The sequence below is a fragment of the Ursus arctos genome, unplaced genomic scaffold, assembly GCF_023065955.2.
Source record: "Ursus arctos isolate Adak ecotype North America unplaced genomic scaffold, UrsArc2.0 scaffold_9, whole genome shotgun sequence".
In the NCBI taxonomy this organism is placed as follows: Eukaryota; Metazoa; Chordata; class Mammalia; order Carnivora; family Ursidae; genus Ursus; species Ursus arctos.
In genome coordinates, this window is record NW_026623111.1 from 41,456,619 (window position 1) to 41,600,797 (window position 144,179).

The window sequence follows — 144,179 nt, forward strand, 5'->3', positions numbered from 1 at the left end:
GGCTGGTCTAGTTGCAGAGGATTTGAGAGACAATAGAGGGACCTGACATGAATCTGTCATCCTGTGGTCCTTCAAACCCAAGTGAGTTCTGAACCACGTTTTGAGCCAGGCAAGAACCCTCCAGGCTGATTCAGTCCTTCCATCCCAATTGTCTCAGGTTCAAATGACTGATCAGAGGTGAGTGATCGTAAGGGAACTGGCAATCAGAGGACCGGGGTTCTAGTCATCTTTTTGCTCCCACCCAGCTGTGTGGAATTTCTCTCTCTCCTGCAGCATCACCATCAGTAAGATGAAGGAGGTGGGCTAAAAGGTTCCTAAAAGGAGGGCTGCAATCCAGGGGGCCTCAGGCCACATCGGGCCTGCAGATTGATTGATTTTACTCGGGCCTATGTGATGTTCGAAAATAAATTTCAGTTAGTTTCCCAACAGGGAGATTTCCCTCCAAATCTAGATTTTCAGCTTCTTTTGGAAATTCTGGGCATTAATAGGACCCTCATTCTTACCTAGCAAATGTCACATGGGAAAAGTAGGGTATGTTCCTTTTAAAAGGGCCGCAAGCTCTTATATTCTACTAGTAGCCATGCTTTCTACCTGCTCATAGGTGGCTGTTTCTGCTTGGCGCCTGGAGATGGTCCAATGGCGGCTCTTGCTTGCCCAGGGTCATTTCCAGCACTAGCGTCCTTTGATTCTCTAGATTATGTTCTAGCGGTAGATGCTTTAACCAGGCCTGTGCCTGCTCATTCTTCCTTCAGTTTTGAGTCAGGAAAGCAATTTCTTCTAGTCCATTTTCCAGGCATAGGGAGTCTTTAAGAAAGAAGCAAGGGAGTAGGAGCCTGAAGGAATGTGGTGACTGCTTCTCCAGAAAGGATCCAAAGGACTGAAATTTCTATGTTTACAAATTCCTAAGTACAATACACCCAAGTGGGCCTTAATTTAGGCCAAATGTTTGTATCCCTGGTTATGTGCAGTTCCACAAGAGTAAAGACATTGCTAAATTGCCAGGTTTTTGCCAATTATAATGAAAATTGTATGGCACGGAGTCCAAAATCCTTGTATCAATATAATAATTGGTGTATGACTGGAATTACTGAAAGGAAGTGGCTTTTCTGGGAAAACACAAGTAGGAAAAATTCTTTCAAGTTTGGAAGAAGCATCTTCAGCCTCAAGGTGGACAGTTAGGGTTGAGGGGGTCTCAGGAGAGGCCTTCGATCTGATAGAAACCTGCTTAGGAATTCTTCAGATCTCCCGGTTATTGGAGGGATTGACCTATTCGGGATATGGTTTTCCCACCACTTCCACCTAAATTCTTTCAAAATACACCAAATGTAAAGAATGACCAGTGTAGATATTATTCTCAGCTTGCCAAGGTCAAGTAGTGCTAAAAGCACACTCCCTATGGTCACTTAATTCAAATCAAATATTTCTTGCCCCCTAATTATGCGCATGATTCTAGATTACAGAAGATGAATCACATTTGACCCCAGAAGCCATTGTATGTTACATATATCGATGCAAGTGAGAAAATTACTTATTGGCTGTTCTAAAGGATTCTATTGTTGAGAAATAAGCAACATGCTGTGGGAGAGGGAGGAGGGCATCATTTCGTTTGGGCCTAGAAGGGTTGTCTGAGTTGGGTGGTAAGATGACAAGGAGCATTTAGGTACAAAGGGCCTGCCTATAGGAACACATGTTTGAGGAACCCTGAGTGGACTGCTTTGACTGGAGGGGAAGCTTCCTGGGTGATAAGAGAAATAGAAGGAGCGAGGATTGGCCAGAAATAAGGCTGGAAAGCTATAGGACAATCGAGAAGACCGTGCTAAGGCCTTGGAACATTATTTTTGGGTAATGGTGAAAGCCGCTAAGCTTTCTGAGGTAGGCATGGGAGTGATCACATTTTCATTTTAGAAAAACAATTCTCCGTGCTGAGTGCAGCATGGGTTGGGGGGATGTAGGGGCGGGAAGAGTCAAAGTTATTTTGAGGGTTCATCTCTATATTCTGCCTTAAATCTAAAAGATAAAATACCCATTAATTTATACTTGGTTCTGTGGTGTGGTTTAACGTTGACTTAATGTTACATTTGGGGAATAGCACTCCTAGCAAATTGCATTATTTCGTTGAAGGAGATACATATTATTTTGTTCCAATATGCTCTTTCATTAAAAAGTAGTATAAGTGAGGGGCGCCTGGGTGGCTCAGTTGGTTACATGTCTGCCTTCGGCTCTGGTCATGATCCTGGGGTCCTGGGATCGAACCCTGCATCAGGCTCCCTGCTCAGCGGGAAGCCTGCTTCTCCCTCTTCCCCTCCTCCCCACTTGTGCTCTCTCTCTCTGTCAAATAAATACATAAAATCTTAGGAAAAAAAGTAGTATAAGTGAAAAAATAACTACAGTTATTTAAAGACATCCCCCTGCTCTTCACGACTTTTCTAAGCTCTTTGCCTCCTTCCCCCCCTTTGCCCTTCACTGTGTTCTGAGCAGTGATATGGTGTCTCTGGGGCAGTAATGCCAAGTCTGGGCATCTAAGCAGGGATGGCTTCAGGTACAGTTTGGGGGTCTGAAGGACCTCAATATCCCTGTTCTCTGTTGCTACGGAGAGTTGAGAGCATTGTAAGGTGTTTGGGATGGAAACTGTCAAATCAAATGTGGTAATAAGCCAATAAACAAGAATCTGATTATGATCAGAAGTAGGAATGAAAAAGAAGCATAGGGGCGCCTGGGTAGTGCAGTCGTTAAAGCGTCTGCCTTCAGCTCAGGGCGTGATCCCGGCGTTCCGGGATCGAGTCCCACATCGGGCTCCTCCGCTGGGAGCCTGCTTCTTCCTCTCTCACTCGCCTGCTCTGTTCCCTCTCTCACTGGCTGTCTCTCTGTCACATAAATAAATAAAATCTTAAAAAAAAAAAAAAAAGAAAAAAAGAAAAAGAAGCATAGCCCACGGAGAAGGGGAAAACACAACACACATATGAATATTTCTAATGTTTTATATTGGTCCATTATATATAGGACTTGTTTCGGCCTCATGGAAAATGGATGATTTTCAGGGGCATCTACCAGTGACAGGCCTTTGGGGCTTTTGAAGAGAAAAGGGAGCCCTCACATATAAAATACAATTACAACCATGTGAAATATCTTATTGCCGGGTCTGGTGTTATTACCGTGCGCTGGTAGAGACGCACTTTAATGTTCAATTTTTATAAAATATGGAAAATGGCAGCTGATAAGGAATATAGGGCTGTTTCATGAATTTCACGTAACTCGGGACACATTCTGCCCACGGATATGTATGGCTGAAGAGAAATTCCGTGGACTGAGGAAAGGCTGGACTTCATATTTCACTCTTTTGCTAATACTTCTACCATTTTAGAGAACTATTTGCAAAATGCTTTCTCAATATTTTTATTAAATAGCATTGTTACTAATTATAACTCTTTTTCTTAATAAAAATAATACAATCTCAGACCGTTTTAGTCGAAAGATGGCAAAGAGCAGCGAGTTCACTCACAGAGTTCACGTTGTGGGCAGAGAGGAGGAGTGGAGCCTCTACGTTTGTAAAGAGCGTCAGCGGTGGACCCTGGGGCCCCATGGCCGCAGTGCTCCGTGAGGCGGTCATACAGTCCACAGCTCCTCCAGCATCATCCGCTGCTTTCCCACCAACACACAGTATCGAGGCGAAGTCCGCCAGGGTCAGACAGGCTGGGGCTGAGCCCTTGCTCTGCGGCCCACCAGCTGTGTGGCTGGAAAGAGCGACCTAACCCGCCCGTGCCTCAGTTTCCTTATCTGTACAACAGAGACAAGACTCTCCGAGGGCTGTTTTGAGTGTGGAATGAGATAATTCACCTGCAGCAGTTTATCAACAGTTATTAACCTTGGGCCTCTCGGTATTTTGAGCTGGATAATTCTGTCGCGGGACGGTAGTCCCACACAGTGTAAGGGGTTTAGCAGCAACCCTGACCTCCATCCACCAGATGCCAGGATCACTTCTCTGGGCTCCTGGCTCCCTCAGTTGGGACAATTACTGTCTCCAGGCATCGCCAAATGTCCCCCTTTGGGCCAAACCACTCCGCTCCCCTCGACCAATGATCTCAGTAAATTACTTGACACGTAGCAAGTGCTCAAAAGACATTCTCTATTATTATTATTATTATTGTCATTTTGTATTGCTTTTAAGGACCACCCATGTGGCTTACAACATCTCTTTGTTTCTTTCCTTGGCCTCCATGAGACTGTGCAGAAAAAAATGGTCAAATGCAAGGAGTAGGAAAGGATGGGCCACAAACTATATAATCAGCTCCTGACAGTTTTGTTAAATGTAGTGATTTTCTTTTTTTTCTGCCACTGAGGAGAGAAGGTGACCGAACCCTTGGATCCTCCCTGATATTTTCCAGATTTTACCAGATGCCTGAATAAAGAGAATGTTGTCACTTTCCCAAGGCCTGCTGTATGAGAAAAGGGAAAAAGATAATACGGGTAAGTCACTTGCCTGCTATTACACGGCTTGTGCTCTGCTGCTGTCCCCGAATGTAATTTCCATGTATTTCTTCACCTCTCGCCTTCCAGCATCGCTATTACTTAACCCACTGACCCAGAGAGCTGCTTATTAACATTTAATACATGTTGAAGTGTTAGTGGGCTTCGAACAAAACATGAAGAAGTTTCTGACTTGCTTTTAGCTCTTTGCCCTTGTACCATTACATGAGTAATTCTTTAAAGCTCCCTGCTCTGCCATTGCTATAACCGTGGCACGTATTTTCTCGGAGATGAAAATGAACATTTTATGAAAAGAGCGTGTCCCCCTGATGCATGCAAGCTTTCATCCATTGAACAATTTTTTTTTTTTAAAACATTTTATTTATTTGTTTGAGAGAGTGAGAGCACAAGCAGGTGGGAGGGGCAGAGGGAGAGGGAGAAGCAGACTCTCTGCCCAGCAGGCACAGGGGTTCGATCCCAGGGTCCTAGGATCACGACCTGAGAGGAAGGCAGCCCTTTAACTGACTGAGCCACCCAGGCGCCCCTCTTGAAGGAATGTTGATGAGCCTGGGTTGTGCTGGACACTGTATGCTGGGGAGGCTCAGGCAGATGTGGTGTTTGGGTTCTAGTTGCTGGCCGCGGGGAAGGGAGGGAGGGGCACACGGGAGACACAGGCAGGTAAAGGGGGGGAGGGAGTACAATAGAGAATGAACTAGAAATGCAGAGTCACAGATGTGCCACTAATTAAAGCACGTGGTGGGGCCCCTGACTCCATCTTCAGGGGTTAGAAATGTTGCCTCCACTTCAAAACAAAAGAAAATTATCCCTCAATAAAGTCACACCGATGAGAAAAATCCAAAATCCAGTCAAGGCAGGGACACTGGAAGTTTGTGCCCTCTGACGTGTGTGGCCCTGGTCTATGTAAAAGGCAAAAATATTTGAGAATAGAAATGTTTAATTTGACATAAATATTTATTAGTTCCTAAGTTCACTGCAGAAAATATTTGACGTAGCTAAATTTGGCCAAAGAAAGCCCAACTTATTCTTTCATTTTTAAATTATAAAAGTGGTACATGAACATCCTTGAAGAAAAGTTCCAACAGCACAGAAAAGGGGGAAGGAGCGAACTCCCCCACTGACGCGCGCTGTTTCCCAAATCCGCCCTCCGTGCCGAAGACCGCCCCTCGAGGGCTTGGAGGGTATCCTTGCAGAGACCCGGTTAGGCATGGGGTGCAAATGGCTGGTTTTGTGGGTCAAAAACGGCCACATCTGCAGGACCGTTGTGTGTTTCCACCCAATATTTAACGTGCTTTGAGTCAACCTCCGATATTATTCTGCTACTTCCTCTTTTTCTCTAGCAATACATCCTTACACTCGACGTGGACACAGAGATCGCTTTTCTTCTTTTGGCGCATACCATTTCCAAAAGGGCGATTCAGAAAATAATCTTGAGAAGACAAATTAGGGCTACAGAGAGGCGGAGAGGCTGACGAGCATAGAACTGCTGGAAAAAGGACTCACAACGTGCTACCATTTGACAAATAAACTGGACACCTCAGGTCAGACTGCCCAGAAAGCCTGGTTCTTTCCAAGGGGCCCCGGGCGACACGCTGAAGAGGCTTCTAGGACGCAAACCCAAGCCCGCCCCCAGCGCCTGCGCCGTGCGACCCCTGCGGCCGGGTGTAATTCACCTCCCGGCCGCCCAGCTTGCAGGGCTCTGGGCCGGGCTCCAGGCTGTCTGGGAGAGAGGCTGGCTGGCTCCAAGACTCAGCGGCCGTAGTCTGCAGCTCAGACGAAGTTTTCGTGTTAACAATAAATGTTAACTTAGTTTCTGATGACTGCCCGAGTCGGAGGATAGTACCTGATCCTTCCAGATTGTTGTTTAGTATAATTTTTCATAATTGCTATTTTTCATCAGAATGCCCTCGGAGGGCAGTTTGAGGGGAAGCAGCATTGGATTTATGGTCAGAAAACTTGCCTTTAAATGTCTGCTCTATTATTTATTAAAACTGATAGACTTTGACTGAATCACTAGTCCTCAGTGGACCACAATTCATTTTAATGGCTATACAATTAAAATAGAAAAAATATCTTGTCATTTCTTGGGTGCCTGCTCTATGCCGGGCACTGCTTTTTTAGCACTTTACATCTGTTAATTCATGTCATTGTCAGGGCAGCCCTATGAGGTGACCCTATTCTTACCCCGTTTTACAGGTAAGGAAACTGAGGTGCAGAGGTTAAATGACTTGCCCAAGGTCACACAGCTAGGGAGTAAGAGGAATGGAAGCAAGAGGTTCAACGTTCGAAGGTTAAAGAAGCACGAGTGCTTTGAATCTCTGCTTGGCACCAGGGCAAGGATTTGGTGATTCCCCCCCCCCCCCCAGACTACTGCCCCCAAATCAGAGAATCATGAAGATTTTGGAGCTGGACAGGATCTCAGAAATTGTCAAGGGCACACCTTTCCTTTCAAAAGAGAAAGACATAGGCCCAGAGCCTTTAAGGGAGTTGGGCAAAGTTCGAGCTGTTGAGCGTGGAGGGGTGGGGGGCATAGATTTCGCCTATTGCCCTCAGTCATTCGCATGGTTTTCCGATTGGGTTAAATATTGTAAGCAATTTTTTAAAAAAAACTGTCTCTTGTGGAGAAAGTTAGACTTCAACAATAGTATAGGGGAACCCCATGTCCCACCACCCAGCTTCAACAGCCATCACCCACTCGGTCAATCTAGCTTTATCTGTATTCCTGCCCACTCCCCACCCTCCAACCCCCACTGGAGAATTGTGAAGGGAATCTCAGGCATCATACATTTCAGTATAAATCTAAACAATAAGGACTCTCTTTTTAATACCAGCACAATACAATTACCATACCTCAAAAATAACAATACTGCTTCATATCATCAAATAGCTTGGTAGTGTTCAAATTGCCCCCTTTACCACATGCTTTTTTAAATAGTTGGTTTACAGAAAGCAAGTTTTGAACTTTTAACAAATGCAAGACACTGTGGAAGACACAGGGGTGGTTAAAAAAATCCCTACCCTTTGGTTCTCAACGGTCAAGAATGAATCTGAAACCCTACTATTAAAATAGATCAAATGTGCACCGTGGTGCAGGGGGAAGCAGTTGCAGGGTGGAGGCTTGCTCACAGGCTCCCTGGGCCTAAGCCAACCTCCACCACCAACTCCCTAGGTGACCTTAAGTAAGGCACAGGGCCTATCAGTGCCCTCCACTCCTTCCCTGTAAGATGGGGCTGATAATGGACAGACCTCAAAGCGTTGTTTGGAGAAGAAAGGCAATGATGCATGTAAACACTTACATCAGCACATGAAACATCATAATTATGTGCTAAACACTAGATATTGTAATATCCCTATGTAGTTATGACCCATTAATAAGTCTTAAAGTCACTTTGTAGTAGGTAGTGAAAGGTGGAGAGTTCTGGTTATTATGCCACGAATAATAATATATAATAACTTGTGGATGATGATGATGATGATGATTTTGGCCAGGATTTATTTTTTTAATGTGCAAGTCAATTAAAATAAATTGACTTTAATTGTCAATTACAAGTAATGTAGGGGTGTTTTTGCATTCATACGCTGTCTCTCTTTGTCTCTGCTCACACCCTTCTCCAAGCTGAGGCCATAAGGAGGGACTTGATCCCAGAAGCCCCATCTCCAAGGCATTTCTTCCCTAAAGGGCCTGAGGGCTACAAGAGATCTGATTCCTAACTGAAATGGGGTAGCAGCAAAGAGGTTGCTATAATCCCTATGCTCAGGATAGCCATCCATCCTGGATGGCTTAATTTGTGCCTGTTGTCGCCTTTCATTCCCCCAAACCATCCCGTTTTGGATGGTAAGGATATGGTCACCCTGCCTACACCTAAATCAGAACATTAGGCATGTTTTAAAAACCATATGGCTTGGAGTCAACCTTCCCCTATTTGCCTTGTTGCTTACCCCTTCCCCCAGTGCACCTGCCACTCCCCCCCTGCCCTGTGTATGCCCTGGTCTCCACCATCACCTTACCAACTGGGACCTATGGGGAGGCTACAACCAGAGCTACTTCTGTCTGTCACTAGCAATGGTTTATGCTGCAGTTTTGGGTGATGTAACAAGGGCCCTGCTCCTATTGCTACCCTTTCAATTATTAATCAAGAATGGGGGGTGGGTCCCTAATCTGAGATCATTCAGTTGCAAATTTTAGGAATTGCAAATAGATAATAAAATTGTTTCGTCCCTCCCTTACCCATTAAGAGACCTGATTTATATGTACTGTGTGTCAAATACATTTCTTACTGCTCCTATTTACTAAACCAGTTAATAGTTGTAATCTTAAAGCAAGTTTTTCTTACTCCTGCAACGTGACTTCTTTATCAGATCTTCAGGAAAATGTAAAAAGGCAAAAGGTCACGGTGCTTAGTATGAGATTAAGACAGATTTGGATTGTACAAATTTATGATAACAATAATAAGTGGTTTTTTTTTTAGTTTGGATTTCTTGGAGCCAGAACAAATCCTGATAAAATAAAAATCATAGAAAAAGCACCCAGATGCGTAATCTGTCGGTAATTCCATTTTGTAGACAGGCAGTGCCTACTGTGTGCATCCTGTCTTTGTACTGGGCAAGTCCTTCAGTAAGATCCACAGTGGAATTATAGCACAGTTTTCTCCAAGAATGTATTATTTAGTGGAGAGGCCATGACAAGGTTACAAATAATCCTGTTATAAAGCAATGAAAGATATATGACTCAAGGGGTGTCTGAACCATGTGCTGTGGGGGTGTATAGAACCCAAACGTGACTCTGAAGTTTAGAAATACTCCTCATTCTGGGAAGTAGCATGAATTTAGATAAGAAGCCCTATCATGTTGTTTCGTATTTATTTCCGTTTGTAGAGTGGCCCAGGCATATGAAGTTCTCAGCAATGGTTGTTGATAATTCCAATAAAGCAATCTTGTGGTATCATATTGTAAGTACTATGGATATGTATACATATATCGTCATGTATATTATACACTTAATACACATACATATATATTATACATTTATGCGTATACATACATATACACATATACATATATTATATATATATATAGTACTTAATATCTTATAATATGTAGAGAGAGTATATATACTTAATATCTTAGAAAGAGAGAGGGAGTGTCATATATGATTCCAGGGTTTTCAAATCAACTCCCACCTTTCTCCCCTTTTTCACTGGGCTTGTCCCTTCTGTTTTCTCATGTTCATTCCTCCATCTTGGCTTTACATTCTGTTTCCACCTCCCTTTTCTGACCATTCTCCCCCAGCAACTGGATCTTCAAAGTCTCCCCCTTCTGGTGCTTTCACCTCAGCCCACAAACTGCTCACGGCCCTCCAGTCTCCCCTCAATCTCTCACCCCAACCTGTCCCTTCTTATACCATTACCTTTCTTTCTTTCTCTCTTTCTCTCTCTCTCTCTCTCTCTTTTTTGAGAAGGAGAGAGAGTGTGAGTGAGCAGAGGGCAGGGCAGAGGGAGAGAGAATCTCAAGCAGACTCCACGCTCTGCTTGGAGCTGGATGTGGGACTCGATCCCACGACCCTGAGATCATGACTTGAGCCGAAATCAAGAGTTGGCTGCTTAACCGACCGAGCCACCCGGGTGCCCCTATACCATTACATTTCTTGAAAACTTATCAAGCAATAAACCCTTGGGTCTACCTCTTCACTTCAAATGCATTGCTCTGCACTGCAGCCTGGATTCTGGCTCCACAAACTCGAAGTGCGCGCGTGTGTATGTGCATGTGTGTGTGCGTGTGTGTGTGTGTGTGTGTGTGTGTGTGTGTCTGAGTGAGAGTACATGTTTAGTCACCAAAGACCTCTAAGCTAACGAGGAAAGTGAGTTATCATGGTAATTAAGCACAGGGCCTATGGACTCAGCCTGCCACAGGTTCAAATCCTGGTGCAAGTTATTTAACTTCCCTGTGCCTCAGTTTCCCGAACTGTAAAGTGGGAAGACAGAGAGAAACTATCGGCAGAGTTCCCGTGAATATTAAATGATTTAGCGTGTGTAAGGAATTTGGAACCGGCTAGGCGTTGTCCGTTCCTATTATGAGTACAAACTGCCCTGGATACTTCTCTGTCCTTATCTTACTCGACTTCCCTAAGAGACAGAATACAACTGAATGCTCCTACTTCCTGGAAAATCTCCTTTTGCCACGCCTGTTTTTGCTTTTCTGCTCCTAGCTTCCCAGGTTCCTTCGTGGAATCCCCTTTTTCTTCTTGTCCCTTCAATGTGGATGGTTCCCTTGGTGTGGCCTCAGCCCTCTGCTTTCTGGGTGCTGTGTGCTTTCTGGCGTGACCTCACCTAGTCCTTGGCGGCAGCCGCCTCCCGACGACCTGGCCCTATCTGAGCTCCAGGCCTGCATCTCGAGCTTTTAAGAAGTCCACGAGCACCTCGAACTCAACACGCTCAATTACAAGCCCTTCACCGGCCACTGCAAACCCACTTCCACGTCTCACCCAAGGGAAGCGTGTTGTCGCTTAGCCCTGAAGCCGGGCCCATCCTAGAGCTCCTCCTTGCCCTCATTTTCCACAGTACTGTTGGGCATCTAGGCCTATTCAAAGTCCCCACCTTCTCTCCTCTCGGCTGCCTCTCACATTCTCACCTGCAGGAACCCGGTTCGGCTCACCATTTCTCCCAGGGGTCACAGCATCAGGCCCCCTGCCATTTTCCTCAGGCCTCAAGATCTGTCCCCTTTCAACTCATCCTCCACTGAGCTTCCCCATGCTTTCGAAAATGCAGATCTTATCACATGTGGCCCCAGCCTCAAGTCCTTTATTAACTCTCTGTAGTTCAGAGGGTGAAGTGCATGTTTCTTGGCAGGTCGGGTCTTGTTTATCCCTGTGCCCTCAACTTCCCCTCCCTGCAGGCCCCCTTTCCCTAGCTGTGCTGTGCCGCGCGGACTTAGGGTTCTTGATCCACACCCCACACCCTCGTGCTGTTCCATGCCTCTGGCCCTTCACACCTGTGCTTTCTACCACTTAAACATCATCCCCTCTCTGCTGTGTCTTCCTCTCCTCCTGAGCCCCCAGAATCTAAGTGCCACCTCTTTGGGGGAGCCTCACTAGACAGCATGATTTAGGTACTCATCTGTGTTCAAACATCAGTCTGTGCACACCTCCGTTAGATGATGTGAACAGTTTCATCTTTGACCCCCTCAGGTGTCCCTGCTTTCTCTCCAAGTCCCACGAGGGCAGCACCTGGGTCTTACCTAACGTTGCCTTCCTACACCTAGGGTAATGCACCTGGCACATGGAGGCTGTTCAGGAAATACTGGAAAAAAGCTCGAACCAAGAGCGTACATGGTTTTCTTTCACCTTCATAAGCTATGAGGCGGCTAGTATTGGAATAGAGTCTACCAATAAGGATCAAACGTTCATTTCTTCCACTTTATGGACAAAAGACTTTCAGACAGTTACTGAGAAACCAAGGACTATGAAGGAGCAACCTGGAAAAGGAATATACCCTTTGGGTGGTAATCCCACCTCCAGGAATGTCTCCTAAATACTCAGAGGCAGAGAAGCTTTATTCATCAAGATGCTCATCACCGAGTAATTTGTGAGAGGGAAAAAAAAAAGAAAAACAACTGGAAAAAATAGAGAAATAATTAAACACCCAGAATTACGGTGCATGATGCAAGTAAACATTATACTGCCATTATACATTGCTTCCAACGAGTTTTTAATCATCCGGGACAATGCTTATATTATACGTAGTAAAAAAAGATGGATAGAAAACTAACAAATATTGTAAAATCTTAAATGACATAAAGGAAAAAAAAAATCTTTACAGCAAGCAGAGAAACCGGACTTAACAGAAACATACCAAATGAACTCTTCAGTAATTATATATTTTGGGTGATTTTTGCTTTTTTATAATCTTTGGTATTTCCTGAATTTTCTACAGTAGGCACCTTGACTTTTACCGTCAGAAACACAGAATTTTCAAGTGAGAGATTGTGACTGTGTGCCGATAATGAACATCTTCTGTTCTATTTGTGCGGTATCCTTCCTCTCTCCCTCCCTCCCTCCCTCCCTCCCTTCCTTCCTTCCTTCCTTCCTTCCTCCTTCCTCCTGTGAGAGTGCCTCAGTTTTTCCTTGGGGACACATCCTCCCTCATTCGTACACCTCATGGTGTGGATGAAATGGACCATCAACCCCCAACTGGCTCCAGACCCAGTCAATCATCATCATATCATCCCCATCTGGCTTCAGTGACTGGTCCCAGGTGGGCGTGTGACTTAAGCCGGGTCAGTACTTTCATAGGAGATGTTCATGGGGGCAGAAAAGCTCTGCTCACGTTGGTACTGCCAGGCTGTGAGCCCAGAGCTGTCTGAGCGCACATGAGGACAGGGAGATCATACAGGAGCGTGCTGCTGAAGGAGGGACACACACACACACACACACACACACACACACACACACCACACCACACCACCTTCAAGTTCTGATGACTTGGAATTCTTGAATCTAGGAAAGTCTTGAACGCTAGCCTCCCTGGACCTTCCAGTTCTAAGAACCATTACATTTTAGGTTTCTTTGTGTTGTGTGTTTGAGTCCATTTGAGCTGGGTTTGTACAAGTGGCAATCAAGAATCCTCACTCATGCAGTTACGAAAACAATAAACTATGTAAAGGATACTTTATAAGAGGCTCCAGGGCTGTCCTAAAAAAAGATTCCAGATTTGGCCCCGCACACCCTACCCGACAATGTAAAACATCCCCATCGTTGTAGTGTTTCTCTGGGACGTATTCTAAAGTATAGTTCACTCCCAAAGCAGGTCACTTAGAGTACTTTCTATATGCCTTCTTTTGCTGGCGTGAGGCGTTATTAAAAATAGCTAGTAACCCTAAAGGCACAGGGGCTGGAGGCTTTTTGCTGGGCCTGGCATTAAACCTTTAATGACTGGATCTGAGGAGCTCTGGGGTATCTCAAGAAAGGGACTGGAGTGAAGGGGCACTTCGGCGTTTAGGGCAGTGACTTTTTTCCAGTCAATACAGAAGGACTGCAATATTCTACCAACCTCTGTGGCCAGCTTGGTGTGTGTTCGTGTTCACACAAACCCTGTTAGCAGATATCAGAGTTTCTTTTTGGGCATCTGCTTACCTTCCCAGACTGTGAATCCAGCCTTAGGCAAGGACTTTGTCTTATTGATTTTTGGAGGTCTTGTGCCTACCAAGGTGCTCAGTAGATATTCGTTGGATGGTAAACATGACTGGCAGTCTAGCATTGTATAATTCCCTATTCTGGTTGTTTTTTTTTTTTTTTCTGATAGAAGTTTCCTGCCTAGAATTAAATTGCAATATGGTCTCTTTTCACCCGCTCTTCTGAAGACTTGTTATCCTCTCCAATATCAGTTGATTGAAGAAGAAAATTGTAAATTTTCTCTCTCAGGCATAATGTTGATATTTTAACTCAGTGATTTTTTTTCTTACTACAAAATGGATTTTAGAAATAAATCAAGATCCCAGAAACTTATGATTGCTTTGAGTGGTAGCTTTTATCTCTGTCATCCTAAGAAAAAGATGTGGTCTGATGGCCCAGAGCACAGAGACCTTCGAATTTCAGTTTTCCCATAGCTGTATGACTTGACACATTTGCTAAGACATTGGGGTGGGGATTCCCAGTCTTGACTATAAAGGATTGTGGCAGGGTCCACCTCTGTCTATTAACAATGGTACTCCCAGTACCCAGCTCTCCCTTGTTCAAAGTAGGCATGTACATGCTTGTTGAATGAATACATGAGTTTAGGGAGAAGCAATCATACATACTGATTGACATAGAAATGATAATTTTTAAAAAAGATTATATACTTATTTATTTGAGAGAGAGGGTGAGGGAGCATGAGTGCAGGGAGGGGCAGAGGGAGAGAGGACTGAGAGTGGAGCCCAGTAAGGGGCTTGATCCCAGGACCCTGAGATCATGACCTGACCCGAGGTCAGACACTTAACTGACTGAGCCACCCAGGTGCCCCCAGAAGTGATCATTTTTAAGTGAATAGCTTTACAATCTTTTCTTAAAAAAAACCTAACTTAGGTCCTATCAATATCAAACAGGAGAGATTTCAATATTAAATAAAGTAGGGCAGGGGAGCTGGGTAATTACACATTTTGGATGCTATTTTAGAGAAGAGTCTAGGTGTAACTATATTCTTTCATCACCTTTTCTGATGGGCACCTCCTATTTATTTTACGCTCTGAAGCTCTCCGTAAGGTGTTTCCTGGTTTATTAGAACGCAATGGGAAAGGTCATCATACCCAGAGTCAGTCTTAAAATGACTGGCTCTCCCCTCCATTTGCTGTGCGATCTTGGGCCACTTTTAAAACTCAAATAATAAACATTCCGCTCTACCTACCTCACAAAGCTGCCGTTGTGAGCACGAAATAATATTAGAGGAAGGAAGAACTATAATATACAATCCTGTACAAATACTGTTGTTACCTTGGATAAAGCAATTCCCAGGCAGTGGAACCTGGTTTAAGAGAATTATTTTACTATTATTTTGCTCCTGGTACAGGCTAGGGCAGTTAAGAGGACCGCCGGCACCCCCACCCCCAGTAACTGTCCTCTGGGACAGAGGCAGAGAAACCAATGGGGAAGGGGGCGCGAGGTAGGGGGTAAGGCTTCCAAAGAGCTTAGCACAGCGACTCTGGCGCAAATGGGTTTAAAAACTCGGGCTCCCAGAGCAAACTTCGCAAGGCCCTCTTCCCCACTCCGCCAAGTTGAGTTCTCCAGGAAAGTCTTGGCAGGGGCTTCTTTGGCGGAGGCCACGCCGACCAATAGAAATCAATTGTGTTCTTACGGTTAAAAGCAGGTGGAGAAACTGAGCATAATTACCTATGCCCCGGCTCAGCATTTTACCATGGTGTCAGGTGCCTAGCTTGCCCCCCTCCTCGATTAACAGGAATGGAAAAGAATGTCGGGGCCTAATTCCTAATCCCCCGCGCCCCAATTCCTGTTGGTTCCCGCACCACCTCCGCCCCCCGCGGCGTCTCTTCTCTTCCCTCGGGAGCGTGCTCGAGGGCCGGGCGGCGGACCTTTACTGTCTGGGGAGCACCTGCCAGGTGGCGGGCCGGTGCCCTAATGTGCGCTGGGTGCCGGGCTTCACAAAGCGCGCGGGCAGCACCCCCCTCGTCTGGGAACCGCCTCGGGCCCCCGACCACATCACAAGGGAGGAGGAGAGGTAGAGAGATGAAGGGGCTCCGGGGCCAGGAGCAGGCGGCGAGGGCCCGCACGCCCTCCTCCTCCCCGACGGCTCAGCCCCCGGGGATTAGCACGTCGAAGGAGCAGAGGCCAGACGCCACCGGGAGGGAGCGAGACCCGGGAGCGAGGGAGGGAGGGGAGGCGAGGAGGGGCTCGGAGAAGGGGCGTGGCCGGCGCGCAGGGGGAGGGCACTGGGAGGAGGGGCCGCTGCTCGGCGCTCGCGGCTCTGGGGGCTCGGCTTTGCCGCGCTCTGTGCACTTGGGCGAGAGCAGAACGTGGAACGGAGCTCCGATCCCAGCGCAGCCACCGCGATGAGAGGCGCTCACGGCGCCTGGGATTTTCTCTGCGTCCTGCTCCTCCTGTTCCGCGTCCAGCCAGGTGGGAGAGCGCCCCGGGCACCCGGGCCGCGCCCCCCGCCCCGGTGTAGCTTGTGCCCCCGAGGGCTCGAACCCGTTGGGGGGGTTCGTCAGCAGGGGTGGCTGACGGCCCTCCAGTGCCCGTGCTTTTCAGGCTCCGGGAAGGTTCGAGGCGTTGCCGGGACTCTCCTGCGCCCTGCCTCGCTCACCTGCGCGAGGAGCCCCTGCCGCTGGTGGCGAGGGCGCTGAGCTGGGGGTCGTGCGGGAAGGAGGGCAGCGAGGGGGCTCAGGAGTGGGTGAGGTGCGGCTGCAGGCTGCGCGCTAGTTCGGGGTTGCTTTTGTGCGGAGGATACGCGGGGGCCGAGGCGGGCGGGTCCGGGGTCCGCACCCAGCGCGTTATCTCCGCCGTGCGAGGCGCGGCCGCTGCTTCCTTTTGTTAAAAGTTGCGCGTGTGTGACCGGCGCACTGGACGAGCAGCCCGCAGGTTCTTAGCCGCGCCGAGGGCAAAGTTGGAGAGCCTTTTCTTTGCTCCGCGGCTGCCGCTTTCCAAACCGCGGGCGCTCTTTGTGGCTCAGATCTGGGGACAGACCCGCTGCCTCCTCTCCTCGCGGCGTCCCCGGGCCCCCTGGATAGGCATTTTGCCCGGGGAGCGCGCGGCGTGAGGCTCTGGGGCCAGACCCGCGAACCTAGAGGTGGCGGCTACGGGGACAACTTGGACAGGGCGTGCGGAAAGCAGCCGCTAGGTTGCAGACTTTTTGCTGTTGTAAATCCCCTGCCAGAGGCTCGCCCCTTTCCGCCGCGGTGCCGTTGCTTTCCTGCCACGCGCCTCCGAGCGGCTGGTGGCTGCGTTTGCCGCCTGCTCCCGGAGGAGGCAGGGACAGTGCGCTGGGACGCTCAGGTCCTCCACCCGGCCGCCTCCCGGGCTCCGCCAGTATGCCCGGACAGGCTGGCGGGGCTCTGCAAGCCGCTGGAATCGCTGTCTGCGACCAGTAATTTCGGGTGCCCGTTTTCTTTGGGAATTTTGAGATTTGCAGCACCCTTTCCCACGTGATAGCTACACTACTTAAGGGCCGCCTGGGGCGGGGGTGGGAGATGGAGTGGAACTTTCTGCAAATCTTACTTGGATCTGAAAGCTGTAATGAAAATCCGGTTCTGTCTGCGCGGGAACTTGGGGCTGAAGGTGGAGGAGGAGGATTTGCAGGCTCCTGGAAGCCCTCGGTCAGATTCCCTGCCCCTTTTTTTCTGGGTGTCGCTAGTGCGCGAGCGAGTGCAGGTCGCCCTGCTAACCCTTGAAACCCTGCTCTCTCCCAGGTCAGTTTTTAAAAACCTTTAAGGCTACCCCGATGATGCAAGGACAGAAAGTGAGTCTGAACTGGAATTTAAGGGCTTAAAAGCGAAGCGTCGCTAGGAACTATCGTGGTGCTCAATTGACCACTGGTCCGTTTTCCATAAAGTCTCAAGGTGCAGCCTCTCCACTCCCAGGCTTGAAAGGCATTGTGAGGGCTTTCCTGTGGAGGAAGGGAGGCGTTGCATCTGGACCGTGGGCGCGCGGGGCGGGGGGGGGTCATTAGTGTGTGCCCGGATTCCGTGGCGGATTTGACCGTTTAAGCTTCAAATGACACGTTTGGTTCTTACGTCTTTGTGCCTTGGCATTTTTAATTTCAGTTACGGTATGTGTACGGACCGAATACGGCACTAGAAAGACCACACAGAATAGCTCCCTTTTTAAACATTAAATGAATTCGTTGCTTCCTTCTTCCTCATAATTATTCCTTCTCCATCCAGTAGATTTTTGGCAGAGGGAATTTTAAGGTCTGGCTCCTGGGGGGCAGTATGGTATAGTGACAGAGCCTTGAGCTGCCCTTCTGGTTCTCCTTTTCCAGCATTTATTAGCTGTGTGCCCTTGGCAGGTCGTTTAAATTCTGGAGATCCCAATTTTCTCAAGAGGACGGTGAGGCATCTGCATCATGAAGGATCCTTTGGGTCCCAAATTCTCCTTTTCCAGTGTTCTGAGTGTAGACTACAGTTTTTCTGAATTCTTTTCCTGATTCCTTTTTGTCTCCCTGAAATTCTTCTGCCTCTCCTGGTTACAGGGACCACTCCTGGTATGCTACTGGTCGACCCCTCGCTAATGCAGGGAGGTGTGGTTTATCCTGCTCTCTCCTCCATCCACACAGGTTTGCCTAGTTTCCCTTGGAATTCAATCAAGGAGGTGCCAACCCTTTAGGACCCTCCATCCCCACTGCCCTCGGTATTGACGATTCCTGAGCCCAGCAAGATGAGCCCGCAGGGAATGGTGAATCATACTTTCCCCTTGTTCCTGCAGGTGTGAGGCCAAAGTCATACCCAGCAGCTGGCCCGGGACATTTTGGTTCTTATCCTGTTGAGAATAATATGATGGTCTTGTAAAGGGATCCCAGAAGTCATTTATCCCCATTCTGGTCTTTCCTACTCATCCACACATTTTTTTTTCTTACGACTTGATAAATTATGTATGCTGTGTTATTGCAACACATTTTCTGATGTGCCTTATATTTCACTTCGTGTGTTGTACATAGTTGTTGTTCTTTATTCAAACCTGGGCCGCGCCCATGCTGGGGAAGGGGGGCTTTACGCCGTGTTTCTAGTCCTCCCAGCAAGCCCTGGAGGTCGTACTCTTACCATCCCTTACCATTTTATAGCTGGAGAAACTGGCTGAGAATTAGTCAGTTACAAAATAATCAGTGGTGAAGCCCGGCATTAGCCCCACATATATACCCGACTGTATATCCATTCACGTGCCTTAATAGATTCAGTTGTGAGATTCATTTGAAACTATTCAGGAAGCACATGCTACAGGCCAGGGTATTGTCGGACGTTCTGGGAATACAGGATGCTCAAGGTCATTACCTTCCAAATTTTGGTAAAAAAGACCTAGGATTGCCTGTCTTAGGATGTCTTCGTGTTCTCAGTTCTAAGGGAGGTATTCACCGGGGAGGGGAGTCATTAAATGTAGCTTCCCTGGAAGTATGTAGGCAGCTGACCCTGGGCAAGAGGACTGTAGGTGTTCGCTGTCCCATTCCAAAGGCCCTCAGAAATGAAGATGAGCTGTCTCTAAAATAATGGTGGAGGTCAGTTGAGATTTTTTCCATCCCCTTCTCCAAAAAATAAAACTGCTCTTAGCATTATTCTATACTTGTGGCATACTTGTGGAAGAGCAGACTTTGAGGAATGAGTTAATACCACTGGTCATTTACCCCGAATGGGCACAGTGAGGTAGAGAAGGGCAGTTTCCCACTCCTAGCCCAAGACAAATTCTCAGAAGTGTGCCAAGTGTTTAGTGGGGCTTCCCTGGTAGCGCGTTTAGGGACGGATGTGGTGGTGGTGGTGATGGATTTTGCTGCCGTTGTTGATGGCTGCTAGAAGTTGCCCTTAGGATTTGACTCATTTCCTCAAGTCTCCCCCCAGCTGATTAAAGGACACCAGGAAATGAGCCACAGTGTCCAAGCGGAATTCTTGAAGCTGGCCTTGCAGGATGGGAACCCCTCAAAGGCCGTGGTCAAGGCTGCAGAATGGATTTAGTTTAACAGCCGGTGGACAGGCTGGGACCGAGGGAAGTGCTTTATTTTGCCATATTCATGTGTGGTTAACTTTCAAAATAAGGGATTGAAAGACATGGGAAGGGATTTTAAATATGCAGCCTTTCATAGGCAGCCTCTGGAACTCGAATGGGTAGCTTCCTGACTGCAAGTCCAGGGTGAGGAGTGCCTACCAGGGAGTGAGCAAAGATACAGGTGTGAAGCTAGGGCAAAGCTGGTGTAAATCTTTGTTGCAAGGAGGGCACTTTGAGGAAGCCTGGCCTAGGATCTCTGATTTGGGGCATTTGGGACCTGAGACAGCTCATCTTTTTTTTTTTTCTTTTTTTAAAGATTTATTTATTTATTTATGTGACAGAGAGAGACAGCCATCGAGAGAGGGAACACAAGCAGGGGGAGTGGGAGAGGAAGAAGCAGGCTCACAGCGGAGGAGCCTGATGTGGGGCTCAATCCCGTAAGGCTGGGATCACGCCCTGAGCCGAAGGCAGACTCTTAAGGACTGCGCCACCCAGGCGTCCCTGAGACAGCTCATCTTTTGACTTCAGACTGTAAATAGGTAGAGGTTACTGGCTAACATGTTTGTCGTCCCCCGCCCCCCCCCCCCCCCCCCGATGCTTTTTAGGAAAACACCAAGGCAGTACTTAAAATCTGGAGAATTTATGTCAGGATCTCAATTTCTCTATTCTTTTGAAGAACTGAACTCTGCCCCTCTCGATGGGACCTGTGCTGTTTAGGAGACTCCAGGAGATACCGCTCCAGGGCCAGCCCTTACACATGCAGGCATTTAGCCTTAGGCCCTGGTGAGCGTCCGTGGGACCACACAGGTACCTGGTGCACAGAGCACAGGCCTAAGGAGTGTAGACAGCCTTGTATCAGTCTGCTAGCTTCATGGCTGACACCCTTGGGGCCTGGGAGCAAGTCGCTTACCCTGCTGAAGTTACTTTTTCGTCTTAGTTTCAGCTGTGTGACTTTGGCAGATTCCTTAATCATTCTGTGCCAGTAAATGTGTTTCTACATAGAGAGTTTTTAGAATGGTGCTGCCTGGCACGCTTCTCCTACAAGCTCAATACGTGTCAGTCATAATTATTATCTGTAAAATAGGACTTCTTGTTATTCCTAACATGGCATAGTGCCCACTCTAATATGGTTGTCCTAAAAATCAGAAAGAAACTCTTGTACAGATGCCTGGCACAGGGTCTGGGATGGGACAGGCACCTCATAAGTGAGTGAGCTCTGTATGTAGAATTTGACAGTTTCTCTTCTGTCATCTTTGCAGGCAGGTATCAGTAAGTACTAACATGATGGCTTTTAATGTGAAATCAGCTTTAATTTTTGTTTCGCATTTCATATAGCTTTTGAGTTGGGAAGCACTACTCGAGACTGAACAGATCTTGGACTTTTTTTTTTTTTTTGCCCCCCCAGAAAGAAAAACAACCCAGAAGATTTCTCCAATGAAAACATTCACATCTGCTGATTCTCCCATTCATCTTCTGCCTTAGCCTCCATGCTTACGTTTTGGTTTCGACACACTTGGTTAGGTATCTCCCAGAGCATCCTTTCTGACAGCTAGGTTTTCAACACTTACAAACTTTAGGCTAATTTGTTATCCAGGGCAGGTGGCATCGGAGTTAAGACCTTGGGCTCTGAAACGGACAGTCTGGGTTTTTATCCAGTTTGGCCCTTTGCCAGCTCTGGGAGAAAATGCTGCTTCTCTGGAGGCTTCGGTTCTTCATGTGTGACCCAGGGGTGGTGGCATGGGCTCCCCAAAAGAGTAAGTGAGATCATCCACATAACGTGCCTAGCATGGTGTCCCTCGTGGGGACAGCATGGGGACTCCATATCAGGCTGATTTTATGTTCCTCTTTCAGCTTTGTCTTTTAGAAAAAAAAATTGGAAATGAATTAAAACCAGATTAGGCAGAGTGGTGTTTGTTTTGTTTTAGTAGTAGGATGAAATGTATACATTTAATGTCTAGTTTTTTAAAAAAAATCCACTCCTAGTGGCAATGTGTAGTTCTCTCCCTGGTTCTTTGTTTCACCTTATTCTTAGCCCGTTTCAGTGGATACAGATTTCTGGATGAGAGTTGAGGAGGGGAAAGCTTTGTAAAAGGGCCATTTTCTCAAGGAAAATAAGTAAGCGTCCAGGAACCCTATTACCTTGTAAAGTGGCATTGAAAGCACCTTAGGAGTGAGGGGCTTTTCTGTGACTGCCTTCCCTAGGAGTGAGGGACCAGGCTGAACTCGGCCATTGCCCCAGGCTAGACACATACATGGTTATCATGTCCTGTTCTCCAGCCCTTGTACAGGACTTTGAACACAGTAAATGCTCAGTAAACATTTCAGAAAGGGCCTTAAGGAAAATCTATCAATCCCTAGGCCTCGGTGCTTGCGGGGAGGACAGATGTGGGCTAGGGGTGGGGGAGGGGTGGACTAAGAGCACAGCCTCCGATTTAAAGCGAATTTGGTGTCAAAAGAAGCGCAGAGTGCTCAGGCAGGATTTCAAAGGACAGGAGTTTATGTCTTGGTGGGCAGATGATAGAGATCAGAGATCAGTAGAAGTGTCCATGTGGGAGATAATATCTGACATTAATTTCTGTGTGTTAGGGGATAGAGTGTCTGTAGTTGAGGCTTCCGTTGGAAGAAAGCTGTGGGAACAGGGGACAAGACTTAAGATCTTATCTGAGGATTGTTCAGTCTTTCAGGTAGTATGATGGTTGGGGTGGGTCCGGAAATTGGAGGGGAAGAGGCTGGAAAGGTGGGCTCTTGGATTAGCCTCGAGGAACATCCCAGGGAGGGTGTATTTAGTGTTGAGTTTGGTCCGGATTCTGAAAAGAGCTTTGAGGTCAGGGCTAAGGGGGACCTGACCCAGGAGTGGCCCTGTGGGTTGTGCTGACTAAGTCAGGGCTGCTCGCTCCACCATTCTTTGCATCCAGTCCCCAACCTGCTCCGAAAACTTGGACACCCCCTTGCGGTGGGTAACCAAGACTCAGGGAGGTGCGCGGGCGCACGCACGTAACGTGTGTGTGTGTGTGTGTGTGTGTGAGTGTGTGTGTTTACATTTTAGTAAAATACACATAACATTAACTGTCTTAATCATTTTGAGGTGTACGGTTCCATAGTGTCAGGTACATTCACGTCGTTGTGCAACCCATCTCCAGAACACTTTCCATCTTGCAAAACAAACTCTGCGCCCATTAAACACTCCCTGTCACCCCTCCCCCGGCCCCTGGCAACCATCATTCTGTTTTCTGTATTTATGAATTCGACTACTCTAGGGACCTCATATAGGTGGAATCATTCAGTATTTGTCGTTGTGTCTGGCTTGTTTCACTTAGCATAATGTCTTCAAGGTTCATCCATGTTGTAACATATGTTAGAGTTTCCTTGCTTTTTAAGGAAGGAAATGTATGGATATGTGTACGTGTGTCTGCATATGCACATGTGTCAGTTTGTACCATATTTTGTTATGCCTCCCCCTTTGGCTGTTCTGAATAATGCTGCTGTGAACGTGGGTGTACAAATATCTAAGGGAGAGTTTTTCAGGGGCCTCATTGGGGATGGTCCGTCTCATGGCTGAGCTATGTGTTGATGGGGAGCTGGGTAGAGGGACGGTCATACTCTTTAGGTGGTCTCTGGGTGAAGGGGTGAGGGCCTGGGTGTGAGACTATGTGCTCTGGATAGAAGGGAAAACGTTTAGAAGACATGAGGAAGGTAAAGGTGGCCGACTTCATTCACTTGGCAAATTCACGGGCGTCTTGGATGTGTCAGGCATGGATGAGATTGAGGGGAAGGGGGAGCAGGCATTCCCGTAGACATGGGTAACTGGGAGGACTGGGGGTACTATGAAATAAATGGAAAATAAAACCAGAGGAGCAGCAGCCCGTTTGAGGGGAGGAATATGATATGGGTCTCTGTTGTACTTATTTATTGACTGTTTACAGGCTGTCTTCATTTGAAACTCAATTTCACAGACACGATGGTAGATACAAATGAGATTCTTGTTAGGGTCAGGTCCACGTGAGGGCAAAACTATACCCCAAAAGTCAACAGAACATGGCTGTGTAATAGTAATGGTAGGATTTGGGGGATTTTTAAAGAATTCTGTGTTGTGGATCAGTCACAATGAAAGTAAATTTTCATGAAAACAAATATATAGCAGGAAGCTCATTCTGCATTTCTTCTCCGCGTTAAGCCATTTTTAAAGGGTGTTCATTGGCTTCCTCAGAGAACAGAATGGACATTGTGGGTTTGAGGGAGGAGGACACAGTTGATTAAAGCTTTGGCAAATAGGCCCTTTGAAGGCAACTTAAAGAAATTGGATTTATTAAGCTGGAGAAGATAAGGTGAGGAAGTTTTTGGGAATGACAGTGTTCAAATATTTGTAGTGTGTGAATGAAGAATGGGACAAAATGAGAATAGTTTAAATTGCCCCAGAAGGAAATTGAGATTCTTTTTTGGGGGGGGATTCTTTGATTGGAGGCTTGGAAAATACTTTGTTGCATTACCAGGGTTAGTTATAGGGTCTTTGCTGCAAGTATGAGGAAAGCCATGTAATTGTCACTTTGAAATAGTTAGGTCCTGCTTACCTCAGCTGGTTTGATGACCCTTTAAGGGCCCGCCTGAAACCTTTTCTAAATAAAATAACCAGCCGTTTTTCCTTCTTCCCTGCCTGGGCTTTGGGCAGAGTGTTTCTCTAAATTCTGGTTTGACTCTAACACATCCATGAACTCTTCACAATTTTTGGCTATATTGAAAATAGCCAATAAAGAACCCACAGCTTAAACTTGGGTTATTGATCTGTTGGGGGTTGGGGGTATCCAACCACAGAATGGATGGTGCAGTGTGATCACGTAAGCCGAGTGCCAAAGGAAGAGAAGCAAAAGGAAGTTTCGAGGTCTAGAGACATCGGTCATCGATCATAATTAACCCTAACCAAAGAACGATCGTGCTCTGTGATCCCCCAACTGACTGGTAATTTTGAGAGAAAGCCAGCCATGCTGCATGTGGGCCGAGAGATCTGTAAGGATGAAGGAAGTCCTTCTCCCTTGATTGCTCAGGGATGGATTGTTCGCTCTGTGGTTTACCCACCACCCTGACTTCCCTTCCCATCTGCTCTTTCCCTTTGGTCACTTCACGGTCATGGCTCAATGGCACATACCAGATCAGCCAGCCGTCCGGCGGGGGGAAGATGGTGGAAATGAAATTGCAGTTCAACAGCTTCTAGTTGACTACGCCACTTCACTTGTCAGGTTGAAATGTGTGATGATGTCTGAGATGTGATCCCTGCCTTTGAGGAGGCTGGGAGCCTCGGGAAGATAAGGGCTGGGGTCGGCGCTAATGTAATAGGATTTGTAATAAGATTTAAATAACAGTCCTGGTCCAGAAGCCAAGATGCATGCATATTCATTACCCTTGGATTAGAAGGACTAGGCATCATTTCTGGAGGAGAGGGGCTGAGTCAGAGGAAGATCTGGGGCCCAAGTTAAATCTTGGTTCAGGAATTGGGTAAGGTGTGAATCTGAAAGGAAAGGGTTTCGGTTAGCCAGAAGACTCCTATTGGAAAGAATCTACTGGAAGATGAGATTGGGTAATTTCTAGGATTTTTTTTTTTTTTAAATTCGTCAGTAATTGCAGTATTTCCTACGATACCATATGTGGGGAGATTTTTGTTAAGTGTAATCTGGTCAAGTAGTTACTTATTCAGAGAAATCAACTTTAAAAAAAATGGAAAAGTACAGACCTTACTTTTGCATGTATTACACATAATGTATGTACAATGGAAATCAAGAGTAGGTCCACGGATATGTACTTGGAGTTGCTTTTAAGTCCAGGACTAATTACCCTCCCTCACCTTCGTACCTCCTCACCGCCAGCCAAGATTACAGTTTCCGTAGGCTCCACATGCGATAGCGGTAATAGATGGGTTTTGGTTCTTATTAGCAGATTTTAAATATTTAGTAAAATGATATTCCAGGCATGTAGCAGTATGCATAAATCCATTCATTAAAAAAAACAAAAAACAAAAAACAAACCCACTCCAAAAAGAAACAGTAACAAGCCCCAAACCTCCCAACCTTGATAATAAGGGTCCTGTATGGTTTAGGACATCTGGAGATCCTGCCCCGGGTTCTCCAGCCCTGCATTAGAGGGGAATTGGAAGGGAATTAGGGGCACTGGGTACTGGCCTCGCAAAAGCAGTGAGCCATGGGTGGGGCGGTGGCTGTTGGTGGAGGAAAAGTCAATCGCGTAAAGAAAGGGTGTGTGGTGGTACTCACCAGGGGAGTGCCTTGTTCCTGACCAAGTGGGAAAAAATAATAGGGAAAATGAAAAGAGGAGAAACCCATACTTACTCCTTTTCTTGTATCTTTAAGTTCCTGAGTGAGGCAAAATATCTAGCTTCTTTTGGATTTACCCCAGGTGACTCAGGTTATTTCAAAGGGTGTTTATAAAATTCTACAAAACAATCCCGGGCTGCCAGTGATTTACATAGAATGACCTCTGTAGGCAGTGGGCTTGCTTAGCGGAGTTAGAACAAAGGAGGTATTCTCACAAAGAACTTTGGAAATTATTTGGTGTGTCTTTTTATTGGAGAGAGGTATTTATAGAAAGGAATCTAATATAGATTTGGCTTCTGGGGAAAACACTGGCGATTTTGTAAGTGTGGTGGGGGGTGGGGGCATTGGCTCTCTCTTACTCTACTTGGCTGGTGCAGGTTTGAGAGAAAACAAGAGCGTGTTTAAAAAAATGGAGAATTATTCTACTTGGAAAGACTACAGGTACTTTTAAAGTAACTCGGTTTTTTGGTTTGTAAAATGTTTTAAATGCATTTCCATTCTAGTTTTCACAGATTTCTTTTTTAATGGGCGACATTGAGTCCGCGCACCTTGGGAAGACCTTCATTTTAAGAAATGGCCTGGTAAAAACCACACGGGCTGGTCATTAGGCTTTATGTCATTGTTAAATTGAACCCAGATTCTTCATTCAAAATACGTCATTCGAATAGCCGCTTGAAAATGCTTAATTGGGGATGTGGGAATGTTTTCTTCCTACTTACCACGGTATCGTCAGGATATTTACTGCAGGCAAATAGTAGACACGTTTCTAGCTCAACCAAAATGCACCACTTTCGTAAAAAAAAAAAAGAACCCCCCCTACCCCCCCTTTTGCTTTTTAAAATAAACTAGCATATGTAGAAGGGTTTATGAATTTTTTAGTGGATCTGAATGTGTAGCCTAATTTACATTTCTGCATTTTCAGGGGATATTATTTAAAATGATCACCTTAGCTTCAGGATGACTGCCTGCAGGAGAGAGGCTGGCCGGGGGAGTGGATGCTGGAGGGCTGAGGTGGTCCAGTGCCCGCACGTGAGGACGGTCCGTGGCCGGTGTAGCCGGCCTCTGTCTCCCCACCGGAAATCTGGAGCAGCAGCTCTGGCCATAAAACTGTAGTGCTTAAGTCTCATAGCTTCTCTCTTGGTCCCTCCTACTATCTTTCAGACTGACCTTACACAGTCGGAATTCACAGATTTGTTCATAAATAATTATTAAATCACTGGGGGAGGGGGCATAGCAGTGAACACACCAAGCAAAAAGTCTCGTCATCTTGGGGCTTCTGTTCCAGTGAATTCTTTCTGTCTCATGAGCCCAGGCTCCCCCAAAGAGCCCAGAAAGAAAAGAAAGCCTAGGGTCTCTCATAGAAAGCAGCTTAATTTAGATTTATTTCGGTTCCACATTATGGTCAATTAAGGAAGGAAGCTGAGAAAGGTAGGGTTTCTCAGAGGGTCAGCGGGGACTAGGTTCATGGGGAGGGAGGGGCCGGAGAAGGCAAACCAGAACAGGGCAAGAAGAGAAACGGGGGAGGGGGGCCAGGGGCCGACTCAGTGGGAGGTTTTGAAGATGTGGGTCCCTTGAGTCCTGTCTGCCACAGGTCCTGCCCTGGGAAGGGCTGAGCCCCTCAGTGCTGTTGCAGCTTTTCACCGCCCCAGTCTCTGTAGTCCAGAGTGGGGAGCCACTTGAGCTGGTGTTCCTGGAAGGACTCACCAAAGGGGGTTGAATCAAGTGTGTGTAACATGGGGGGAGCACAGACAGGTGTCTTCACTTTCCGGATTTCGGGGAGACTTTCCTGTGCCCCAGTGCGTTGTCAGTCTGGAGGCTTGGAATCCTTTTTCTCGGAATGTACCAGAATGCTTTTTCACAGCTGAGAGAGATGCTTCAGGGGTCCAGGCTGAGTGCTCTTCAGGATGTCTCCAAGGACTAGAGGCTCTTCGCTTCCTTTTAAAATTCATCCTTTTCTTGTTAAAATTGGACCATCATTGGATTTAATAATAACTACACTCCACTGATGGCACTTTGTGTCCCACTGGTCAGCGGCTGACAGGTATTCTGGGCATCATGCCCCACTCTCCCGTTACTGTAGGTGGCCTGGGTGAGGTGACAGCAGCTTGGCTTCAGCTGACTTTCTGCATTTTGGCCTGAGAGTGGTCTTTCGGAGATCTATGAAGTGATAAGCTCTCTGGTTTCAAATCAAGGACTCCCCCAAATGAGAATTGACCCTGTTGAACTCCTGAGGACTGGAAAGTTCTTCTCTGTCAGTTCTTGGGCATGGAGTAGGACTGTTATTGCCTTTGGTATTGTTAGTGTTGATTAGCTGGAAGGAATCCAAGATACCGACTGTCCAGCGATGGACAGTGGTACCCTTTGAGTTGTGGGCAAGAAGGTATATCCCCAGTGACACAGCTTTGGTGGAAGGCCTTCAAGATTCCTCGGGGGCCTGGTAGGAAGTCAGCTAACAATTTCGATGAAACGACCAGCTTGAGCTGCACAAGTGTGGGTACTGAAGTAATTACGGAATCCGTTGCTGTCATACCCTTGCCCCAGGTTTGACAAAAGACTTGTAAGTCAGAGAATTCTTTCTGTCCAGTGAGGTCATCACTGGTTAGTACCGACTGTTTTGGGTGAGAATTTCAGGGCCTAGTTTAAATAGACCCTGTTTAAATTTGCTATCAGTTAACTAGAGAAAGGTTTAAAAAAAAAAAAAGTAGGGTACCTAGAACTTTTGGACTATTCCTTGAGTGGTTTGAAAACCTAGTGGTAACCATTTTATTTTAAGATGGAACAGTTGAGGAGCGCCTGGGCGGCTCAGTTGGTTTAGCGCCCGATTCTGGGTTTCTGCTCAGGTCACAGTCTCAGAGCATTGAGACCGGCCCTGTGTCAGGCTCCATGCTCATCCGGTAATCGGGGAATCTGCTTGAGGTTCTCTCTCCCCCTGCACACCACAGCCCCACCCCCCCACCCCCTGCTCACACACGTACACTCTCTCTCTCCAAAATAAATAAATCTTTAAAAAAAAAAAGATGGAGCAATTGAACCTCACATTAACTTTAAAATAAATAAATTACACAGGTGCCCGGCTGGCTCAGTTGGTTAAGCGCCCAGCCCTTGATTTGGGCTCAGGTCATGATCTCAGGGTCGTGAGATCGAGCCTTCAGAGCCTGCTTAAGAGTCCCTCTCTCCTCTCCCTAAAACCCCCTCCCATGCACTCGTTCGTTCTCTCTCTCTCTTAAAAAAGAATGAACTATATACATATATATATATACACACACATATATATATATGTGTATATATATTTAGGTATATAAATCATGGGGACGTTTCAGACGTAGGTAGTAGTGTAATGAACCTTCCTATACCTGTCGTCCAGCTTCCCCAGTTGGATCAGCAACCAGCCTTTCTGCCTCATCTCTGTCCACTTCATCCTCCCATTATTTTGAAGCATATCTCATGCATCATGGGATTTCATCTATAAATGTTTTCAGCATCTAGCTCTGAAATACAATTCCCTTCCCCTAAACATAATGATAATGCCGATGTCACAGCCTTCCAAGTCAATATAATTCCACAGTGTTGTTGATAATCCAGTGTTCACATTTCCCCTACTGAAATAAAATAAATCTACAAATATATAAATATATATACACACACAAATATGTACACATTTGATAAAATCCAAATGAGATTCCCACATTGCAATTGGTTGATGTGGTCTTTAAGTCATTTCTTATTTATTTATTTATTTTTTAAAGATTTTATTTATTCATTTGAGAGAGAGATTGAGAGACAGAGAGAGTACAAGCAGGGAGAGAGGAGGCATCAGGAGAGGGAGAAGCATACTCCCCACTGAGCTGGGAGCCTGACATGGGGCTCGATCCCAGGACCTGGAGACCATGACCCGAGCCAAAGGCAGACGCCCAACCACCCAAGCCACCCAGGTGCCCCCATTTCTTATTTATGATAGGTCCTATTCTCCCATTTTTGTGGAAGAAACTGAGTACTTGGCCTGTGCAGTTTTCCACAGTCTGAATTCTGCTCAGTCTGCTGATTGCATTCCTGTGGTGGTGGCTCACGTCCTCTCTGGTCCCTGTGTGTCCTGTAAATTGGTGATTTAGAGGTTTGGTCATATTCAGGTTTGATCCCCAACAAAACTACTTACTAATTGGTGTGTTCTTCTGTTATTTCACTTTCTTTTTTTGGTGTACCTTTGGGTACTGGCAAAGATTTGTATTTTTTCACTCTACTGGTTGCTTTTATGCTGATACCTTTTTATAATACCCTTGTTTTGCTCTTGGGAGAGGGTGCTGTTTTCTGTTGGTTTCCTCCTGTGAGTGACATTTAAATTAGCTAGAAGTCTGTTCTTTCTTCTCCCCCCGCCCTCCCCCCCCAGATTGGCATTTGAAGCAATATCCTTTCACCCCAGTGACTATCTGTACAATCAGGGAGCATATGCTACTTTTCAGATACTCTTCCCTCCCCTAATTTTCCTGATAGCTATACTAAAATTGCTTTATCAGAATATATCATAATCATATATTCTGCTGTCTCCTTTGTTACCACTCTTTTTTTCTACTCGTAAATACATATTTGATGCTGGCCACTGGTCCTTCTGTCCTGTCTTTCCTGGCAGGTTGGTTTTCTGCTTGATGCCTCAGGAAGCACTCACGGGATGTATTCCCTGCATTCTGTGTTCGTAACAGCTCGTCTGTCGCATTTATACTTCAAAGTCAGGTTGGCTGATATAAAATCCTTGGCTCATCTTTTCTTTGTGCAAGTATCTTTAATATTTTACGGTACTGTCTTTTGCCATAAAGTGTTGTCAAAGTCTGCTGACAATCTGATTTTCTTTGCCTCACATTTAACTTGGTATGTTTGCCTAGCTACCCAAAGGAATGTGTTTTACTTTTATTCTTTGAAGTCCAGTGGTAGTTGACAGTGCTGGCTGCTCTGTGTTGATTTTTCTAGGGACGTGATACGCCACTGAAATATGTAATTACCCAGGAAGGTTTGCTCGTGGCACAGCTTTTACTATGTGCCCTATTCTTTTGCTCCGGCTTCAGGAACTCCCGTTGTGTGTGTGTTAGATCTTCTTTGCCTGTCTTCTATGTGGATCACTTCCTCCCAAATCTTTTTAGCGTCTTCGTAATTTATGTGAATTAAAACATTTTGTTCTTCTCCATCTTCCAGTTCTTTTAAGGCACTGTTCATTTTATTTGCTCTTTGTGCTTTTTTTAAAAAAATAACCTTTCATTTCTGAAATGATTTTTTTCCCTTTTATATCTAATTCTTTCCTTAGTTCTTTACCTTCTTTAACTCAAATCTTCCATTTTCTCTGATCAACTGATATCTGGGTTTAAAAAATTCTGGTTTATGTGGTTCTTCATAGCTTCTTTGATTTAATTTCTTTTAGCTTGTTTTGAAATGCTGGGTTGGAGTTTACATCTGTTTTCTTTCTTTCTGGCATGATTTTATTGTCTATACTGGGAATGTCATTCTGCTCCTTGTTTTTTCTTTAAGTAACTATTTGGAAGTCAGCTGTGGTTCTTCTCTGTTGCTCAACATGAGTTTTCCTGTATTTTTTTGTGGGGCCAGTATAGCTTTTCTAGTTGCACAGTTCTAGAGTACCACTTACATTGTTTGCATGGAGTGGTGTGTGGACTCTACTTTTCAGCAGTCTAAGATCTTTCATTTTTGGTCCCCATACCCGCCTGCCCACCCCTAACTTTCTCCCTGTTTTGCTCTTCTTGGATTCATCCCCAGCAGTTTCCCCTTCCTATGGGGCTTTCTCCTTTCTAGTTCATTCATAAGAATCTGACCTCCCCCAACCTAGAACATTCCAGCACTTAGACATACATGGGTCATAATTCCCTCTGCACTTAACAGTGAAATTAGAACCTGCAAAGCCATCGACCAGTTTGCATGGGTATTCTCAGAATGGCTCCCCGAACTTTCCAGAGAGTATCTAATGGAAGTTCTTGAAGCTGTTGGTTGTCCTCATCTTCTCATTTATAGGGTTCATGGGAATACCTTATCCCCTGGTTCTGTTGTAGATATTGTTCCTGGGTTTTTGGTGCTGCTCTGTTTGTCTCTTTTTATGGTTGGGGTGGGTGCGGGTGGGGGAGATCAATAATTAGGTTGCTACCACTGTAGCCACCTTCCCAGAATCTACATAGACTTTTTTTTTTTTTTTTAGATTTTATTTATTTGAGAGAGAGCATGAGTGGGGGGAGAAGCAGACTCTCGGCTGAGCAGGGAGCCCGATGTGGGACTCCATCCTAGGACCCTGGGATCATGCCCTAGCTGAAGGCAGACACCTAACTGACTGAGCCACCCAGGTGCCCCTATGTAGACTTTTTAACATAAGATTTGGTAACCTTTTCGGGACCAAAGCAGCAAAGTCTTAAAACATCACTGGTAGCTGACTTTAAAAATAATGTTCTTCCAAAATAAGTTATTAAAAATGTGTTATAGAGAGAAAAGTTAGTGCTTGCAGCTTTCTGAAAACTGGAACCGAACACTTGATGGTGTACCTAGCATTAACTTCTAAGCTTACTTACGACAAAATGTAATGGTTGAAATCCTCAGGGTACCAGGAAGCTCCTGTCTGACCTGTTGTTTCTGAGGGAAATGTATAAAAAGTGACACCCTTTTGCCTTTGTTTGGCGTACTAGTCCTTGAGTTCCGAAAGAGAGAATGCTATTTTATGGTTTTAAAAGCATTAAACCACATTAATACTTTTAATACCATCTAATAAAGATGTAATCATTACCTAATTAGGTGTATTTTTCACTTTCAGCTTTTTTTCTCCCATGAAAAATTTGCATATCTTTAATTACAGTCATTTGAAAAAAAAAAATGCTTCCAGGGCTTGACATAATATTAATTTAGATTTCCAAAAATACTTAATTTCTTTCCTCCAACTTGAATTTCCTTTAGTTGGCCATTGATTTAAATTACCTACTAGAAGTTTCCAGTTATAGAATTGGCCTCTTTAGCCCCCCTGCTTTTAAGGTTAGCCATTATTGTAAAGTCATATAGGAAGGAGTAAAACTTTCTCAATGGACATATTGGAAAACTTTAAAAAAAAATTCTGGAAAACAGAGTAAGATCATTTCAGACATTTCCTCTTATTTGCTATGAAGAGATAAGAAGAAATCATTCTGAAAACAGAGCTGGTCATGAAGAATTCTTTGCAAAAGGGTAGCAGGCTTAATGTGTTGCTGTGAGTGAATGTCACCCAAGAAAGATTAAGGGACAAGTGAGCACTCATTAAGCAAATTGACCAGCAAGCGTTCTGATGAATGTCGCAACAAATTTGAATAAACGAATTTTGTCCATTAGTGTGCTTTTAGCCCAGTGTGATTGTTTTGGTCTAATTATTTTTTATTATTTTTTTTCAAATGTAAAATGACTGCAGAATTAACTATTGCAGCAATTTTCTGATTAGCAATTGAGAAAATTGGTGGATGGTATCCGACTCCTCACCAAGACATGTCTGTGATGTGATAGGGCCGCGTGCAGGAACACAGACCCTCTGGGGAGGAACAGATTCTCACCCACTGCAAATGGGAGCTGGGAGGCCCCACAGGATCAGCATGGGCTGTGTGGGCTTGGGCTCGGGCCCTCAGACGGAGTGCACCAGATTGAGGTCTGATGTGCTGCAGAAGTTGTATTTGCCACCCAGTGTCACTGTTCTGGAGTCCTGTAGCTGTGACTGGTGAATTCTGCAACATTTCCCACTTCTAAAGCTTGGGGATTTGAGAAATCTGTGCCCGAGTGTCTGCCAAAGCTTGTCAGGGGGACCCAGTGCGAGGCCGATTTCTAGGTGTAAAAGCCAGGCAGATTTGCTCACTCAAGAAAATCTGTTTTTTGTAGGTTTGCTTTGACTTCCAAGATACAGATACTGGTACAATTTTTTTTTCCTTTCCTTTTCTCTCTCTCTCTTTTTTTGTTTGTTTATTTGCTGCACTAATGCTGTGGGTTTCCTTTGGTAGCTGATGGTCTTGGGGGGTTGGGGAGTACCTGCTTCTCCATGTGTGGTCCTGGACCGCAGCAGGGGCATCACCTGGGACTTCTCAGAAATGCAGACTCTCCTTCCCCACCCAGACCTGCTGAAATGGGAAGCTCCGAGCGGGGCCCAGCGGTCCATCTTAACAGCTTTCCAGGTGACTCTGGTACAGGCTGAGGTTTGCGAACCTGTGGTCTTACAGTCCGTGGGGCTTTGTCACAGCGTCAGGGCAGTGATCATTGAAAAGTTAAAGCTCGTGTGGCCTCCCGAATGTCAGACCAGGGTGCAAGTCTCCGTTCTCTTTCTGTTGCACTAAAAAGATAGATATGAATTTCGATTAGTCCAGACAGGAAAACAGACGATCGCAGTGCTGTGGGATGGTGCCTCAGTAGAGGCGGCAGGGGGCCTTCAGAAGAAGGTGTGCATGTGGGGGAGAGGGGACAGGAAGGCCCCTCTAGAGGGGGTATTGCATTGTATTTATTTTATTTTATTTTTTAAAGATTTTATTTATATATGGGAGAGAGAGAGTGTGCATGAGCAGGGAAAGGCAGAGGGAGAGGGAGAAAGGATCTGAAGCAGACCCCCCACTGAGCAGGAGCCCCATGTGGGCTTGACCCCAGGGCCTTGAGGTCATGACCTGAGCCGAAACCAGGAGTGGGTGGTGTCACCCGCTGAGCCAGCCCGGTGCCCTGAGGTGGTGTTGTGAAAGGACAGATACGATCGTGGCTCTGTCTGATTCAGCCCAGGTAGAGCCCCCTCCAGGCGTCCCGTGTCTCCTGGGCGTCTCTGTTTTGCACACAGCACCTGCCGTCACCTCGGCTGTCCGTGCTTTCGCCACTCCTTACAGGTGTCCTGCTCCTTGGCGCTGTGGCCTCTGCAGGAGCCGTCCCTGTGCCGGCATCCCGGGGCCCACGGTGCTCCCTGTCTAGTGCACGCCAGACCCCAACCAGACCCCAACCGGCATGTTGCCTTTGCGCAGCTTTTCGGCCCCCCAGGGTGGGTCAGGTCAGTTCTCACTGTACAGCGCATTTCATCACCCTCATCACATTGTAATTATACAATTGTATCGGTACTGCTTTATTGCTTATCCGTGGAGCCAAATAGAAATTCCATGAGGGGAATAGTCCTCGCTTATTCCCTTGCTGCCCAAGGGCCCAGCAAGGAGCAAACATTCAGTAAGTATTTTTAGATGAATGAATGAATGGATTGTGGGGGGGACAGTCCCCTTCTTATCCCTGGGTCATCGGGCTGCTTAATGTATGCGGTTGGAGAGAGGTGTCACCTCCTAAGTTTTATTTATAGGATCAGTTGCCGCAGCCCCTTGCCGGGTGGCAGCGAACTCTCGTAACCTGATTCTAATTTGGGGTCTGGCTTTTGGGACACCCAAGAGAAGAAGTTCTTGAGTATTACTTCCCGGGGGGATGGGAACGGTGACAAATCCTCCTATCTTGGAGACATTCATAATACAGGTGCCAGAAGCCAGCACTGGAATGGTAAAGGTGGCATCTGAGACATTTCAGGGAAATGACCCTTGTCCCTCCCTTCTCCCCTCGGAGCCTCGAAGAAGGGCTGCCTGCTTTGCTCACAGAGCTTGATGCTGGGGCACTGTATGTATGCCCACCCACTTCCAAGTCCATTTACGAGAAGAACAGAGATGGCCTCCTTTGCCTTATTTTAGTCGGTTTGTCTTGACCTGGATAAAGCCGGGTTTGTCATTTCTGTTCTAGGAGAAAGCATGGCATTTGCTTCCCTGAGGCAACAGCTTCAAGGTGGGGGCATTTGTCTCAAATAAGACAGTAAGTAAGCGGTGCTGATATTTAATAGGATTACCAATAGCCTGCATGTGTATAATTTATAAAAATACATATATTGAGAAGGAGGGCTCAATTTTTTTTTTTTTTAAGATAGGGTTTTCAAGACCCAGTGGGTAAAGATGCTGACATGCTTATGGGAATCTTGCTTTTAATAGAACTGATCTGTTGCCTGTTTGTAAAGTTGTTGATTATGGTGTGTAGTTGTAGTTTTGTGTTTTTTTTTTATATTTGAGATACAACATACTCTCTCATACCTATTGTAAACTTCTTTTAGATTAAGTGAATATAATACATGCAGTATGTTTTGGAACAAAAGTCATGAACACAATTTCTTACTCCCAAGAGCTGTAATCAGAATAGCTCTAATCTGCTGAGCTGGCCAGCAGTGTGGAGAGTGCACATGGCTATAATTCTATGTTTTGGTGCATGTATCCTTGTCTATCAGATGCCATTTTCCCTCCTAACTGCAATCATGCCACCTTCCCCTTCTCTTCTGCCCGTTCTGGATCCCAGCGTGGCTCTAATGTTTTCTCGGGTACTCCCTTGCCCTCCTCCGTTGCTGTCAAGGCATCATAGCAAGTAGTAGTAATAGGACCATTTACTGCTGCAAGGTGCACGTAGGACTTGGAGAGGAGGTAGGAATCCTGAACTATCTTACCGCCAGTTAGAGATGTGAAAACTGAGGCTCGGAAAGGTCAAGGAGTTTCCCCCAATGTCTCACATAGCTTGGATTGGAATTCATGCTTGTCTGGCTCCAAAACCATCACCTCTCATCGTCCCATTCCTGTTGCTTCCCTTGCTCCCAGAAGGTCAGAGAAGCACCATCATGGCCAGGCTCTGAGCTGGCTTCTAGACTTTAAAATACTGCTGAATAAAGTTCATAGAAGTTGCAAGATTAGTACAAAGAACTCCAGGATACCCTTCACCTAGACTCTCTGATTGTTAACATTTTGACACAGTTCCTTTGTGTATATCCATATTCTTTTTTTTCTGAACCATTTGAGAGTAAGTTGCTAACGTGCCTCCCGGAAGAGCCATCTGAAGGAGACTCTGCCTTGTAATTTACGAGAGCATTGAAGCCACCCAGAATGAATGCCTTCTGCCCTCCACCCCAGCGTGGTTCCCCCCCTTTCCTGTAGCGTGGGACCTCACTCCAGGGAGGGACACCTCTGAGGGTCTTGCCTTCACCCTCAACCTTAATCTGAGTTTTTCAAATTCAACGCAGACCCTTAAAACTCATCGGCCTTCTTGGAAGTTGACTCTGTCTAGCACCTAAAATCAGAACCTCTTCTTGGCAAGGTAACACAAAGGCAAATCAAACGGGGCTTTCTGTAGGTTTCTACCTATTCTGTGAAGAGAGGAGAGGGGATTCCTCTCCGCTTGTTATCCCCAGTTGCAGCTAAACTGTTGTCCCCGCTAAGTCAAGTCTGTTTGCAAGACGGTTACCAATGCTGGTAACTTTTTCTGTGGCCACCGCCTCAGAAAAATTCCCTTTTAAAAAAAATTAATACTTTTGTTTTTACTTCCTTTGGTATAAACCAGCCCTGTGGCTATAAAACGACATTTTGAAAGTGGAAACAGAAGGAAAAAATGTTCTGTCTGGTCTGTGTATGGGATGGAGGGGAAGGTGCAATTTCCCTTATCTGACAGGTCCATTAAAAGCAGGATTTAGAATTTATTCACCAGTAAAATTTATTGATTTACCCGTTATGGTGAAAATGAGCTTAAATACCTATTTGAGCCAAGCATAATTCCTAGCGTTTTTTAGAACTGGAAAATCAGGGAAGCCTTTCAAAAACATAGATCACGTTTGGAGACAAGGTGCCTTAGGAAATGAACCCAAATGTCAGGATGAACGGATACAGACGAATATGGGACGTACATACAGTGGAAAATGGCGAAGGGTTAGAAAGGAAGTGTTGACACCTGCTAAAACATGGAAGAACCTTGGAGACAGTAAGCTGATTTAAATAAGCAGGACACCAAAGGACAAATATTTTATGGGTCCACTTCAGTGAGGTTTCTAGACCAGTCAGTTCGTAGAGACAGAAAGTAGGAATGGTGGTTGGCAGGGGCTGGGGGCGGGTGGTGGTGGTTTGGGGAGTTTCTGTTCTGTGGGTACAAAGTTTCAATGATAAAGTTCTGGAGGTGGATAGGGGTGTTAGTTGTACAACATTGTAAATATATTTAATGCCACTCAATTGCATAATTAAAAATGGTTAAAATGATAGATTTTATGTTCTATCTATTTTGCCACAACAGAAATAAAAGTACCCCACTGGCATATATTTATGTTTTGTAAATACTGACAAGCCCGCCCCTTACTTATTGGCGTTTTATTTGACGTCATCAGGATTAGATGCTATCGAATGAGAGCTAGAGTTTATGATTGGCACGTAGTATTATTTCTTCACATTTTCATTTGCTGCGAGCACAACCTCCTTTCCCCCCCTGAACCAGGGAGCTGGCATTTTGAGGAATTCTCAGTTCCCGGTGAGTCAGCTTTGGAGCTCCCAGTGTCCACACGGGCCCACGCTGCCCCACGTGCCCAGGACAGTGCTCATGTGAAGGCAGTTTGTGCCCAGTATGTCCTTCTGCGAAATCGTGCAACGGTCAGCTGCAGCGTCGCTGTGTGGAGCGTGCAGCCTGAAGGGTCGGCTTGAGCTGAGACACGCGCACTGGCTCGTCCTTGGTGCTGGGTAGGTCTTGGGCTAAAGCTGGCCTCTCACTAGGATGGTTGACCTGCCCCCATGCTCTTTTTGCCCTGTTCCTTTTCACTTTGTTCCCCCAGTCCTTCTTTAAGTGACGGAAGTTAACATTGCAAGAGGTCAAGAGCTCCCCCACCACCCCCCCAACTTCGCAGGTGGCGAGGGCCGGGTGGTGGTTATTGTATTCAAATCCTTAATGCTTCTTATCTGGTTCTGATTTCAGTAAGTGCTTTCCAGAACTCAGAAACACGGAAATCTGCCTATTTACCATAGGAGCTGTGCTGGGCTATTGGGAAAAACCCCCTGGAAATGAGAAAGTTCCTCTTTTCTGTGGCGGGGATGGATCCTCGTATATTGTGCTTGTCAAATCCAGACCTTATCTGATTCCCCAAAGACCAACTGCATAATGGCGGATCAAGGTTTCCTCTCCCTGTGTGTCTTTGAGATCGAAAGAGGAAGTCCTGCTTCCTCCGGCATTGGCTTGTATTCTTAGGATGAGTGAGTAGGAAGTGTATTAAGTCGTCCTGTGAAAGCTGCTGCTGGCGCGCTATGCGTAGCTAGAAGAAATCGTGCGAAATAATCAGCTGAGACGGGCCCTTCTTTCGGTGTTGACTGATCGGACATCGCCGCATTTTCTGTTCACTTTGTAAGATGGAAGGACCAGGGATCGGAGTCCACGGATAGGCCCTTCTAATTCTGTGTTCACGCAGTAGTTTTATTTTTTTTTTATTTTTTTTATTTTTTTAAAGATTTTATTTATTTATTCGACAGAGATAGAGACAGCCAGCGAGAGAGGGAACACAAGCAGGGGGAGTGGGAGAGGAAGAAGCAGGCTCATAGCAGAAGAGCCTGATGTGGGGCTCCATCCCAGATCGCTGGGATCACGCCCTGAGCCGAAGGCAGACGCTTAACAGCTATGCAACCCAGGCGCCCCCACGCAATAGTTTTAAAACAAAGTCTGTGACTCGTTACATTTATATCGGAAGAGAATCACCGCTCCTCATTCTTGCCACAGTTAGCTGAGTCCAGCCACTGCATCGTGACCCTCATGTGGTCTAAGTATTTAATTACAGATCCTAGAATCCTGGAGTTCTTGATGGCCTCTTTATAATTTTTCAGAAGAGGAGACCAAGTCCTAGAGAACCTCAGTGACTTGCCCAAGATTTCAAATCCACAACTTGTGTGTTTTCCCACCATTACATTTTGTCCCCTTCACACCCTTCACTAACTGCTCAAGAGCAAAAGTAGGCTGTTATACATTTTATCTAAAGCATACAAATATTGCCTATCTTAGCAGAAACCAATTAATAATTTTGCTAGCCTCCTCCAACCTGAGAAAAGCTGTGACAGATGTCCTATCTTTAAAAGGCATTTACTGGAAGTTTGAATCTTCGCTGCCAGGTCCTCTTTAGTGAGTTTCTTAGAAGCAAGCAGAATATTTAACATCTCCTTGATCTTGGGGTGTGCTTTTCAAACAGCAAAAATAGCTGTGGGGGCGGGGGGGGGGTGTCTTCTCTTGCCACCAGAGGGCATCCTTGTGAATCAGGAAATAGTGGGAGGATGGAATCGGGGGTCCCAACTCTGGTGACACTCCCGGTGGTCCAGTGCTGAGGGATCTGAGTGGGGAAGTGCAGCAGAGGACGGGCTGTGCGTGCTTGAGCCTGGGGTCCCAGTAACAGCTGGAAAAGCAAGAAATGCAAATACTCCAGGAGAGGGTCAGCAGCACAGGTGACATAGCAGTGCTGGGTTTCTCCAAGCACGCACCTTACTGGTTCTGTGGTTAAGGCAGAAAATAGAGGAGCTGACTCGGCCCCTAAGAGGAAACCACTCTCTGTAGCGGAGGCAGGAAGGGCCCAAACCACAGGTGAATCCACCCAGGCTGCAAAGCCCACAGAAAGGTGAGTGGGTGAGAAGGTAGGATGGGGGTGATGTGATGTGGCCTGCCCCTGCCTGCCCAGAGGAGAGCACCCCTGCTTATGGCGGGCCATCCCTTTGTAGCATCGGGGAGCCTGGTGAACCGGTCTTCCTTGGCCATCCATGAGGATTCAGGACCCACATGTCCTACCACTGGCCCCTTTGTGCCACAGATATATTTCTGAAAAGAGGACCCTGGAACATAGTGTTTTCACCTTGGCTTTGGTGCCTTTAAACCCCAAATGGGCTCATGCACCTTGCGGCCGCATGTGTCAACCCCTGAGGTCAGGCATCAGCAGCACAGGACCCTGGGGCAGGTTCCGCTTTTTGGGCTTCCCTTCATCACTCCTCTCTCTGTCCCTGCCTCCCATTCTTCTGTGTTCCCCATTCTCACTCAGAGCCCTCTGGGAGCCGCTGCCTCCCATGCTCTCCAGCTCCAAGAGCCCTCCCTCCCCCTGCTTCCCCTGCCCCCGGCTGGCCCCAGGGTTGCTCTCCCCCAACAGCATGTGCAGTCAAGGCTCCTATTCTCCCATATCCCAGGACTGTAGGACCACTAGGAGGTCCTGGTGTGATGGGTGCAGGGGTGGGGCTGGGGTGTTGGCGATTCCCACATAAGGCCAGGGTTCTAATGAGTGATGCAGGATATGGCCTGGCTCTCTATCCCCCTCATGTCTGTCAGTGACCAGTCCTGTGTGCTGAGGGTTGTGCGGCTGGTTCTCTGTCCACTTCTGCTCCCCTCCCTGCTGCCATGTCCTCGGAGATTCTGGCATTCATCTAGAAGTCCCTCTGCACCACCTTGACCGGAATTTCCTGGTTCTCCTTTACCAGAGGCATTGCCATCTCTACCCTACTCCAGCCACCTTGCACCTGTCATTTCCTTTCTGTGCTCTCTATTTGTACTCCCCATCCCCTCCGTGGATGATTTTATGGACACCACTGGTGACCACCCCCGCCCCTCATCACCTACTGGTGGGTATGTTTGTGTCCCTGACACAACCCCCTGATCCCCAGCCCAAACTTTCAGGATGTCCCAGTGCCACCTACTGGTCCAAATATGCTTCTAAATCTGTTCCTCCTTCTCCATTGTGTTGGCACCCCATGTCCCCATCACCTAAGCCCAAATCAGGTGTCTGTCCTTCTTCCTCTTGCTTCTTCAGTGCCCAGATCCAGCCCACCCCAGGACCCTTACCCTTCAGTACTATCCTTCACTGCTCCCTGAGGGGTCCCCCCAAGCACATATCAGAAGCTCCCCATCAGGGTGGGCTCACCCCCTTACTGTGACAAAGGGGGGCCCTGTAGTGATCCTGCCCCCCCAGAACCTTGCTGCTGTCGTGATTCTGAATGATACTGTGCCCTTAACTAGGTCTGTGATATTTGCTCTTGTGGTTCCCCTCACCTCATAGACCTTTCTCCTCCTCTCCCCCTGGGCTTGGACAGGTCACACATATTCTTTAATTTGGGCTTTGAGAATCCTTTCCCGACCCTCTTCTCCCCGCTCCCATTTCCCTGTTTGCTGTGCTGGCTTCATTCTGCGGTAATTCTCTCCTTGTGAGTCTGTTTTCCCTGCTGGGCCCTGACCCCACCCAGGACAAATAGTAGGAGCTCAGTTACCATTTCATCAATGAAGACAGTTTCAGAAGTGCTTGCTTTGTTACTGATCCCTCTCTCTGCCAGTAATGACTAATGCTCCAGCTTTTATTTCCCTGTCCTTTGGTTCCCTTCTGTCAATTAGTTCATCATCATTAGACCGACATTGAAATATACTTAAGGAGCTGCTTTTTTAAACACTGTGGTTCTGTGAAGTCTTCGTTATTTTGTGATTTTAAACAGACTTTCAAAGGCTGATCATTTTACGGTGGTATATTGCTGCAGCTTGAGACCATACACTGGCTCAAATACTGAAACAAATTTTGTATAATTACTACAAATCCTGTGCCTAACGTCGTATCACGCCCTGGCATGCAAAAAGAAAATTTCTTTCATTTTTTTAAGAACTAAGTACAAATTTGCACCATGCCAAGGAAGTGGTTTTTGAGTCCGCAGACATAGGAATATTGCAGGGAAATGCTTAAGACAGTGAGGACATCGTGTCAATTACTTACTGTTTACCTTGGGTCTAACCTGAGTAGATTTTAACAATGACTCGTTCCATGTAGGTGCTTTAATCTCTGTATTACAAGGTTAAAGATCCATCTGAACTCTCTCTTACCCAGAAAATCCTTTGGAAATAGCGGAGTTGTGAATCTGGAATCATGTGATACATTAGGGCTGTTCTCAGACTTGTCCATGGAGGTGCTCTCAAAGGTTGAGGGTAATAAGGATTTGGGTGGTATGTTTGCAAGTATGTGGCTGTAAGGTAGTTTAGTTTCTTTGAAAGCTCATGTTTTTCTTTTTTTTTTTTCCCTTTTTTTCTCCTTCCAGCTCATGTTTTTCCACCTGAATTTATTTTACTATTTGATGATACGTAATATAAAAGAGTGTTTAGAAATTATTTGTCACTGACAGAAATCGACCTTCGAGAAGACTGGTTAAAAAGCATCCAAGATCAGAACTGCTGCTCTGTAGGATGATGTCTCAGATTACCTTCCCCTGTCCTGCACCTGCACGGCTAGTAGATGTAGTAATTCCTTCACCACGCGTTTATCGTCCCCTTCTGTATTCCTGGTGCTCTGTGAGGCTTTGAGAATAGAGATAGATACAGACTTTCGTTGGATTTTGAGAGCTAACCCTATTGGGGTGGGGTTGGGGTGGGGTGGTCCTTGTAGGATGAGCTTTTCCTGACTGCCACACACCTTCATACTCTAAGAACTTCACCTTCGCCTTTCCCCTCCTTGAATACACATATAAACCTGGTCGTATGCAGATGGGACAAAGGCTTGCTGGCCAGCCCTCATGGTCCCTCCCTCTGGACCTTTTCATGATGCTTCTGGGCAGAATAGTAGCTGCTCCCTTTGAGACCTGGGGCGTGTTTATCACCCTTCCATATTTTTACTTCATTTGTATTGGCTTTGTCTCTGAGACTTCAGTGGTTCTGGTAGCATGAACCCAGCGCAGTAGAGTGGCGGCCATTCTGGGATCCTCCATCCCATGGTTTCCTTTACTTGGTGTGGGTGATCCAGAGTGGATTTCCGGCACCCCCCCCACCCCCCCGGGCCAAGAGCATTTTTTCAGATTTGTTTGGTTTTCACTGAACTCATACTCCCCTTCCCCCACCCCAGCTTTATTCTATTTCCAGTATCATCTACTTGTTTTTAAAGCCTCATGGGTGTTGTGGGCAATTACTAGGATCCTTCCATCTTGGTTTTTATCCAGTTTATTCCTGTGGGGATATAAAAGTATGTCAGAAACAGTAGGATATACAAATCATTAGCTTTTTTTTTTGTAATCATGAATTGTGGTTAAATAGTACGTGAACTGGGGCGCCTGGGTGGCATAGCGGTTAAGCGTCTGCCTTCGGCTCAGGGCGTGATCCCGGCGTTCTGGGATCGAGCCCCACATCAGGCTCCTCTGCTATGAGCCTGCTTCTTCCTCTCCCACTCCCCCTGCTTGTGTTCCCTCTCTCGCTGGCTGTCTCTATCTCTGTCGAATAAATAAATAAATACAATCTTTAAAAAAAAAATAGTATGTGAACTACAGAGTCGCCCGACGACCACGGAGCTTTGAGCTTTGTCTCAGCTGCGGCTCCCGCCGTGCTTCCTCAAACCAGAATAGGCCTCTCCACGTGGCTTTGCCTCCCCGCTGTTATTTTACCTGGTTCCTTATATTCGTGTCCAAAGGAGAAAAGGTTTTGAAATGACTCCCTTACTTTTAACCCCAGCGTAAATCCAGTCTTTGCAGCTTAGACGTTTGCCAAGCGCACGAAGCCCTTAGGGGAGGATCTTTGAGAAAAGACTTGCAGTAACGGTCGACGTGGTCCAGTCACTACCGAGGGGACTGAGGAGCACCCCAAAGCTCGCGCAGGGGGCTCTCACACGCACTGGTCATTGAGAACCCTGCTGTGAGCATGGGTGTGCGAATATTGGAACAAGCCCGGCCCGGACTCTCCATGAGTCTCTGAATGGACAGAGCACAAAGACTACAGGTGTACCTTGAATAGTTTATTTTCACTTAAGAAGGATGGACAGCTGCATTTTTTTTGATGGAGAAGCAGAACCTTGTCTTTGAGTTTTGGCTGACCTTGAAATTGGGATGATTGGCAGGCGCGCTCAGCACACACCACACCCGGGATGGGAGTGAGGTCTGCAGTTCCTAACTGCAGTTTCCTTCAATGACGGGCTTGTGAACCAGCGCAGGGGGTGCACCCCCACCCCCGGCGTGTGAGCTCCCCTCCCCCAGTCTTCTCATGTTTCACCCACGGTTAATTGGACACGCGTTTTAGTTGAGCCGCGCTTAGAGTGTTTCTTTGTTATCAGAGAATCAGCAGCTCATTCCCAACACGCATGCACACACACACACACACACACACTCCTATTTCATCAGTTTTCATAACATGCACTTAATTTGTATATAAAACAGACCACAAGTCTAACTTAGAGAAACAGGGTTGAGAATAAGACCACGTGGCTGATGGTGCAAGCAGGAGACCAGAGGTGCCGGAGGGAAGAACCTAGCAGTCGCAAGCACCCAGAGTCCCCTGGGCAGTAGTCCCTATGGTTTGAAACTTAGCGCTTAGTCAGCCCACAAAGTGGAAAGTGCTTTTATGAGTGCCTGCTCAGGGTAGGATAGTGGAGAGATGGCAGCCAGGATGCCGTTTGTGCCCTCAAGCACAACGCTGTGGAACAAATAAAAATAATGATAACAATTTTTTTAAATGATGGGATTTAAAACAGTCAGGGGGCTCACAAAGGCTACTACCAGGGGTCAGACTGGGCAGCTAAGGAAGAGCCAGGGTGCCTGAGAAGGGTCGAGGCTTCACTGGCCAGGGCCTTGAAGAATTGTTTTGCTTTGTTTTGTTTTGATTAATGCTAGGGGTTTTTTATTGTGGTAGAAATACACACAACATAAAATGTACCATTTCTAAGTGTCCAATTCAGTGCCATTTGGTACATTCACAGTGTCGTGCAACCATCACTACTGTCCGTTTCCAAAACTTTTTTTTTAATCATCCCAAACGGAAATTCTGTACCCATTAACCTCATTAACTCCTCATTCGTCCCTCTCCCTAGCTCTTGATAATCTTACTCTACTTTCTGTCTCTCTGGATTGGCCTACTCCAGGTGCCTCATGTAAGTAGAAGCGTTCCACATTTGTCCTTTTGTTTCTGGCTTATTTCACGTAGTATCCTGTTTTTGAAGTTCATGGATGTGGTAGCCTATGTCAGAATTCCCTTCCTTTTCATGGCTCAGTAATACTCCATTGCAGGCACCTGCCACATTTTGTCTATCCGTTGATCTGTCAGGGCACTTGGGCTGTTTCCACCTTGGCTATTGGAGATGCTGCTGCTGTGAGCATGGGTGTGCGAATACTGTTTGCATCCCTGCTTTCAGTTCTTTTGGGTATGGTTGAATTTTACACGAGAGAAAGAAGTTATAGAGGGTATGTTGGCATTTATCTTGATTCTGTTAAAATCTTGCAACATTACGGACTGTTCATAAGTGTTCCTTTTCTCCCTTATTTATGCTCTTTGAGAGCAAGGACTGCCTTCTAGGTTCGGCACTTAGCCAGGTACCTGGGATGAATATATAAATATTTGACCAGTTCCTGGAGTTCCTAGTCCAGAACCATCATACACTATGGTATTGGTTCCCAGAATGGTAGGTTTTGCCATCTTTTTATTTTTTTTTCTTTTCTGGCTCATTAATTAACATGTGTTCAGAGAATTGAAAACAACTCTTAAATTAGCCTTAGCCAAACACAATTAGGGAAATACATTTTCTAATGCAAAGAGTCCTGATGTAGATAAAACCCAATTCAACAAACATTTCTTGAGAACTTGCTATGTACCAAATGCATTTTGAAATGTGTAATTTCAGAGCAATTTCAAAGCCCAGTTGGAATACCTTATTGGTATTGAATTTTAAATAGAATAAAGGTAGGTACATACCTTTAAACATGAATCTGTAGTCTTTTTTTATTGTGAGAGCATCATAACAACATTCAAGATAGTTTGGAAAAAAGAGAATAAATAATACCCAGAGTCCCACTCTAATATAAACTCAATTTTCATTTTATAGGGTGAGTTGGAGAGTTGAACTTATAATTTATTTTGAGAACAAAACCCTTAGTGCTTCGGGTGGCAATTATTTTAAAATTTATTTTTTAAAACCCTAGAAGTAAAGCAGAAGCCAGTGATCTCAAATTCAGAGTCTGCTTTTCTGGAGATACCCATAGCCGTTTAATGGATGAATGGAGCCACTCCCTTTTCTAAGTGGAGCAGCGGAAGTGACATCTGTCCTCTTTGGGGGATAGCGCAGTGGACTGTTGACACCTGTTACAGGGGCTGAGTCTTTCGGAGCTTGTCCCCCCTCTGATATTTTGGGTGTTCGGGTATCGAACGGAATGTTTTTATGACTGTTCCAGGGGAAAATTACAATTTAAGATCCTTGGAGTAGGTGGAGGAGGTAAGACCTAGATTTAGACCACGAGTGAGCGTCAGTACAAATGGATGGGTGATGGGGCTGGACGTGTTGGACGGAGTTAGGACAGGTGATTGTGGTTAGGGACCAACACCCGTGAAAAACGGGGCTTTCCACATGGCAAGAAGGTTAATTGGTGGAGTAGGTGTGATCTGGGGACATGAGCAGAACGATGGGGCTAGGAGGGAATGGAGCTGTTCACAGGCTCCTTAACCAGCCAGTCCAAGAATCTGTCTTACTGGAGAGGCAGGTAGGGGTCCAGAGGAAGCCGCTAGAAATGAGTCCCATGAAAGTGTTTTGTAAGCTGTACAAACCACCTCTGGTAGGGTTTTGGAGGCTGGGAGTGGGGTTGTTGAAAGATGGTGGTTTTTTAGGCTGATGGATCTCAGGGCTCTGAGGTTTGATGAGTTGGGAGTGGAGTGGCTGGAGGTGTGAGATCTTTCAGGAGAGGATGTTATCTCTCCAGGAGGTGGTAAGTGGCTAGTCTGGGGTGGGGCAGCAGGAGTGGAAAGGCAGACAAGGATGAGAGGCAGAGGCTCCAAAGGAAAGATTGCTAGGGTTTGCTGCCAAAGAGGGAGAAGTCAGGCAGGAACCTGTTTGGGAAATGATGGAACCGTTTGTATTCATAGGAAGTGAGTAAGTCAGGACTGACTGGAGGGGTGGTAAGAGGTTCTGTTTTTAGAATGATTGTGTCTAACATTTACTATGTATTTTCTGTGTGCTCCCAAACAGTTGGGAGTGTTTCGTATAACATTAGCCTTATGAAATAGGTTCTGTTACTGTCCCTACTTTGCAAATGAGGAAACCTAGACAGAGTTGATTGGTAACTTGCCTAAGGATCCCACACTTACTCTCTGGCAGAGCCAAGAGACAAATCTAGAGTCTTAACTCAAGAGCCAAGCTCTTCCTGAGTATGCTTTACACTGTAATAGCCAACATCTATTCAGCGTGCCCCGTCCTGTGTTAAGCTCCTTGCATGTGTTTGTCACATTCGATTCCCATAGGAACACTATGAGGTGAGGGTATTTTTATCATTTTCCAGATCTGGAAACTTGGGCACAGAGAAATTGAGTGGCCTGCCTTAGGTCACACTTCCATTGGCATGGTAGGTCTCCGGAAGTCAGCAATATTTTTTCAGCTGGATTGTCATATTTACATATGCTCTTAAGAGCCACTCCTGAGAAAGCTAAATTGATTGAAGTATATTGCAATATAAATTCTTTAAGAATTTTTGGATTAAATTTTCTGTCAACGTCACTGCTATTCGCTTGGAACTACTCCCTTTTTAAAAGGGGATAAATAATTGAAATAATAGTGTCTCCATTTATTGCTGTGCCCGTTTTCATTATTTAACACTCTGTAAGACTTTAAAAACAGTCCCAAGCACTTTGTCTCCATATTCTGGCCCCTCCATGTAGATGCTGAGCCTGGTGGGTACAGATGGTCTCGTCTATAGCACTTCTTACGTTGTTGGTGCTTAATAACCTTTGATGATTGTCATCGACCTTGTTGTTACCTTCTGCGAATCGAGGGTTGCTAAGGGTCTTCAGTTTGGGACGCACTTGGCATGACCTTGTGGAGCTGTGATTGAAGCCATGGTCAGAAGTGCCCGGATGCAATATGTGTCTGGATACCAGATTGGAACTGAGACCAGTCATCTCTGAGCGCCTGCAGGGGACAGTTTCCATGCTTCTTTAGAGCATCTTTGATCTGTCCTTCTCCACAGACTCTCTTGCTTCTGTCTTCACATGTCCCCAGGTCTCTTCTGTAACTTTTAATGTCGTTCGACTGCAGATCTGTCTCCCTTCTGCTGCCACAGCTCAGAGAGGGGTCTACGCGCAGAGCCTTTAACCGCGGAGCATACAGAAATTCCCACTCACCTGAAATTGTGCTCTTGGGTTTCCTGCCGTCTCTTTCTCACCAAACATAGTCGCTTCATTCCCTTGACCACTTTCGTTCATTCCCTTGATCTCGCTCAGCATCTGCCCTAGAACCCACCACCTTCTCTTTAAAACCTTCTTCCCTCTTGAGCTCCCCCCTCCCTTCCTTCCTGGCGGTGGTTTTTTGTTGGCTGTTGTTGCTCATTCATTTTTGTTTGATTTTTAAATCTCAAATCTATACTCTCTTAGCTGGAAGAGCTCTCAAGATTGGTACTCTGTGCGTTCCTCTTTTTTCCACAAGCCCTTCCCCTTGACTTTCTGATCCTGTCTTTTAACTTCACCCATTTTTGCTCTTCCTCCACCATCTGCAATGCAGGCCTTGAGGTGAGAAGTCCGTCCACTGGCCAGGTAGCCCCTGGGAGCAGGGCTCTTGCCCCGCCTGTCCCCATCCTTTTCTGATCATGTCTTCCCACCTCCAGTCCGGCCAGACCTGTGGAGAGCTTCCTGGCGTGGCTCCCTTGCTGCCTGCGCCTTTTACTCTTGCTTCAGAACTCAGGTCACTTCTTGTCTCCGACCTTCTATGTGTGTGGAGGGGATAGATGCCCCATTTCACCCGTGACCCTGCAGAAGTGATAGAAAGCCTCCCCTGACCCGCAGAGGGGGAGTTCTGTTACCCTGTTGCTCTAGCCCACCTTACCCAGGGACCCTTTCTTCCCACTCGCTCACCCAGGTCATGTGTGAGTCCGTCTTTGTAGTTTTAATGACACTGTAACTTTTAATGTGTTTTTCCTCTGGTGCATCTTTAGTCTCAGATCCTTTGATGTAGGTCCCATTGCTTCTGCCTACCTGAGGATCAGAGCTCTTGACGAATTTCCGCAAATCTAGAAGATCTCTGGTATCTTACAGTAGCGCATGTCACTTTTCTACCAAAAAATGTAGTGTCTCCACATCGTCGTTGTGGTCTCTATGGTGTATATGTATCCATGGGTGTCTGTCTTTTACCTTCCCTGATACGGTCAAGGTCCAGCCCACCTCTTCTTCTTCCTCTTCTTTGGCTTAAAGCTAAAACTTGTAGCTACATTTCACTTATTCTGACACAGGAGCCGTGTGTTCTTTTGAACTCCGGAGTGTGTGTAACAACCCTGTGTTGCCCTTACATGGACTTTTCCCCAGCACCTGGCTCGAAGCTTTTGATAATTAGTGAACAGGTATTTGTGTTCATGCAACAGACGGATGAATGAGTGGATGAATTGGCTGCCGTGAATTTTCTAAGGTTCAGGTTTCCTGTTCAGAGTCTGAAGTTTGCATCTTTAAACTAGGAAACCTGTCTAGGCATTAGTTTCATTAGGCGCAACCCAGCCTATGTCATGAAATACCTCACAGTCTGATCTTTAAAATGGGATTTTCATTTTCTGCCTTATTGTTTGAAATGCTTAAATAGTTCTCCTTTTGATGAACGTCACCATATAAGGAGAATTGCGTACAAATAACTGAATTCACAGCCAGGCTGTGTCATGGTCATGTACATTTTGCCAGAAGAGTAACAGGCCAGTAGTTTGCTGTTGCTGTTGTTTCTGGGTTTTTTTTGTTTTGTTTTTTGTTGTTTGTTGTTGTTTTTTTTTTATAGTGTGAGGTTTTGTTTTTGTTTTTTCTAAGCTGGGTGTCAGCATGTCAGTACCGCTGTGATGGCCCATATTCAGAGTGGAAACTTGACCCAGCTGTGTGTTTAACCCGGAGAAGGCCATGGCATCCCACAAGTATGGCTCGCATACCAGGGGTGACCCCCAGGATTAATTGGGAGTTGCAGAAAATAATTTTCTAGATGAACTTAAGAAACTTTAACCAGAACTCTTTCTAACTATAAATAGCGGGGCAGCTTTGTCCTATTTTTATTGTAGAGCGCACAGAAGATGGAAATCAATATTGGAAGAAATGCTTTATTTCGCCAAGGAAAAAGATCATACTCAACACGATTCTTATTTTTCTTGGCAGGCTCTTCTCAACCATCTGTGAGTCCAGGGGAACTGTCTCTACCATCCATCCATCCAGCAAAATCAGAGTTAATAGTCAGTGCTGGCGATGAGATTAGGCTGCTATGCACCGATCCAGGATTTGTCAAGTGGACTTTTGAGACCCCGGGTCAACTGAGTGAGAGCACACACAACGAGTGGATCACAGAGAAAGCGCAGGCCGCCAACACAGGCAATTACACGTGCACCAACAGAGAGGGCTTAAGCAGGTCCATTTATGTGTTCGTTAGAGGTAAATGTGTGGCTTTCTTTCATGCTATGCTTTAGAGAACCTAATATCCTGTTCTTAATTATGGATGACACATAGGTGGCTGAGCCATAGAGAAAATATTACTGGCTGGCTATAGGATGCCTGAAACAAATTTTTCTTTGTCAGTTCCCCCCATCTTTTGATACATCGTGGCTGTGGGTAGGACTCCAGCTGAAGGTCCGCAAGGCTGCAGTACTCTTCCTAATGAGATTACAATATGGTTAGCCCATTTGTCCTGGCACTGTGAGTAAACCCCGAGAATAAATTAGGCCCTTTGGGAAAGCCGTGTTTTAATGCCTTGAGATCCTAGATACTCCCACTTAGTAAAAACACTTCAGGGAACTAAAGGCCTCTGAAGGCCTAAACAGACCAACACTTCAAAAGAACTGACCCACTTTTAGAGAGCAAATTCCAGAAAAATAACATAGTCAGCTAATCACCCCATGTTCCTCTTAGGTTCTTAATAGTTGTCAGTTGATTCATTTTTTTTAAAAAAACTGTGACCTCTTAGAAACAGAAGAAAAATATGATTGTTGGATTTCCGTACCTCATTTCCTATGATAAACTCAGTGATTCATCTGTGTTTGTGCTTCGAACATCCTTGTCAGGAGGAGGTTTGCTGACGGTGGGAGGCAGGAAGAATCTTTCTGTTGATGTAAAAACAAGTACTTAAAGCTGTAAGAGACATACGCAGGTTATAGGGGGAGAAATAGAGTCCGGGTTCTGGTCCTGAGTTTGTGCCTGGACTGGGGCTACCATTGACACAGGCCGGCGTTGGAGGCCTCGCCCATGATATGGTGGAAGAACAATGGATCCATTTGTCCCAGATGGCAGATCAGAGCAAGCTCGAGAGTTTCAGTGTCTCACTGAAACGTTTGGATAGGGTCACCTGCACTGTTGTTCTCATGTAATTGTTGTTCAGGAGACAGAATTGTGCAAATTCAAGCTCTATCAAGGGTTAATAAAGTTGTTCACTATAAAGAAGGTTGCGGTGAAATCGACCCTGCCTCTCCTTAGTTTATCTGTTATTCTTTCCTAGGTTAGGTACCTGAAAAATACACACTGATAAGGCACAGCTTAGCCGTGGGGTATGGTTCCATAATGGTGGAGCCAACCTGGGTGCTGTTCTTTGACATTCAAGAAGGTACTCTGGAATTTCCAGGTGGTCATGAAGTATCATTCTGCATATTAATACAGTGGGTAGATGCCTGAATAAATGGGGAAGACTGCGGAATTAGCCAAGTCAGTCTCGCAGAGTTCATGGATTTTCTTTAGAAGGGGTCTTCCTCAGTAACTTAGTGCTCCACTGAATTATTACTGATTTAAGATGTTTGGATACTTAAGTAATTTATGTTACAGCAGTGAAGGAAACCGGGGGATTGTAGGAGCTAGCCTTAAGCAGCTGAGAAAGAATAGATGGAAAAATAACCAACTATGGCTTTGGACCTTAGTCCCACCATCATGAGGGACTTTATTCATAGAACAGATTAGGCTAGGAGGTACATAATTCATTCTGGAAATTTTATTTTTTTCAAAATTGAATGGTAAGTATATGTCAATGATGTCAGATTGATTTTTGTCGGACACCTGAATTCCAGGTGGAAAGGACAATTAAACATTTTAAACACAATCTGTTGGCCCAGCTATCTATCTGTATTATCTTGACACAGCAGAGGTGGCTGTATATTGTGTATACAGAATGAGGTTTGTCTTTGCTTATAGGAGGTCCCAGTCTGCCTGAGGCCTTTCCAGTCCACACCTGGTGTCCTGGCATATATTAATGGCACTCCCCTTCACTCACAAGTGTCCTGGTTTAGATGGCATTTACCACAGGATTCCTGAAACTCGTAAGCTCCCCTTGGGAATATGGCTTCATCTGTTGTCCAGAAGTTTATATTTATACACATTTTTCAAGGAATATGAAGGGTGAGGCCCACGTGACATTTGTACAGGGTGGCCTGCTAATGGTTTTGCAGATTTTATGCAGAAGCTGAAAGATCCTGGAGACTGGGGGCTCTGGAAAGGGGTCCCCACAGTGGGGTAGAGAAAGAACACCTTTCTCTGACCTTAATAGGTACCAGTGCACTGGCTGAGTCTTGGCCCATCCCCCTCAGAGTATTCCCTGTTGTTGAAGAAGGGTAACTATCGTAATAAAATACCCTCAGCATTTCAAGACCTCAAGTTGTGGTATCAGTCGGACTGTGGTTTGAGTTCCGGTCAGCCATTTCCGGGCCGGTCACTTTTTAGGAGAGTCACTTTTTTGAGACTTCGGTGTCTTCATCTCTGAAGGGTGGTAACGATAGTGCCCATCACATGGGGGTGTTTTGAGAGTTCAATGAGATAAGGTGTAATGGTCCGAGCTTAGTGTCTGACACGTGGAAAGTGTTTAATAAATGTTCACTGTTGCTTAGTAATATTTGGATGAATTCTACTTTGCTTGCAAAGGAAAAAAAGTCGGAGTCCTCTGAGATCTTTTACAAATGTTTCCAGTGCCTGCGACTAGCCGTTCAAACTCCCGAGTTTTAATGTGCTTTAGATCCTGCAGAGCTTTTCCTCGTTGACCTTCGCTTGTATGGGAAAGAAGACAATGATACGCTGGTCCGCTGTCCTCTGACAGACCCAGAGGTGACCAATTACTCCCTCAGGGGGTGCGAGGGGAAGCCTCTTCCCAAGGACCTGACGTTTGTCGCTGATCCCAAGGCTGGCATCACGATCAGAAACGTGAAGCGCGAGTATCATCGGCTCTGCTTGCACTGCTCTGCAGACCAGAAGGGCAAGTCTGTGCTGTCCGCGAAATTCACCCTGAAAGTGAGGGCAGGTAGGGGCCCTTTCTCGCGCTCTGCTCGGGGGCGGAGCCTCCAGTCGGGGGAGGGCGGGCGACATCTGTCTCCTTGCTGGTCCATCTTAGTCTCACTCAGGCCGCAGGCTCTTCATCATTTCCCCCAGCTCCCAGCAGCTGCTTGTGACTTCTTCATTTGGTAGCCCCCAAGCCCACACCACCAGTCCACGGCCGCCTCCAGCAGGCTGTGTCTAGCAGAGACTGGCGTTCAGACCCTCCCGGGGACAGCTGTGACACCTACCGACCTCACAACACCGAGAGTCTCATAACTGCATGAGGTGTTCCTTCCAAGAGAACCTCCCTGGGAAGCTTCCCTTCTGCTGTTTGCAAAGATTAGCATATACATGATTCACTCCTTGATTGACTATTGATAGAGGAATTGACTTTCTCCTCAGTGATTGGATTTTAATGCATTCCCAAACTATTCCCAATCTGAGGAGCAGAGTACCAGCTGAGTATGGACCTTGTTATTACGGTGGCATTATGTAGATTATTTTCGTAGCTGGAAGATGTCTAGATTTTGTATCTCCGAGATCATCAAATTCAACACCAGTTGGCATTCAGCTACCGAGCAGTTTTTATTAAGCTTTTGAAAAAGTATGCTCATTGGAATTAAGGAAAGCTTGGTTATTTAAAATGGAGATTTTCAGAAATGAGCAAGGCGTTACTATGATGGCACACGGGAAAGATACCTGTTTGGTTAAAAAAATGTGATTAGTCGTATCACATCTTCGTGAAACCGTCAGGGTTGTGTGAGGCACAGATTAAAGCCGCTTCCCTGTGCCGGGGTTTCTCCCTGTTTCAAATAGCATTGTCCAGGCGCATTATCATCTCAGAGCAGACATTCTTACCATTTTCACTCGATGTTGATGAATTTGCTGGAAGAATGCAAGATTTAATTGCTGATGTCTTCAGATCTGCAAGTCATACAGGTCGGTTAGTGCCATACTTGATATTTTCTTAGAAAGAGCAGCAAGTAGGTTGTGTGCATTTGAGGAAACGTGGTAAGTGAAAGTGGCCTATCATGGTAGGAGGCATGATCTGAGGGCCAATTTCTGTTTCTTCCAGCCATCAGAGCCGTACCGGTGGTGTCGGTGTCCAAAGCAAGCTCTCTTCTTAGGGAAGGGGAAGAATTCTCTGTGACGTGCTTGGTAAAGGATGTGTCTAGTTCCGTGGACTCCATGTGGATCAAGGAAAACAGCCAGGTGAGGGGCTTCTTGCCTTTGTTTTTTTCTCAGTACGTTGTTCTGTCCGTGTGGGAGAGTTTAAGGTTCTCCCTTCAACCAGTCTATTCATTGTCCGGGGGATGGCTCAGCTGGTGTGTCTGTGGGGTGGGACTGTCTGCGCGTGTGTCAAGATGCATCTTTTCCCCTTTCGTAGCACCATATGTGGATGTGTGCGTTCATTATTCGTGGCAAATGCGTGTCATTTTGTCAATTTATTTTGAGAAAATCGAAGAGAGAACTTCAGACCCTGTTATTACCGTGTGCTGTTTCTTTGACTTTCGTAGGGAAGTTTTTAAGACAACTTCTGGTTAACTGCATAAGTACTTTGATTTTTAGGACTATTAAAACTATCCAGGCCAGATTATTTAAAATATTGGGAAAAGTTGTCAATTTTTTTTCCTTTCATATTTAAAAAGAGTAAATGGTCTCAGATACCAACTAGGGAGCTCTTTCCTTTCCCATAAAGTGGCCTGTCCATTTGAGAGATGTGGTTCTTTTTTGTATTGATCTGACATCCCCCGTCTGAGGCTGGTTACCTGAGGTCAAGTTGCTAATGGTTTTCTGTTTGTTTGAGTCACTATTAATAAAATGGTTATGTTTAATCTGAAACATTGGGACATGTTTAAGATCTCATTCATTTAACAAATGCATATTGAATGTCTACGTTAGGCATATCTTAAGTAAATTTTAGCCAGTTATATGAAGTTTTTTTTTTCTTTCTCTCTCTGAATATTCATTAGTAGCAAGGTCTTTCAGATGTCTAATTTCCCAAATATTTTGCTTTAAAATTTCCATCGACTGAATATTCAATAATTTTTATTTGCATAATCGTGGCCATCTAGTTAATTAGCTGTCACGGTGGTTTTTTCATCAGTACGCATATATGCATTACATTGGAGAGAAGAAATAATATATTTTCCTCCTCCTCCTCCTCTTCCTCTTCTTCCTCCTCATGCTCTGTATTCAATATTGGCAATTTCATGCCTGTTTAAAGAATTCTTTGCTAGATAAGTAACCATGGTGATTAGCATATGCAAAGTACTATGATGGTATTCATGTAGACTTGGTGATGGATGATACCTTGTTAATGAAGCCTGCCATTGACTAGGAGAATGGATTGTACTAGAGACTTGTTCTTTCAAACCAATGGCTCAGAGTTTTAGTTTCCTTATCATACAATTTAATAAAAACAATAGTTTATGTATGCATTTTTGACTAACCTTAGAGAACACAATCCTACGATAATTGGCTTTCTATCATCCTTAATTTCAGATGAGAGAACAGTTTAGACCATGTGCATATTTGAGCCTCTGTATAACTTGAAAATAGCCTTTTTTCGATGAGAAATTAAATTGCCCTAGGCAGTTTTGTTCTGAACCATTTTTCCCAAGAGTCCCGCATGCCATTCCCAATTAATCCACTGGCGCTGGTAGATAAGCCTTCGGTGTTGGGAACTCTTTGGGGAAATCCCAATGTGCACCTCAAGGGTTAAGGAAACCCGAATCACATGCAAACAATATGTAATGTGTGACTTGCAGATGGGGCCCATGGCTCTATGCCAAGGTTCATCCATGAATCCTTTGTTGCTATCCTTTGGCTTCGTCTGGAATACTTAGCACTGTTCTCACTATCAGATTATCTTAAAAATCCATGGTATTTGATCCTGACCATTTAGAATAAGTTTAACTCACAGTGAAATTTAGGATAAAATGACTGTTCTAGAGTTTTTGCAGTTACTTGTTTTAAAATGTGAGAGAGTCTTGGAGTTTATTCAACACTTGTGAATCTTGATTAGCTTTTCTAATGCCTCTAAACCCTTATATTTTTACTTTTTAGTAGGATATTTGACAGTGTCTGAATTATGGTCTTGAGGTTTAGGTGTTGACATTGTATCCCTTGGGACCAAGCTGTTTCTTCCTGCACTGATGTGTTCATTGTTCTTGTTTAGCTCCCTATTGTAGACCCTTGGGCTCTTGCAAGAACTAGAAGGAAGATATACCGTAAATCTAGAATGTGGCCTTACCTGTCCATTGTCACTCTGCCTTTGCAGAGAAGTCTGTGACCTGATGGACTGGGAGAGGACAAAACAGTGTCACCTCCCTTTGCTATTTCATTGCTTTTCTGCAGTGAACTGGCAGATTTCTGCCAATTACTAGAAGAATCTCCTGGAAGAGAATATCTTCATCTCTGCATTGTGCTTCAAACTGAAAAGGCCTTTAAAGACCTTTGCTTTCTCATTCCCTTTTATTTATTTATTTATTTGAGAGAAAGAGAGCAAGGGGAAGAGGCAGAGGGAGCAACAGATTCCCTGCTGAGCGGGGAGCCTGATCCAGAGGCTCCCTCCCAGGACCCCCAGTTCATGACCTGAGCCGAGGCAGACACTTCACCAACTGAGCCACCCTGGCGCCCCTCTCATTCCCTTTTAGAAACAAAAGCTGAGACTGGTGGTATCCTTGACTTGCTCAAGATCTCACAGTTACTTAACAAAGCAGGTTTCTCTTCTTTTTATTTCAAAACATTCAGTTTTGGCAGTCTGCTCTCATGTATGCTCATTTTAATGTAAAAAAAATTTCCAAAAATATAATAACAGAAAAAAAGAGAAACAGATATAATTCCACCATTGCATGTAGCACTGCTATGCAATGGAAAGAAAATGTGAGCCTCCTATGTAATTTAATATTTTCTAGTAGACACATGACAGAGTAAAAGTAAAATTGATTGTAATACATTTTATTTAACCTAGTATAGCTAAAATATTATCTTATCATGTAATTAATATAAAAAGTATCTGTGGGTTATTTTACATTACTTTTTTCATATTAAGTCTTCAAAATCTGGGACATATTTTATATTTACAACACAGTTTGAACCTCAAGCATTCCAAAAGCTCAGTAGTCTTTACTTGGCTGGTCTTTATGAATGCCACATTGCCCACTTTTTTTTTTCGTATTTCTTTTCTCTCTGCTCCTATGCATGTGTATTACCACGTTTGCGGTTTCAAGGTACACTCAATTTATGCTTTTTAAGTAATATAAACATTTTTCTTATTTTCACATTTATAATTTTCATGCTTGGTGTACCTTTAGGTCATCTCCGAAATTGCACTACAGTAAATATTTTGGAGATTAAAAAAAAAAAAAATTGAGTTATTTCCTTGAGATAAATTTGCTAGAATTGATCAGGGATATGAACAATGTGCCAAATTGCTTTCCATAAGGATTGTTCTGGTTTAATGGTCTAATGCTAATAGTTCACCATAGCCTGGCCCGCGAATTACCCTTGATCTCATTCCATGTCAATATCAGGTTCTGTTTACTTTCTTTTTTCAGTTGTTACTTTTTTCAATAGGAATGTGTTCATATTACAGAAAATTTGGAAGATGCAGAAAGCTATGTGGTACTCCCTTTAATATTTTTAGAGTGGCTATAGTTTATATTATATTTTATTCCCATGATAGTTTCCATACAAGAAATCTCTCCGTGTCTTGTGTGCAGACAAATAATATGAGTAGAATGGTAATATCACGAGAGTAAATTTGCAACTTTTTCTCTTCCACTTATGCTTAAATAATTTGGGGCTTGGTCTTACATGTCTCACATACTTTGGAACCCCTTTTAGTAGTTGCCAGAATTCTTCTGGGTAAGGGGTGCTTGGGTAGCGGAGTCGTTAAGCGTCTGCCTTCGGCTCAGGGCGTGATCCCGGCATTCTGGGATCAAGCCCCACATCGGGCTCCTCTGCTGGGAGCCTGCTTCTTCCTCTCCCACTCCCCCTGCTGTGTTCCCTCTCTCGCTGGTTGTCTCTCTGTCACATAAATAAATAAAATCTTTAAAAAAAAAAATTCTGCCGGGTAAGAACTATAGGATGAATTTCCAAGTTAGTTTTAGATGTGATTCAATTTTTATTCATGAAAATAATATAAATATTGACAAAATAGAATATTATTAGTGATGTGTTTTCTTTCAATCACTGGGATCTAGAATAAAAACAGTGTAACAGGAGATACTGATATGACCTAACTATGCTGACTCAATGTAAAATATCAGTACTCTGTCATATTTCTTACAGAGAGACTTTTAAAATTTGGCACTGTTAAAAAAATACTTGGTGCTGTGGAGAATTTGGAATTATGCATGCCACGGTTGTTATGAAATGAATTTTCATGTTTTTTCCAATCATTAATAATGACTATCTTTCAATATAATCCTGTAATATGAAGTCTTCCAATGACAGACTTGTCATGATGCTTTATTATTCTTACTTAAGTAGCGTATAATGAATGTTAATATGGAGAAGTTAATTGCTGCTATTTTTAATTTATCTAGGAAAGATCCTGAATATAAATTTTATGATAATCTTTGATTTTTTTTTTTCTCCTTCCAAAACCAGCAGACTAACGCACAGACGCAGAGTAATAGTTGGCATCAGGGTGACTTCAATTTTGTACGTCAGGAAAGGTTGACGATCAGCTCAGCAAGAGTTAATGATTCTGGAGTGTTCATGTGTTACGCCAATAATACTTTCGGATCGGCAAATGTCACAACAACCTTGGAAGTCGTAGGTAAATATCTCTATGGGAATGTATAAATTACTGGCAGTAGTGAAAGAAGAAATTGCTAGATAGTTTCCTTTTTATGTTAATAGGCTGTTGAAGAGATTACTAGAAATTTAATTGTCACCACACGAATGAATGAGTGAACGAAAGTTATCATTGTCTCCTTTTCCACCTAGAGCACGAGAGCAAATTCTACCAGTTTTAATAAAGGGGAAGTGGAAGGCTGTAACTGAAGTTGTTTAAATGGGTCATTTTCTCTCATCCACCCTGTCCTCCCTACCAAACAAATAAAAGGTTAAGTGGAACTTTTTCAGAAATTCTAGTTCTTGCTGAATGACTTGAGTTTGGAAATGGATTGTAGGCTTGCTGTATGGAGGAGTGCTGATGCTGAGAGTTTCAAGTATTTCTCGGAGTCTTTCAGGAAGCGGGGGCACCTGAGCCCTTATCTTTTTTACCACTCAAGGGTCTAGTTCATCTGTTGCTGGAAGGGCTGAATTGGGCTGCTTCTTCCTAGTACAGCCCTCACTTCACCCTGTCCTCCAGCCTTATAGGCCGTAGCGTAAACCTTCAGAGAGGACATCCACTGGGACCTGACTCTTGGTCCTACACAGCGTAAACTGAATCATGGTTCCCTAGAATCCTAACCCCATCAGAGCTGGTGTGCACAACTGGTTTAGCCTTTTCTTCCCTACTCTGGAAATCTCACTAAATATTTATTTTCCAAGGTCTCCTTAATGAGAGCAGAACGTAGTGAATGTACTGGATATCTTTGATTTACTGGAAATAATAATAATTTTTAAGTTACACGTTTTTTGCCTTATGAGTATTGTTTGAATTTAATCTACTTTCTTGCTTTTTTAATGCAATTATAGTCTTAGTGCTTGACTTTGATTAAGTACTTGTAGGGTGGCAAATTTCTTCATCATGAGCAATAATAAAATGATGTGATATTTGTTTTCATTTCTCCTCTTTCCCCCATGTTTCTTCAATAATGTATGAAGCAGTGTTAGAGGTCTGTGATTTATCCCACAATAATCTCATATAATTTTGGCATTTCTGCCCATGTTGTAATGGAAAGCATCTCACCAGACTAAACGTGGAAAACACCCTTTACTTGCAATTATAGAGTCAGCATGCAGAAAGAGTCTTACTTTTTCCCTAAACGTGATCGCGAACCATTTATTAATTTGAATAGAAAGCTATGCTTTTAAAATATTAAACTCCATAAGTGCTAATTTGCTAAGTTGATTAGGGAGCATGTTGATATATCAGCTTCAGCTCCAGAAAGCAATTAGTAAGGATGTTTTGAGCATATTATTGTATGTAATCAGATTTTTAAAATCCATTCATCAATTTCCAAGAATATAACTGTGTAACTGGAAGGACTTGTGGCTGAGAAACCCGAATCTGGTTTTGTATTGTTTCGGGATGGGTTGGGATGGGACAGGAACAGGAGGAGACAAAGAGAAAAGTAATTTCTCTTGAGGGTGGGATGGGAGGCTTTGGGATGGTCTCCGCCTGGTTTCGAGTCGGGGCTGTGCCACCTAATTTTCAAAGGCACCCTGCTTTAACTCTGCCTACATTTCCTCTTCTGAGAAACACAACTTCTGACTCCAAAGGCTGCGGAGAGGAGAAGATGCAGTAGATTTTATAGAAGTGCCTGGCCTAGTGTTTGTACTTGATTAAATGTTAATGCGTCACCATTTCTTAATGCAGAAGTACCTGATGTTAAAACAGCCCTGATGGAGTTCTTCAATTCTAATAATTCTTCATGAATTTGGAGCTCTGTTCCACTATAGGACATAAAAGTATATTGAGCCAAAGGACTCTAGAAAACTCAGAAGGAACTTAAGTAATTTATGTATGGTGATGATCAGAGAACTCATTTCAGTGCAAATATTGTTGTCTGTAATATTGGAGTATTTTGCATTGTGTGGTATCTTGGAATTTAGGACCTTAAGAACCTGAAAATGTAGCATAGCACTCAGATGAAACATTTATTCCCTGAAAATTAACCTAAATTTGTTTTAAAAATGGCAGGGCGAGCTTCATTTATGATTCAGGTATTAGAACAGGGTGGTGGTTTCCATCTCTAACTTTCATCTGGATGATTTTTTATTCCCACCTGTGACAGATCCTTTTCCATTGGTGCAGTTGGACTCCTTTTCATTCTGAATCTATAGGCAACGAAAGGGCAGTAAATACTAGAATGACAACTCATGTGGGACCTTACTATATTCAACCAAATAGTGCCGAAAATAATGAATAACAATTTTAAATTTTATAATCCTAAAATTTTGAAAAAGAAATGGAAGAATAAAATGGAAACGCTTCCATAATCCCACTAATGTGATACAGCTGTTTATAAGATTTGGCATATTGCTTATATTTTTGTACACAGCAGGGTTTAATTATACATACATTTTTTTAAAGATTTCTATTTGTTTATTGGACAGAGAGAGCACAGGAGGGCAAGTGGCAGGGAGAGGGAGAAGCAGGGTACCCGCTGAGCAGGGAGCCCGATGCGGGACTTGATCCCAGGACCCTGGGGTCATGACCTGAGCCGAAGGCAGATGCTTAACCCACTGAGCCACCCGGGTGCCCCTATACATATGATTTTATTCTCTCTCTCTAACTGAAAGTACATGGAGAATTTAGGGCTTATGCTATAGTAAGAAGAGGCCAGCCTTGGCTTCTCACAGGCTTTTATTCAGAGCTGGGCTCTGCCTTTGGGTAGCCAGCTTTTTAGCTTTCCAGGACTGGATATTTTTCATCTGTAAGTTAGGAGTTACAAGCTTTCTCTTCCAGTATTGTTATAAAATTAAATCTTTGTCATAATTATTAATTTAAATGTATGCTAAGGTACTTAGGGCAGTTCTTGGCCCCTAGTAAACATTCCATAAATGGTGGCTATAATATAATTTTATTACATTTTTTTCAAGCTCTCTCTTCTTACTATTATATAACCATTTCTGAGGGCTGCTTTATTAATCAGTTCTTTGATTTAAAAAATTACTATGTCCAGGGTAGATAGCCGTTCTTTTTGTATGTAGCTATCCACTGAGAAGAGTTCTCAAATGGGAATTACAGGGTTAAATGGGAGAATAGATAATTATAGAAAATCTATATCGCTAAATGCTTTCTGAAAGAGGTGTGGCAATTTACAGTGTGTAATTCAGCGTGCTACTTTTACCACACTTGCAAAAGTATTGAGTCTCTTTCAAATTCGTTTTGCTGTTTTTCCATAGGATGGATATACTTTATTTTTTAGCAGCTCTATTGAAGTTTTGTTATTTTTAATAAGTGAAAAGTGAAGCCTTATTTTAATTACCAGTTTAAATATTGTTCCATCTATATTTTCATGTTCTTTTTCCTACTGCCTTACTTTTACTGTATAGACATTTAAAAATGTTTATGTATTCAGAGTCTTAGGAATTTTATGATTTTATGATTTCTTTTTCTTCTCTTGTTCCTAAAAAGCCTAGAGAACTGCTCCCCCCTCTATAGAGGTTTGATAAAGGAGTTAATTCTGTTGTTTAGTTAACAATACGGTGTGGTTATTAAAATGCTGTCCTTGATTTCATCTGTGATATGTGGTAAGATGTAAGCTTATTTTTCTTTAAATATTAAATGGTCTTCTTTCAACCTCTTTATTGACCGTAGGGCGTGCTTCTCCTTCTTGATTTATGACACCTTCCTATCACATACACATTTATATTAGGTCTGGGCATGGGCTGAGTATTTAGTCCAAACGCTTTTTAACCTAAGAAACATCAGGACTCGTCATTCTAGAAGACTTATGACATGGTGCTAGATCTTTAAGAGAGTTGCTTGAGAGACAGAGATGGGAGAATAAACATTTCAGGTGTGTCCTTGTTAAAATAGTCTTATTATTGACAACTAATACCTGAAACCAGTCAGTTATCTTTGTAATCCAAAGATGAAGTTGTGTTTTCTGTTGCGTAGTCATGGTTAATAGTTTCTTCCTGTTTTGTTCTGTTACGATTAGATAAAGGATTCATTAATATCTTCCCCATGATGAATACTACGATATTTGTGAATGATGGAGAGAATGTGGATCTGGTGGTTGAATATGAGGCATACCCCAGACCTGAGCACCGGCACTGGGTCTACATGAACAGATCCTTTGCTGATAAATGGGAAGATTATCCCAAGTCTGACAATGAGAGTAATATCAGGTAAGAAAAGAGCCTTGCCCTGGGGATTCGACACCTCCCCCATTCTCTGGGCTTACCAGATTCTATTCTGTGACCCATAAATGTGGGAGAGGACACCTGATAGAAAGAAGTTTGGGGCTCCTTCCTGAGTCTTCAGACCAGTGTCTCCTTTTGCTTGTGTTTAAAGCACACACAGAAGTCTGTGCATCAGCTTTCACATTTCTGATATGGGGGGACAGTTCAGAGCAGGGACTGACATATACTAGGGACACAGTAAATAATTTTTCAGAGAAAGAGGAAAGTCAGCCCTTTGAATGCTTTTTTAAAAACCATAAGAAAAATATGCACGTGGGTGGCTCCGTCAAGGTTAAGCCTCCGACTCTTGATTTTGGCTTAGGTCGTGATCTCAGGGTCCAGGGATGGAGCCCTGCATTTGGCTCCCCTCTCGGGGGAGTCTGCTTCTCTCCTCCCCCCTCCCCCACAAAGCTCGCATGTGTGCTTTCTCTCTCTCTTAGATAAATAAATGTGTCTTAAAAAAAAAAAAAAAAACAACCCTAAAAACTGAAAGAAAACAACCTCATTCAGTAGCTTTGGACAAGGCAGTGAACCCAAGTTCTGTCTTATCACACCTCATTTTTTTTAAAGATTTATTTATTTATTAGAGAGCGAGCGAGCACAGGGAGAGGCAGAAAGACACGCTAGCAGACTCCCCGCTAAGCTCAGAGCCAACGTGGGGGCTCGATCTCTCGACCCCGAGATCACAACCTGAGCCGAAACCAAGAGTCGGGCACGCTTAACCGCCTGCACCACCCAGGGGCCCCCACACCTCTCATTTGATCCTCAAGTCATTTATAATGAAAATAGTAGCAATCGTAAAGTAGTAAAAAGTACAATAAAAATAGTAAATAAAAATAAATAAAATAAATAAAAATAATAAATAAGATCGTAAAAGTAGCTTACTCTCTGTGGGCTGCAGGTGCTCTTGCCTGTGCTGCGCTGTTCTAAGTACCTTCCAGATAGTAAGTCAATAATTTCAGTTCTCGCAAACCCCACGGACAGGCACTCTTGTTTCTGTCATTCTGTAGAAGAGGAAACTGAGGCACAAATGAGTTAGGTAACTTGACCAAGATCAAACGGCTAACAACGTAGATGCCTAGACAGACGACATATTTTTTTCCAGTCAGGAGCCATGGGCTGTTGCAGGGATGTGGGTGAGAGATGACGCTGTCCTGGGCCAAGGTGTGAGGGCGGGAGGGAGGAGGATGGATTTGGGAGGTGTCCAGGCTACCTCTTTAGAAGACTCAGTGATTGGCGGACGGGGGGTGGTGGTGGGGGGGAGAGGAGAGGTAGGAGCTGAAGATGCCCCTTCGGATTCTGTGTCCGTCAGCCACATTGGATGGTGATCGATGATGCCATTCAAGAAGGAGGAAGGGTTGTGGGGGCAAAGACCGTGAGTTCGGCTAACGGTTTGTTGAATTGGAGGTTGACCGTGGGCTCTCAAGTGGAGACATTCAGGTAGAAAGTGTCCTACGTCAGGTTCCCTAGAAGCAGAGCCTGAGACAGTGATTGCGGATCAAGGGCTTCATTAAGGGAGAGCGAGACCTGCCAGGGAGAGTAAAGGAGGAAAGAAAGGATGGGTGGGTGAGTGGCAGGCTGAACTCAGGGGTGCTCTGGAGCTGGGCTTTTGTCCCTCCCTGTGGGCCGTCACTCATTGGCTGTAGACCTGGGTAGGCAGTCAGCTTCCAAATGGGGTCAAGTGTCCCTGGGCAAGACTTGGGAGGACGTTGCAGGTGTGAGTCATTATTAGCTGCACCCACAAGGCGGGGATGGGGCACGAAAATCACATAGGACCGAGAAGTCTGAACTAGAGGTCAAGATTGGAAGGTTATGAGCAAACAGCAGGTAGTTCAGTGGGAGAGTAGATTGCTCAGGGGTGGGCGCAGCATGAGAGGAGAGGCCGAGTAGGTCGCTGTGTATATCAGGATGGTTGGGTAGCTCAGCGGGTCAAGGGCTGCGCAGGGCATCCACCCCGTCCTATCAGTCACTCCCCTGGCAGGCCTACATGCTCAATCTACACGGCCGTATCCGGTATCCCTGCAGCTCGGAGAGCAAATACTGCAAAGGACACTAGGAAGAAGTCGTGGAGGTGAAGGGAGAACTAGGAGGTGATGGTCCTTGCGAGAAGGCAGCTGAGGGCCCCAGTGTTGGCCTGGCTGCAAGGGTCGTGCTCCTGCATGTGGACACCTGCCGCTCTGGCCAGGTGCCCGGTGTTAAAGCAGCAGGGCAGGGGAGTTCGGGACCCTGGTGAGGGACTGTGCACAGAGAGGGATGTGGGCATGAGGACAGTGGGGGCGGGGGGGGGGGGGAGGCCGGAGTCTCCACGAGGTTGTCTTCATGCTGAGAAAGCCTCTCCCCGCTCAGGCACTTGTCCCAAATCAAATACATGTGCATATGTTTGGATTTGTTAATGTGGGTCTTGTTAATACTGAGTTAAGTGAGCCCTGTTCCTCCTGGAACAGCTATGTATTTCCAGAGAGAAACTGTGGAAAACCCTCTCACTCGAGGAATGCCGTTCCCGGGTGATTGATTTCTTTTCTTTTCTTTCTCTCTTTTTCTGTAGATATGTGAGTGAACTTCATCTAACCAGATTAAAAGGGAATGAAGGAGGCACTTACACGTTTCAAGTGTCCAATTCCGATGTCAATTCTTCCGTGACATTTAATGTTTATGTGAACAGTGAGTAAAACGAATGGTTCCTTATCTTTCTATTTTTTATTATTTTAAGTTGTGGCTCGTGTTGGTAACAGCTGCAGAACTGAGCTCATTGTGTACTATGTAAATAATGTCTCATGATAATTTTGACCTTCACAAAGACCCCGCGGTTTGGTGGTTGGAAGAACGTGTACGAAAACCAATTCCTTGGCCTACATTTCACTGACCGCACGACCTTGTAGAGGTCACTCAGATTCTGGGTGCTGCCTTTGAAGTAAACAGAGGAGCCATAGAAGTTAAAAATAACAGTCGTTTGAGGGAAAATGTATTATTATTGATCGTTGAAATGGGGAGCCAGAGGTTGAGTAGGACCTGGAGTGTGGTGTTAGTTGGGACAGAGATGCTGTCGAGCTCTGACATGATTGCTTTGTCACAGTGCTTTCTCTTTCGGGGTTGTGATATGGCTCGTGTTTAGCTTGTTCTCCCCCTAAAACGAATGCAGTATCGACCCAGCCCGCGGGACCCTCCGGCATAGCATGTGGGTGCTGTGGGGGAGGGAGCAGGTGCTTCGGGTGGGAGGAGAGCTTGGGGCATGGGAACCCAAACACCTGGGTCCTGCCCTGCTGTGGCCCCCACAGCATCTTAGAGAAAGGTCTTTGCACAGAGGTTGAGGCCAAGGGACTGAGCTCACCAGCTGGGGCTTCTGCCCTGTGCAAAGTGTCTTCTGGCTCTAGTCTACTACGGCCTGTCTGCCCATCCAGGGAAGGACAGCAGGTGTCTTCCACACCGCAGCAGCCAGGGACCAGGGGACGGGGCCTCCAAAGACAAAGAATTCCAGGGGAGTGGCCAACAAGATGACCATTGGAATTAGCCATCCTGGGTGTGTGTTGGGGGGTGGGGGATGAGGAGACAGCCTGGAACATTCCCTAGGGAACAACTTGGTAACTCTGCAGAGCGCTTCCAGTGTGTTGGGCTGCAGGAGGGCGGTGGGAACAAAGGATGGGTGCCAGTTTCTTGTCCTCAAGGAGCTTACTTGCTGTGAAGTCATTGTACAAAGTTGCTTCATTGGTGCTGCAGGTCAGTGGTGTGGGGTGGGGGGAAGTGCGATCCAACTGTGAATGAGGACAGGAAAGTGATAGGTTTCAATGGCTAATTGAAAGGCAGGTTTTCAATGGCTAATCTGGGGTCTTTTAACTATACCCTCATTTCCAAGACCCAGGTGTTCTTAGGTGTTTAGATAACGAGGGTCCCATCTGTGGAGCTAAACAAGTTTCTTAATAACTGCAGGCCTTGTCAGGAACCTTAATGTGCTGGTGTGTATTATACCTCCCCAGGAAGGGGGTGTGGAATGGGGTGTACAGCTCAAACTGGTTTGACCACAGACCTACCTTTTTTGAGGAAATCGTGTTAATTAACATCTCAGTTCCTCAGAACTGATTATATGGTATCTCATTGGCCTGCATTTCAAATATGTCTAGATTAATTCAGATGTTAATCAGAGGCGCTTAGCATATTACACATGGGCAAGATTATCTGCTTCTGAAAAATCTCACTATTCAAGTAACTTAAGAGACGATTACAGGTAAATCAATATCCTTACAAGCATCATATGCATACTGTCCACACTAAACTGGATTTTTGGGTTCTCTGTAGTGCAGTGCTTCTCAAACTCTCTCTGGAAAAGGACCTTTTTTAAAAAAATTGCCAGTTTATTCTGGAACCAATCACTAGGAGGGTGAAATGAGTAAGAGCAGACGTATGCAAAATGCAAGTTTAAATTCTTTTTTTATTATGAGATTCAGTAGATAGAAAATTTATACTGTCAAATTGCTTCTTGTAAATGCTCATTACCAGTTGGTTGCACTTACCCCTTGAGGACCAGTAACAGTAGATCACGGCCATGGCCTACTCCACAGACCTCAATTCTCAGGGTTGCTCAGTAGTTGGGAATTTTATAAAATTCCATTTGCATCTCTTTTTCCCTGGCTTCAAGGTCAGGGAGGCATTAAGATCTGTTTCTCTGCCCCCTTCTCATGCTTCCATTTACTAGTGTGGTCTGCCAGTTGGCTGTGAGTCACTGACCTTAGAAAGGTGTCTCTGAAGTCACCATTCTTTTTCTCTGGTGACAAAATTGCTGCCATTTTCCTTGCCAGGCCAATGTGCCTGCTGGTGAACTGCCTATTTGAAACTGGATAGGAAACAGCATTAAGCTTCCCAGATGATTTTTTTATTTTTTATTTTTTGTGGATTCCCTATTGGGGCAGAAGGCCTTTTGTGTATTCTGGGCCCTGGGTTGCAGATCAGCATTTACTGATCTCCGGCTTCACGGCACCGGGCACACAGATAAGGATGGTCTAGTGTCTCCCCACTTAGTTAAGTTTTTCAGGAAGTCTTTCGTTGATGTCAGTTTGTTACAGACACTTAACTGACAAAAGGTACTTCTTTCACTTACCCAACACATTGGACTTCTCGAGCTCCGAAGCCTTTGACAGACATGCTATTTTTGTGTGAAGCTTAAAAACAACTACCTCTTCTGAAGTGTGTTCAATTGCTCTTTACAGATAAAAGGTAGCTAATTACTTTGTTGATTTTTTTTAATTGAAAAAGATTTGCAATGTTAAATTTTGAAATTTAAAATTGGAGGGGTGGTGTCCATCTCGACATAACATTTTAGCTGAGCCAAATACAGACGCAGATCTGCTGTGTGATTTATTCTGTAAATAAGCTTAGCCCCAAGGATGAAAGGAATTCGGCTGTGCAAAAATTAGAATTGATAGAAATCAGAATAATAAATGCATAATATTCGTGCAGAAATTCAGTGACTTTTACTCAATGACATTGATGCATAATTGCTTAATAAATTCAGCGCTGAGAAATGCTTACGAAAACCCACGATTTTGAATGGTTAAATGTTTGATGGTTGAAAAATTCATTTGTTTTAAAAACCCTGCATGTAGATTCGAGTACATTGGGGGTGTGTGTGTTTTAATTGCTTATGTGGGAGGCTTTAAAAAATAATCATATTCTGTCAGTTTATGTTAGAGAAAAATATGTAGCATATTAAACTTGAAAATGTTTTAAGTCTGTTTTTAACTTCTCTAACCAAGCCATGATTTCCATGTCTGTTCATTTGGCTCCGTGGCATTAAATGTGGTTTATAAAGGCCAAGACCTATAACTTGTTTGCCTTTTTTCAGCAGAACTTCCAGTGCAAACTGATGGGAGGTTTTTTGGTTTTGTTTGGTTTTGTTTAGAGAGAGTGGGAGAGAGTGTGGGGTGTGAGTGGGGAGGGGCAGAGGGAGAGGGAGAGGAGGAGAATCTCAAGCAGACTCCACATCCAGCTCGGAGCCTGACGCGGGGCTGGATCTCATGACCGGAGCTGAAATCAAGAGTTTGATGCTTAACTGAGTGAGCCACCCCGGTGCCCTTTTTTTTTGGGAAGGGGAGGTCCTGGGGAGAGTTTTCATTAAAAAACAAACAACAAAAGCCAGCGATTCTTTGCATTGAACTTGCATTACTGTAATCACCCTTGCCAGGCCTGTTGAAGATATATACAGAAATCAGATGCTTAGTTCTAAAAAGAAGTTTGAGATCTTTGGTGAAAATGGCTATTTGTTTCCTTTGCAGATCAAAATTGGGAGGAAAGTAGAGTTCTAAAATCTATACAAACACCCAAAAGTGCTTTCTTTTTTTTTTTCTTCTTAAATATATTTAGCTTACAATGACATGATATAATAAAAGTGCTTTCTTAATAGGACCTACTCTTTCCAAAATTCCTGGAGGTATTAGAAGAAGTGACACCACTGAGATTCTATAGGTAGTCTGTGATACTCGGTTAGAAACCTGTGGTCTCCTTGCTTATAGTAACTGTCACACAATAAGGCTTTTGCCAGATCCAGGACAAACAAAAGGCCAAATGTACATTTAACTCTAAGTGATACACTTGTTCTTTTCCCTCTCCACCCAGTATTTTTGAATACATTTCAAGCATTATAGTGGACTTAAATGTTAATCAGTAATGTACATATTTTACGAGTTTATTTTGGCATATGATTTCAAATAATCCCATGTGAATCCTGAAGTAACATACGTAATTGTGGAAGGAAAGTATGATTACTGTGATAAAGCAGTTGTTTTTCAAACGTGTGGAATGCTTTTAAGAAGATCCAATAAACTTTTTTTCAGCTTTATTGGGGTACGCTTGACAAAATTGTGAGATATTTGAAGTGTATACATGACTTTGATGTATGTAAACATTTTGAAAGGATTCCTCCGCCCCACCTCATTGAGTTTATTAATGCATTTGTCACCTTACATGTTTACCCTTTTTGGTTTGGTTCTCTGGGTTTCTTGGGGGGCGGGGTGTTTGTTTTGTTTTTTGGTGGAAACACTTAAGTCCTACTTTCTTAGCAAATTTCGGTTATATAATACAGGGTTATCAACTACAGTCATCATGTAATTCATTAGATCCTCTGATCTTACCCATCTTACACCTGTTTGTATCCCCTTAATGCCCCTCCCTGTTTCCCCCATCCCTTAGATCCTGGCAACCAATTTTCAGCTCTTTTTTGATGAACTTGATTTTTTTTTTCCCCCAAGACTCCATTTAAGTGATACCTTGCAGTATTTGTCTTTCTGTCGGGCGTATTTCATGTCACATAACGCCTTCGAGGTTTATCCATGTTGTCACAGATGGTAGGATTTCCTTCGTTTTAAGGCTGGATAATATTCCTCTGTGTGTGTGTGTGACATTTTCTTTCTCTGTTCATCCATCGAAGGAAATTGAGGTTATTTCCATGCCTTGGCTATTGTAAGTAATCCCGCAGTGAACATAGGAGTGCAGATCTCTCTTCGAGGTAATAGTTTTGTTTCCTTAGGATATATACCAAGAAGTGGGATTGCTGGATCATAGGGTAGTTCTCTTTTTAATTTCTTGGGGAACCTCCATGCCCTTTTCCACAGCAGCTGTACCAGTTTGCCTTCCCACCAACAGTGTGTGAGAGTTCCTTCTCCATACCCTCGTCAACATTTGTTCTTTCTTATCTTTTTGGTAATAGACACGCTAACGGTGTGGGTGATAGCTCATTTTAGTTTTGGTTTACCAGTAACTTTAAAATGCCTCTTTAAAATGTTATCTGATAACATTTCCAGATCCGCATTATGCATCTAAAATTTGTGGTAAATGGTCTCTAGGGGCCATAAATAGGTCTCTCTCCAGTCTTAAAGGTCTACCCTTCAATGACAGCCTAGCCAGTTGAGTCAGAGGACCTCGGTACTCAGGTGGTGGTAACAGGAAAGCAGGCAGGACAAGCAAGATACGGAGAAGCCGGGGGCTGGCCTTCACCGTCGGCCTTACCTGGAACACGTGTCATGTGACGTTAAGCTAGATTGCCTCTCCAGTTAACTCTCCAAGTCACCGACTCTACTTCATTTACAGCAGAGTGGTCAAAGGGGGTTGAAACGATTTGAGGAAATGCTAAATAATGCATTATTTCTAAATCACCGTATCATGTAATTAACATCCTGTCTGCTGTGAGCAATTATTTATAGATCATACAGTGTACCCATATCAGTCCAAGTCATAAATCATCCAGAATGAGGTCTCTTGATGAGAAAGCTTCTCTTTGACCACATTTGCAAAATCTGGGCTCCCTTTTATGTAGTTTTGGTCATAGTTAAATCTAGTTATGGGTGGCTAAACTCTCCTTCTAGGGAGAAGCCACTCGGAAGGGTAACACCCTGCAGACAAAGCCGCACATTTGCGGGAGGGGAGGGCAGACTGTCAAGTCAGCCACGTATACAGATGGCTTGGACGGCCTGCCAGCCAGCCCTCTAGGTTACCCACCTGGCTGGAGGTCTCAGGGACCTTCACCCAGGTTTAAATGGTAATGTGGAAATGTGCGGTAGCCTTCAAGGATTGCTTAGTTGGGGGACTTTGGGTCTGTGCTGCTTATGGTCCCCATGAGGTGAGAGCACAGTTACTAGAACTTTGCCTCTTCGGAAGGTAGAAATGTTTTCTACCTTCTGTCTCCATTTTTTTCAGGGCCGATAGGACCTTCCAAACATTTGGGTGTCCAAACCATGCTTGCATTAGAGGCTAACACACTTGATTGTTGAGTTTTGCTTGAGAGGCTTTGCTTTTCAGTGTTTTGTTTTTTTCCTACTAGATGGATTCTATTATATCTACTCTTACATTAAATTATTGGATTTTTTTTTTTTTTTGTAGAGCAAGATTGCGAGCAGTGGGGAGGGGCAGAGGGGGGGAGAGAGAGAGCCCCAAGCAAGGCTCCACGCCCAGCCCAGCGTGGAGCCCCACGCAGGGCTCGATCCCACAACCCCAAGATGATGACCAGAGCCGAAATCAAGAGTGGGATGCTCAACTGACTGAGCCACCCAGGCACCCCGAAATTATTGGAATTCTTAAACATTAAATAAAATCAGTGCTGAATGGAACTCCTTTCCGATTTATTTACTTGCTTTTGAGAATTTGCTGTAAAGGTATCACAGTAACCAGAAATGCAGTTTGGTTTGTGCAGACATTTGTATACATGTGTTTTTAAAGTAAAACAATATGCGAAGGGTGAAAAAATTAGAAAATGTAAAAAAGCAAAAATAAGCAACTTTTAATTGTACCTGTTAAAGTTTATTTACATTTTATAGATTACCACTGCTAATATATCCCTTATTGTATATGTTCTTCCTGAACATTTTTTTAAACTTTGTGTTTTTCTTTTGCAAAAATGAGCTCATACTGCTTCATAAGCTTGTGTTCTGGTGCTGAACAATGAGTGCATTGTGCATACCTTTCCAGAATGCAGTACTCTTCTTCAGCCTCGTTTTGGTGTCTCGTTGCATGGATAGTGCATAATTTTTTTAACCCATGTCTGGCACGGTTTTGAAACATTGTGGAGTATGGATTGGGTCACAAATGATGTGACTAGGGTTTTAAAGAAACCCATCAGATGCTTATTTAAGGTTTATAATTATCTTGTTTAATCTCAACTGAGTGACCTTGCCTAAGTGCCTGCCAGTAAATAAGGTTATCATCTGTCATTATCTTCCATGCTCCCGTGTCTTAAACATATGTCACAGAAGAAACACTGTGCTGGCTTTTGGGACAGTTCTAATTTAAGGAATAATTTTCAGATCTTCTTACTGGGGTTGCTAATCTATGTAAAAAGAGGCGCTTGTCTTTTTACATTAATCTTTTTATAGGTAGTGTGTGTTCATTTGCGATACCTGACAGTGTCTGAGCTCTGTTTTTATTCTCTATTACTGAATTTGAAATGAGTTTTTGTTGTTCAATTGCTTGGGAATTATGAGTGTTGTTTTGATGTGACACTTTAATACTTCCTTCTCCTAATGAAGATCTCTGTGGCTGCAAGAATTGCTGTAGACATTTAAGTTGAAAGAAAAAAGGGGTATCACGGCAACCTACTTTTAAAGTAGAATTGGATTCTCTTACATTCTGAAAAACATTTAGGAAATGTGTCGGTATTCTTTTTCCTTCATGTCTCATGAGAAAAGTTGGTCTGGTATTGCTAATTTGGGGGATGTAGTAAAACGCTGGACCTGTTTGAGAACAGGTAACCTGTCTAGATGGAGCCCTTATTGGTGTGGTCTGGCCAGTGTTTCATGTTTATGGTAGCAAAACAGGAGAAACAGGTTTAAGTTCTATCACCACGTCAACTTCTGCTAGGAATTGAACATGAACTTGGGGCATCATTTTCTAAAAACAGTCTGAGTATTCTCCTTCCTATTCATGGAACTTGGACTCTATGGAGATTTCCTTTCCAGTGGAGCCATATATGTTTTGACATCAAATTAGCCCCATTCATGGATACATGTACCCAGGTTCACCTATAATTTAGTGTGAATTTAAATTAAGCCAAGAATAGGTGCATAATTTTCCCATGGGTTTCATGTCAATAACCCTTGTCCACTTTTGAATTACGTGGCAAAATGAATTCACTGCTTTTCCTGAGTAGAAAACTAGCGTTTAACCCCTGGCCGCACTCCACACGTGTGTCCCCACCCGCCCTCTGCATGTCCGGGTCACATGCATGCATTCCGTGGTGCCCTTGGAAACCAAGCACGGTGATTCTGGCTGAGGAAGGCTTTCTGCAGGTAGTTGCAGCCCATTAACGTCGTCTCAGGACTGGGAGATCTTTAATGGCTCTATGGACAGAGTCGTGCTAGGGCTGAATTCTGCCTGCAGCCGATTCTTGAAGGGCGCATAAACTGAAACCTTTTTTTGAATGGTTGAAAAAAAATCAGAAGATTTTGTGAGACATGAAAATAAAATTCAGATGTCAGTGTCCGTAAGTAAAGTTTATTGGAACACGGCTGCACACATTGGTTTGCATGTCTGGCTACATTTGTGGTACACAGTGGCACAATCCGGTAGCCGCAAGAGAGACCCTGAGGCCCACAAAGCCTAAATTATTTACTGCCTCACCCTTTACAATAAAAGTTAGCTTACCCCTAGTTTAGAATATCACTTCATTAGGAGGGTGATTTTTTTTTTTTTTTAATGGTAAACACTCCTGTTAAAGACAGCTGGATATAGGCGACTGTAGTTGAAGTTTTGTTTCATTTGCTAAACAAACTTCTATCAAAGTGCCCATTTGCTAGTTTCTGGCAATCTTTTTTTTAATTTAATTTTTTTAGAGAGGGAGAGAGAGAATCTTAAGTAGGCTCCACACCCAGTTTGGAGCCCAGTGCGGGGCTGAATCTCACGACTCTAAGGTCATGACCTGAGCTGAAACCAAGAGTTGGACGCTTAACCAACTGAGCCACCCAGGCGCCCCTCTGGCAATATTTAACAATGTGTAAAAACAAAATATATTTTCAAGATATCTGTTCTGGGGATTTTTTTTAAAAGTACACTTTTATATAAGTAAAAGTTAACCTGCATTTTTTTACACCCTTGTTTCAGCTGATTTAAGTTCCTTTATCACAACAGTGTGGCAGGCATGTAGATTTGATCCCGGCCCAAATAGTGCGAAATTGCTGCAAAGCATTGCTGTGTGGCCATTAAAATACACCAGCAGACCCACAATCGTAAAAACACAATGCATCCTTATGATCCCTCTTCGTTTAGTCTTTTATTGTTTGGAGACTTCAGTCTGTGTTCTTTGCTGATGATAGCGTGTGGGCAAATGGGCATTTCTAGCAGGAGCTGGTCGAGGTGGTCAGGGGTGAGAGGAGCTCAACTCAGAAATGCTCACCCATCCGTTACTCGTGGATCTTTTCCCGCCCCCACCCCCATCCCAGTCCCCGCTCTTATTATCTGTGCTGTGTTCTTAAAAATTTGTTTTGTTCTTGCCTTCCGTATGGACCTGATGGTGGCGAAAAGGGATGTTTTTCAAGATCACATATCTTTGGGGCAAATCGGCAAATGGTTAGGATTTTTAATGGCATGAGCCATGAATTCTCAGTAGAGTCCTAAGCACTCTGAAATCAGCCTACGAGTTGATCAGTGTTGTTGGAGACACTGGAATGACTCAGGTCCACAATGCTTTGAAAGGAGAAAAGGCTATTTTCTTAATCTCCGCAGGAAATACATAACTCATGCACCTCTTAGGCTTATCTAAACCTCCAACTTGGGAGGAATTAGGGAATGTGTCATTTGGTATAGTGCTGATTGCAGAATATCTCTGAAACCACAGCTCAGATTTAACCTGGAGAATTGCAGAGTTATGTGTCTTTAAAAGCAAAATGCATATTTAATGCCTTACACCGTGCATGGAGGCACTTAGGAAATGCAGATGAGCCCAGATTTTCGTTTTTAGGAATCAGATTTATACCTAGCTCATTCTTTATGCATTAAACATTTTCGTAGTGCAACTTGCCATGTAGAGCTGAAACTGTACGCGTGTAATTTAGCCTTTTCAAAATGAGGTCTGTCATCACCAGTGTTAGGGACACGGCTGGGATTAGGGTGAGGCGCCTGGGGTGTAAAATTTTAAGCAGGTGCTCACTCACGGTGCCAGCCCTGTATTTGCGAGACCTTGACGAGGGTAGGTGCCTTCTTAAATTCCACAATCTACGTGCTTCTCTTGCCTCACCCTCGTCCCGGCCCCGACCAGGGTCTTTTGGAGGTATGATAAAAAGGTACACATTGCTGGGTCAGATTCTCAGTTTACTGAATATCTGGGATGGGGAAGGGGGTGGGGGGCAGGAATGTCCGTTTTAATATTTTTTTCTTAGTGTTTCGAATGCACATTAAAGTTTAGAGACCTTCTGAGCTTGGTTGGCCAGGCTAAGGACCAACAGGACAGAAGCTGCTTCTGCTAGCCTCGGGTTACAACCGGCCTGAGACAGTAGCTTAAAAATCGGCCCAATTAACCAGCACACGGGAACAAGTAGGCCAGCTGGACGGCGCCACTCGCCGGCCCTGGCCGTTGTGTAACTGCTACCAGGTGTCACGCTGGAAGGCTTGGCTCTTGAGCACTTGTAGCCAGAGTGAAATGTAACTGATTATGTAATTTTGAGCTGTTCCAATTTTTTTAATCAAAAAATGTTTTATTGGTTCATCATTAGCTAGCTACATGTTCATTGTAAAAAAAAAATTAGAAAATAAGTCAAAAGAATAAAATAGAAACTATCCATAACCTGACTACCCAGAGATAACCATTGTTAACATCTTAAGGTACCCCCTTCAGCTTCAGCTTTTTTCTTTTTTTTTTCCTATTGAATTAGTATTTAATTCCACTCTGAAAAATCTATCGTGCGGCATTAGGAAGGATGGGTGACAAAAGGAATGTCAATGTGAGGGAATCTGTCTTAGGGCCTTGATTGCCATCTGAGTCCTCTCCAAGTTATCTTCGCCATCTCTGCGTCGACCCTTCCCTCTCCCTTTAATCTCAGCGTTAAAGCAAAAGTCACACGACCAGGTAGAGGTGTGGCTCTCTGACGGCCCACTGTTGTAAAAGAGTGGAAACAGTGTCCCTACCCAGCAGAGTCACCAGCAGGCTCTTCTCCCAGGCCCCTTCTTGTGATTCTATTCGAATTCCTTTGACCCTGAGGAGCTTGGTTCTTTGGAGGGGACTTCATCGTTCAGACCGCTCTTACCCTGCGTCTGCCGCAGGTCAGACTCCGCTCTGAGTCAGAGGTACGATCGGGAAGATGTGGTTCTGCCCTTGAGAACACAAAGTCTGATGGAGGAGGCAGACCAGGATGTTGTATGAGAGAGGCAGGTGCTCTAACATGCTGCGGGGATAGGGAGGAGAGACCGACCAACTTGGCTTTGGAGAGTTGGGGATGGCTTGGAAAAGGAGATGACACTTTGAAAAGAGTCCAGAGAGACCTGCCTTCTGGCGCCTGCCGTCTTCAGCAAATAGCATTCTCCTAAAGTTCCACTGTTTTTTTGTGTTCTGTCCTACTTTTCAGCCCAATCACACAGTTGCCCATGATAATTAAATGAGACTTGCCAGATGGATGCTTTCGCAAGACGATGGCTCGTCTTCTTGCTCTATTTGTGAAAGCTGGCATTGGATCCAAACTCTCAAGGGTGCCCCTACCTTGAGGTCGCTTTGGAGTGCCGCTCTTTTGTGCGCATGAGCCAAATGGCCTGTCTGTGCTCAGGGCCAGGCCGAGTGACAGGTGGGTGTGCCGTGCACGTGGACGCTGCTCCCGCCAAGCCATTTTGCCTGCAAGGAGATGAGGTGCTGAGAGCCTGTTCTCCGGTGTTCCCGTCCTTTGAAGAAATGAGCTCCTACGCTTCTGATCTGTCGGTTCTACCTTCTCACCACGTACATTCTTCCTATCAATTGCAACATAATCGAGGTCAGATTCCCAATGCATCGGGTTAAAACACAAACACATTATTTATCACACTATCTTCAGCAATTTTTAGATCACTGACGAGAATATTCAGAGTGGCAAATACAGTTAATTTAATTGGTAGCAGACTTGATTAACCAGGGGTAGGTACTCTGAATAGAAAGTAATAGCTAACTCATTAATGATTAATAATCTGTTTCCTATCTGTTACTCCTGCTTCCTTCTTTGTGTAGCTATCTCATTTAATTGTTGCGGCATCATTATGAGATGGGGCCTGTTGCTATTCCCATGGGACACAGGAGGGCAGAGGATTGGTGAGCGTGGGAGCCGGCCTGCAGGTCTGCCTGCCCTGCGCAAGCCTCCCCTTGTTCTGTGCCTGATGCCATACTGAGGATTCAGGGTGAACGCATCCCCACCCCTGCCATCAGATCCTTAGGGCTTAGCTTACTCATTCTCAAAGCATTAGAATCCTTCAAATATATTTCCAATAGAACAACTGAACATAATAGGGGCGCCTGGGTGGCTCAGTCGGTTAAGCGTCTACCTTGGGCTTAGGTCTTGATCTAAGGGTCCTGGGATCGAGTCCCGCATCAGGCTCCCTGCTCAGTGGGGAGCCTGCTTCTCCCTCCCTTTGCCTGCTACTCCCCCTCTTTGTGCTCTCTCTCTGTCAAATAAATAAATAAAATCTTAAAAAAAAACAAAAAAGAACAACTGAACGTAATAAGTTCATTTTCCTTTCACTTTAGGAACTAATCTCAAGAATTTTCAGTGCTTTAGGGCACTCTTGATTGAATACCAGTTGATTATTGTCGTTACCCAGAAATGTCAAATTAGAGCATTCCTGCTGATACAACTTACTTTTTCAGTGATTGTACACAGGCTTAGATATATGTATGAATAAAACTCTTGGGCTGGTTTCCTGTTAAAGTTTTCTGTCCATATTTTGCATTTGAAATACAAATTTGGAGGTAAAAGCCCATATTGTATTTTACTCTTATGTTTTGGCTTCTCTGTAAATAGGACAATTCAGTTCTTTTATTTCTGCCCACTCCCTTCTGCCCTCACCGTCCCCCCCCCACAAAGTACGTTCCTGTTGGGAGGGGTATGGGGGGGGGCCTCTCTTCTGTAAGTCCTTTTAATTTTATCCACTCCAGTCTGCGCCATAACTTGAAATTCCTATGGCAGATTTAGTAATTTGAAATTCTGATGGCAGGAATCTTAAACAGGATTTCCACCTTCACCACAGTTGAGAATCCTAAAGTTTGGATTCGAAGCCGTCTTTCAGATTCCCCCTCACTGGAAACAGAAACCCGGCCAGTGGTCCTGCGAACCCCGCTTCAGTCGTCCCTGAGCGGGGAGTTCTCAGGGACCCCCACATCTGCAGTGTGGACAGTCTACACTGTGAAAGCCTTTCCTGGCCTGACCCTCACCTCTGCCTCCCTGTGCCTTCCACTCACTGCTTCCTATTCTCCCCTTGAACACGTTCCCTCAGGGTCCTCCTCTTCAACCTCAAGGAAAGTTCTAAGGATTCGAAAACAGCGGAGGGGCAGTCCCGATGAGGTTTTCCAGCAGTCTGACGTATGGCCGTTTCTCTTTTCCTGCAGCAAAACCAGAAATCCTGACTCATGAAAGTCTCGTGAGCGGTATGCTCCAGTGTGTGGTAGCAGGATTCCCAGAGCCCACGGTAGACTGGTATTTTTGTCCAGGAACCGAGCAGAGGTGAGAGGATTATTTTGGCTACTACTTGACATGCGTGAGGGAGGGACTGCAATGTAGTTGCATGTTAGATAGGTTTTCAGGGTTTTTTTTTTAAGCTTTGTTTGATTATATTTTTTTCCTATCCATGTGGCTTTTTAGGGGGCATAATTGCTGTATTTTTCGTGGTAGACATTAATTTTGTTTGCTGAAAAATGATTACTGAGTGACTTCTCTATTTTGGTGCTTATCTTCTGGATTTATCGTGCAATTTCTAGCCTGCAGGTAGATAAAGCAATTTTCCAGGACAGAGTAATTAGATTTCCATTCTATACACAGGAGGCAATGTGTGTGGGAAATGTGGCTGTAGTTATCATGAAAAAAAAATTACCCCAGAAGTTAATTGCCAAGTTACCAAAAAGTAATGATCATGCAGTTACAACATACATACGGCATTTGTAAGCTCCGTGTTTTTAAAAGGTTTTCTCCTTGATGAGGCGCCCGGCCCCTGAGCAGAACACATCTGGCATTGTGCTGCCTCTCTCTCCCAATCTGCACTTAAGCCTTAAATTGTCCTTTCGCATTACCTGAAGATGAAAATGGGGTCACCCTGGCTGTTTTTATCCATCAAATGCTATTTTGTGCTCAGCCTTGAAAAGCCCAGTGTAACATCACAATTGAATAGTCAGGATAATAATAGAAATTTTATTTTTCGCAGAATAGTCCTTTCGATCACAATAAGTTGGAAGGGGTTACGTGGGATTGTTGTTTTCAGCGGTGTTTTAGTGGAATGTTTCCTTTGGGGAACGGTATGAAGGACTCGAGACCCCTGGAAAAGCCCCCACCGTGCAAACAACCCCAGCAGTTAGACTGTTGTCCACACAGCAAATACTTAAGGAGCGCCAGCTGTATGCTAGACGCTGGTCTAGTGAGCAAAACGCAGCTGAGTCGCTGCTTTGTGAGTTTATATCTAATGGGTAGAGGCGAGCAAAAGATGAAATAAACAGTTAAGTGCTAACAAGGAAAATAAAGTGAGGTAAGGGAATAGAAAAGTGTTAGGTATATGGGGGACGTAATTTAAAATGGGGTCCTCTGGGTCCAGCCCCTGATGGGCTTTGCCACCTGGAGTACAAGCGAGCGGTCCAGCCTCTGTCTCCCTCCGTAAAACCTGGCGCAGGATCTCGGCTGCTGGCGTGTTGGGGGCCGCCCTGTCTTCATCCTTGTGGACTTGAACTCTTTCCTCCTCTAGGCTCTTTTCTTACCCTCATGTACCCTTTCACAGTTAACTCGATCAAGGTCTACCGTGTGCCGGCCATCTTTTCTTTCCTTCATTTCCAGCCCTTTCAGTTACCCTTTAAAGTGGGTCTTACCATCCCCATCTTCTAGGCGCAGAAACTGAGTCCTGGAGAGTTTTACGTATCTGGTCCACAGAACAGGTGTTTGAATCAGGATTCAAACTCCTATCTCACTCCCTGTTTCTTCTTTTCCGCCATGCCCTTCTTGCTCACGGGCACCAGGAAAGTGCCCATTCGTGCTCACACTCTTGGTTTTTAAAAGGAAATTTCTGATTAGGACCCGCTATCTTGGTTGTAGAGGTGAGCCAGATCCAGTGTGTTTGACTGATGGACTGGTTTTCTTAGAGTAAATCCGGGTGGTTCTTTTCTTCCCCCTAGATGTTCCGCTCCTGTTGGGCCAATGGACGTGCAGATGCAAAACTCATCTGTAGCACCGTCTGGAAAACTCGTGGTTCAGAGCTCCATTGATTACAGTGCATTCAAGCACAACGGCACGGTCGAGTGTAGGGCTTACAACAATGTGGGCAGGAGTTCTGCCTTTTTTAACTTTGCATTTAAAGGTAACAGCAAAGGTATATTTCTTTTTAATCCAATTTTAAGGGGATGTTTAGGCTCTGCCTACCATATCAATCATGATTTTAAGTCCATTCCATCAGTGGCCATGTCATTCTGGTAATTTCTACATTGTCCCATGCTGTCATCAAACTCACTAAGTTTCATTCTGTACTAGCTCGTTAATAACATGTATGCAGTGATTTTAACCATATATGTATATATTTACGTGTGTGTGCACGTATGTATGTATGCATGCACGCGTGTGTGTATGTATATATAGTGAATTATATATTTCCAGTCGTTTTCATTGAAAAAAAGGATAGAGAAAGTAGGGAGGTATATTTGCCTTATAGCCAAATAAAAACCAGATTTAGGGCAATTTAAAAATTTAAATTTAAAATTTTAGTTATCGAAAATCATGTATTTTGACACACTGCCGAACACTATATCAGAAAGTTAACACTGCCTTTTATGAAGTGATGTCAGTGAGCCATTTCTTTAATGTCTGTAAAATTTAATTCATGAGGGACTACCTCTCCTAACATAAGTTAAATGATCCTTGTGGATAAATTGATGAATTGGTATGAAGTTAGAAGACAAAGAAACTGGGCACCTACATATGTAGGGCTTAGTTTCTGTTTTCCCAAGTTGGCAAAGATGTGTGCCAATAAGCGGTATACTTTCAGTTTTTGAGTAATGAGGGGAAGAATCTTACATTGTTCTTCGTCACAAATTTTCTTCCTCAGATAGGCAGTGGAAAGGACACTTTAAAAATGTTTTCTTGGTTGTAAAAGAAATTCTTGCTCAGTATGCAAAATCTGGAAAATACAGGAAAGCATAACGAAGAAAATATAAGCCACCCATAAAGGAAACCTCTTAAAGTTGTCGAAGGCAGGAAGTAGGAAGTTCATTCATATGTTGCTTTGTGTTGACAAAACAGCATAAAATTAGTCTCGTGCTACAGAAATCTCCGTTTCCACAGTAGTCTGGGTTAAAGTTGTTATTTCAAAAGATTCCTTTGAACAAGAGTAAAGTAGTATTAGCAAGGCAAGGAGCTGATGAGATGCCCTTGGCTTTGAATCCTGCTTGGGCTGTGAGATGGGGGGTGGGGAGTTTGGGGTTAGGTGGTTTGGTGCTAATAGGTTGTGATGCCACGTTCCCCTTTTATTTTAGAACAAATCCACCCCCACACCCTGTTCACACCTTTGCTGATTGGTTTTGTGATCGCAGCTGGTATGATGTGCATTATCGTGATGATTCTTACCTACAAATATTTGCAGGTAATCATTCATTTGTTCTCTACCCTAAGGGCTGTAATGATTGAAATATTAATCATTAAAAGATGATGTGTCTCTCCCTTTCTCCCCCAACCAGAAACCCATGTATGAAGTGCAGTGGAAGGTTGTTGAGGAGATAAATGGAAACAATTACGTTTACATAGACCCGACACAGCTTCCTTATGATCATAAATGGGAGTTCCCCAGAAACAGGCTGAGTTTTGGTCAGTATGAAAACGGGCTTTCCATGTCACCTTTTTGTGTACACGTAACAGTGACTTTAGGGAACCCCATTAGCTTCCTTTGTTCCGTTCCACCTGAGACAATAAGTATTTTCTGTGACATTTCACCACCTTTGATAGATGTTGCGTAAAGCACATTATAGAGAAATGTCTCTAGACAGTCTTGTCCTTAATTCCTTAACAAGTCCTTAATTGCTGACTTTGAAATTACCCAGGTGATCCTTTGGTCCCACCACCACCACTTACTGTCTTCTCTTCCTTTCTGCAGGGAAGACTTTGGGTGCCGGTGCCTTCGGGAAGGTGGTTGAGGCCACTGCGTACGGCCTCATTAAGTCGGATGCGGCCATGACTGTTGCCGTCAAGATGCTCAAACGTACGTTTCTGCAGGCCCTGCACGCCCTCGACATTGGCTTGCCAGATAATGCTCTGTGCTAAGATGAAACCTTTTTCTAATTTTAGCAAGTGCCCATTTAACCGAACGAGAAGCCCTAATGTCTGAGCTCAAAGTCTTGAGTTACCTCGGGAATCACATGAATATTGTGAATCTTCTTGGAGCATGCACCGTTGGAGGTAAGGCCATGACCAAAATTCACTTTTATTATCTTTCAAATTATCAAAAGAGGGGAGATTTTAATACAGTTTTGACAATGGTTGATTATATCCTCTTGCCTGATTTTTACCTGGGTTGTTACCTCTTGCAGATTTCACACCCCTGCCCCGACAAGCTGTCGTTCTTAAGAATTTGTATTTTAATTTTATCATTATGGGGTGGGACAGCCCAGGACTTACTCTAGTTACTGTCGTGGACATTGCGTCGACATTGACCTCTTGAGTATCTAGAGAAGTCTCCTCTCATCCAGAAAGCTTTTCTTTTATCTTGCAAGCTTGATATTTTGCTTGCATCATATTCAGTCACGGAAGGGTTACTATTCATTTGCATACCATAATTAAAGTTAGACTTTGAAGCCTACCCGTTCTCAAATACTCACCAAAGGAGGCAAACACTTCACTTCTGTAAAAAAGTAAATTTCCAGTTCGAAGCAGTTCTGAAGTAGAGCCTTCCATCAAGGATGTCTGTGATGTTTCCAGAAAACATTTTGGCACAAAGATGGGTAACATGAGCTCTTCCTCAAGATGTGCCGAGACTCACGGTCAAGTTGACGGCTTATAGAATTTCTTAAAACAGCCCCCATACACATGGCTTCCCCATCATGACTTGTTCGTGAAAGTTTCTGCCCAAGTCCGTTCGTTGCCTGTGAACTTCAGAGCGACAGCGTGAGGCATAGTCACCACACGGAAAACCCTGGCGACCGGTCGCGCTCAGGAGGCAGGCGATGCCCTGCCACTCAGTGCTCCCCGGCTCTCCAAGCTCGTCCAGCTGGCCGTTCCGTGCCGTCGGATATCCGGTTACGCCGCACTTCGGGTCCTTCGTCATTTGCATAATAACATGAGGGGGCGTGAAGCCCCGCTACAGACAGAAAGGACTCAAAGGATTCATGCAGGAAATTTGTAATAGTGGAACGTGGAGAGCAATGACTCCTGTGTGTGTCACCGGCAGTCATGCTGGGCGCCGAGCGCTGCGTCGCTTAGCAGGTCAGCTACGAGGGACTGACTTGCGGAGTTGTGCTCCACGGAATGCTGGGTTTCGCTGAGCCTACTAGGGGTAGTCTTAGCAGTGAACCGGACGACCATGGTCATCATCACCCCTGCGTGTGTTTAGGGTGGCGGGATCGTTTACATAGCTCACCTCCTTTTAACCTTCTCTTACATGCCTGTAGGGCCCACCCTGGTCATTACTGAATATTGTTGCTATGGTGATCTTTTGAATTTTTTGCGAAGAAAACGTGATTCATTTATTTGCTCGAAGCAGGAAGATCACGCTGAAGTGGCACTTTATAAGAACCTTCTGCATTCAAAGGAGTCTTCCTGGTAAGACTGATTTACATAAATAGCTGTTGACGGGCGCTTCGTGGGGTCAGAAGGGTTTGCAATCAAGGCTGATTCTTCAAACAAATGAACAGAGGTACTTCGAGGCGCCAGATCAGAATTATTAAATCATTTGGATGTCATCAACAGTTTAGAAAGTTCGAGTCGTGTTTGTAAAGATTTAAGTAGTGTTAAAACTTAGATTTTTATTGATTTTTTTTAATGCATCTTTAGTTGTTGTTTTTTTTTTTTCCAAAGCATTAGTTCTGTTCAGTGGAATGAATTCTCTACCTGTTTCTCTTATCATGGCTCTATCCTTGTGTGTCATTTCATTTATTCTGTTGGGCTTGGTACTATATACGTCTCTACAGTGAGACGCTGCTTATAGAGAAAATGCTAAAGCCTGTCAAGGTGTCTCGGTAATTTCTTGAAAACCTTTAACGGAGTGGCAGAAGAGCTCTGAACATATCTCTGCACATAGGTTTCTCATCGTCTACCTCTGAATATTCACCTTATTTCTGTATACCTTGCCCTTTTTTTTTAAACTCATCATGCTATAAAAAGGCACAATGACTCTAGCACATTTTTTAAAATCCTGTACCTTATTTTCATAGCTTCCATCTTTAATATTGCTCTGAATTTGAATGATGTATAAAGAGCTTCAGATTCCTTCAAGAACAATTAGTGTGGCTTACAACCAGAATAGCGTTCTTCTTCTCTGCCATACCTTGCCTGTTCTTGCCAAAGGTTGAGATCCACCATTGAGGAAGATTTCCTAGATTCACCCAGCCCAACAGAAACCATATTCATCGTGCCCAGTTCCTTATACTTTATATTTTGGAATCATGGGGTGGATTTCTCCTGTCCTTTTTATTCATTCTGTCCCCTATATTTTGAGATGGCAAGACTTTGTTTCTTAAACTGAGCTCCAAGCCCTCAAGAAGACCTCCGCAACTATTACGGATGGGCAGTTATGTCTTAAAGCCCTGGCTAAAGTTTTAAACCCCAGGTGAAGCCTTTTTATTTTCCTTTTTTTTGGTCCCGTAGACTTGAGTCGTGTCATGTGGTTGTAAAATACAGAACAGACCACCTTTTGTTAGTTTCTCCAGAGCATATGCTCTTTGTAGGAGTAAATGAGCCACTTTGCCTTATTTCTAAAACCTTGGCCCCATATCTGTTTCTCAACTTTCTGAAATAATGGCCCAAATTGTTCAATCCTTTGTGGTGTTCTTTGTGCTTTGGGATCCCATATGGAACTGGAACCACCAGCATACTCCGAAGGAGATTGTTGTCATCGTGTTTCTATGCTAATCAGAAGCAGGAAGTACTAGAAATCTTGAAGACTTTCCAGCCAAATGTTGCAGATTCAAGAGGTCCAGATGGTTCAGAAAATCATCCAAATTATTGGTGTTTATCTGAACTAAACTTGGTTTTTTCAAACCTTCTTCCATCAGTCGCTATATGTTAACGATCCCTGCCTTCCCCCCATCACACATCTCAGAAGCTCTTGTTCTTTGTGTCTGTCTGGTCTCTTTCATCTTGTCTCTTGGGGCTAATTTAGAGAGTTTGAGGGAATGGGGGATAATGTTTTTGGCTCTTTGTTTCCCATTAAATCCCTGGTGTCAAGAGATGGGAAATTTCTAACCTAAGCCCCAACTATGATTGAACACAAAAATACGGTCTCAGTCCTGGGCATTGGACCCTAATGTTGAATATTAAAAACTCCTACGAACAAGATCTTCTTGATTCACACTTGGCAATACTTTCTTTGAGCAGAATCAGCCTCTTATATAAAAAAGGCAATGGGGAGACAGAGCCTGCCCCATGGGTACTCCCCCCTTTCCCGTTTCATTCAGTCCTGATTTGATGGATGGATATTTCATCTCTCACAGCAATGATAGTACTAATGAATACATGGACATGAAACCCGGAGTTTCTTATGTTGTGCCAACCAAGGCAGACAAAAGGAGATCGGCGAGAATAGGTGGGTACCTATCAAACAATAAAAACAACTTCATTTACACAGGATTTCTCATACCGCTGTGCAATATACTGACATGCCCTGTAGTGGACGGGTTCTGCTTTCCAGTAGGGCCCAGTGGCAGTTGAGGGTTCCAAGTGGGTATTGGGGTCAGAGCCTTTGTGACTGTATAGGAGCCTCTCGCTGGTAGATGAAAATATATGTGTATCAGATATGTATTTTGCATATCAAAATATATCATAGATATTTTATGTATCAAAAAATTGAAGATTTTTATATTTATCCACCATCTTTGTCCCCGGAAGCCTCAGATCATGGTGATTAGCTTTGTGCCTGGGCACTTACCTTTCCTCAGTGCCGGGCAGGTGACTTGCCTGCATAGTCACATCAGTTCCTTCATTACCAGTCTTTGGTATCCTTGTCGTCACTGTCTTCTGTTTTCCGCACTCTGAGGTTTAATTGCTAAGGATGCCCTTCTCCTAACAGGCTCATACATAGAAAGAGATGTGACTCCCGCCATCATGGAAGATGATGAGTTGGCTCTAGACCTGGAGGACTTGCTGAGCTTTTCTTACCAGGTGGCCAAGGGCATGGCCTTCCTCGCCTCAAAGAATGTGAGTGGGTGTGGTTCTCGGAGGAGAGCCCCCTCCCCCCAACCCCAACCCCAACAGAGCATTTTAGAGCCCTAGTTAGAATGCACAGTGTCATTTGGAAATGTGGTAACCCAAAACAGAGGAAATTTAGTTTCTTCATGTTCCAACTGCTGTCTCTTTGGAATTCCTATTCTCATTTATAAGCTTTTAAAGTGCAAGCCTGTCTAAATGAGCTTTCTATGAATATTTTTTTTATGCAGCGAATTCATTTAAAAATTTTGGCTTTCAGGATACAGGGGCTGCTCTTAGAAAATAGAGAATGATTTCATCAGCAAAAGGAGGGGGTGTCTCGTAGTTGCGGTGCTTGGTGAAGCACGTGCTTGTGTTTTATTGGGGTTAGACCTCAGTTATTGTATGGGTTCATGAAGCATAGGGGAATAAGGAACCAGAGAATAATAAGCGTTTGGGGAAAAGATAGGGATGGTGGGAAGAGAATGATGGAACCAAAGCAAGGAACAGTCTCTGGAAGGGTGGGAGGAATTCCCTAGCAAACAGGACTAACAGACTAGCAGGAGGTAACAGATCCTACCCTTAAGTGTCATTGGTGACATTTCCAAACAATTACCAAACTGAAAGAGTATGATATAGGATGGCTGAAATAAAGAGCCTCTTCCCCGTGTCCTTGGGAGACATCAAATTGGAGTTGCAAAGACATTTTTTAAAAACTCTATAAAAGGACATTCAAAGAGAAGCATGCAAAATGAGTTTTCGGTTTAAAAAGTATGATAGGACTATTTATAATGTATTTTCCTATGAATGAAAGCAGTCCTAAGGAGAAAAAAAAATTTTTATTCGAGTTGGTTTGGAAAGCGATTATCGTAATTAAGGTCCTAACGATGTGAAACGCAAATTTTGAACATCATTCAAAGCATAATTTAGATCTTTATTTTTGCTGCACCGAGTCTTTTCGATGCAAAGCCAAGGTACTGGATCCGTGTTGCGGAGCAGCATTCTAGTGTTGAACATTGTTTTCGTTCTTGAAGAGTTTAAAATAAATTTAAGTGGTTTTCTTTTCTCTCCCACTCTCCTAATAGTGTATTCACAGAGACTTGGCTGCTAGAAATATCCTCCTTACTCATGGTCGAATCACAAAGATTTGTGATTTTGGTCTAGCCAGAGACATCAAGAATGATTCTAATTATGTGGTCAAAGGAAACGTGAGTACCCACTCTCTGCTTGACAGTCCAGCGAAGGATTTTAGTTCCAAGTTTTTCTAAGAATTGCCTTTTATGAGTTTCCTAATGCAAATCCTACCTTTGAGATATCATGCATTTTAGCAGTCAAATTAAGTGTACTTCAGCAAAATTTGCATGGTATGCTGAACATTACTACAACTAACATTCCGATAATAGAATTCCTAATTCTAATTGTGTAATTATGGGGCATGTGAAAGAAACAGAAATAGCCTTAATTTTCATTATAGCCTGAGAATAGCAATGAACTCTATTTTGTTCAAGTGAAACAAATGTGGGCCTGAAGGTCACAGCAGGGGCATTTTATTTGGAGATTGACATGCTATGTGAAAAAGATGAAAATCTAAGATAATGTTCAGAATTAGGTATGTAGAATGTTGGCTCTTATAATCAATAGAGAGCATATTAAATAGGTTCATAAGTAATAATGGGGTTAGAGAACATAGTGATTTTATTTCAGAGTGCTTTATTTCCTTGCCAGTGCTCACTGTATCATCAGAACAACCCCCTGCCATGTCTTCACATTTTCAGAGTTGGAGAAACTAAAGCTTAGTATATTTTATGTATTTTAGTAATAAACATCACTCATTCGGCAATGACGCAGGTCAATAAAGGCTGAAACCAGAGCCCATGATCTCCGAAGCAGCATCCCACTAGTATGGGAAGCCATATAGTCCTGTGTAGATATTCGTCGACGTCTCTTTGCCCAGTCCCATTTCCCCAGTCCGGATTTGTTCCTGGAGGTGGCTATTTGTGTGCCTTATGATAATGTAATATTTTCTCCTCCACCACCATGGCATCTCTATGGGTAGGCTGTACTTAACTTGGTTTTGTCGAAATGTTGCTGGCTTTACTTCCTGACCAAACCATATATTTCTTTCCTTTTTTTTTAAGAGTATTTATTTATTTGAGAGAGAGAGCAAGAGCAGTGGGGAGGGGCAGAGGGAGAGGGAGAAGCAGACTCCCCGCTGAACAAGGAGCCCAATGTGGGACTCAATCCCAGGACCCTGGGATCATGACCCGAGCCAAAGAGACACTTAAACAACTGAGCCACCCAGGAGTCCCCTCAAAGCATGTATTTCTAATAAATCTCTTCTAATACTAGATTTCATCATCATGAGGGTTCATAGAACCAAGTCCTCTCTCCATCCTGGTGCACACACTATTGGAGGAAAGAGGAGGTTCCTTATCCGGGCCTTTGAATATCGACAGAAGGGCATGAGGAGGACGGCAGCAGGCTCTGGGCCTAGTCTTGCTGAGTTCGAATTTGGTTCCGTTATTTAGTGGCGGTGGGGTATTTGGCAAGAAATACCCAATGCCTCTCAACCTTGCTTTGTTTCCTGCTCTTGGGAATGAGCCTGTCACCTGCTTCATAAAGTTGTGAGGACGGAATGAGTTCATCTGTGCGACGTGCTTAGGACGGTGCAGCCACACCGCAGCCAGTACAGACCTGTGCTTGGGACTGTCCTTTATCGATGTCTTGACTGGGAATATAAATAATCATGACAGTGGTTATGCCGCCGCTTCTTAATCGCCTGCTACTGGGTAGGGACCTTAGTTGGCAATGAACAAGGATGGGTTAGGGCCCACCAGGCTTCCAGATTGTGGGCTCCAACTCAGGCCCGTTGAGCTAACCAATGACAGATCTCTCTTCACCAGGCTCCCACAACATGTTACCGCCCCCACTTTGTCAGCTTCTCAGAAAGTTCTTCCACTCCACGCAGGTTCTTAGTCATTTTTCTGCCCAGACCCCTGCCGTAGTCTTGTAAGTCCGGTCGGAGCCCTTGTCAAAACGTTGTCTTAAATGCGTAAGATAAAATCTATAGGATTACCAAGAAACGCGGTTAAATTGGAATATAGGTCTCACCCTATTAAGGAGTCAGTTTTTGACGTCGGTACCTGGGCTGCTTTGTTACACAGCATAAGCAGCCTGTTCTGGCCGTGGGTCTAAAAGCGGCTGTAACTTCCAGCGGTGGTGATGCTGTGAAATGTGAGGGGAAGGTGGCTGTCGTTACTGCCGCTGACAGAGGCACAGAAGCTGCCAAGGTTGCTGGGCTTCATTGCCTTCATTCCCACTGAGGGAAATGCTAACCTTCACGTAGAAGTTAGTGAAAACCAGAATGCCATTTTTTCCCCTTCCAAGTTGACAGGCCCCTGAATCCAGGACCCATGCGGTGGAGCTGAGGTTAAGAGCCCCTGTGGGAGCTTTAGCGTAAATTCTGGGAGGGAATACTAGCACGCTTGCTCTCTCGCTTCCTTTCTTTTTTCCTGCTGGCTAAAATAGCTTTAACACAAGGAAAAAATCGTCTACCCAGTTCTCAATCCTAAATGGATTAAGAGAAGGATTGGTGTAGCTTTTTATGGTAGACTAAGATCCAGGAATCCAGAATGTCTGTAAGAGGAATAGTCACGGCAAGTTCGACTCGATTGTGGCGGAAAGGGTTCAGGATGTGAAGTTCAGCTGCTGAATTTAAAGCCCGATCTGCCGCTCGCCACCTTGGAATCGTCATGGCCGCCATAAGCCGCTACTGTTCATTGTGTGCTTGCTGATGCGAGGCAAGTGTTAGAGACGAGTGAGTCAGCAGTGCTGTGCTAAGGACTTCTGCCCACGTGATCTCATTTAACCCACAAAACAGCTCGTGAAATTTGAAGCATTATTTTTGCTTGACAGAAGAACATATTGCGGCTTAATTACAGATACTTATGTGACATTTCCAGTGTATTTGTAAAGGATAGTTTGGGTTTGATATGACAGCAAACCCCAAAGAAAAGTAAAAGAAGTGTGGTGGCAGCAGACGAGGGCTGGTGTAGAACTCCAGGACCAAATTCTTCTACTCTTGCGTTTTCCTCCCATCGCTGGTGCCGCCCTCGTTCCTGGCTCAAGACGGCCTCTAGATAGCCAGCCATCCCAGCCAGAAGGCAGGATGGAGGAGGGACAAGAAGGAAAAGAGCAAAGGGCACATGCCAGCCATGTTTTCAGAAGGCTGTTCTACAGCTGCCGTATCATACTTACCTCTTAGTGGCCAAACGTGAGTCACATGACGACGCTGAGCTGCAAGGAGCTGGGAAATGCAGTTTTTATCGTGAGAGGCCACGTTTCTCCTATTGGGGAAAATGTATTCAGTGGTAACTAACAAATCTCTGTGTTACTCAAGGCCAGTGGTGGAGCCAGATTAGAACCCAAGCGTCTGTCTCTGACATGTGTGCTCTTAACCACCATTCTGTATTGACTCAGTGTTCCCATCTTTTTTTTTTTTTTAAGATTTTATTTATTTATGTGAGAGAGAAATTGAGAGAGCATGAGTGGAACGGGGGTGGGAGCAGAGGGAGAAGCAGACTCTCCATCAAGCAGGGAGCCCCATGTGGGGCTTGATCCCAGGACCCCAAGATCATGACCTGAGCTGAAGGCAGACGCTTAACCGCCTGAGCCACCCAGGTGCCCCTCCATGTCCCCATCTTGAATAGTACCTTGTGACCCACCTATTTGAGAGGTAGGGGAAGTCATCTGGGTCAGAGGGTAAAAGGCTTTTGTGAGGTGGCAGTCACCCTCTCACCCCCACCCCTCAGCAGGAGCCATGGCTGTAGAAATACTTTCTATCCAGTTTTTTTGAGCTGCTTAATTAACATTGCCGAACGTGTTGTGCTTGCGTTACAGGCTCGGCTACCTGTGAAGTGGATGGCACCTGAAAGCATTTTCAACTGTGTGTACACATTTGAAAGTGATGTCTGGTCCTATGGGATTTTTCTGTGGGAGCTGTTCTCTCTAGGTAAAACGCCTTGCCAAAGGCACCTTGGTTAGACAGTGAGCATCTTCTTTAAGGTCTTACCGGCGTCCTGCTTGCTTATTATTAACACTGATTTGCCAACTGTTCGTGCCGCAGGAAGCAGCCCCTACCCCGGGATGCCAGTCGATTCTAAGTTCTACAGGATGATCAAGGAGGGGTTCCGAATGCTCAGCCCTGAGCATGCACCTGCCGAAATGTAAGGGCCGAGATGTTTTCCTGCAGATTGTGCTTCCCCTTTTATTTTCCTTTTCAAAGACAGAAACCTGGGTGTGGGGGGGTTTCACTAGTACAGTCTGAAAGATCAACATCTCCTGGTTCCTTTTTCTGACGTCCTGATCAGAGGTCATTTTTTGTAGCTTATTTCCATCATCTCTTGTCACCAAATAGGCAGAAGGTTTCCGCAGCCTTTCAGAGGTACGGTGTTTTATTTCATGCCCGTGCCGTTCAGTATGCCCAGTTGCACGGCCCTGAGATGATTTTCGAGATGGTCGCATGGCATACGCTGTGAGAAGCCAGGCCAAGGGCGTTGAGGAGTGATGGGAAGTGGCCCTTGCTTTGCAGGTATGACATCATGAAGACTTGCTGGGATGCCGATCCGCTGAAAAGGCCAACGTTCAAGCAGATCGTGCAGCTCATTGAGAAGCAGATTTCAGAGAGCACCAATCATGTGAGTACGCTCAGGCCCCCTCTCGGGTCCAGGTTTCCCTTCTGGGGCTCTGGGAGCTCTGGGACCCAGCCCTTCTCTCCCTGGCTTAGGCAGCATACTGGGCTTTGGGTAGGCAAGGAAAACAATGGAAACAGGTTCTTTCTGCCCGACCCCCGTTCCGAGTGTAAAGACATGAGATGAGGAAGAAAAAGAGGGGAGGGCTTTGCACGCCAAGTGTGCGGGCAGGAGCTTCCATGGATTTGTTGTGTTTCCTCCCCCACCCCAGATGCTGGTCATGGGGTCGGCGCATTCTCCATCTCACGTGCCTGGGCCATTCAGCCTGTGGATGGTTGGGGTAATGTGAACTAGAATAAAAGCATAGAAGAGACAGCTTGTTACGGCAGGGAAATAAGCCTTCTGCTCAAACAGGCATAGTCAGAAAATGGCAGCTAGCTGTCATGCCCACAAGCCATATAGAATGAAGAGCTTTTTGAAGTTGGGAGATCCCTGCCAGTGATTTGAGGAGGTCGGGGTGGGGGGGGGATTCAAAACTCCAACCCATTATTTCTTCTCCTTCTCTTAAGGAAGAATTAGTGATCCTTACTTTAACTCAGATTTTTTCAAGCTGCTTTTCTGATGGGTTGTGTGCTTGGACCTATCCTTTCTAGAGAGGATACCACCGATAGTTCTGGGTTAAAGCTTGGACTTCTGGGTGTCAGAGCATGTTTCAAATTAAACAGCATTTCCCACCCACGTGTTTAGTTCTCAGTGGAAGACCCCTGGGAAGGGCCACCAATTCCCAGCAGATGACATCAGCCATTGGGTGGTAGTTGGCCATAGAAGTTTATAAACCCTTTTAATAGGTTAGATAGTACTTGTTCCTGGATATATCTCAGCAGAAAAGCACTTTTTTTTTTTTTTTTTTTTTTTTTGCCATCATGTCTTATGTGTCAGACGCTGAGGGAAATGAGAGCTAAAACAAAGCTTATGTTTTGTTTTGTCAATATGATTGGGGGTTTTTTGGCCTTGAAAGTCTTGTAAATTTCCTCTCTTTCAAAGAGGCTTTGTAAGTTACTTGGGATCGCGAAGCTGCACATGGTCCCGTCTGTCGCGGTGTTCGTGGTGGGGGCTGGCGTATTCACTGTGGACGTGCCTTCCTCAGATTTACTCCAACCTGGCAAACTGCAGCCCCCGCCAGGAGCGCCCTGCCGTGGACCACTCCGTGCGGATCAACTCTGTGGGCAGCAGCGCGTCTTCCACACAGCCACTGCTGGTGCACGAAGACGTCTGAGGCAGGAGGCGTGCCGGGGGGGGGGGGGGGGTCTCCCCAGCAGGAGTGATCCCTGTTCTTTCGGTCTCTATACTGGTTGTTTTGTTCTTCTTCGGCTTGCATCCTATTCCAGAGTAGTGGACATGCCGCTGTAATCCCATCTTGACACGCACACTTTAGTGGCCCGTGACTTTGGTCACCAGCCACCATCCCGTTGTAAGAGTTCCAACTGCATCTTCTACTCCCATAGCCAGGCAGCGCCCATGAATGAAAATAATAATAATAATAATACACACTTGGAGCAAGGGAGGGTGGGATGGGCTGGACACCCCGAGTCCCTTCCAAGGCTTTTCCAGTTTCTGTTTGAACAGCATGGTTGGTAGTATATTTGAATAAATGGCAGTAGTCGCCTTCGGGCCTCCTAACCATCCATCATGATACGATGATGCAGCAAGAGTAGAAGCTGAAACCTGATCTCTTGATGTGGAAAATGGAATGTTATTAGAACAAAGGGCAGAAGTCTGTGAATATCTGGGCTTAAGAAATGTGGTATTTCATGCTGGGAATGAGACATAGGCCATGGAAAAATGCTCCCCGAGCACGAAGAAGGACGTGCTGCTGTGCGTGAGCCTTTGTTCTACTGACCGGGTTTATAAATAGAGTTTGCTGTCAGGACGCCGAACTGGAGAGAAGCCTCCCCGGCCGCCTTCTGTATATACTCATCTCTACGTTGTACCTGTTCATATATTCGAGGGGGGACAGCCCACCAGAGGTGGTTTCTGGATACGACCCTGGCTCAAGTCTGCTGTGTGTAGAAATAGATGAAGAGCCAGACGGGTTTGAAGGAAACAGTGTTTTCTGTTTTGTTTTTGTTTTTAAAGGAAAAAAAAAAAACCATAATTGCCAAGCACAATCTTAACAAAAATCTCCTTTCGTAGCCTATGAACTTGCTCCACAGAGTCTCCAGAACAAGCCTGCCAGCTTCAGAATGGCATTGGGCTCAGTGGATTTGATGCCATTTGGAAAAGTGACTGATTCACTGCATGACCCCCACGGGAGGGGCAGAACAGGGCTGTTTTCGTTTGGAATTCTTCAGTAGCCAGAAATTAAATTGAGTTTCAGCTGCCTCTGCAGGCGTGTCCTAGACGCTGGGCCAGTACCTATATAAGAGAGAGAGAGAGAGAGAGAGAGAGAGAGTGTGTGTGTGTGTGTGTGTGTGTGTGTGTGTGCGTGCATGTGCTTGTAGGCAGATATTTCGGGGGTATTTTTGCCTTGAGCCCAAGAGGGTCCTTCGTACTCGAGGAGTAGCTTGGCCTTCATCATCAGAACCCTCTTGTTTCTCTTCACCTGGCTGCTGCAGGAGCCTCCCCAGAGCGCACGTAGCATCCACACAGGAAGCAGAGTGCTGAAACTCTGTTTATTTGCAGTCCACTTACACTTCAGCGCCCTGTTCCTACTCAACATACTGTACCCATTCCTTAGACCTGAGGCTACTCCCCCGCTAAAGCATATTTAAATTTTACCCCTTTGGCTGTAGCCCGGAGAGTTCACCTTTCTTTCTATTTTTTTCTTTTTTTTAAAACTCACTGCCCAACTGTCAGAGGTCTTTGTGTGTGCTGCAAGGTGTGTGTGTTGTCTCGCGAGATTCGGGTATGCTGCCTTCACGGTTCCCCCTCCTGGGTCCCTAAGACTACATTTAGAGAACTGTGGTCATTTATCTGGAAGTAACCATTTGCACTGGAGTTCTATACTCTCGCACCTTTCCAAAGGTAACAGGTTTTGGGGTTTTGTTGTTACACGAGAGATCGTCGCTGTTTGCCATCCTTTGTCGGAAAATTTCCTTTGTGTTTCTCTTGACTTTGATTATAGTCAGAAAAGTGGTTGTTAATTGTAGATGTCTAGGTACTTCAGGGGCACTTCGCTGAGAGTTTTGTCTTAGGTATTCTTGAAAGTTTATATTTTTATAATTTTTTTTTTTTACATCGGATGTTTCTTTGCAGTGGCTTAATGTTTGAAATTATTTTATGGCTTTTTTTGTAAATATTGAAATGTAGCAATAATGTCTTTTGAATATTCCCAAGCCCATGAGTCCTTGAAAATATTTTTTATATATACAGTAACTTTATGTGTAAATATGTAAGCGGTGCAAGTTTAAAGGATGTCGGTGTTCCATGTGTTTTTTCCTGTTATGTTGTCCAATTGTTGACAGTTCTGAAGAATTCTAATAAAAATGTACATATAGAAATCAAGTGGAATTTTTTTATTATTTCTTCAAGCTTTAGTGAAACTCAGCTTCAAAGTGTTAAAGTGTATTCACTCCGACGACATTAGAAAGTTTGTTCCTGGTATGCCTAGGATAGAAGCAAGACCATCAGATCACTAGGATTTATATACTTGAAGATTCAACAGATGTTTATTAAGAATTCAGTATGTGGTCTATTTTCTCATTTTATTTTTACAACCCAAGGTCTCCATTTAAACTGGAAAAGAAATAGGAAACATTTTGAGAATACTACATATTGCTATGATTATTATTAGGTTGATTTGGGTGAAATGACCGTTTTTGCAGGCAAAGTGATAGCTAAATAGCAATTTCATGTGGCTCAGTCTAATATAACTGGCACGTTTCCTCGTAAAAGAGATTGTCTAAAAATAAACTGTAAAGTAATCCACAGGGTTGACATGAGGACTCCCGGGAAAGTTGTTTGTGTTCTTGTTGGCTTGGATTTTGAAGAGAGTGTAGCCCATCATGAGATGTTCATGCTCTCCCCTTCAACCATTTATTCTCACTTTGTGATGAGAAAGTACCATCCAGACCAGCGGAACCTGCACAGGGCCTGAAAGACCTCCCCGCTTGAGACAAACAGCAACCCTGAACCACGGAATCCCGTACCAATGAGTTAGGCGCATAAAACACCATCAGTTTTGATTTTCTTTATTGACGTGGCATCTGTACCTGCCGAAAAAGTATCTCCAAAAAGGAAAGGGAAGAGGGGTGAAAGGTGTGACCTTATATAAGGAAGAGGAATCCTTTGCAATCAGGAGGGAATCGTGCGGCCGGGCAAGAGTGAGTGAAAAACACCCACATTTCGGCCAAGCATTTTCCATTATTGTATTACAGACAGGAATGAATGCTAATGGACCACAAAACAAAGAAGTCCTTTCTTTCTGAAGGTTTTCAGTGTCACTGAGACTTTTTCATGTGTGTGAAATCTTGTTAAAAGCAGTCAACGGGCTCTGTATTATTAGCCTGTAGTTAGTTCCCTCACTGGCCCAGCTTTTAATCACAAAGTAGCATCAGGTCCCTGGTGTCCTGGCTCAAACTGGGTTCAGATCTTGGTTCCAGCCTTGTTTCGACCACTTACTGCTGTGTGATACTGGGCACATTGGCCCTTGAAATCTTAGTGTCCGTAATAGCATAATCTGTCTCGATGTACTAACATGAAGCTGTCAAGACCACATTCATATGCCTAATACATAAATAGTGCTCACAAATGGTAGCTTTTTCATGGCTAGTTAGGCTTACTAGGAGCAAAGAAGATGCTCCCGTTCCAGCATGACCCAGTTGGTATCCCATGTGGAACTCTACCGTCAAAATTTGCTTCTAGTTGTCTCTCCTAAATGCAAACAGTATCACACTAGTTTGCTGTGAAACTTGAGTTTGCTATGGAGATTTCAGTATTTTATTAAAAGCCCAACTTTTTTGCCAGGAATTCAGGGCTCCCTATCAAGCCCCCCTTCCTGGCTTCTCTTCCATTACCATAGACGCATAAATATCCCCTATTCTGTCTCTCTGCACCCTTCAGGCTTCACATTGTCTGGTCCCTTCCAATCAGCTTCCACCTTTCAAGACCAGGGAAATGACCTCAATTGGAAGTTGCCTTTCGGTTCCCGTGGCTTTCTGTACCCGTACTACTTCTCCCTCCCCACCCCCACTCCATCCTGTCTTAAGATCAGGTAACATAAAATTACCTGTAAGTGCTAGGATTGCTAGTTTTATCGGTTATCATTTACTTGTTAAAATATTTATCCAAACACTCAGAGGTTAAATTGCTCAAGAGGTTGTGAGAGGTTAAGATTTGCCTAAATTCACTTAGTAAACATGGAGCCTGAATTTGGATCTGGGTCAGAGTCTGTACTTGGGTGGTGGCAAATATCCTGGGTCTGCCCACGCTGGCATCCCCCGCTCCGTGTCCGTGCGACATCACTCACCTATCACACTTTCTCATGGGGCCAAGATGATGCCTTAGAAGTCCCAGTCTTCTCCAGGAAGCCCATGCAAGTCTACTGGAGTTAGCCTAAGGAGAGACCGACCTGTTGCCCTTAGACGATCCCCACGTTTCGGCTTTCTTGAGACACAGGTGATCTCTGTCTCAGACACTCCTGAAGCTCCTGGCACAGTGCTTCATGAGTGATTAATTAATACTTCTGAATGAATAATTAAACATCCCATCAGCATGGAGTAAGGGAGAGCCATCTGGGAAGACATGGGTCCCGGAAAGACAGGAAATCGCAGAAAACACAACTTTTACCCAGAGTGGGACCCGACAAGGCGGATACCATTCTATACTCGCGGGCGGTGAGGCTTTGGGGGGAAGGGGAAAGGGGAACAAGGAAGGTTCTTTGGGGCAGGCTTGTCGAGGCGTGCACAGCTGCTTTGTGGGAACGAGGAGATGAGAAACAGACCAAAGGGGGACTTGGGGGGATGGGGAAGGGTGCGGAGGAAGGGAAAGTGGCAGAAGTTCTCTTTCCTTAGTTGGGATGGGGAAAGGTACTGAAGCTGCCAGCAAGTCCCTGGGCCGGAAGTACAGAAACTACAGATGGGGGACCTCCCCCATCCAGGCTTGATCTCGGGAGAGGGTCGGTGGGGGCAGCACCTGCATGGGGAAACACCTCCCAGGAGGGGTCTTGGGATCAGCTGGGCTGCAGCAGGAAGGACCAGCTGGTCAGCATCTGAGAGAGTTTTGTGAAGGAAGTATTGGTCTTCCGGGGCTGCTGCGAGGAAGTGCTACGTGCTGTGGGGTGTAAACGACAGAGAGGTATTGTACACAGTTCTGGAGGCTAGTTGTCCGAGAACAAGGTGTTGGCAGGGTCGGTTCCTTCGGAGTGCCGGGAGAGAATCTGTCCCATGCCCCTCTCCTAACTTCTGGGGATTTGCTGGCCATCTTAGGCATTCCTTGGCTTGCAGACCTCTGCCTTCTTCAACGGGGTGTTCCCTCTGCGTGAATGTTTGCGTCCACATTCCTCTTTGTATAAGGACAGCAGTCATGTTGGATTTAAGGGCCCGTCCATCCTACTCCCTCATCTTAACTAATTGCATCTGCAATGACTCAATTTCCAATAAGGTCACATTCTGTGGTACTGGGGGTTAGTTACCATTATGACTTCACTCAAACGCTGACCAGCTGGTACTTCCTTCTCTCCAAAGCCTCACCTTGCCCTGCATGCAAGGTGGTTTCTGTTCTTCCTGTTCTCTGATACCCCTTCAGCTCCCGTCCATGGAGAATTTCTTTAGCATTTTTATTGAGGTATAATTAACATATCATAAAACCCACTCATTGTAAGTGTATAATTCAGTGATTTTATTAAATTTATAGAGTTGTCCATCCAACCCTATGATGCAGTTTTAGAACATTGCCATCATCCCCCCATTTCTCTCATATCTGTGTGTAGTTAATAGATACTAAGATAATTTCAATGAATTTCCAATTATTCTTGCCTTGTAAGATGACCCCACACATCGGACCCTCTCACAGCAGCACACACCCATCGAGTCTTTACTACCTGTGTCTGGGATCCTCCTAGGTGTTCTGGTCATATAACCAACAGTGATAATTGATAGGTTACCTTGTTTGGAGAATTATCAGTGATGATGATGACGGTGATAATGATGATGATAACGACTGAATGTCTACCATGGACCTGGATCTATATCGGCTGTTTTACACATATTTCTTTATTGAAGCCTCACATTACCACTAGGAGGTAGCTATTATTTATCTCCATTTGAAGATGAAAAGGCTGGGATGCCTGTGTGGCTCAGTTCGTGAAGCTTCTGCTTTGGCTCGGGTCATGCTCCTGGGGTCCTGGGATCAAGCCCCACATCAGGCTCTCTGCTCAGCGGGGAGTCTGCCTCTCTGCTTCTCCCTCTATCCCTCCTCCTCCCACTCCTGCTCTCTCTCTCAAATAAATAAGTAAATCTTTTTTTTTAAAAAGGTAAAGAAAACTTTGCCTCTCAGAAGCTCACTGTCTTGCCATAAACTTCATGTTTAAGAGAGTGGAGCTGAGAGGCAAGCACTAGTCTGTTTCACCCCCGAATCCCAGGATTTTAAACAGTAATGTCACCAATCTAGTTGGTATACGGGCAAGCCCTTTCTTATCCTCTTCTGGGCTTTGGCGGATCTTTAACCATTTCATTCACCTTCAAAGATGTAAGAAAAGATAAAGAAATCAAATCAAGCACTTTGCTACTCATTACCAACTCTTCTAAATGTTGGTGAGAATGATGGTTGAAGTAAAAAGTAATGTGGGTTCCAGAATTATCTATTGATTTCACAGGTTCATGATCGGTCCACTCCCATATGTAGCATGCGAACTTCCCCATATCCTCCAGGAACATTTTTCCCTTTATGTTTCAAAGAATAGTCTTGTTCATTTGAGCCTCATGAGAAAAACAAAATGTTGGGTTTGCAGAGGGGGTGGGGTCTGAAGTGCAGAGAAGAGCATTAAAGAGAGGTCAAATCAAGAATTTCGGTTCAGTGAGAGTGGGGAGTGAAAATACCACTCTGCCTTTGTTTCAAACAGTTGTTATTGTTGGTTGTAAATTAACAAGCTGTTACCCATATGTCTCCTTCACTGTTGATTCCGCTTTTGTTGGTTAAATGCAGCTTTTATGATGTGGGTTCTTCTGTGAGGGGTTTAACCTCACAAGGGCTGGGTCCTCGGGGTAAATGTTCCTAGTTGAAATAAATGTTCTCGAGTGGTTCGCCAGTGTGTCTCCATCCATGGTTGGCTTTGAAGTGTGCGTGCTTTTTCAAGCACATCAGCAGGACTGTGGTGTATGTTATGAGACTGACCTTTTTCTTTGTGGTCTGTGGCTTAGCAGCCGCTCTTACTCTCTAGCAAATGAAGAATGAGGACAGGCGAAAGGACGTTTTCATGGCTGCCTGTCTCAGGATGTGAGTAAGCATTCTGGGGCTGAACACACTTGTGTCCACACACCAGGCTGCCTGGCCTGAGTGCCAGATCTCCCTTGTGTGGCATCATTTGCCTCTAATAAGAATACATGTTTACTTTTGTGGCGTGTTTGGTATAGAAAACTAGGATGGCTGAACTGACTTTCTCTACTGCTTACCTCTAATATTCCAGTTGGCATTATAATATGATGTGAAAATAGTTTTCACTTGGTGAGCTAAGCAATGAACGACTGCACGAAGTGGCTTCGTTCAGAAGGATACAGGGACCGCAAAGACTCCGTGAAAAGGAATGCTGTCATGGATTTATGTCTGTGTGGACACGGGTGTGAGAAAGGTAGCATATGTGCTCACCGTTAGCGCGCACGCTTACATGGCTCTTCCTCCGTCCTGAGTGCTTTGCATACATCAATGAGTCTGACCCTCTGAACAGCCATATGCAACAGTTCTCATGTTGTGGTTGAGGAAACTAATCGCAGAGAGGTCAGGTAGCTTGACCAAGGCCGTGTAGCTAGTAAGTGGCTGGGGCAGGATTTGAATCCAGGGAGTCGAGCTTCAGAGTTTGGGCTCTGACACTATGTCCAACTACTGCTCTGTAGTTATTGTCCTGTTTTGATCAAGACAGATGACCTGGGTCAGTAAAGGACTTGCATTTTGTCCTGGCCTGTGATCCAAGAAGGGCTCTTCCCATCGTGATCACTAGACAGGAGCTTCCTGTCCTATTGGCCTTCTTTCCTCCCAGGCTGGTGAGCATTTTAGGTAGGAACCTTGCAAAATGAGACGACTTTTTCAGGCAGGGAAAGAGGAAGTCCCCAGGATGAACAGGTGCTCGGAACACATGCTGGTGACCATTTAAGCCAGGTCTCTGAAATGCATAATGTCTAAAGTTGACGGGGAGAGTTGACAATGGTAGAGTGTAAGGCGTTCCAAGCCCACCAGTTGCCCTGCCTGTGCCTCTATATACCATGTAGGTGACACTTCTTTTTCCTTTAAGTGACCATATATTAAATGCTAAGTGCCTAATGCATCATTTCAGCTTATGCTTATAACAGCCCTAGAGGTATGAACTTATCTGCATTACACAGATGAGGAAGATGAAGAGGGAGATGAAGCAAATTTTATTTGACCCCAAAGTCCCTCTCAATGGAATTAGAAATTTTCAACTTCTTTTGTTGCTGCCTCTGCTGCAGCCCAAGTTATGTGAAAATCCCCAAAACAGTGGAAGTGGGGTCCCAGAAGTCCGCCTGCCAGGCTCTTCTCCCCCGTCCTACAGCTACCCCCAGACACTCTCATCTTACACAGACCACATGTGGGAAACCACTGAAAGTCCCCCACGGCTCAGCAGCTTAAATCCCATCCCACCTGCTGTGGTTGACTGTAGCTCATGCCTCCTCTTGCTGGAAGACTTCCAGGCCTGCAGCGCTTTGGGGGCGGGCCCCAGCCACCTAACCACAGACTCCCCTTTTGACTTAACAGGGAGATGGGGAAGGAAGTACACCTTCCTTGTCTGCAATTTTTCCAGACTTCTCCAGTACTGATTTGTTTCCAAATTTCGTTTTATCTTGTATGTCATATGCTATTATTTTGAAAAGATTGAACTGTTAGTCCCCCTTAGGTAATCCATGATAACTTGGTATGGTTCCTTCCATATGTATAGATATATATTCCTGTTATTTAAAGAAATGGGAATAGAGGCACCTGGGCGGCTTTGTCGGTTGAGCATCTGATTTTTGGTTTCAGCTCAGGTCATGATCTTAGGGTCATGGGATTGAGCCCCATGTGGGGCTCCATGCTCAGTGGGGAGTCTGCTTCTCCCTCTCCTTCTGCCCTTATCCCCCCACTCTTTTTTTTAATTTTTTAAATCTTTAAAATCTAAATCTTCAAAAATTAAGAAGGAAATGGGAATATTATTAATACTACAACTTACATTATAAACTCTCAGCGTATTGTGATGATCACTCCAGATCATCACATATGAATTAAATTTACCATTTCCCATAGGATGGACATGCCAAAAACCTGATGTTTTCAGATAAGAACTTGTCACACTGGCTACTGGAAGTCGAAGACCTAGTATTTTTGGTCCACTTCTAACAGCTGTAGAGGATGCCATGCATTTGTTTGTTTGGGTTAGAAGCTAAAACAAGGGGAAGTATGTGATAGTAGATTTTAGTCCGTTTATTGAATAAAGATGATCCATACTAGAGGGAGTGGAGGGTGCTGGGCAGGTGCGTGCGTTCAGTACCGAAGTCTGAAAGTATTATATCCTCTAGTAAGTACAAAAGGACAAAGAAAATACAAGGAATATTAGTTTGCCTGGATTGGTTTTCATTCAGTGTATTTTATTTATTTATTTATTTTTAGATTTTATTTATTTATTCGACAGAGACAGAGACAGCCAGCGAGAGAGGGAACACAAGCAGGGGGAGTGGGAGAGGAAGAAGCAGGCTCATAGCAGAGGAGCCTGATGTGGGGCTCGATCCCAGAACGCCGGGATCACGCCCTGAGCCGAAGGCAGACGCTTAACCGCTGTGCCATCCAGGCGCCCCCAGTGTATTTTAAAAGTAAGATTATTAGCTTTTCTTCGATGTCTGAGGGAAATCGCAAGAAAGGAGTTATTTCTCAACCACACACATGTGTCTATAGCTCAGTTGCCTTTGAGTAAAATGAAGACAAACCACACCAGGGTTACATTAGGCATGAACTGTTCATACCACGATAGGCTATCACTTTCTCTTTGACTTGCTGTCCAATGATCGCAACTCCCCTGCCCCCAAGAATGTCAATCCTTGCCCCTCTTTGGGCTGATTAGTAAAGCATTACCCCGCTCTTACCCGACAGTGAAAAGAGCTGCACCCCAGGTATTTGTCAGGCTGTGTAACTTCCAACTCCCTGACATTCGGGATCCATTGGAAACCTCGTTGATAGAAACCATGCTTATGCACAATTGTCTAAAGAATAATTAGTTCATCTCCCCTCTCATTTGAAAGTCAAGTTCTATCCATGACTGGAAGACAGCTGTGTGCACAGACTAGGTTTATATTGTACCACAACCCCCAGAAATGCTTTTGCTGAATTAGACTTTGGGGTATTCTGTCAGCTTCCACCTTACATTAAGGATATTGTAAAAAGAACATTTGTGTGGTTAATGTTTAGAGTTGAGAAGAACTGAGGGTTGTTGTTTTTTTTTTAAAAGATTTGTTTATTTGAGAGAGAGAGATGTGGGGGTAGGAGCAGAGGGAGAGGGAGAGAGAAACTCAAGCTGACACCCCCCCCCCCGAGTGCAAAGCCCATCTTGGGGCTCGATCCCACCACCCTGAGATCACGACCTGAGCCGAAACCAAGAGTTGAACGCTTAACCAACAGCACCACCCAGGTGCCCCGAGAAGACCTGAGTTTTAATTCCAGCCCCGCCATCTATTAACTATAAGACTTGAGGCCAGTCTTATCATTTCTCTGAGTCTCAGCTGACTCAACTGTTAAATTGAAATAGAAAGCTCCTAGCTCATAGGCTGTTTGTTGAATTACATAAGATCATCTGCGTTAAGTTCTGGCCATACGGTACTCAACTCATGGTCTTACTTGAGCATGATTTTCACCAGAGGCCTCTGGACCCTCTGTGAATCATAAAGACTGATGTCCAGACCCACTGGACACTTTGGACCAATAGGCTTATTCTCCAGTCTGCCCACCCATTTGTGTTCACACCAGCCAAGTTGTTTTGTTCCGAACGTTTTTATGTCAGTTGAACTTATCGTAGTAATATATTTTGATACTCCAAAAATGATGACTGCAATTTATTTCAATAAAAATCAAGGACAATATTTAGGAAAACTTCATAAAGGTGAGTGACCAATAAAATTGCTCTCAAAGTCGATATGGGTATAACAACTATTTTTAAAATGGGGGAAAGGGGTGGCTGGTGGCTCAGTTGGTTAAGCATCTGCCTTCAGCTAAGGTCATGATCTTAGGGTCCTGGGATCGAGCTCTGCACTAGGCTCCCTGCTTAGCAGGGAGTCTGCTTCTCCCTCTCCCTCTGCCCCCACCCCTGCTCATGCTCTCTCTCTCTCTCAAATAAATAAATACAATCTTTTAAAAAATGGGAGGAAAACTGTAAAAACCCTGAAGAAAGACACAGTCAAAATGCTTCACAATTTAATTTCACACTCCAATTTAACTTCAAATCATAGATGATGTATTGTGGATATGCTTTACAGAAGAAAGATGACACCATAACTCAAATCGGAAGATTCAGAATCAAAGACAGGGCATAGCTCTACCAAAAGATGGGGAAACAAACATATATTCATAGGATTAATTTAAATAAAAGGTGTAAGGTGTGCCTGTATCGTGATGTTTTAGTAAATAATTGCCCCCCCTTCACCAGTGTTGGGCTTTTTTGTTTTGTTTTTAAATCAATTAGTGAATTACTGTGCCCAGATCACTTCTACTATATTATTATCATTAACAGCATTTTTAAGACCCATGAGAGAAATCTCTTTCCGGTCCTGGAACAAAGGGTGCTTTTCCATGAAATGGAATGTTTTGGCTTAATGAATTTTGTAAATCAAATACTTCTTTTTTCTCTTAGTAGGCACTCCTAGAAAGGTTAGAACCAAAGTAGTGATCTACCACTTGCAAATGGAGACAGTTTGATGATACACACTTTGTACTAATCACATGGCTTGCTTCCCCCAGATTTCATTTTCCAGTATATTTTTCTGAGGTTTATGTTCTTTTATGGAACTGTATGGATCACTCAAGGTACTGATACAAAACCCATACCTGTTCTATTTCAAGCAGAGAGGGATTTAATACAGGGGATTCAGTGTTTATGCAGGATTTAAAGAGCTAGAAGGTGGGCTCTAGACTAGTCCTACAGGTATGCCTCCTGAAAACACTGCCAAAATGACCCACCAAAAGAGCTGCTGTCTCCGGCGCAGCCAGGAAGTGAACACCAGGAGGTCGCCACTGGAGTTGTTGACTTCCGAAGCTCCCGTCAGCTGCAGCGCAGGGATGAGGGCCTGGCTCTTGCTGAGTTGCTGCCACTGCCTTTCACACCCATGAGGTTGGGGCCAGGCAAGGACCCCAGTGCAGAAAACCATGTTCCCGTGCCCGTGTGGGCCAACAGCAGCAGCTGAGATGGGAGGGAAGAGATGGCCCTGCCTCACTGTCACCTGCACCACCTCACATAAGCACTTCGAACAGGTGGAATCTAATTCACAGCCAGAACCCGAGCTTCAAGAGAGCGTAGGAATTCCTTTTAGCCAAGTACTCTGCAGGGCCGCAAATCACAGAAGGCCGCAGAGAAGGCAGAGGGCCAGTTCCCTACACCACACAGTATTTTCATGAGTCACCACGCATCATCCTTTCTGGTACAAGCTTGGGGGAATCTAATTAGAAAAATACTCCCCTCCCTTTACTTTCTTTTCTTTCTTTCTTTTTTTAAGATTTTTTAAATTTATTTGAGAGAGAGAGAGAGAGAGTGAGCATGAGCAGTGGGAGGGGCAGAGGGAGAGGGAGGAGCAACTCTCTGCTGAGAAGAGAGCCCAACATGGGGCTCGATCCCAGGACCCAGAGATCATGACCTGAGCTGAAGGTAGGCGCCCAGCTGACTGAGCCACCAAGGCACTCCTCCCTTTACTTTCTGAAGAGTAGCAAGTTCTCCCATGACATCATATCCAATACACCTTCTCTTTCTGAGACAACTCTTGAAAGTGATATTTGAAGGAAAAAGGAGAAGACTCCAAGTTCCACCTCTTAGTAGCTGTGGGATACCAAGCCACTCGGAGACCCAGTGTGCTCATTGAGAAAATGGGCAGAACAATATCACCTGCCCTCACTACCTCATGTGATAGTGCAGAGAACAAAGAAGATAATGCATGAAGCGAAATTGGCTTCCTCAATCTTGGCTATGATGAGGATCTCATATTTTCGTCTCTAGAAGACAAGTCACATTTCTTTTTCCAAATCAATTTTATCTGCTCCACACCCCCATCCTACTAAGCTGGCAAGAGATTAATCTTAAGTGTTCTTACCAAAAAAAGAAGAAGAAGAAGAAGAAGAAGAAGAAGAAGAAGAAGGAGAGGGAAAAGTAGCGATGTTCGGTGATACATGTGTGAATTAACTCAGTAGCAGGAATCCTTGCACAATATACGCATATAGCAAATCATCGCGCTGTATGCCTTAAATATATTACAGTTTTATTTGTAAATCATACCTCAGTAAAGCTGGGGAAAGAGAAAAGTCACACACGGTCCCCTGGAAGCCAGGCACACCTGCTGCTTTGGTGCCTGCTGGGGGACCTGACCTTGGCCTTGGGTCTGGCTATGTCGGTTGAGGACTTGCCTCCTGCAGGCGTGTGTGGTGTGGTGGTGTGGAGCACGTGTTCCAGCTCCTGGCCCTCCCACACAGCTCCTAGGCCCTGTGAGTCTCAGGAGCCCCCCCAGGCACCCCGCCAGCGCCCCCTACAGGTGCCTGGTTGCCGCCTTAGCCACTCTGGGCAAATCCGCATTAGGCCTTCGGGAACCCAGCCTTTAGAAAGTGAAGGCCACAGAAGGGAGAGGATGTTGTCTTCTGGCAACATCTGCCTGTCACGCAAATTAATCTTTCCACAAATTACACCACCACGTCCGAAAAAGAGTTTTTCCGCCTGTCAAGTGTTACATCAGTGCGCAGAATACAACTCGGGACTTGGCTGTTTGTCCAGTGTGGCTGTAGGCAGGTTCTAACAGGCCGCTGCATGTCAGGCCTCACTAGGCACTCTAGACACACTAGAAAGTACTGAGCACCACCGTCATCTCTGTGTTTCCTGGATTTGTATTTATTCTAAAAGAAGCAGAGGGACGTAACGGAGGAGATGTCTTCAGATCTGGTAAATCCCACCCCAATGCTACTTAGCACCTGGGTCACTTCCTACGGGGCATCTAAGCTCTGTGGGGGTTGAATTCACCACCTTTGAAGTGACACGGTCAGGATACACCGGTGGTTTTGAAAGCACTCAGCGAGCGTGAAGATGGGAGCGGGTGGGGCTTGGAGTCCTCACCCTGCTTTCACCAGAGCTGCCCGACATTGACCTGCCCCGTGTATCTGGTCAGAAGGAAGAGTCCTGCTACTCCGAGCCAGAGAAAAGTTTTACGAACCACGGAATTGGTTGATCTCTGGGGTCTGTGAGTCTGCGAATGCGGCAGAATCTGCTGAGAACTCGCGATGACCTTTCCCTCGCACGCTGTCCTACCTAAGCGTTCCCCTAGACGCGAGCCAATGACAGCCGCGCCCCCGCCCTCGGCTCGCATCCCGGAGATGCCACGTCAGTCCTGAACCCTCCTGCCATGTGACAGCTCCTTGGGGGACTTGAGCTGCGGATGCAATGCCTCCGACCCTAGCGTTGGTGATTGCTCTCCCTTGTTTCCCCGCACCCCGCCCCAATCTTGCCTTGGGCGGCCCAAGTTTGAGGCGAATGAATCAGGACACCGAGAGGCAATGGCACACTGCCTCTCGGCTGCCTTAACTGCGGCTCTGGCATTTTCCATACTAGCCAAGTGAAGCCTACGGCGCTGGAATCCAAGGCACTATCTCAAGTTCACAGCAGGTAATAGTAATAAATCAATCATTCACTCCCTATCCGCGGACTACCGTGTTCTGCGGACCTGCTGCGTGTGAGGCCCAGGCCCAGGGGCCAGGCCTACAGTGAGAAGGAAGGCCTAGCTAGTGCCCTCAAGCAGCGTAGGCTCCGGGGCCGGCCGATCGTACAGGCTCGATTTATTACGACAGGGCTACAGGGATACACGCCACCTTGGGAGCACAGAGAAGGGGGTGATCGGCTTTGCCTGGGGAGGTGGAAAAGACGGTCGGGGGCCTGGAATATAGTAGCTCCTATCTATCGAGTGAGGGGATGTTTGAGAAAGACGCACTCGAGCTAGACTGCTTGGAATCGAACCTCAGTTCGCCCCTTCATCAGACGTGTGATCTCCGACAAGTTAACTCGCCTCTTTGTGTCTCGCTTTTCCCATCTGAAAAATGGGGCCACGAGCACCGGCCTTCCATTCTAGGGTCGTTGCAAAGATGAAGGGCGAATACAGGGAAGGTCCCTGGAGCCGTGTGGGGCACTCTATAAATGCGCTCTCTGGGCTCGCTCACCACTGTGGATGTCCGACTGGAGTCTGTAGGGTAGAGAAAGGAGGGAAAGACAGTGCCTGGGATCCCGATTAACCACCCAGGAGTTCCTTCCAGGAACTCACTGAGGGAAATCGCTTTAGCTGGAATTAAAATAAATAAATAAATAAATAAATAAGTGCCATGGGATCCACAGTTTTCTGCACCTGTCCCCCCCTTGGTCTCACACTCTCTTCCTCCTCCATCCCTTTCTTCCCTTCCCTTCTGCTTCTCCTTCCCTCCCTCCATCCTCCATCTCTCTGCTGCATTCACCCCTTCCTCCAGCTCACTTCTGCCCTCTGAGCTCAGCTCTTTTCCTCCCCTGCGACTCCCCTCCTGATCTGACTGTATCTGTGTCTTCCTCCCCACGCCCATCCCAAACAGCGGGCTCTATACATATTCCTCCCAAAGCCTGAAAACCAGATCCTCTTCCTCCCTGGGCCCCCCTCCTCCAACAAGAAGCATGCTAATAGGATTAGGACAGACCAGAACAAAGAAATACATTTTTTTCTGTTACTATTGCTTCTCAGTGAAAAGTCCCAGTGGGGGCCCTTTGTTGCCAGCCCAGCCTGGGCTCTCTTGATGACATTTGTAGCTTGGGGTGGTCGGGGCTTTTGGCCTTCTAACTTCTCCCTGTCAAGCACTCCAGCAGATTGCAGAGTTTAAATGGCAGTAATCGACATGGACAGCACCACCCCTGCCGGCACCCTGAGGGGAATAAAGCCTAGATCCTCAGAAAGAACAAATTCGTGAGTTTACTACAGTCAGAAATTAATGCTCGGCCTTGAAGAGTGAGCCCTGGAGCAGGGCAGAGGGCCCCCCCGCCCCGAGAAGTCTGGCCTGGGCAAGACACCATTCGAGGTCCCAGGGATCAGCATGGACAAGGCAGAAAAGGTCTCTGCTCTCCTGGGGTCACTTCTCACAGGAGAAGAGACGGTAAACATGTAAAAACGTGAACAAGACACTTTTAGGTAGTTGTCAAGTGCTATAAAGAAAATAAAATCATTCATGAAGCTATCTTGGTGGCGAAGGGATTGCTTTAAGCACAGTCAGGGAAGTCCTCCCTGAGAGGAGCTCTTTGAGCTGAATCCTCAATGACTAGAAGGAGCCATGATGGAAAGCCCTGGAGAAAGCCGAGTGCCAAAGACCCAGGCGGCAAGCGTTTGGAGGAAAAATGTCCAGAGAGAGGAAGCGTGGGGACCCACTGGGAAAGGTGGGATGTGATGACACTGGGCAAGGAGGTAGGACTTGTAAGGCTTAGAAGCCACATTTACAAGTCCTTTCGTAAGTCACAGAGACTGACTGGATGATTCTATCAGAAAAGGAATTTATCGAAAGGCGTTTAGGTAGGATTGCCAGGGACAGATATGGAAGCGTGACAAGAGAAGGGGGGTGGCAACAGGACACGGACAATTCTACCTCCCCTGCCAGCACGGGTCACTGGACCCTTCACTGGATGGCGACCAAGCTGCTCAACCCGCCATCAGGACAATTCCCTGAGGTCGCCGGAGCTTGCACGGAGTGGGTCTGTTAGGGTCCCTCAGGGAAGCAGAACCGATAGGACGGAGGACGTGCGTGCATATGTGTGCATGGCTATATGAAGAGATTTATTATAAGGAATTGGCTTACATGATTATGGAGATTGAGAAGTGCCAAGATCTGCAGTTGGCACCCTAGAGACCCAGGAGAGCCAATGGTGTAAGTTCCAGTCCCCGAGTCCCAGTTTGAAGGCGGGAGAAAAAAAACACCCTACATCCCAGCTCAAAGACACTCAGGCAGAGAGAGCTAATTCTGCCTCACTCCGCCTTTTGTCCTCTTCAGGCCTTCAGTGATCGAATGCGGCCCACCCACTCTGGGGAGAGCTATCTGCTTTACTGAGTCTACTGAGTCAAATGCTTACCACATCCAGAAACACCCAGAATAATGTTTAACCACATGCTTGGGCAGCCCCTGACACCTAATTTAACCACCACAGCGGCCAAGTGCAGCCCATTAGCCCATGGTCACTTGCCCATGTCTTAGGGACCAAAAAAGCCTGGAAAATGAGTACCTAAAGTATTCTGGAGCGGGAAGTAGACTCTACCACCTACCAAAACCCCCAAATCAGGGAATTTCCCAAATGTTGCAAGTGGGTTAGGATCCCCTTTTTATTGGAGCGCGGGAGGAAGTCCTTGGAGGACTTAACCAGGAAGTGATGGGATCTGATTTCTATTTGCCAAAGGTCCCCCTGGCTGCTAGGTGGAGATGGATGGTAAGGGGCAAGAGGGAAAGCAGGAGGGCTACACGGGACTCCTGTTTCCCTGACCAGCGTGCTTGCCGTGAAGGCCCCAGGACATGGCTAGCTTGGGGATTCAGTTTGGTGATGAAAGGAGCAGCACTTGCTGACGGATTAGACATAAGAGATTGGGGAATGGGGATAAGCTGGGGTGACTCTAGTGTTTCAATGAAAAAATTGGGTGGATGGTGATATGAGTTATTGGGATGAGGAGTCTGGGGGGGAAGAGGGGTATCAAGAGTTCATTTCTGACGTGTGAATTTTGACGTGGAAGAGATGCCTATGTGTCATCTAGTCACGCTCTGAGGTAGACATTTTGATATTGCAGATATGATGCCGGAGAGAGGTCAAGGTGGGACAGAGAAATTGACAAGACGGGCTTTGGAGCCACTCAGCTTTGCTTTGCCTTTTGGTTCTGCTCATAACTAGCTGTGTGAACTTGAGCCAGTTGTGTAACGTCTTCAAGCTCCAGCATCGTCAATTGTAAAACGGGGCTACGTTAGTTTCCTAGGGTCGCTATCACGGAGTACCACACTGGGTGGTTGGAAACTCCTGGAGCCTAGCAGCTAAAAATCAAGATGTAGGCAATGCCGGCCGCGGCCCGCCTCCCGCTGACGGCTCTAGGGAAGAATTCTTCCTTGCCTCTTCCCAGTTTCTGGTGGTTGCAGGCAATCCTTGGCCATTCTTGGTCCTGCGGCTGCGTCACTCCAGGCTCTGCCTCTCATGTCAAGTGCATTGTCTTCCCCACCTTCTATGTGTCTTCATGTCTCCGTGTCCATGTGTTCGATCTCCTCCTTTCTCTTTTTTTTTATTAAAGATTTTATTTATTTATTCGACAGGATAGAGACAGCCAGCGAGAGAGGGAACACAAGCGGAGGAGTGGGAGAGGAAGAAGCAGGCTTATAGCAGAGGAGCCTGACGTGGGGCTCGATCCCATAACGCCGGGATCACGCCCTGAGCCGAAGGCAGGCGCTCAGCCGCTGTGCCACCCAGGCGCCCCTCCTTCACCTTTCTCTTATAAAGACACCAGTCACTGGGTTAGAGGCCACCCGCATTCAGTATGACTTCATCTTAATTTTGATTACATCTGCAAAGATCCTTTTTTCCAAACAAGGCCACATTCACAGGTACCGGGGGCTGGTAATTCTACATATCTTTTGGGGGGCACGACCTAACTCACAACGAAGCATACCATTTTCAGTGTCTGCTGTGCATTAATCTCTCCATAGGTGATTGCTTTTATCCTGTTTCTTCTGTTTGGTATGGACCCCGTGGGAAGTTGTGTGGTGGGCGGCTCTGAGTGTATTGGTGGAAGGCAATGAGGACACACATGCTTTCTTAGCACGGTAATTCTGGATCCTTAAGCGGTAAGTAGACAGCATTTTTATAGCTCTACTGTTTTTGTATTTAATTGGCATATGAAAACGTTTGCATTGTATTGAAATCCAGTCAATAAGCATTTGTAAGATAAATATTGCTTGAATTATATATTTTTTAAGATGTTATTTATTTATTTGAGAGAGAGAACACAAGCAGGGGGAGCGGCAGAGAGAGAGGGAGAAGCAGACTCCCCACTGAGCAGGGAGCCCGACACAGGACTGGATCCCAGGACCCTGGAATCATGACCTGAGCTAAAGGCAGTGGCTTAACCGACTGAGCCGCCCAGGCGCCTTGAATTATGTTGTTCTTATATTGCTACCTTATGTTCCCTTTTGGGGCTCAGGTAGTATACATGTTCTCTAAATTTTAGCCCTACCCTCCGTGCCTAAAACAGGGCCTGGCCCATAATAGGTGCTCAATGATTGAACTGATAAATGACAAGAAAAGTTACGCAAGTATCATAGACCTTATATTTTCCCACATTTGAGGGATATGAAAAATGACTTGTAAGTCATTGCAAATTCCTCTTAGAAGAACCGGATTGCTAATTGCACTTGTAGGGTTACTGGGGACACCCTTTTCATCAAATCCCAGCTGGGCAGCTGGGATTGGAGTACTTCTCAGGAACCATACTGAGCGGGCTGTTGCAGGCTATTCGACCATTTATTCCCGTATTTGTAACACTTATAACCTCAGAAACCATGTCAACTAGTGTCGGCAAAGTGGAGGTATCCAATAAGCCAGCGCAATTTTGAAATCTTTTTATTTTGAAATAACTGCAAACTTGGAGAAATTATCCCGGAATCAAAATAACACATAAAACACAGCGACTCTCCTTCACTCAGATTTACCTGTTGTGTGTATATATACTTATGTATATAGGTAAGATATTCTTTCTGAACCATCCAAGAGTAATTTTCACTCATCATGGCCCTTTATGCCTAAGTATTGGATTTCATAAAAAACACTACCGTCGTCCAGTTAGATGTCTTGATCTATTCTACTCCTTTTGCACAGAATAGGTATTGTGTTTCACTGCTCTGTCTCCTTAGTTTCCTTTGATCTGGAATGTTTCCATAGCCCTTTTTTGTCTTGCGTGACACAGACACTTTTAAAATAGATTGTTCCTCATTTGGAGTTTGAGTGATGTTGCCCGCGGTTACATTCAGATTTGGCGTTCTGGGCTGGACCCCTCCACCAGCAATGTGCTCTTCTCAAGACACCTCTGAAGGCCAAGGGGGACCATCTGTCCCATGGTGGTAAAGTAATTGCTTAATAAACATTTGTACTGAAGTGTAATATACATACAGAAAAGTGCACAAATAAATGGCTCCATTCACTGAAAAGAGCATACCTTCTTCTCTGCTTTACTTTGCCACTTTTATTGTCAATAAAAGTGTCCATCTGTATGTAGGTCTCTCCCGCGCTCTGTTATGTTCCTTTGGTTTATTTGTATATCTTTGTGCAAACATCACACTGTCTTTGTTACCAGGCCTTTATAATCAAGACTGGATGTCTAGTAATCTAAATTCTCTAAATTAGAATTTCTTCACAATTTGGGGGGTGGAGAAGCTATTCTTGAACCCTTTGTACTTTCACATAAAATTTAGAATTTCCTTGTCAATTTTTAACAAAATTACCTATTGGAATTTTTATTAGCATTGCATTAAATCTGTAGATTAATTTGAAGAGATTGACATCTTTATGCTATTGATATCTGGGTCATGAAAATTAGCATATCCTTCAATTTATTTAGGATTTCCTTTTTCTTTTTCTCTTTCTTCCTTCCTTTCCCTCTTTCTTTTCTTCCTTCCTCCTTCCCTCCTTTTCTTTCTTTCTTTCTTTCTTTCTTTCTTTCTTTCTTTCTTTCTTTCTTTCTTCCTTTCTTCTCCATCTCCTCCTCCTCCTTCTTCTTCTTTGATCTAATTGGCTTTATTAAGGGATTTCTGAATCAGGCAGCATCCAATTTAGCAAGTATTTCCTATCTAGGATTTCTTTAATTTTTCTTGGCAACATTTTATAATTTTCAGTGTGTAGATCTTAAAAGCTTTTATTATATTTAGTCCTAGATATTTGATTGTTTTGATGCATAAATGATATTTGAAAAAATGTTATTTATTAATTGTGCCTGGTATATAAAAATACAAATAATCTTTTATGTTGATACTTAAGAAATCACTACCTGCATTAGAGAGTTAAAGCATCAACAATTTATTATTTCCCGTGATTCTGTGGACTAACTTGGCAATTGGTTTTCTGCTTCACATACAGTGTCAGCTGTGCCCATAGTCATGGTGGGGGTCGATGGACTAAAGTCTTCAAATGTGGGTCACTCACATTTCTGGAACCTTGGTGGGGATGGCAGGGAGATTGGGCTCCACTGAGATGCTGGAATCACTGGGCTATTCTCTCACGCTCCATGTCATCCCAGGACCTCTCCCTCTGCACACGGTCTTTACAGCAGGGTAGCTGGACTTCTTACATCTGGCTCAAGTGCAAAGGCGCTTTCTTTCCCATGGCCCACAGATGCCCTCTGACAGCTTTATTGGGCCCCAAGTCTTTCAGACATCAATGAAGAAGGCAACAGGAGAGAAAACTACAGTCAGCTTTTTTAACCTCTGGGGATTAATTCAGGAGTTATTAGAAGATTACCAGGGACGTTCCTGGTCCCTCTCAACTGAAATGTTTTCTATAAATATTTCCACTTTCTAAAAGTGAGTGAGCAAAGGATAAGAAAGGAGGAAAAACGAGAATCTGTTCAAATGAGCTTGTTTGCAACTCTAAGAAAAGGTTTGGTAAAGTAGACTATTAACTAGACGACATTTGGGTATTTTCTCTGTGTTTAGAAACACGCTTATATACTTATATAGGTCTTATCTTCAAACTGGCAAAGCACTTTGTCTTTAGGCTTTTAATATCCCCGAAGGGATAAAGAAGATGTTGTCATTTTAATGGTGTGCCTCTAGTAGAAGAGGAAGGAAAGGAACTTCCCTGACATCAGGCCAGTGATAGAACCGCCCACCTACCTATCTAGTCATCAATTAATTTTTAAAATTCAATACGAAAATCTGAAAATTTTAAAAATTTATTCATTCTCTCAACAGGTATTGACATGTATTTATAGATTACCACTATTTCTATTGCCAATTTCAATGTCTATTTCTTGATTACCCAGGTCCTGGATATGTAGTGGTAAGAGACCATTCATGAAGCTTCTATTCTATGGGATGAGCAGAAGTTAATCAAATAATCGCACATATATTCCACTTTGATGATGACATGTAACGCCTAAAAGGAACTGCGAATGCATATCGCAGAGACATACACGATCTGTCTCAGGGGGTCAGAAGAAGCTTTGCTGGGAAATGACTTTGTGCTGGACGTTACGCAGACTGAAAACTAGAAGAATGTCTGGGCAGAAGGCAGATGCAGTATAAGACCCCGGGCAGGAAGGAGCTCTGCACCTTTGAGAAGTAGAGTGAAAGGTGGTACGGCTGGAGATTCAACAGGCAAGGGAATCAGGGACGCAGCTGAGGGGCAGGAGGAGGCCATCATGGGGGCCTGTGAGGTTACGCTCATGAGCTCTCTGACTTTAGTCGTATATGAGCCCTTCGCCTAAGTCCCAGTTTTCCTGACATGGGGATACTCGTCAACATGTGAAAGCTCCAACCCTGACCTCTCCTCTGAGCTCTAAGTCATTCAGCGCCAAGTGGACACATTCATTCAGATATTCAACAGGCAGACGCAACTCATTCTCCACATGGAACTACTGATTCCTGCAGCTCGGCTTCCTGAAACCTCGTCCTCATCTGTCTTCCCCTATTTCAGTGACCACCTCCGTCATCCACCCAACAGCTCAGATCAAAACCTCAGGCGATGCCTCCATTTATCATTCTCCCTCATTCTCCATATGGAGTAACTCTTGTTGGCGCTCCAGCCAAAATAGACTCCAAACCCAACCACTCTCACCACCCCCATTGTTACCACTGTAATCCAAGCCTAGGGTTCTTTTCTCGTGTGGATTATTACAATAGGCTCTGAGCTGTCTCCTTGTCTCCTCATGCTTTCCTATGATCTATTATCCACTCAGCAGCCAGAGTATTCTTTTTTTAATGTATATTTCCATGTCACACCTCTACGTGAATACTCCTACAGTTTTCCCACGGCACTTAAAATGAAACACAGAATTCTTACCATGACAATTCCCCAGATGAGCTGGTCCCTTGCCTGCCTCTCTGCTAACGGTTTTGTAACCACTTTTCTCACTGTGCTCCAGCCGTGTTGGCCTTCTGTTTGTTTCTCACACATGGCAAGCTCACGGCTGATCTTTATGCTCCTGGATCCTTCTCAGCAATCCTCAGCTAAGAATCCCACTCCCCAAGAGGCCTTCTAGTCAGTCTAGATCAGCCCCTCTCCAGCCTCCTCCTGGATCGCCACTATCCCCGCATCTCTTTTTAGTTTCTCAATAGCAACCCATTCTCTGAAATTATCTTATCCACTTATGCTTACTTCTTGCTGACATCCAAATACAAGCTCAGTGGGAGCAGGACCTTGGCGATCTAATCCTCCTCGTGCAGCAAAGTGCCCAGCGTAGAGTAGGAGCGCAGCCTGAGTGTTTGTTGACTGCACAAATACATACGTGGGTGAAACCTCCTCACAAAGGTCTCATTCAGCCCCAGAGCCAGGACGCTCTGGTGTCATGGCCGAGACACACCAAAAGCTGCTAGTTCTTGAATTAAGACCAGCATTGCATTCACATAGGCCCAATTTCAAGTTTCTTCAAGGCCCAAATTCATTGCCTTTAGTGCCATTGGGGAACTGCTCTCAACATCATAGTCTGCATCTGTGAACTCATCAGAGTTCAGATATTCCATCTTGATGTGCAAGTTCCCTTAACAGTGGGTAGCTTATACCCAGGACCAAATTCTTATGTATATTTCAGTTTAAAAACGAACATAAAAAGCTTTAGGAAAACCGCCTCCCACAGAAATGCATACACTTTCAAGTAATGGCTTAAAACATCTATTGATTGCCCAATGGATGATTTGTCATTACAGATTACACATTTGGTTAATAGGTCTTTGTGGGCCCTTCGAAATTTGTTTTATTGGGTTAACAGATAATTAGGGGCTTTTATGTAGACGAACCATAACCGTTCCTTTGGAGTCATTAAAGTTTGCAGAATGGATCCCCAGCTCTGCTGTTTGATGCATCCCTCCAGCTCCTATCACAGCTGGTCAGAGTAGCAGGGACAGGCCCAACGTGGTGCTTAAGGAGGGAAGGGTTTTGCACCACTGTACATCCCAGCAGCAGCAGCCTGGGCGGAGGGAGTGCGCGGGAGTCGGGGGCTGCCCTCCCCGGAGCTCCCATGGCCAGCCTAGCGCGCAGTGTGGGCGGGTGCTCTCTTCTCACCAGGTGTGCACCACCACCAAGAGCTGGATCTGCTCACATGTTCTTCCCCAGGCACGACGCACCAGTTTTCAGATTTCTGCTCCAATATCCATTCCTGAGCTGGTGCCGTGTTGACCCCACCCTTTCTTTTTTCTTTCTGACTCCTACTTTGGGAGGTCCTTTCAAATACTCATCCCAGAGTTCTGCTCATTGTTCAGACTCAGGAGAAACACCCTAGATTAGAATCGGGGCTCTGGAGTCCGACAATTCCGGGTTTGAATCCAGGCAAACAACTGACACACAACCCTTCTGTACCTATTAACACCATTTTGTTTTTCAGTTTCAGTACAGTATTCAATAAATCGCATGAAATAGTTAACCCTTTATTATACAATAGGCTTTGCGTTGGATGGTTTTGCCCAGCTGTAGGTAATGTGAGTGTTCTGAGCGTGTTGAAAGCAGGCTTGGCTAAGTCAACGATGTTCAGGGGGTGAAGTGTATTAAATGCCCTTTCTACTTATGGTATTTCCAGCTCACGATGGATTTATCAGAATGTAAGCCCTTGTAAGTCAAGGGAGAGCTACAGTCCACTCTGAGGTACTCTGCTTACCTCAAGATACTAGAGAGGATTAGAGAACTTCTAAGGATGGTTCCACGAATGCTGATGCCCACGTCACTGGTCTGCCCACTGGTGAGAAGAAAGATGTCAAAGGAAAACCTGTATCTTAGACCTTGGTGTCCACAGGTAACCTCAGCCCCTAGAAAATGACCTCTAGTCATCCTGACCTTCCCCCTAATATAGTTACTGACACTACTGCTTTTTTAGGTCTGGATCAACAAGAAGCAAGAGGGCTTTCATCAAAACCCCTGGGGAAAGTCTTAGTCTGCGTCAGCCCTGACCCTTCCTTCCAAACATCTAGAAGCAGTTAGGAGAGTGATGTCAATTTTGAGTATAGAGAAGAGCCCCCAGTTTTAGGTGCCTGCAGAGCCTTTCCATCTTTTTGTCACTTAAAATAATCACAAGTCACCCTGCCCCTCCAAGGACTTGGGCTCCGTTATACACATGCCGTTGTAGATTTCCCTCTGGCTTTGCGCTTTGGGGGAGAAGTCAGTTAGGAAAGAGGACGAAAGGCCAACACGAGGTGGCTGAGTCTATGAAGCCGAAGTAAGCAATTTGAGCATCTAGCTCAGCTGAGGGGCCTGGGCACTCCTCGGGGGACAAGCTGAGCGTGTTTCACTCCCTTCGGAGCCTCTGAGTGCCCCGGAGTGCCCTGGACTCCAGTTACAAGCCTTGTGAAACCTGTCCACGTGTTGTCCAAAGTCTGCTCCTTCCGCAAGCACAGCCTAGTAGACAGGAGGAAGTGCCCTTTGCTTCCGAGGGGTGAAGCTGAATCTGAAATTTAAACTTTTATAATACAAGGTTTAAAAATTTATGAAGCATCGTGTACACATTATCATAAAACTTCTTCATACAGACTCTGTGACGTAGTTATTATGAGCTCCATTTACCAGATGAAAAGACAGAGACTTAGAGAATTTGAATCTATTTCCAAAGCAGTTGGCAATTAGGTGGTTAATAAGGAATTAAATTTAGAGTCACTCAACTTACCAATATTTCATTGGTACCTAGCAGGCCAGGCCATGTCTCCTGCCTGGGAGTCCAATGGTGATGAAAAAGATAAGGAGTTTTTCTCGTGGCCCTCATTAGACAAGTACTCAAAAAAAAAAAAAAAAACCCAAAACAAAGAAATATGGATAACAGCTATGAAGGAAAAACACAGGGCATTAGGAGAACATGTAGCAAGGAGAGAATTTAGGGGTGTGTGTGCACATGTGTGCATGTCACCGAAGGCCGAGGACAACATTTGAGACCTGAGACTAGGGGGAAGGAATTGGGAGGAGACTGGGGTAAGAGGTTTCAGCAGGAGGTGACCGCATTTACAAAAACTCTCAGGCAGGACGAACTTGGTGTGTTTGGAGATCTGAAGAAGGCTGAGTGAGTCAGGCTGCTAAGGGGTGGGCCAGGAAGAGTGGCATATAAAATGGGAGCAGGTTGTTGGTAGACTTGGTTAAATCACGTAGAACATTCAACTGTGGGCTTTATTCTAAATATGATGAGAAAGCCCTGCGAGATGGTAAGCAGGGAACTAATTTGGTTTATATCAGGATGATTATTCTAATCAATATGAGATTGTAGGGGACAAGAGTAGAAGCAGGGGGACCAATTAAGAGGAGGATATCGCAACAACCCAGGGGAAAGGTGATGGCCCTATATCTTCAAACACTGGAATTTTCGGCCATGGTACATGCTGTAGTTGTAATTCTAGAGAACTGGCTGACAGTTGAGAAGGTTGTCATTTGCTATATTTTCAAAATCACCCTTGAGTTTTCTCCACTTACTAAGGTGTCAAGGGACAATGGAGCCACCCCTTAGCACACTGAAGAATTGGCAAAGATTTCCGCCACATAGTTCCAGGATTAAGAAGTGTGTGATCTAAGAGGCTGCATAAAATGCCATGCAGCTGACATTTGGACAAGTAACTGACCACCAGAACTTTTACTGACTGGTCCTCCCTCAATAAGGGGCACAATCACTTTCAGTAGCTGTGTGACAAGGGACAAGTTACTTAACCTCTCTGAGTCTAATATACATTCTCAAAGAGTCATACTAGGATGACATGAGATTTAGAATTAGATTCACAGGAAGATTAAATGAGCTAATACATGTAAAGCACTCAATACAATGCCTAATGGAAGAGCCATTCTGCTTTCAATAAATGATAGCTATTGTAATTATTAACAGTGATACTTTCTCAGTGTAAGTGGACTAAAATTAGACACCCACATCACTGCCATAGCATAAGTAACTTCTGGCTCCAGGCAAAGTATTGACATATGTAACATAACTTATGAAACATTACATTTCCCATCACCCCAAACTACTTTAAAATGCTTTGAAATTCTTGGATAAAGGAAATTATAAAAGTGTAAAATATTATTATTCCAAAGAGAAAGTTTATCCTCCAGAGCCAGACTTCCCTAATGACTCTAAGTCCTCTTTCGAGTAGCCTACTTTATTATCAAACCGAAGAGTTGACAGTATTGGACACAATTACAGATTCCGCTTTAAAAACCAAACATTAATTGGATTTCCGAATGCCATCTGAACCATGGAGAGAGAGATTTCTTCTAGCTTGAAAACCTGCTTCCTTTCCGCCTAGCACAGGAGTTTTGCGTCCTTGGTAGTCTCCTAATGGCTTCAGGTAAGCCTGGAATTAAAGCATTCGCGTCTCAGTGGAGGAAGGCTGTATCAAATACCAAATGCGCAGGGATGCCGTTTTTCTCTTTCCAATTCTGCTAAAATGACTGCCTTTTGAAAAAAATCTGTCTGACGAGAGGGTACTGTAGGGGAAATTCCAGCAATTGTCACCCTTTCTAAACCTCAGTGGTCAGAGCTTAATCTGAAGACAACCCAGAAGTTCCTATGTTTACCTAAACTCCGGTACGTAACCCTCTGCCTCCTTGACCCACCACTCAGTTTCTAGAGAGACTTACAAAGACTGATAGATCAAACAGCCAAAAGTAATCAAGAAGGAATCTAGCCTCTAAGTTGTACCTCTTTTTTAAAAACAGCTATGAGGATCCAACTTATAACCCAGAGACCCTTTTCCTGTCTCCTGTTTGTCTCCCCACCTCTCTTGCACCCCATGTTTCTCTGCAGTTCCCATTCACTAACACGGGCCCCCTCCCCACAAAATGTTTCTCCATCTCATTCAGCTTTTTGTCTCTCACTCGGTATGTATCACATTAGTTTGAGTTGTCTCTCTGCTTTTTTTTCCATAACCTCCAAACTGTGATCTTTTTTTTTTCTTTCTTTGCTCATTATCCAGTTCTGTATTATGGATGTCAAGGGATTCAACTGACAGAGGCTAAGTCTCCACAGGGAACAAAAATGTCCCATCCTAATAAGGGCTTGATATTTGGTCCTCTGATCTGCTGACTGTCATGCTGGGGTTTAGTGTAGTGTGGGCGTGGGGCGCCATTAGGTTCCTTGTTGATTGTATTCGGTCCCAGTTTGCACACAGTCCCCTTGTCCTCGGCAGGGAGGAATCGTAATGGGCTAGGCAAGGAAGAGTGGAAGGGAAATGTAAGTGAAGCTGGCTGTGTGGAATTTGATAGAAGCTTGGAAATATGGAAAATAGTATCTGCCATCAGCTGAGGTGCTGAGGAAGGAAAAAATGGAGGAGAGAGAAAGCATTAGGAGAGAAAAGAGATGATAGACAAGAAGGTAGAGGGACGCAGTGGTTGGGGCAAGAAGGAGAGAAGAAATAAAGTGCAGAGATTGGTGAGAAACCCTTCCAGAAAATTCACAGTCAGCCATTTGACTACTTCTGGCAATGGTTTCTTGATTCATGGTCTGGGGAATGGAAAAGATTACCACGGGATACGTGATGTGCCCGATGCCGGTTTCTGATAGGTGACGTGGGACCGTGACCAAGAATGGTTTCTTGGCTGTGAATAGCTGACTGAGCCTCCTGGAAGTGTGGTCCCAGCTAATGCGCAGGTCTGACACACTTCTCTGGTATCCACGCCCACTTTCCTATGCCTTCGACACATGCCAAGGTCTCTGCCTCAACTCCTGAGCCATCCAAGCCCAGAACATCTGCTTCTGTGGCTGAGCTAATAGAGACTAAGCAGAGGTTTCCTGAGAAGTGGCTTCTCATTCCAAAGTAGGTCAAGACTCCACGAGTGACATTCTTGAATAGACTACCTGCCTTTCTTTTTTTTTTAGAGGTTGGAAGAAACCTTGGAGATTTTATAGGAAATCTTCCTCCCTTTACAAATGAGAAAATCAGGCGGAGAGTAACCTCTTAAAAAAAAATCTTCTGAGGTATGATCGATAGTTTCCTGTCTCGGAAGAGGTAGAAATGAACTCTGGTGCCTCAAAGTTGATTAACAGAACAGCACTAATGACGAATGTCAGAGCGCAGAGCACTGTCATTGCCAAGATGCTTTTCAATCCTCAGAACAATACGGTGAGAAGTGGGCAGGCCCATTTCACAGATGAGGAAACTGAGGCCAGACCATTTAAAATGCACGGGTAAGAGGGAGAAAGACTTCCGGCTTCAGACACTGTATTCCAGAAGAAATGCTGTGCCATGCAAACAGGGTCCTTCTTACTTGTGTGAATGGCTTTCTTTACCTTCGTTCCAACTGCTGTGGTTCTACCGAAGTTGAACTGTTCAAAGTGGAGCCACTTTGACTTGCTGATGCTTAGTTTTATTTATTTTAATTTTTTAATTTATTAGCGCGCGCGCGAGAGAGAGAGAAAGAGAGAGAGAGAGAGAAGGAGCAAGGGGAGGGGCAGAGGGAGAGGGAGAACAGACTCCTCGCTGAGCAGGGAGCCCAACATGGGGCTCCATCCTGGAACTCCAGGCTCATGACCTGAGCCAAAGGCAGACGATTCACCACCGAGCCACCCAGGTGCCCTGACGCTTAGTTTTAATATTGACCACAAAGAGGCCTTCGTAGTACCGACATGGGTAGAATCCCTCAAAAAGGCAAACTGCGTGGTCGAGGGACCATTCAAGAGTCAGAGAGGGGGTGAAGGTAGAATGGGGAGTAGAAAAAGAACCTTACTCCCCCCTGGGTGTCCCCCCTGCCTCTTCCTTTGCTCGCTTCTCCCCCAGGGTGGTCCTTCGGTGCCCACTTTAGGGGGAGCATCAGGAGGAAGCCCATGCGGTTCCCTGGTACCCACACATTGTCATGCTGCGGGGGGAGGGGTAGCCAAGCGGGGCGGGGCAAAGAGCTTCCTCCTCCCGCGTCAGCTTCCTTGAAGAGCCCTCCTTTAGCACGACTGCCTAAATACCCCGAACACTATCCTGTCCAGGAAACCTCCAGAGGCGTCTGGTTTATATCTCCTCTGATCACACTTTCTGCATATGTGATAGAGTAAAGCCTTGATAAGACAGAAATATTCCCAGTATCTCCCCTAGCAGCAACCTCCCCTGATCAAGAGGATGCTGTCTTTGGCGGCTCATCAGCTCCCCCCTCCCGGGCCATTGCCCAGCTCAAGGGACCAGCTCGGGCTTTCACTTTACTGTGGACTGGTTCAAAGATCCACAGGTGACCCAACATGACATTTAAATATGTCCTTCCTCGACTCCCTCCATTGCCTGCTTCTCCCAAACTCCCGACTTTCTCATCCATTCCCCCCCTATTTTTAAATCATGAGAGCACAGTTCGCTTTCTTTACTGGACAAGCACACACGAGGGCAAGTTGTAGCTTTTTTCTCCTTACAGCGAGCATAGCTGCAAGACAGCTCAGCGCGCGAGGTGGGCAGCGCCTCCGAGAACGGGAACCTCATCCAATAAAACTGGGCTGTTGTTTTTGGATCACACGCTGTGAATTGATTTATTGTTTGAAGTGATGAAAAAAGGTGTTCAGAGACTTGGAGGGGAGTTTCACTCCGCCGCGCTGCCCCCGCAGTCAGAGAACAGTCTTCGGAGCGGCTGGGAGCTAGGAAATGGGGGGTTATTTTGGTAGCTGTCAGCAGGAATTGGCTAGAGTCTGTATGTTAAATAAATACAAACTGCCTATTTAATTATTTAACAACAAGAACAAACGTCCTACTGTTGGCAAGTGGGAAACAGACAACACTCAAACTATGTAAAATCCCATCTTGTTCCCATGATGTGATTTGACCCCGCTTGCCCCCGCAGGCTTGCCTTCAACCCTCCCGGGCATCTTATCGCTGTTTTATTGGAGCTGAAACCAGGCAGGAATTGGAGTACAAATCCCCTTAAGCAAGGAAATGCTGGAGAAACAAGAGCGCGTTAACCTCCAAATGGGCTCCGAGGCAACTGCGGTGTTGAAACTTCACTTGGGTCCACTGTCTAGTTTTTTGTTTTGTTTTGTTTTGTTTTTTCCCGGCTTTTGCCAAATTGTTGATGTCCTTGCCTCTTGGAAACTGCTGAATTCGAGCAAGCAAAGGCAGGAAGTCTCCCCTTTAGTTAGGAAGGACCACAGCAAGAATTCCAACTCTTGGTTTTTGAGAACATTGCTGTAACACTATGTTGGTTTTACTACTTGCTTGCAAAGACCCTCAAGGCTGAATCAACCATAAAGAAGCAGGCTGAGTGCTCTCGAATGGGTATGACCTCAAATGTGGAACACCAGAAAGCTATCTGATGCCAGCCTACACCAACAACCCTTGGTATTGATCGTGTGTGTGTAAATACAAATAAAAGCTTAGTTTTGTGATATGGTAAAAGTTTTGCCACATCATATATAGTTTTAAATTTTGGACCCTAGAAGACAACTGATCAGCACTGAACATGGAGAAAATGGGTATTTATAATCAAGATTAATAGAGTAGCTGACACAAATCTGTAAGTAGAGGAAAGAGAAGTAGAGACAGAAAAGAAAGAAATGAAAGGAAGGCGGGAAGAGAGAAAGGAAACATCAAAACTAGAAAGCTCTGAGGGCCAGAACTCGGTCTTGGGCTTCTTGCTAGTTTTTTCAAGCTTAAAGGGCAGAAAAACCAGTAGGAGAGCTCATCTGTGCTCAGATTCCCATTTCTATAGCATGCCACATTCTTAGTGGTTCGTAATTGATTGGACTTTAACCTCAGCTACCGTGAAGTCCTACCTTTTGATTTGGGCTGAGAGTTATGATTTAGCTTTATGAAATTGGTCTCTCATCCACAGCGTGATGAACGCCCATACCGGTGGTTTCATTTCCGATTCTCAGCAGACACTCTGCACAGACCGTAGTCCACACCTGCTCGTCTCCATACCTCAGCTCCAAGGCCCTTCCTCCGGTCTGGCCAGGCCCTTCCTGTACTTTCTTGTGACCTCTCGTGCTTTTCCTTGGTAGCACATTCTCCGGACTAATTATATATTTATGTGTGGTTGTTTATTTAATGTTTTCTTCCTACCTACACTGTCGGTTTGATGAGAGCTGGGGCCATATCTGTATCCCTCCCCCTTCTTGATGCCTCCCCCCCCCCCGACGCTCTCTAGTACCTAGGGATTGCTCTGTAAACATTTGTGGGATGAATGATTACACTACCGTATATACATAGAGAGATATACACCCATACGTGTATATGGTCTTAGAATAGAGGATATACAAAGTGTGGAACATCATGAATGTATTTACAGAGCATATACATAAACAGTGTGCGTACACGCACATGCAATGGTTACCTAATTTCGCTGAGGCTCATCTACCCACCTGTGACGTGAAAGTTAATATACGGCTCTGTGCGCACCCAAAGTGCTAGACCACTAGAAGAGCTCAGAATAATCTTTCCTTTAAGACGCTATGATAGAGACCCAATAAATGCCTTACATGCTTACAGAATACATTTAAGCAACTCTCAGCCAGGCGCTCTCTCTCTCTCTCTCTGCTCAAGCCAGTCCATCCTTCAAATAGCTCTAAATTTAGGGTCATTTCCAAATATAGTGCATATCCTGTGCAGTTCCTTCCCTGAAAGGCAGCCACGTCCAGCCAGAAGTGGGGCTGATGCTTCTTCTTAGCCCGGTTGTGTCTCTCTCTCCCTCTTGGCTGCAGCGTGCAAGCTGATTGGGGGCGCATGTGACCGGGTTCACGTCCAAGCTCAGTAGAATGAGATTTTCAAGCATGATTTGCAAGTCACGCTATCACATGCCTCCTGAGGCCAGCTGTGTTGCAGCTGCTGCCTCCCCTGCATCCGTTCATCTTGCTCTTGGATCGAAAGCACGAGCACATTGGCCTGAACTGACTTTGGTCTCAGCCCAGCTGTTTGTTCCCCATTGTCATCAGGATGTTTACAGACCTGCTGTTCTTGCCGTTCTTGTTCCGTTCTTGTTTCATTATCACACGTGGGTCTGAAGACTGTTTGGCCACATGGGCGCGGCCGAAGCAGGCGATTTGGCTGGCTTTTCTCTGTGTCCGAAAATTGTCAGAGGCATTTGCTTCAGAGCGTCCTTTCTAAGTATTCACCTGCATGTTTCTACAGTGATAACAGGCAGAGCGACTAGGGCTATGTGTCTTGTTAAGGACGGGCCCCGAGGGTCATTTTTGGCCTATGAATCTTATCCCATGGTTAGTTTCTAAAGGGACAAGAGAGCAATTTCAACAAAGGCAGAGTAGAGAAAGAAATTCATTCTTCCTCCTCTTATTTGTGTTAATGGTTAAATATATGTTACCTTCCCAGAAAGTTATTTTGACTGTTCCTAAACCTGTCACTCACCAGCGGGGGTTTTATTGGCAGGAACTGTGCCGGAAGAGCAGTTGGCATTGAGGGTGGTGGTGTGGAAATGAGCTTCCGGGTCGAACCAGGGTTCTTGCTGGCTGACCCCTGACTAAGACCTTGAGTAAGTCACTTACCCTCGATGGGACTCAGTTTCCTCCTATGAATAACAGGCCCCATTTATTATTGCATTAAAACCTGTAATGAAAAATCTGCTTTAGAAGTACAGATTTCTAGACCCCCCCCCCACAAGATCCTATTTCAGTGTCTCTGAGGGGGGCCTGAGAATCTGTGTATTTTGACGGACGGCAGCACATGGCCAGGATTGCCCGGTGTCTCCCCTACACCCACGGTGAGCCATACAACCCAGGATGTTTTATATTTTTAATAAAATGTTCTTTGCTGATAAAGAACATGGTTTTGATTTCCAGTAGCTCAGAGCATGAAAAGGTAGATCCCATCCACCTTTGATGGGCCGAGACCACAGAGCCGCACTGTCCTGTACAGTGGCCAGGACGCATGCGGCTAAGTGAGCGCTTAAAATGGGGCTAGTTGGGGGGCGCCTGGGTGGCTCGGTGGGTTAAGCGTCTGCCTTCGGCTCAGGTCATGACCCAAGGGTCCTGGGATCGAGCCCTGTGTTGGGCTCTCTGTTGAGCGGGGAGCCTGCTTCTCCCTCTGCTTGTGTGCTCTCTTGCTCTTTCTCGCTCTCCCTCTCTCTCTCAAATAAATACATAAATAAAATCTTTAAAACTATGTGGCTAGTTGGAATTGCAACATGCTGTAAGTGTAAGATATGCACCGATTTCAAGGATTTAGTATTAAAAAAAGAGTGTAAAATATCTAATTAGTAATTTTTGTATCGGTTACATGTTGAAATGATAGTATTTTGGGTATGATGGCTTAAAGAAAATATATTAAAGTTGATTTCACCTGTTTCTTTTTTCTTTTTTTTTAAATGAGGCTACTAGAAAATTGAAAATTACATGTACGGCTTGCATCGTGCTTCTATTGAATGGCATTGCCATCTGGCACAAGGCAGTTGCTGCAGAGATCAGTGTGCCCGATGGGATAGACCAACAACATGGATTATAAAATAGCAGCCTTATAAATTGACTGAGGGTAACCTTACTGGTCCTGACTGAAGCCCAGCTTCCAATTTCCATTTTGACTGGTGGAATTCACAAATGAAGGCTTGAGAAGGGATGGGACAGACACTAAGGAGGCATGTTTCTTAAACAGTGCTCTCCTTAATGCACATGTCCTCCCCCATCCTATTTAGAAGTAGAGAAGCATGACCCATTCCCATCCTAGACTCAGACTCTCCCACTCTCCCTACACACCTCTCATTCTCCACTCCACCCCTTGGTAACCCAACATCAGGCTGTCCCCTTGCTGCTATGACAACTATTAAATTAGGGAAAAAATTTTTCGGTGAGTATATCGCATTCGAAGGAAAGGTCTAGTGAAATTGGGGTGCTTCTATATCGCGGCAGTAGCAAAAACCATAACCCCTTTGGAAGCCGATATGACATCATGTCCCAAGAGCCACTGAAAACGTTCTTACTCTTTGATTCAGTAAAACCGCTCCTGGGAATTTGTCTGAAAGAAACATGAAACAGAAGCAAGATAAATGTATGAAGATATTCAATGCAGCATTATCTATACTACAAAATTAGATGCCATTTAAGCACTAATCATTGAGGAACAGTTAGGAAAATTACACTGCAACAATTCAATATAATATGCATTCATTCAAATTTGTAATTATGAAGACTATATAGCAACATGGAAAAATGTTTACAAGATAATGTCAGATTTTATAAAGTAGAACACATAAATTGTATGTAGATTATGATTGCATGATAACAATTTCGCATGCATATGGAAGACGTAGAAATAATGCACAAAAACAAAATCTGTGTTCGGTTATTAAGAAATAAATCAGAGCATTTACACCAGGAGGCCATGCTTCTTGTGGGATCTGAAGACGGGCTCCCACGGTGTCCATAAATCAAATGAAAATATATTTTGTGTGGCTGTGCATAAAATGCATTTTTTTTGAGAAGGAGAAGCATAGTTTTTATCCGATTCTCAGAGGATTTTGATTATCACCTCTCTCCCAAGCTAAGAAACAACGCTTAATGATTATTTTATTGTTTTAATAATTAAAAAGAAGCAAGGTTTCTCGTCTCCAGACGCTTACTCCCAGGCGAATTCCCCAGTGGGCTTGAGGAAGAATAAGAGCATTTAGGTAAGAACAGGTCTGACCCTGGTGGAACTGGTCAGGAAGAAAGAGTAAACCATCAGGAGCCCCCACACCTCCCCATTTGTCACTCTGGTCCCATCCTCACCCAGTCCCCCCATCACGAGTACCCAGTGCTCCACCCTTCTACCATCCTCTTCCCTCCGCCTCCTCTTTCCCCTCTTCTCTCCAATGTTCCAGCGAGGCCAACTCACCCAACTCTGGGCCTCTCTGGCCTTTGACTCTAAGAAACGTGCGTGTGAAGGCCCTGCAGGGCAAATGGGTTACCCGATGATGAGGGCGTCTTTGCCTTTCAACCTCTACTTTAGATGAACGACACCTTGACCCGATGGAAGGCTAGCACAAGTAGGTATTCGAATACTCGAAAATGAGGAGAGGGTCAGGGCCAGATCTGTGCTGGGGTACCAACGGCTCTATGTCCCTCAGATCACATCGGGGCTGCCTAGAACACGTCACCCAGAGGCCTTTTGTGGGATTCATGGCATTTGAGGGATACCATGGGATGAGTCCTAGCATTGTTTTTCTCCTCTGGGCCAATAAGAGAAAACACTGCTCAGGGTCATTTTAAAAGAACCCTTAAAACAGAAATCTGGCAAAGATTTTAGTTTTCAGTTAAGATTTAGGTCGTTCTTTCTTCTCCAGCTACCTTGATAGTGTCTGAGTTCAGTCACCCCACCCCGCATCCTGCCTTAGTCCAATGCAGTGCTAGGACTAAGCAGCGTTGGGAAGACTTTCTTTTTCTGACACTCTTGCTCCCAACACCCCATGCAGTCTCCTGAGCTTCCTTGAGCTGCAGACTGGGCCTAATTCGTCGGAGTAAACATCTTTAATGTTCTATTTAGTCTATTTGCCTGTAAGAGATTAGATGTTCTGTAATGGACGCCTATAAATGAGCTGAATAAAAAGAGAAAAAAATGAACATTTTAAAAAAAGTAGCCCAGTAGCTCCCCCTTTTCGGAACTGCCACCAGCTTTATCCAGTGCTCACTTATTAATGGTCTCACTTCCCAGCACTTCTTTTTCCCCTGACATTTTGGTGAAAGCTTTTTTTTTTTTTTTCCTATTCCAGTCTAACATTCACTCCTTCAACTTTTCTGTCAGATTTGTTTCTCTTCTGGAAACCTTTAACCTAACCAGATACAGCTATCATAATATTTTCTTCATGTATATAAGCCCCTTTCTTTCTAATCACAGATTCCCCATTGGTCAACTTTCAGGGGGAGGAGCCACCAAAGCATCCCAGCCTCGCTCCCTTGCCTGGCCCTAAGCACCTCCCAGCAGTGGCAAGGTGACGTCGCACGTTTCTTCAAGACCCATTGCCATGCGTCGTTGTGGTAAGACGGAAGACAATCTTCTTCCCGTCTCAAGTGCCTGCAGTCCAACTTAGGGTTTTCCATCTGATGACAATGGGGATTTGGGGAGCTTGTCCTCATCACCTCAAGGACCCTTGATTATGTGCAGTCAATCTTACTTGTGAAGAAGCAGGTGGTAGCATCAGAGAGAGACTAGCGGTCAGAGCACGCCCTAGCCACTTTCTAGCTGTATGGCCCTCGAAGAAGAAACCAAGGTTCAGTTTCCCCGTCTGAAAAAAAATAACATAACAATGGTGCCTGTTTCACGAGGACACACATTGCACATTGTGACAGATCAATTGTGTTACCAAATATCTCTTCTTCCTTTTATCCTCAATAATTAAATCTTGGAATTTTAGCTGGATTCTTGACTGTCTGGAATAAAGATTATATTTCCCAGACACCCTGAAAGCTAAGTGTGGCGATAGGATTAAGTTCTAGTCAAAGAAACGCGGGCGGAAGAGCTGTGCCTAATTTCCTGGAAGTGCCTTTAAAATGAAGGTTTGCACTCCTTTACCCTTTTATCCTCCACCCTGGGCAGAATTGGGGTACAATGGGGGGAGCTCCTGCAGCCATCTTGGACAATAAGCAGACTTTGGGAAGGAAGTCCACACATGACAATTTAACAGGTGCACTTTCTATAATTCTAACATTTATTGAGTGTTAACTATGGCTCAGGGAAAACAACAAGTGCCTTACAAAGCATATCTCATTTACCCTTCATAATAACCCTGGGAGGCACGTACTATTTTTACCCTTCATGTTAGAGACAGGCGTATGAATTTGCCAGGACCGCCATAGCAAAATATCACAGACTGGGTGGCTTACACAGCAGAAATTAATTTTCCTACAATTCTGGAGGCTGGAAGGCCAAGATCAAGGTGTCAGGGTTGGTTTCTTGTGAGTCCTATGTCCTTGGCTTGCAGATGGCTGTCCTTCACACATTCTTCCCTCTATGCTGACACATCCCTGGTGTGTCTTTTTGTGTCAAAATTTCCTGTTCTTATAAGGTCACCGGTCAGACTGGATTAGGGCCTATTCTAATGACCTCATTTTTTTTTAAATGATTTTATTTATTTATCTGAGAGAGAGAGGGAGAGAATGAGTGGGGGGAGGGGCAGACAGAGAAGCAGACTCCCTGCAGAGCAGGGAGCCTGATGCAGGGCTCGATCCCAGGACCCTGAGATCATGACCTGACCCAAAGACAGACGCTTAAGGGACTGAGCCACCCAGGTGCCCCTCTAATGACCTCATTTCAACTGAATCATCTCTTTAAAGGCTCTATCTCCTGATACACTCATATTCTGAGGTACTAGGGATTAGAGCTTCAATAGATGAGTTTAGGGGAACACAATTCAGCCCATAACAATGAGGAAGTTGAGTCAAAGAGAAGTTAAGTGACTTTCCCTAAACTATACTGTTAGGGTAGTTGAGGTGACGTTCACACCCAGGAAGTCTGGTTCCCAAGTCCATGCAAAGAGACATGGCAGGCTGTCGCTCTCCATTCCATGTTAGCATCTGTAATATATGTAGCTTGACAATAAGCCCCAGTTCCCAGAACTCAGCATATTTAGTGGCTTGAGTTACATTAAGTTTATAAGCACAGATTTTGTAATTACCCTTCTCTTTTGTCTTAACCATCATCGTCACCTGCTAAGTGTACAGGAGGCCTTTGCCCCATGTCACCACAAAGGGCCCTGGTTGTGCTGTTCCTCCCACTTCTGGAAAAATATGTCCACTCGAACCCTCTGCTCTCCCCATGAGCCAGCACCCTCAACATGGCGCCACAGGACGACGCCTGACCACTTCAGCAGATGGGAAACAGGAGCGCAGGCTTCTTCCACACTGTCTAACCTGCATCTCCACATAGGGTGACCCGGAAAGCCTACAATATTCCCAAACCCCAAGTCACAGATCCTACTTTCAACACAAGCCATCAACAGGAGGCAGAGAGTGTCCCTGTGTCCCTAGCCCGCTGGGTCCTGGGTTTTGTCCTATACCATGGTTCCCTTCCACCCATCTTGTTGGACCCCTCTAGGCTCTTAGCTTCTATCCCATCACGGATCATTGCCCTGGCGCCTTCTTGAGCACCAGGCTCCCTAGAATCTCTGTCACCTCCACCACCACGGTTTTCTCCTCTGTCATGTCCTGCTGCTCCTAGAAATGGAGAACATTAGCTATTGACTTGGTGTCTCAAAAGCCAGAGAGATTTGTGTTTCCAGCTCAATCACAAAACAGGGTTAAATAAAAATAGCTGATACTGAGTACTTTACATAGAGATAAACTCAATGAATTCTCACATCAACCCTAAGCTAACCCCCACCCCTGCCTTCTACAGATGAAGAGACTGTGGCACAGAGAGGTTAGGGAACTTGCCCAAGGCCACACAGCCAATACAAGACAGCAAGGAGTTAAACCAATGCAGTTTGTCTACAGAACTCATGTTCCTAACCATTATGTAGGTGGTCTCCACATATCACCACTTAATCTCTTGCTTCCCAGAGGGCATGCGAATGCAGGCACACATAAAGATACACACAATACAAACACTGGGCTTGGATGAGTCCAACAGGAATCTGCACCTAATCTGCCAAAAAGTTTGACAAATATAAGGTCAAGTTGTCCATGAATCAGTACTTTCTGCACTGTGACTGGCAAAGCAAGGGGCACCCCTATGGCCTCAGGCTCCTTCACATACAGTATTTCATTTATCCCCCCCCCAAAAATGTTCTGGAGTAGGCACTATTATCCCCACTTTACAGTTAAGAAAACTGTAGGCTCAGAAGGCTTAAGCAACTTCCCCTGGGTCACCCAGCCAATAAGGGGTGGAGCCAAGATTTGGACACACACTTTCTGTACAAAGAGGTATGCCTACGTCATAGACTAGGTGACCCCAGCTTTCGCCATGCCACCTTACCACATTGATGCTGCAGGACTTCTGATCAAGGGGTGCCAAGGGGAAATAACAGGAAAAGTCTAGAGTTGGCTTAAAGATTATATGACATTTATATTAGATTTAAAGTCCACATGATTATATTAACACAAGCATTCCCCCCCCCAAAAAATCGGAAGCCCAAAATAAACTAAAGCAAATCTCAAGTCCTACCTACCACTTCACCTCCCACTTGGCAAAACATAGCCGATAAAAAAACTCTATCTGAAACATTTCTAAAGTATTTGTGCTTGAAGTGAGATCCATAAAACCTGCATTTACTAAAACCCTTTCTCTGAAAATGTATTAATAATGTATGGACAGAACTTGCAGACAGCGTGATCATTGTTAGAGGGATTTGTAGCCAAAATATTTCCGTTTGTGGAGGCTTGCTTTTTGCCCAGTGATGACATTTTTTGTACAATTTTTAAGGAAGGCAGCTGTTCATCTATTTGCTGATACGCTCTGGACCACAAAGCCAACAGTGATTTAAATCCAAATTGCTTTCAATCTTCCCAAGGACTTCATTCTTATTATAAAGGGACTTGCTACACAAACGATCTGTCATTCAAGTAGGAATCCCCATATGTCAGACCTAGTTGGTATCGTTCTGGGGTGAAACCCCTGCCATCAGTTAAAGGAGCAGAGTTGTGATGATGGAGAATCACGTAAGGAATTGTGGGAGCCTCTCTTTAAGAAAGCTCAACACCCAAGAATTCTAACCAACAAATCAGGTAAAGTAGAGGTGGTTTCCTGCTGTGTTCTGGTGGTGTTGTGCAAGATACATAGAATTTACACATAGGAGTTAAAGATTCTAACCCAGATGTTACATGTCAGCTGTGAGACCTCGGACAAGCTACTTAACCACCCTGAATCTCAGGCTTGTCCTCTGGGTATACTTAATACTTATGCTTTAGGCTGTTGTGAAGTAAGAAATTTCAAAATGCCTAGTATAATGTCTGGCACAAAACAGATATTGAAAATATTTTTCAATCTTTTAATCTGAAAGATCAAATCTTTCAGAGTTAATTCTGAATTTGAATTTTAAGTAATTTTCTACCTAAAAGGGCAAAATCTTGTATTATATCCCTTTCCCTGGAAACATATCTGTTAATCAAAATAAAGGGAAATCCTAAAAGTCAATAACAGATACCAACATCTACAATTCTATTATCAACTTCCAGGTAGCTGCCAGTAAAACACCTCGGGGTGAGCTGGCCATTTGCTACTCACTGCCAAAGACTTCTGGGGCTATGAAGTTTGCTCACTATGAGGTGAATAGATCATGCCTTCCACCCTTTCACTGCATATTAAGAAGAAAATGTGGGTTGCTCAAGGCCGTTGTTTAGTTCAACTCAGTTGAATGATTATGGGCAAGGCAATACTCAAGGCACTGAGGATACAAACATAAATGAGACAAGATCCCTGCCCTTGAGGGGCTCATAGGCTGGTTGAGAGACAGATGGATAAACAATATTTTTGTGAGCTGGTCAACTCCATGATTGGCATGTGAACAGGGAGCATTATGGGCCTGGAGGAGTTAGCAACAGCCTTCTGGAGGAGGTGATGCCTGAACCAAATCTAGAAGAACTCATCCATCCATCCATCCATCCACCCATCCGCCCACCCATCCATCCCTTTATTTAGAAATATATGTTAAGTGTTTACTATGCCCAAACATTGCTCTAAGCATTGTGGTTAGAGTGTTAAACAGATAAAGTCTCTGCTTTCATGGAAATTATATCCTGCTGAAGGAAGACAGAAAATAAACAAGCAAACAAATATATAAAGAGTTGAGGCAGCAATGCAAATGCTAAGAAGAAAATGGGGAGTGATGGGGGATGAGGGGCATGGAGCTGGCGGAGACTATTTCAGGTCAGTGTCCCAGAGGAGGAAACATTGAGTCAAGACGAGACTAATGGGATGGAGACAAATCACGCAAAGATCCAGAGTTAGTGCCTGAGGCAGAGGAAGTGGTAAAGGCTCTAAGGTAAGAACTAGCTGGGTCTAATCATAAACAAAATAAAACCAAGCTTAAGGAACCCGCTAAAGCCAGTGAGGCTGCAGAGCAGTGAGAGAGAGAGAGGATGGTTTGAGATGAAGTCAGAGCGAACCATCTCTTTGCCTTGTGATCTTCAGTGCAATGGGAAGCCATTGGGGGCTGTAAGGTAGGAGAGGATTGTGACCTGGATTTCTGGCTTTAAAGGGTGATTGCAGGAGGAGTTTATCAGAAGTCCAGAAGAAGGCAATTCCAGGCAGGGGTGGAGAATGCCCCTTCTACATATATGCTCCTCTGATTGGTGTTGCCCTCCTTCTGCCTCCCCTTCCTCTCCTTCCCATCACAGCACTGTTCTTGATACAGCCATGAGGTTAGGGTCAGTGTACCCAGTCGGGGCCCTAACAGATGCCGCTCCTTGATAACGCTCCTCTCAGTGGATAATCCCTCCTACTTTTTGAAATGTTGGCCCAGTGGCTATGCTTCTCATGGAACAGCAATGAGGCCTTAACGTGTATGGCCCTCCTCCATTATTTGCAGGGTGTTCACCATGATTATTTGATTTTATAATGGAAGATAAGAACATCAGGCAATTATCTTGATCTCCTTGTGACCAATGAGGAAGTTGATGCACAGAGAGGTGAATCAGTATGCTCATGGTCACACAGCTAGTTGGTGGCAGACTAAAATCCCAGTCCCCTGACTCATAGCCTGGATTCAACCCACCATGGTTCTCAATGGGGGCACTATGGATATCTTGTGGGGATGGGGCTGGTGGTGAGCGATTCTTCACTGTGCAATTCTAGACTCTCCCCCACGTCCCAGAGCATATTGAATCTCTGGCCCCCACCAGTAGAACTCAGTTGAAAAACGTTGTGAGAGCCCAAGAGACCCCCACATCTTTCTATATCCCCCTAGGAAGGCTTGGTACTGCCCCTGGTGTCAACAGAGGAGTCCAATGCTCTCTCGTATAGCTGAGAACACAGTGACGCCGGAAGCAGAAGGCACCTAGCTGCCGTTCACACGCTGGCTGTGCAGTATTTACCCAGCTGTCATGAATACTGTCCTCCAGCCTCACCTGGGGAGCGCAAGCTGCTGACTTGCATGTGCTCTTCATTTCTTAAGTTGTTCAACAGATAGTCCCTGATTGCCTGGTAAGTGTGCTGTGCTAGGCGCTGAGGATGCGATGCCAGACAGACACATGTCCTCGGGGAGTCCGCAGCGTGGAGGGGAGGAGTGGAGTCCAGGAAGCTAAGGGACAATTCCAAGGCAAGGGTGGTAATGCCAGGCTGCAGTCAGACAGGCGACGCAAGTACCTAACCCAGATGTGGGGTCGTGGTGAAGGAGGGATTTTCAAGCACCCACAGCGGCCCAGAACTGGATCATACAGGAATATAACCAGCTTGCCATTAATGGAGATGTTTACATAGCGGCTGGATCGTCAGATGGTTGGGAAAGTGTTAAAGGGGTGTAAGCAGCTTAGGGGAGGTCAGACCGGCTAATGTTCAAATTCCTTTCCAGTCCTGCAACCTGGGATTTCTGTCATATCCACAGAAGACCATAAATAGAATAGACTCACAACTCATTTCTATACTGATATGTGACAATGAGGTAACCCCATAGTAGACTAGGTTATGAAAAGAAAATAATAGGAATAATTTGGTTTTCCCCCAAAATGCATTCTACAGAGGTAAAAAAAAAATCTTATCGTTTTTCCATCTCTCTGTTTATACAGGGAGTTGTTAGGACAGGATTGGGTGTTGAGAGGGAGCTGGTAGCCCACAGCACTGAGGGAAAGAGCGGGCTTTCAGGGAGGCAGGGCAGGGGAAGCATCTCCTATGGAGGAATTTTTAATTGCGCACTAAGCATTTTTTTTCTCTGAGATAGCCAGAAGAGCCAAAGAGATCTGCTTACCTCCAATTTACTCTGGTCTGTGCTGATCCAGAGGTTGGCAGCTCACACGTCAGCAGGGGACAGTTCCTGACAACTCTGTGACAAGGGAGAGAGTCTCAAGGGACAAGGGTGCCCAAGAGCCGCAAACGTTGTTCTGTTTTCCCGGAGGTGAAGTGTCAGCTTTCAGCAAATGTTCCCTCCGCGCAAGGACAGAAAATGCCATCGAGAGAGCCGCTCTAACTGGGTTAAAAGTCATGTTCGTGCCACTTGAGTCAAAAGGACAAGGCTTGGGAAAAGGAATCAGCCATTGGACGGGGCGATGACTGCAGATTGTTGATGGCTGAGATTTAAACTTCCAAGGATAAAGCTGTCAGAGGGAGCTTTCCTTATTGCTTCTGTATTTTAGATTGGAAAATTTTTACCCAAGCCAGGCATGTGCCCGATACCATGGGATAACTAAAGAGTAAAATAATGGCCATCAGATTTTTTTTTAAATTCCCTTCTCTGCTCATCATTCATTCTCTATTTACCCCCTAAACACCTCTCCTAATGTCGAATATTCTCTCCAGTTTGGTTTTCACAAATCTCGCTTTATTTTTCATCAGCTTGGTTTTGATTGAGGGAAGCATTGAAATAAATGGGTTATTCTTTTCGAGGATTTAGATTAATTCATTTTCCGTGTTCAGTGTTCAGTTGAGGATTCCAAACATACCAGTACCATCCACTGACTTCTGGTTCAAAAACCATCACACTTAAGAGAAATGTTTGTCCTTGAGAGCCCCCATATTTTCAAGAGCTGGTCTTTAAAACTCTCGTCTTCCTCCTTTGCCATCCCCCTCCCCTCCTGTGCTGGACTGTTTGGGTTTTCTGTTATCACTTCCCTTTTTTTTTTTTTTTTTTCAGTTTTGTCCCTCTGTTCTCTTTTATTTCCTTCTTTGTTTTTCCCCATTTCAGCCAAAACTCTACCTGATTTGGCCCCAAGAATTTCTTTCTAGTAAGGGGCTCTCCTTACAACGTAACTAGATTCTGGGACTCGCTGCACATTATCAAAAATTATTCCTGGATTTTTTTCTGAAATACAGATAGTTCTCAACTTACGATGGTCCGATTTACAATTTTTCCACTTCACACAGGTGCGAAAGCGATACACATAGAAACCATCCATGGAATCTTGAATTGTGACCTTTTCCCAGGCTAGCCATAGGTAGTATATACTCTCGTGATGCTGGGCGGGGGCAGCACGCCTCTGCTCCCAGGCAGCCGCTCGCTCGCGAGGATAAACAACCACACACCTTCAACCAGTGTGGACCTGTGCAAACATTCTGGTTCCCACTTTCAGTACGGTAGCCAATACATTCGTGAGCTGGTCAACGCTTCATTATAAAATAGGCTCTGTGTTAGATAATTCTGCCCCTCTATAGGCTAAGTTAGTGTTCTGAGCGTGTTTAAGCTGTGATGCTTGGTAGGTTAAATGTGTTAAATGCATTTTTGACTTAACACTATTTTCAACTTATGATGTGTTTATTGGAATGTACCTCACTATAAATGGAGGGTTATCTATAATATTAAGTATTTACTTAATTAACTTTTACTTAGAAATACGTGGCCCCTATAGAAAATGTAACATTCAGTAAAACATCCCTATAGAAAATGTAACATACAAATGAATCAGTAAAAATGACCTAGTATCTTACTACCCAAAATGAATACTCTTAACATTTTGGTGTATTTTTCTCCAAATACATAGATGTGCATGTATTCTGTGCAAACATTTATTATTTTCCTTAACTTAACAAAGTAGAAACTAGAGCGCACTCCCAGGTCACTGAAATGCAGAGGTACGATGAGTAACCTCACAGAGGACGGGCAGGACTCACTCCACGTCTCCAGCCAACTAGGGTGCGATTGTCATTCAGCACAGGTGAGGAGGTTAGCTTGGTTCGGTCACCCTGACCATGCGACAGAATCACCTGGGATGTCTGGTAAAATCCACATGTCTGGGACCCGCCTACAGAAGTTTTGTTTCGATTAGTCTGGGGTGGGGAACGTGTTTCCTCTTCCAAAGATCCTTCTATGATTGCATGTGCAGCCAGAGTTGAGGATGACTGGCAGAGAGAGTCCTGCAGGTTCTTGCACCATGATTAAGGTCACCTGAAGATACCTTCTCATTGGAAGTTTCGGGGCAGATGAGTGACCTCTCCGGTTGATGTGGGAAGGTTTTGTAGAGTGCAGGGGCACAGGGACTCAGCCTAAGGGCTAATTGGCTAGAAGACTCTGGATTATTTTACATTGTCACTTCATGTCTTCTTCCTCCCCTTTATTTTCTGAAATATGACAAAGCACAAAGGGAGCTCACTTCACAGCCTCACCTCCTCACCAGGGGCTGCTTCGTTCTCTACTCAATCGACCCTCACTCCCATTGGTGATGACTGGAGATTTTCTAGATTGTGGGCTGTTTGTAGCCTCTTTTGCACCATTTTCCTGAGAAACTACTGTGGCTTACTCTTTGTGCACCTGCCAGATACAGCTACGGAGAAATATATAAATAAAGGTAGCAAAATCTTGGCTAACCAGAAACTTCGGTTTCCAGGATATTGTAGGCTCCGTTCAAATTGTAGGACAGATAATCATAAAAAAAAATAATCTGATGCCAAGGATTTCACTAAAAATGAAACAAGCAGTCAGTGAATTTCTAGGGTTTCTTTCTTTTTTTTTCTTTTTGCTTTGGAAAGACTCTATAAACTAGCTTTAAGAAAATAGTTGTCAAATGAGGTGTGGTTAGGGTTTCTTAACCTGGGATCCACAGATAGACTTCAGTTGGGTTGGGCAGTGGGGGGGGGTGCAATGAACCACTTGAAATTGAAGGCAAAATGCACGTGTGTGTGTGTGTGCGTGTGCGTGTGTGTGTGTGTGTGTGTTTACCCAAATGACTCAGTGTGTTCATCTTATAGGGAAATTATTTGAATGGAATTCAGTTAAAAAACCTGTGAATGATCCACAACCTGACAAATCATGGAGCACAGTTGGCTGCCTCCCTGGCTGGGCTCCTGTCCTGAAGCATCAATAGCTCAGGATGGTGCCTCTTTCATAGAAAGGGAGGAAAACATCGCACTTTGACACAGTATTTAGTCTCAAGAGGTGGTGATGGAGACTTGGCACTCAGATGACCAATAGGCACTTTTTATTCTCAAATACTCCAGTTTTTCCCACAGACACTTCAAAGATTTCAAATACAGCTGGACAGAGACAGGAAGGGTGGATGATTTTTAACATAAGTGGACTGGGGATAAAATTAAAACACGGAGTGTAAAAATACTCCATATCTGTCTGCCTATTACCTGATCCCTGTAATCACAGAAAATACAAGTTTTCTGCTATGGTCAGGGAATGGCAATGAAATAATTAATTAATATTCAGTTTTATTAAAAAATTGCCACCATACCTGCTATGTAAGAATAGCAAAATTTTAAAGGGTAATAGTGTCATACAATAATATATTATATTTATACAGTGTATTATTATATAAGGATACAATACATAATAACATATTTATATAATAATATAAATAATATTTATTAAAAATAATATAAAGTTATATATAAAATAATAATATTACATATAAATAATAAAATTATATTATATATTATGTTCTATTTTATATTTATTGTATATTATAATGCATTATAAATATATATTTATATGCTATATAAATATATCGTATTTATTATATTATAGTAATTGTATAATTACAGCAATATAGTATATGATTAATATATAATATATTATATATAATTATATAGTATATAGTATTATTATGGGGAACCATAATTAAACTATTGGTAACTCAAACGCACTTCTTCAAGCCCCGCTGGGCCACTGCTGTGAACGACAACTATCTGGCTTCTAGTCCCCTCATTCTTCTCCATTCTGCTGCCTCCAGATAATGATTATCTCCTTTTGCCAAATCACAGGCCTTCCTTAGTTCTCTTCCTCTTTAACTCCTCAGCTGCACTTGGCAGTTAACCTCCCGCTTGAGACTTACTATAACCCAGGCTTCTGTTAAAAGGTCACTTTCCGGATTCTCCTCTGAACTCCTAGCGAAGTTTTTCACTCACGTTGTCAGCTCACTTCCTTCCCCATGTCTGAGAGGGGATGCTCCTCAAAGCTGCTGGGATCCTATTTTCCTTCCGTTACGCTCTCTGCTTTCAGAGACGCGTCCATAACCCCAACATCATTTGAGGCAACAGCTCCAGCCTTGACTAACGCTTTGCCCCCAGGATTTGTGATTAGCACCGACTCGGAGGGCAGGTCCACTGGATACCCTCCCGTCACTGCAAGCTCAGTGTGTATGAAAGCACGTCTTCGGTCCCGTATACTGTTTGCTGCGTCCCCATTCTCCTTGGCATCATCTTTCATTCTTCCCTCATTTTCAGGAGCTCTGTCCAATCTACCTCCAAGCGAGTTATTATATAATAATAACTCCTAAATAATTTCCTAAAATTATTTCTTAGATATTTTTATTATTTTCTTCTAATTTCTACTTCCACCATCCTAGTCCAGACTCTAGCCCCTCACACCAGCATCCTGCCGTCACATAGGTAATGTGCTCGGTGTGGCCCATGCTGCCGGTCGACTGCTAAGCACCTATTCCCCCTTCCGTACTTATTATAAAAGATTGCCAATTATTTGGGTGGGGGGAGTGCCATGTGCTCAGGTAAAAATACCTGCTCGGCATCTGCGGGTGGATAACCTAGTTCTACCGATGAGCACTTCCACTAGGTGAGGATTCTGGGAGAGCTATTGCCTTCCTGATAAAAGGGAAGAAGACCCAGCTGGTGCAGGTTTTCCCCTCCCCCTTCTTTCCTTTTGTCCTGTAAGGAATGGAGGCGCAGCACTGTGATGAAGATACCGTACTTTAAGTCAGATAGGGAAGTTTTAAATCTCACCTCAAATGTTTTCTTGGGTTGAGACCTTGGGAAACGGACCTAACCTCTTTAAGCCTCAATTTCACATCTGTAAAATGGGTGCAACAATATTACTAGGCTGTTGGGAAGAGTAAAAGTACTAACACATAATATAAAGCATGAGCATGGTGCATGGGCAGGACCGCGTTGCCATCAATGAGCGGTGGGTGGTACGCCAGTTGTTCCCATTTTC

At 44.7% G+C, this 144,179-nt stretch overlaps 1 protein-coding gene across 5 annotated transcripts; it reads left to right on the forward strand.

Moving 5' to 3' along the window:
- The first annotated feature begins 15,934 nt into the window (after positions 1-15,934).
- On the forward strand, positions 15,935-97,200 carry KIT (KIT proto-oncogene, receptor tyrosine kinase). Of its 5 annotated transcripts, none has more exons than XM_026508909.4 (21): positions 15,935-16,084; positions 50,857-51,126; positions 53,681-53,962; positions 55,052-55,188; positions 59,596-59,767; positions 63,771-63,960; positions 66,560-66,675; positions 80,042-80,156; positions 81,806-81,999; positions 83,156-83,262; positions 83,357-83,483; positions 83,770-83,874; positions 83,961-84,071; positions 85,280-85,430; positions 87,320-87,411; positions 87,895-88,022; positions 89,096-89,218; positions 92,910-93,021; positions 93,136-93,235; positions 93,601-93,706; positions 94,848-97,200. In XM_026508909.4, exons 1-21 carry the CDS (start codon positions 16,018-16,020, stop codon positions 94,974-94,976), a joined length of 2,934 nt encoding a protein of 977 aa, XP_026364694.3. In that variant the 5' UTR covers positions 15,935-16,017; the 3' UTR covers positions 94,977-97,200. The 5 variants fall into 5 exon arrangements, with proteins under 5 accessions (XP_026364694.3, XP_026364691.4, XP_026364695.3 ...); XM_026508906.4 differs by having other exon boundaries at positions 81,806-81,987; XM_026508910.4 differs by having other exon boundaries at positions 59,599-59,767.
- The last annotated feature ends 46,979 nt before the right edge of the window (positions 97,201-144,179 follow it).

Coding starts and splice junctions, on each gene's coding strand:
- KIT (XM_026508909.4), top strand. CDS start 16,018: ATGAGAGGCGCTCACGGCGCCTGGGATTTTCTCTGCGTCCTGCTCCTC. Junction 59,768..63,770: donor AACAACCTTGGAAGTCGTAG/GTAAATATCTCT, acceptor TGTTACGATTAG/ATAAAGGATTCATTAATATC. Junction 82,000..83,155: donor ATTTAAAGGTAACAGCAAAG/GTATATTTCTTT, acceptor CTTTTATTTTAG/AACAAATCCACCCCCACACC.